General features: G+C 38.8%; 7 protein-coding genes and 1 long non-coding RNA gene across 10 annotated transcripts; 2 read left to right on the top strand and 6 right to left on the bottom strand.

Annotated features, from left to right (window-relative positions):
- Nucleotides 1-6,564: 6,564 nt before the first annotated feature.
- On the top strand, nt 6,565-9,328 carry LOC145779522 (uncharacterized). The gene is made up of 2 exons (XR_014290556.1): nt 6,565-7,571; nt 7,763-9,328. It is a non-coding gene; the product is annotated as an uncharacterized LOC145779522 (long non-coding RNA).
- Nucleotides 9,329-10,070: 742 nt separating this feature from the next.
- Nucleotides 10,071-11,688, bottom strand: LOC145780347 (protein FAM200A-like). The gene has a single exon (XM_082592049.1). The coding sequence runs from the start codon at nt 11,466-11,468 to the stop codon at nt 10,071-10,073; it is 1,398 nt and encodes a 465-aa protein (XP_082448175.1). The 5' UTR covers nt 11,469-11,688.
- An 11,724-nt stretch (nt 11,689-23,412) lies between these two features.
- LOC145780117 (uncharacterized) lies at nt 23,413-25,242 on the bottom strand. Its single transcript, XM_082591829.1, has 2 exons — nt 24,506-25,242; nt 23,413-23,608 (listed from the first exon to the last, which is right to left on the bottom strand). The coding sequence occupies exons 1-2, from the start codon at nt 25,240-25,242 to the stop codon at nt 23,413-23,415; spliced, it is 933 nt and encodes a 310-aa protein (XP_082447955.1).
- Nucleotides 25,243-26,670: 1,428 nt separating this feature from the next.
- LOC145779946 (uncharacterized) lies at nt 26,671-33,386 on the top strand. Its single transcript, XM_082591638.1, has 4 exons — nt 26,671-26,960; nt 29,139-29,894; nt 30,317-30,529; nt 31,478-33,386. The coding sequence occupies exons 1-4, from the start codon at nt 26,781-26,783 to the stop codon at nt 32,027-32,029; spliced, it is 1,701 nt and encodes a 566-aa protein (XP_082447764.1). The 5' UTR covers nt 26,671-26,780; the 3' UTR covers nt 32,030-33,386.
- A 3,259-nt stretch (nt 33,387-36,645) lies between these two features.
- LOC145780348 (uncharacterized) lies at nt 36,646-47,347 on the bottom strand. The gene is made up of 8 exons (XM_082592050.1): nt 47,249-47,347; nt 45,782-45,905; nt 44,570-44,728; nt 43,936-44,070; nt 42,256-42,431; nt 41,433-41,556; nt 40,628-40,833; nt 36,646-36,899 (listed from the first exon to the last, which is right to left on the bottom strand). Exons 1-8 carry the CDS (start codon nt 47,345-47,347, stop codon nt 36,774-36,776), a joined length of 1,149 nt encoding a protein of 382 aa, XP_082448176.1. The 3' UTR covers nt 36,646-36,773.
- Nucleotides 47,348-53,084: 5,737 nt separating this feature from the next.
- Nucleotides 53,085-53,927, bottom strand: LOC145780349 (protein FAM200A-like). Its single transcript, XM_082592051.1, has one exon. The coding sequence runs from the start codon at nt 53,925-53,927 to the stop codon at nt 53,085-53,087; it is 843 nt and encodes a 280-aa protein (XP_082448177.1).
- Nucleotides 53,928-53,931: 4 nt separating this feature from the next.
- LOC145780352 (zinc finger BED domain-containing protein 5-like) lies at nt 53,932-54,495 on the bottom strand. Its single transcript, XM_082592052.1, has one exon. The coding sequence runs from the start codon at nt 54,493-54,495 to the stop codon at nt 53,932-53,934; it is 564 nt and encodes a 187-aa protein (XP_082448178.1).
- A 2,086-nt stretch (nt 54,496-56,581) lies between these two features.
- Nucleotides 56,582-92,532, bottom strand: LOC145779223 (sodium- and chloride-dependent neutral and basic amino acid transporter B(0+)-like). Of its 3 annotated transcripts, XM_082590758.1 has the most exons (16): nt 92,411-92,532; nt 87,537-87,593; nt 86,789-86,906; nt 83,447-83,578; nt 78,988-79,152; nt 76,950-77,151; nt 76,239-76,371; nt 74,621-74,755; nt 73,365-73,468; nt 73,146-73,270; nt 72,257-72,369; nt 64,943-65,071; nt 64,503-64,602; nt 58,991-59,097; nt 58,102-58,278; nt 56,582-57,022 (listed from the first exon to the last, which is right to left on the bottom strand). In XM_082590758.1, exons 1-16 carry the CDS (start codon nt 92,432-92,434, stop codon nt 56,822-56,824), a joined length of 2,022 nt encoding a protein of 673 aa, XP_082446884.1. In that variant the 5' UTR covers nt 92,435-92,532; the 3' UTR covers nt 56,582-56,821. The 3 variants fall into 3 exon arrangements, with proteins under 3 accessions (XP_082446884.1, XP_082446885.1, XP_082446886.1); XM_082590759.1 differs by lacking the exons at nt 86,789-86,906; nt 87,537-87,593 and having other exon boundaries at nt 92,411-92,427; XM_082590760.1 differs by lacking the exons at nt 86,789-86,906; nt 92,411-92,532 and having other exon boundaries at nt 87,537-87,552.
- Between the last annotated feature and the right edge of the window lie 14,154 nt (nt 92,533-106,686).

The following is a 106,686-nucleotide window of genomic DNA, read 5'->3' on the forward strand; positions in this document are numbered from 1 at the left end:
TCAGAAATAGCTATTTTCAAACAGTTTGAATAATACTGTATAGTAAGGACGGAAAACAGCTGATTAATTGCCTAAACACTTCACACAGCGTTAATTTTAATTGGATCTTTATTTGAGGATAATGCATTCTTTGCAAAGGTCGACGGGCCGCGTGGACGAACATCGAGAGCCGGATCTGGCCGGCGGGCCGTAGTTTGATGAAAGAAAGCAATAATGATGCAAAAGCGCGCTTCAATTTCTCTCAGAACTTGCAACGCAATCACAATGAATTTAAAAAGACACATATTTACTAAGTTTCTATTTTGCTCGTTAATATAATAAAATACTTAATAAATTACTCAAATGGTAGAAGTTGCAGCGAATTAATTGTGTAAAACAACTGCCACAGGTAAGCTGAGGTCAATATAGTTACCATCGTCTTTTTTAGAGAAGACTGGCATAAATAAATCTATTGGACACGAATGAAAAGAGTTAAACAAAGGCTCATGATAAACTATGAGTAGGCTAGTAGGCTATGACATAAAAAAGTGAACGACATTATAATACGTGCTACAAATTTATATGCAGCAAGAGAATCAAAAATACAGCAGTGGATGCAACATTACAAAAGGCCAAAAGATAAACTAGTAACTAGCTACCAGTTAATTGTGGCTTTGTTAAAACATAAATTCTAATCTGTCGAATGAAAACATGTCGAGAGACCAATTCCATTCACCGTCCTTACTAACATTAATGCTCCACCCAAAAATGTCCTCAATCGCTGACTAAATGGGGGTGTGCCATTTCAATTGCAACATGTGGCGATGGGGCCTCGTTGACTCGCCACCTTGTGCATGTGGCTCAGACTTTCAGACTGCCTACCATGTTATTTACCAATGTCCGATATACCGACCCCAGGACAGATATGTGGCAGAGTTGTACAGGAGCCAGAGTCTTGATTGGAGGCCGGAGTCGGAGAGGAGCCGAAGTCTTATTTTTTGCCAGTTGAATCTTTTAACATGCAAATATTTCCGCTGTACTTGACGCAGTTGTTATTTTTGTGTAGCCTATCTCAATGGTTTTATATTCCAAGCAGTAGGCTTTTCATTTAAAAATATGCTTTTCTTTTTATGACAGCGAAGATATAAGTGTATAAGTGAAGGTAGGCCTACAGTATTGTACGTAGAAGGATATAAATGATATGGATTGTAATGTATGTTTTGTGTTTGGCGTTCGATTGGAGTTTGGATTCAATATTCTCAAAATATTTCGAGCAGAAGGGGATTTGGAGTCGCAGACTTCGTAGTCGGAGTGGAGTAGGAGTCATGAAAACCCGACTAAATTTGGACGTTACATATGCCTACCATATTTTCATCGCCTAAAAAGAGGACACGTTTCGCCAGCAAGTAGAATTTTACGCTTGAAGAATCTTTTACATGTTTTTAGATCATTACAGTATAGGCCTTCGCAGAAAAAGTTACAAAAAAAGAAAAGAAAACAAATTGACTGAACGTTTAACTTAATTTTTCCTCATTTCTAGTGCTTCCTACAGCAAATGATTTTATATTTTTAAGAGTCAGCAAAAAGTAAAAAAAGACCTAATTTTTAGACAGTTTCAATCAGACAGCCATCATGATCGCAAAAATCTGCAAAATGTGACAAATCAGGCACGATCTCCAGGTCAAGCCTTAACTTTTTTCAACAAGGAATAGTCAGCCTTAACGAAATTGTTAAATTATTTACAAGAAATATGACTAAAACAGTAGGCTGCCAAGAAATATGCATCCCGTTAAGATGTTAAAAACGGCGTAAACTAAAAAGCTGTTCCTTTCCTTGCAAAGCTGTAGCCTAGGCTTGTCCATGCCACGATTTCTTTTGCTGTAGGTTAGGTGTTATACACATTGCACTTTTAGACATTCGTTTCGAGTAACAAACGTACCAAACTGAGTTGGTCATCAACAACGTCTGCAACATAGCATCTTTTCACATATAAACTAGGTGGGCAATTGCCCACCTAGTCTCTTTGCTTGCCCCCCTAGCCCTTTCTTTGCCCACCTAGTTTGAAACTAGGTGGGCAATTTTTAAGACTTAATTTTTGTTTAAATTAGATCCAAGTTAAAGAATGAGCAGCTAAATTCAGTGGTTCTCAACCTTTTTTGGCTGTTACCCTAATCTCAGCCCTGAAGTGAGCCAATTACCCCCACGATCAATTTTCAAAAACAAAAGTGTTTATTGCTATGTATTTCAAAGGGCTAACTATGACAATCAAAATGCAATACAATGCTGAATAGCCTACCGGTAAACATTCAATGCGCAGATTGGGCCTGGACTTCAGCCGCCAGCTTTGTGATCCTGGGCTTTGTGGTACTGAGGTCGCTTCTTTGTCTTCATTTCCAAGACAGTTGAAAACCTTTGTTCACAGCGATACGTTGTTGAAAAAGATATCAGGATATTTAATGCAGTGTCGCTAATGTTGGTGAGTCCTGGAGTCTGCCAAACCAGAAGGGTTCCAATCCAAGCCTTTCCTCTTGAAATTAAGTTTCAACGCTTCGTTCATTCGAGAGTGATAAATTCTTCTTTGGCCGGAAAGTCGTCATCATCCACCTGGCTGTCAACACATGTGACGGGCTCAGCGCAACATTGGAGACTATAGCCGTGTCCAAATTCGGAAAGTAGTTGGCCAATGTCCATCTTCTTGGCTTGCTGGCCTAAGTGGTCAGCTTTATGTCCTCCTTTAACGCCGCTGTCAACTCAAGTCCATTGCCTTCGAAGTACATGTCAAGCGTCTGAAACTGCACTACTGTGCCTCTTCCAACTCGGTTGTTCCACTTCGCGATAAATGCAGCTACGGCTACTTTGGAGTCGATCACAGCTACATTCTTGCCTTGAATTAAAAGATTGTCTTTGTTCAATTCACCAAAGATATTAGCCAGGTAGCACAGCTGGGAAATCCACTGTTGGATAAGGAAATATTCAGCCAAGTTGGACTTCTTTTCTATCAGAAAAATATGGACAGCCTCACGAACTTCGACCAAGCGGGTTATCACCTTGCCACGAGACAGCCATCGTACTTCTGTGTGGTACAGTAATGCTTCGTATCTTTCTCCCATCTTCTTGTACAGTTCCTTGAAAAGACGGCTGTTTAATTCCTTTGCTTTTATAAAGTTTACAACCTTCACTTGCTTCATTGTTTCTAAATCGGGTCTCGTTACCCCCCAAAAATATGGAAATTAACACCCCGGGGGTAATTCACCCCCAGGTTGGGAACCACTGATTTAGAACTTATGAGCCTACCTTTGACCTTGCTTATAATATCCTTAATGTTTCAATCAAGCAGATTAATTATCAATTTGTGTTGTGAGTACCTCAAATTTTGTGTGAAATTCTAAATGTCTGAATTACCGAAGTTTGTTTCCTGATTTTCATCAAAATAAAATACCAGCTCTTTAGAATCATCTAATTCTGCAAAGATTCAACTCATTATAATATTTTAGCAGTTGTGTTTCATATAGGCTATTATCACAGTTGTTTTTTTTTTACTTTAGTACAAGAGACCTCTGCAATTAAATGTTGCTAGATTAAATTTTATTACATTATTATTTACAAAATATTGTGGGCGGGGATGAATATAGGAATCAATTATGGGTCTCAAAAGTTTAGTCTAGTTGATATACCTTTTCACCCACAATTTGCCTGACAAATCTACATTTTTAAGCTTACATGTTTTACGCTCGGGAAAAAATGCCCGTTTTCCCACCATTTACGCGCGAAAAGTGCCCTTTTTAACATAACTCTCGTGCTAAAAGTGCTCTTTTTTGAAAATTTGCCCACCTAGTCCCAGTTTGTGAAAAGATGCAATGGTCTGCAAGCGTTGTATCAACATAAACATAAAGCGTATGAAGGTAAAAGAATAGTTTTTCTGTGAAAGTGTGAGCATAGCCTTTAAAATGTCGTTTAATATCTTACAGTGAACCAAGCAACGAACGTTCAACAACAGCGCTCCATAAAATGCGCCAATTTCTTGTAGAATGTATGAATCAGCATGTTACATTGGTATACAAAATGTTTAGAAAACAAATAGCCTACAAGCCGTCGCTGAAACGTCATCAAGAAATATAATCCCATTGAAAATATAAGCATGAAAACCCAAGCTGTCAAAAAAGAGGACATTTGAGCATGTTTTAGTGTCGTCGGAGGACAATTCATTTTTTTTTTAAAAAGAGGACAAATCTTCTTAAAAGAGGACGTATGGTAGCCCTAACGTTACAACACTCGGTAAACACACAATGCATTGGTTGCTGTGCCTGGATCTAACCAAGTGAACCACGGCGACCTTCAATGCAAAAAGAATGACAAATTTGTGTAAAAGTTTATCGTGCAGCTCCTTTTTGATGTCTGAAAATTTCCTTCAACTCCGAAACAAAACTAGCCCAATTTCACAAAACTAGCCCAATTTCACAAAACTAGCCCAATTTCATAAACAGCAAAAACACACAATTCACAAGCAAGCAAAACCCCTTTAGCATTGAACAAACAACGTTTGCCAATATGTACAATTGTACATGGCTTTCGTTTACAATATAAATGTTTTTCTGTAATCTAATCAGGCCACCAAGTTTCCACATAGGAAAGTTTTGATTTCACTGGCACAAGTTTATACTCACAAAAGTGATGTCACACTAATGTTGCGCTCCAGCTGTTAATGAATTGATGGATTGAATATGTCCAACAACTGAAAGCAAATTCAAAAGTGGCAAAAGAGTCAGTGAACTCAGATCACTTTGTTTTTATTTCTGATCATTAGAACGAAAACAATATATGCCAAACATAGAAGAAGTCTAGAAAAAGGTAGAAGCGACAAAACGCAAATGTTATATCGTGCTTGATAGCCTACCGAAACAGGATTCCCAGTTCAAGATATGGCACGGTCGTAACACCTTAAGGATTACTTAAGCTATCTGAAAGTGGTCTATACGACATTATATGACAATTATAGTAATAATAGTTCATCTTACACCTTTTGGGTAAAAAATAGCGGCAATAAAAGGTCTCCATACTTGGCAATTTTCAGTCAACTGTTGTAGTTCTTCCAGGTTGTGCTCTGTAAGGGATCGAACCCTTCGTCATTGTCATTACACAAGAATTTCTCAAAAAATAACTTTCATTTACGTGATATCAGCTCAAGAAAAGGTCAAGGCAGTTTGAAATTCTTAGGCCCAAAAATATGGAATGATTTACCTTCAGAAATGGTCTGCACTACAAGTTTCAAAATTTGTACAAAAACACTTAAAATGCATTATATGAACTAACTTTGCCTATGACTGTTCCTTTTGGCACAACATTGACGGCTGTTTCGCAAATTGTTTTGATATTTGAATAAAACCACAAGATTTCACTTTGAGTATCGCAATAGAAAATAACTTCCTTGTTTTCTTTTCATTGTTACTGAACAATGAACATAATTCCAACTTGTTTCAACTTGATTTTCCGATGCTTAACAGATGATCTCAATTAAAAACAGGGAAGCAGCTAATTCGATGACTGATATGGTCTTTCTCTGCTTTCTGTCTGTTGTGGAATCTGGATTGGTGTGATGCTATTGTATTCGTATTGTTAATAATTATGCCGTAGCCTACTATCCTCGCAACAGTATTGTATGTTAAGTTGGGGAAAGGCTTGTGACAGTGTCGTGGATCCTTTGATAAAATTGCAAAAAAAGTTATTAGAATAATCTATTAAAAAATCATATTATGCTCACACAAATGCTTTATTTTTAAAAACAAACATCTTGAAACAAAAGAACATATACAACATTGAAATAAAAAAACATATGTAGGTTACAAAGTTTATACGAATCCGTATCCCTCCACGTATTGTGATTTATTTACAAATGCTTCATCTATTCAGTGGCGGCTCGTCTATAGAAACTGCAAAACTGCAGCACCCCCTGCACATTTCAGAATTTTATTTTTTTTATTAATTTCACGTTTTTTTTCATTTTCTCTATAGATCCTATCGACTAGAAGTTTCATAATTTCTGGATTTTAAAAAGTATTATTTTTCAAGTTTTATATTTGGAAGCTCTGAACTGCAAGCTCTGCAGTTGTGATTTTATAAAAGAAGAACAAACAGGAATCGTGACGTCATTTTTGGCTGAGGTTGCTTTAAAACTCGACGATACCGAACTGCAAATTTTGCAGTTGCTGGTCAGGCTAACTATTGTTGCAAGTATACTTCATCGTTTTCAAGCACAATGTTAGGTGGTTGTGACTGATGCTGTTACATGGTTAGACTAAGATGCTTTGCTTTCTGCACAAAAAGATAAAGCTTAGACTAGGACCTAGGTTATCTTGATTGAGCTTAGACTAGGACCTAGTCACTAGGTTATCATTATTGTTCTTACTTAATTAAATTTAAGCTAGGTTCTTTGTTTACTTGCGATAATAAGTTAAGGTCAAAGATCTAGGGGTGTAACTGTAAGAACAACGCAACTTCTTAATTGGCTAGATTTTTTTATCAGCATTTTGCTGAGCAGGGTCTGCCATATTTACATTAATTCCACATCGCATTGTTATTTTCAGGCTGTGTGTTGATGGTTTATAAGTGCTAGTCTAGTTGTGCAGCAAGCTGTAGACTGGTAGAAGGATAGGTTATGACATGGGAGGCTGCAACGTGGTGCTGTCAATGTGAACTTTCATCCTACGAACAGTTAATAAAGTTCATGAACATTTGGAACCCTTAAAATCCTGCCTTGATGAAATACACTACAGTCTACATCAACTACTGATCATACCATTTCAGAAGCAACAGGTATTTTGCATTACCTTACCAACAAAAAATTCCTCTTTTGGTTGCAGCTTTTTTATCAAATAATGTCTCATGTTGAAGTGATTTTCAACCAAATGCAATCTCGAGATATTGATGTGTTCAAAGTACATGAATATATAAGCAATTTTAAAAGTGCAATTTCCGTGATAAGAAACTCAAAAGTACCGTACTGTGAGAATTCTTCAAAAACACTTATGGCTGAAGCGAAGGAGGTATGTGACTGCATATGTGTAGACATAATGGTTAGATATTGCTTCACCAAACAATTAGTAAATGCAAAATTGTTCAACAAGAGAAGCTTCAATAGCTTTAAGAATAAACTGCCCATACATGAGGTGGCAGTAACTGTGGAAGCATATCCCATCATAGAAAAAGAAAAGTTTGAAACTGAACTTGCAGTATTCTACAGCAGATTGGACAATGGACATGTATGAATATTCCGTGTTATTTGAATTGTTGACATTTATTCAGAGATGCTCTCAGTGAAATTTCCAAACTGTTAAAAATCCTCCTAATTATTCCTATGACCACAGCAGAGCCTGAACGCTGCTTTTCGACATTAAAAAGAATCAAAACTTTTCTGAGTACCATCAATCAAGAAAGGCTCCAATCATTAAATGCTATTGCCGTCATTTCAACAGAGAAAAAATTCTTCGTTACCCAGACATTAACGACAAAGTCATCATTTTGCTCAAAAGTAAACAAGAAGAATGGATTTTGTCTATAAATAAGCTTGGTTCCAGTTGACATGGAGCAGTTTATTTGTAAGTAACTTATGTTTTGTAGTTTATCCCACTGTTTACCTTTGTATGCACCCTAATTATAGCCTGCATAGTGCATGTGCAGCATGCACTGTAGGAACTTTGTGTCTTTTGTTTATTTGTTATTCATAGTAATAAAATAACCCATCATAAAATAATTTGTCAGACAAACCACAAGAAATCTTGTATTTCAGCGAAAGAAAAACTTTGCTGGATCATCCATGGCCTTGACTGAGTCCCTCACTAAACGGAGTGTTCAACTCGTCAACAATGCAAAACACCAATTTGGGAAAAGAAATGTCTGAACAATCAATGGCAACAGTTTTGTATTTATTTATTCACAGACACACATAATCAAATCTTCAGAAGCCATCCTAAAGTTAAGTATCGTACATACTGATTAATTAATCTTTTTATGTTTTGGGTTAGGCCTATAATAGCCTATGCCTATCTAATTTGTTAAAACTGGTAACTATTTACAAAACAGTGCTTATATGCATATTATATATATGATATTGCAAATAATTTTAACCAATGTATATTATATAGGCTAGATTGTCAATCTCCTGTTGGACACTTCCTTTTTACTTGTAAATTAGGAGAAAAAATCTGCTTTGAATTCATCGTATTTTTTGTCCCAACAATGGTAGTTGTAGCAAGATCCGATATCAATTGAGCAATTGTTCAAACTGGAAATTAGTGTTTTCGTGTTTAAATTTTACAACAATTTACTACCAGATTGCTTCTCCAACCGTTTTAAATGTGTCAAAGAGGTTCACTGCCTGTGTACAAGAAACCATGATAATGATTCTCTAAACATTCCATACTTCTCAAAAACGCTTGTAACTCAGCATTCAATAGAATTCACTGGTGCGAAAACATGGAACGAATTTCCTTCTTCAATTAGATAGAGTGATACAAAGTCACTTTTTGTCCACAATCTAAAACAAAATTTAAGCAAACAAAACGGATACACAATAGAAAGACAATGTAGAAAGACTTTCTTGCATTCTTGTGAAGATTTTAGTGGAAATCCGAAATAATTTACAAAAGATTAGGCCTACCTAACAATAATGTCGACTGCTTGTGCTGTACTTTTATGTTTGTAGATATTAACAGCAAACGCAACACTCCATAATCAACACGACACGTCGCAAAAGGGGATGAGAGCTTCATCAACACCATCAGGACATCATCATCTTATCTACCAGCAGCTCATCCATTCCATCTTCACCCACCAGGACAAGAAACAATAACTTAAACTGGATCTCAAACCTTAATCACCATAGGTTACTGTGTGATGTGCAGTCTGACCATAGAAAGAGCGCAACACCTGCTCTCCTGGGCCACATCGAAACGAGCTTTTGCCTGAGGAGTGAGGATGGGTTTCTTTTATGTTCGGTTTTCTTTCTCCATCCTATAATTATTATGATTACTGCTCATTGCTCATCCACATCAATCTTGGAACTGACAAATTCAATCCACAACACTTTTCATTAGATTGTCATTCATTGCTACATTTGTGCTTGTTTTTGTTTTATTTTTTACTGTTTGCTTTTTGGGTTTTGTAGCCGTGCTAACTACAGACATAGCCTACTACATGATTTTCTATTCAGGAACGTTTTAAACCTTTCAAGGTTTTGCCACCTTTTCCCATTCATTAACGTGCTGGTAGGTCTATATCGACTATTGTAGTTAAGAGTATCTTTTTCGTCCCGGACGTGTTAATGACAAAAAATAAAATGATTGATTGATATTCATATTATGAGCAAAATGTTCCCATCTATTAGGCCTACTTCAGATTTCCTATTTTGTACCAACCTTTCAGAAAAAGCAATTTTTTTGTTTCAAAGTTCTCAAAGTCCACATTTTCAACTGCTCAAAATTTTTATTTTTTGTCCTGAAAACACCAGCAATGGCATTTTAGAGCATATAAAAGTGCAAAATTTTCTGGGGGGGCATGCCCCCAGACCCCCCTAGGAAGCTCGCGCCTTCGGCGCTCGACTGTTCGTGTCACATTATGACGTCATACCTACCATCAACATTTGCAGCACCCCCATCACCAAAGGTCACGAGCCGCCACTGCATCTATTCATCAGCATAGCACAAGATATCAGACCAGCTGTAAATATTTCACAAATAGATCAAACACAGAATCTGGGGATAAAATCCATACAGCTACTGCCACTGGGACCAATGATCTAGACCAGTGGTTCCCAAACTTTTTTACTCCATGGCCTAAATTTTGATTCAAAAAAAGTTCGTGGCCCACCCAAAATATTTTATACACTTGTATATGGGCGAGCACTATAGGCTCTAGCAATTTTCTAAGTGGCGACGCTGTGCCTGATTTGACTGGCCCGAGGATCGAAGCCCAGACCTCCAGCACAGATAGCGATGTTTCTTACCACTACGCTAATCGGCCAAGTTCTACTACCTAATTACTGTACTATATGACATGTAACACAAAAACAAACAAAATGGCTTTTTGCAATTTATTTTTTAATGGGAAGGGTGCTCTTGCGCTTTAGCAACAAGCTTAGAAATTCTTGGCTCAGTTGTCGAAAGAGCACAGCGAATGTCATGTTCAACTTCAAGGCGGTTGCGTTGCTTGGACTTCATACATACTAGCGCTGAAAAGGCAGATTCACATAACCATGTAGAAGTGAAAGGCAATAACTGTTTAAGTACAGTTTTGCTTATTTCTGGATATGATGATGCCATGCTTAGCCAGAATTCCGTGAGTGGCAAAGTTTCGAATAGATCTCGGCAACTGGAGTCGTTTTTCAATTCAATCAATTGGTCTTGCAATTCATCTTCCACATTTTCAGGGGAAAGTCGAAACGGATTTCTTGCAAGTGATAGGTCATCAGCACTAACTTCAGGAAAATATGACTTGAATTCGCTTTCCAGCTCTTTCAGATGTTGAACAATATTGGTCTTTAGTTCATCGTTTAACTCGTAAATATCAGACAGGTTGTTAAACATGGCAAAATTGCCGTTTTGAGCTTTTCGTCTCCGGTTTGCCAATTTTTCAACAAACGCATTGATCAAGTCCATGTTCTGAATAATGTTTTTTTCTTTTCCTTGCATTTTCAGGTTAAGGGTGTTTAAAGAATGAAAAATATCTACCAAGTATGCCAAACAAGCAATAAATTTTGCATTGGTAAAGTGAAATGCTAACTCAGGTTTTACATCAGTTAAATAGATTTCCAACTCATCGCGGAGCTCAAACACTCTGCATAAAACGTTCCCTTTAGAGAGCCACCGAACTTTTATGTAAAACAAAAGGTTTTTATGATCAGATTCCATGTCTTCACAAAGTTTTCTGAATAGACGAGTGTGCAAAGCGCTGCTCTTCACAAAATTTACTATTTTAATAGTAACGTTAAGCACATCTTGGAGACCACTTGGTAAAGTTTTAGAAGCCAGAGCTTCCCGGTGAATGAAGCAATGAGTAAACATAACGCCAGTAGCCTTTCTTTGCACAAGTGCCTTAAATCCACTTTTGGAACCAAGCATCGCAGGTGCACCGTCAGTGCACACGCCACACAGATTGTCCCAGGATATTCCGTTTTCATTAAAAAAATGGTTGACTTTTTCCATTACATCTGATGCTTTTGTGCTGGTGTTCAAAGCACAGCAGAAGAGTAATTCTTCCTTTACAGAGGTGTCAATTGCATAGCGAACGAAAATCATAAGTTGAGAAACTGAAGATACATCGACAGACTCATCCAGCTGGATGGCGAATAGACCAAAAGCAGATTTATTTATTTCAGTTATTACTTGTTCCTTAATGTCTTCTGACATTGCTGCAATTCGTCTCTTTACTGTGTTATTGGATAAAGGAATAGCTTTGAGACTTTTCTCATGTTTATCACCCAGGACAATTCTCGTCATGGCCAGTGCAGACGGTTTAACAACAGTTTCAGCGATATTATGAGCTTTTTTCTGCTTAGCTATAATTTGGCTAACAACGAAAGATGCTTCTGTAAGTTTCTGATCAGTTTGTTGAAAGTTTCCAGTTTTGTCAAGTCGTTGACGTTTACAGCTAGATTCTAGTCGTTTAAAATACTCAATGCTTTTATTCTTCAACTCAGGATGATTTTTTTCCAGGTGATTTCTCAATTTACTCGGTCTCAATGACTCATTGCTTAAGACGCGGTAGCATACTACGCACTGTCCCTTTTCGACTCCATGATCATTTAACGAAGTAAATCCAAATTTAACGTAACTATCATCATACTTTCTTTTGTTTGCCATTGAATAATTTAGTATTTAGTAATTTAGTTTAGCATGTCTCGATTTGCAAATTTTTATTCAATCTCTTCTTCGCTCTGCACCTCACAACTATCAGTCCACGACATAAAGAACGTTTGTTTTTAAGTACGACTTCTGGCACAAGCAAGCTTAAAAACTCATTGTTACGTAACAATTCCTCCCCGTGGCAGACAGTTTTAAGAATGGCAGTTAAAATTTTTCGGTAAAAAATCTAGAAATTGTTAACAATACAGGAACAGTATAAGTTCAATTACAAATAACTCTGTGGCTCACTGAAACCGTCTTCGTGGCCCACTAGTGGGCCATGGCCCACAGTTTGGGAACCACTGATCTAGACGGAGGTTCCAAGCAGCTTGAAAAACTTATCTTTTCATTGTTTTAAAAAAGAGATAAAAGCCCTAATTTTACCAAGCTATGGAGAGTTGTAAATTGTATGTTATGGAAATCTAATCTCTGCATATTTCTTATAATTTTGTGTAAACGTTATCTAAAATAAATGCAGTGTTGTACGTTGACGCCGTCAATTTGACGGCGTCATTTGACGGCGTCAAATTTTTGTTGACGCTGAGGCTAGCGCCGTCAGTTTATTTTTTAGTTGACGGAAGCAGGGCCGTAGCCAGACCGCAGAGCAAGGGGGGGCCAACTTTTCGTTAGGGGGGGCCGAAAAAATTTGAATGATTTTGGCATTTTAACCTCTTAAACACCGGTATCCACAAAATTTGCAATATGTCAGTTTAGTGTTAAGACCAGTAGCGTAGCCAGGAATTTTGAAAGGAGAGGCTTTGACGACCGGCGGGCGAAGCCCGACGGCGTGTTTGCCTAAGACGACACCCAGCGACGGGGGGTCTAGGGGGCCTCCCCCAGAAAATTTTGAAAAATTACTTTGAATTTGGTGCATTCTGAGAGCATTTTCAACAAAAATGTGGGTATGAATATTCCTGTAAGATGGTGCTGTCAGGTGGCATAGCAAAAGGATGTTTTCTTCAGCATTTTTCGGAAATAAAGCTAAGTCTCTATGTTTTCTTGTTGCTAATTCCTGGCTGAGATGTTTGAATGTTAGGTATTGGCACAACTCGCTCTTTTAATGCAGTTTTGTTTAAAATTAGGCAAATTTTTTTAGACTGAAAGCATCATGCTCAAGCATAAAGAGACTGAAAGCATCATTCTCAATATCGTGACGTCACACGCGTGCCAAAGGAGGAGGGGGGGTTGTAACCCCCCCCCTTTGGCTACGCCACTGGTTAAGACCAACACTGGTCTCTTATCACGGCAACCATATTACAATGACCAACATAACAAAGCAATTGTTGACTTGTTGTATAAATAGCGTTACTTGTTACGAGCAAAAACTTTAACTGGCTCGAAGAAGCTAGTGCCGAGGATTTTGATATATATGATTACATTCCGCCTATACAACCGTGAGCTAGTCTATTGCAATTGCAGTCGCGGATGTTTGGATGCAAGCCGTCTCACAAACAAGTCTAAATCGATAGATTTCGATACAGAATGTTCAAAGGCCATAAGCACTAAGTTTGCCTGTCTTGGTTGTAACATGCTCCGTCTAGTGGGAGCGTCAGCCCTTGTTAACACTGAGAATCCACACTCACAAACGGCAGTGCTAGATTCAAATGTAGCAATATCTGCTGCAAGGTTGAACACTTCACAGATCAGAAAACTAGAAATAAAATTTATTTACACTGATTGGATTGAAGAAAAAAAATAAACACTGCTTAACTGCACAAATTTGGTTTATCACTGCACAGATTGGTTATCACTGACCCTTAGAATTGAGTATGGTAAGTAATGGGTATGAATTAAGTATGAATTAAGTATGGTAAGTATTTAAGAATGGTAAGAATTAAGTATAGCCTAATTTGTACCGGTTTGTAGGCCTGCTGGAAATCCATTCCCTCTTTGTTAGGTTATCATTCTTTCCCAAAACATTTTTATTTTACACAGTTTCTGACAATTTTTTTACCAACCTAACACGTGTTGGCCTTGGTTGAATTGAACCTGTTGAGGTTGCCAAAGGAGGAGTTAGGGGGGGGGGGCGAAATTGTTTAATCATCATAGCTGTTAACTAAACAAAACAATTGTAGTTAATTGGGCCAGTTGGAGCTGTGCAACGGGAAAATGGGCAAAATCATTATAATTGCAGCTGTTGCTCAAGAATGTTGGGATTTTGCCAGGGGGGGGGCGAAATTTTTTTCAGGGGGGGCGAGGCCCCCCTGGCCCCCGGCTGGCTACGGGCCTGGCGGAAGTGATAGTGCCGTCAACTATTTTGCCGATTTTAAGCGTCAAGTGCTATGCGTCATTTTTTGTTTTCATGGAATATCTCGTTTCACAATGTATTCTGGCCAGCGCTACTCATCCGAATTACCCGCTTTCGCGTTGGTTGGAATGGCTGCCTGGAATACAAGTGGAAGAAGTTCGCCAAATGGTGATCACTCATATCGCGAACAGCATCGAGAACGAGGGATCAGAGAGAAAAAGCGAAAAATCAATGAATGTCATCGCAGAGGTTGAAGAAACTTTATTTCAAAAGCTCTATGCCCTTGAAAAGAGCGATGTTGATGCAGTGAACCTCGTTAAAATAAGATTTACCGTAGGCTATATAGGCTAAGCCATCACAGCACGCTTGGAACAGTGATAGGCAGTGGCGCGGAAACTATTTTTCTCTAGGGGGGGCTGAAGCTGCTATTAGTGTTGTGAGCTTCTGGGGGGCTTCGCCCCCCCAGACCCCCCTTATGTAGGAGAACGTTTAAAACTGGTAGCAACTTTTATAGGTCCCTCCTGTGTGTAGGCTAATAAGACGCCAAAACACACACATTGTAAGTTGTAAGAAACGAAGAACGGCAACAACAAAGCAGCTGTTCAGGAAATTAAAAAGAAAACGAACAAATTAGAAAGTGATGTGAAAATGACAGTTTGTGGAAATGAGTTCTCACACTCTTCCGAAGATTGCTTTTCGTTCAGGTTTTTCTCTATATGAACTGTGTCATGAGCATTTTGACACCGACATTGTTCAAAATGTTTTGGTGGAAATACATCAACCAAGATGAGTAAGTCTGTATTGTGTCATTGAGCTTCTCAACCACGTTTTCAGGTGTCTTAGAGCAGAAAAAAAACTTTCTGATGATGCAGCTGAAACCGGGAGGCAAAGGCAGAGCTCCACGAATTTTCACGTCTCTTTGAAAAGATCAGTGTTGGAGGGTTTAGTTGCGATAGTATCTGAGCAACCTTTTGAACGGAGTTTGCGGTTTTTCCACTTATACAGCATCGCTGAGCAAGGTAAGTTCCGTTTTAGGCCATCTTTTCTGATGGCATCCGGTAAGCTGATCTCAGTATCAGATCCTTCTTCACTGTTTGCACAGCTCAGAAGGGCCTTTTCTCTGGTGGCTGCTGTAAGCAGATCCACCTGGTCGAATCTTCGATCAAGCTCAGCTTGAACAACTCAAGGGCTTTTATGTATTGCCGTTTCCACGCTCCTTCTCCCGCAGACGACAAAGCATCCGATTCCTCTGTGTTTCAAAATTTTGCTGGAGTTTTGCTCACTCGGAGATCCTTTGGCATCTTTAGGTTATTGGCAGACGCTGGGACGTTCGCTGCTTCAACAAGCTTGGAAACGGATTCATTTTTTCTGAGATTTTTGATCCGTTCGCGGAAACTGGTTATGGATCCAAAGCTGAAGAAGCGAAGATCTTCTTGTTTTGGAGCTGTCTAACGACGGCTTCCGCAGGCTGAAAAACTTCACCTCTACAGGTAATTGCAAAATAAAGCCGCATCGTGTGTGCTTATTTTACCAAGTTGAATAGACTATCTTTGCACGTGCGTCTCTTTCCATTGCACTATCTTCTGTCATGTCGGTCAGACATTGCAACAGGGTAGGGTAGCACTTAACAACACGAACGAGGGCAGAAGCACGAACGCACCAACGAGTAGGACACAAACCCAGAAAATTGCAGGCAACTTCATCGGAACCAAAAAACGACATGAATAAAGATTTACGTTTAGACGATTCACGAATTTCAACTGCCTTGAACGAAGTTTAAGGCATCGGCAATAAGCCTCACCTCCTTTACAACGTCTTGCAAAATCAAATCGAGAGCATGATTACTGCAGTGAATGTATAACGATCCAAGGCATAATGCTTTAAGTTTGGCCCGCACTCCGTTATAACAACCAGATCTCTTGCTGTTCTATGCTGTAAGTGTAAAGTGAATTTTGCAGAATGATGTCCAATAAACGATGGAACGCCGTGTTAGTAGGGAGGGTGGCTGGAACCGCTACTGCGAGGTATAGTTCCCTATGATTGAAGCCTCTTTATTTCGAATAATGAGCGCGATCACACGTAATAGGAACTCGATCGATTCATCGTAGCAATTATTGCTCGAATAATTTTCTGAAAATATGTTATGTACCTTAAATTATCAGAATTTTCTAGGGGGGGCTGAAGCAATTATCCAAAATCCCAGGGGGGGCTGAATTAGCTCTAGGGGGGGCTGAAGCCCCTTGAGCACCCCTACTTCCCGCGCCCTTGGTGATAGGCTACCATTCCGAGTAAACGTTTTCAAAATTTTGTCTTGTTTTTGAAATACAACACACCAATACCATTCAACGCTGTTGTGGAACGCATGTTTTCGCTTGGAAAGGACATTATGCGTCCCAAACGCAGCAGATTGTCAGACAAACATTTTGAAATGCTTATGTTTGTACAAAAAAGTAACTAATAAGCTAATTAAAGCAGCTAGTTACAATACAGTCTCAAAACATAAAACCTGCTTTTTATTTACACTTGGTTGAAATACTTCCGTTTTGTGAGACCCTGATTGATTGATTGATTGAATCTTTATCCTCGGACTGGGAAAGCTTCTTGTAGAGCTTAATCCTGGCAGTTTTGCATACTTGTAGAGGCTTTGAATCACTGACGCATTGAGGACATCTTCTCGGCTAAGAAGAAGGCTGGCGCCGTGTTTGTTGATCTCACGGCTGCCTATGATATCGTATGGCATAACGGCCTTACCTGCAAGTTACTCCGTCTGCTCCCTGACAGACACATGGTCCATATGATGATGGAACTTGTGCAAAACCGCAGTTTTGCCCTCACAATCGGTAGCGGTCGTCAAAGCAGACTACGCCGACTTAAAAACGGCGTCCCACAGGGCTCAGTCTTGGCTCCTCTCCTGTTCAACATATACACCTACGACTTGCCCCCCCACCATCTCCAGGAAATATGCTTACGCAGACGACCTGGCACTCCTGCACTCAGCAGGAAACTGGCAGTCAGTGGAGAGGAACCTCAGCCAAGACATGCAAACACTATCAGCATACCTCCAGAAATGGAAGCTACAGCTCAGCAAGTCAAAGACAGTGTCGGCGGCCTTCCACCTTAACAACCGGGAGGCACAGCGTGAGATAAACATCAACATTGATGGGGAACGCCTGCCCTACTGTGCCGAACCTACATACCTCGGCATAACCCTGGACAGGTCACTCACGTACCGCCGGCACTTGAAGTCACTGCGCAAAAAACTATCTACATGCGTCGCACTTTTGAGGCGATTGGCGGGTTCCGGCTGGGGGGCTGGTGCTAAAACTCTTCGTACAACTACCCTAGCCCTTGTTCATTCCACCGCTGAGTACTGCGCGCCGGTCTGGTGTCGTAGTTCTCACACCCACCAGATTGATACCGCCATCAACGACGCACTGCGTACTGTGACTGGATGCCTGCGTCCCACTCCAACGGACTGCCTACCCATCCTAGCAGGCATCCAACCCGCTGAGCTACGCCGTAAAGGAGCCACGATTTCTCTTGCTCGCCGCACTTTGGACCCCGACCATCTCCTCCATGCAGCATTCAAGCGACCACCACCTATAAAGCAGCGGCTGAAATCAAGACGCCCCTTTGTGCCTGCCGCACAACAACTACTTAAGAACGCAGAAGAACTTGGTTTAAGTGCGGCACACTGGACGAACCATATGTGGAACACGGAGTGGCAAAATCACACCTCCACGCTCCGTGACTTCATACCCGACGCCGATCCCCGTCCACCAGGGATGTCCCTCGCAAGGCTTGCGTGGGTCAGGCTTAACCGCCTGCGAACTGGCGTCGGCCGCTTTTGTTCGGACATGCACAAGTGGGGCCTGGCTCCTTCATCAGAATGCGAGTGTGGTGCCACTGAACAGACCGCAGACCATGTCATCCACCACTGCCTAACCCACCGGCCTCCACACGGTGCGCATAATCTGGGGGTCCTGGACGACGAGACTGCTGAGTGGCTGAAGATTTCCTGCCCTCCAATCTAGCCTGGAAAGATCGCTCATACGCCATCATCATCATCACTGACGCAGGCCCAGTCACCGAGATTGACAGAGGGAAGTTTCCGATTGTTGAAGTCTAGTTGCCAGGGAATTATTCCATCCATTAGATGCCGCTGAATGGAGAGCAGTCCTTAACGTGCGTTGCTCAAGCGCACACCCCGAGAGTCGAACCAGCACGGCTTGATCTTGAAGTTTCTTCGTTCCTGAAGTCACGCGCTAACTAATTGAGCTATCGGGGCGGATAAAATAGCGCTAGAAATTAGCTCTGACGCTGACGCCGTAAAGTTTTTAGGCAATTCGCACTGACGCTGACGCCTTCAATTTATTTCATTGACGCGTACAACACTGAATAAGTTAAATGTTTGCTTTCCTTTTGGTGTGTATTTTAAAGCGCGGGAACAGTGTATTTGTCTGTTATATTTTTTGTGTACCTGAAGTGACAAAATTATTATTTCTGTAGGGCAGGGTTTCCCAAACTTTTTTGGGCCACGGACCACTATTTGTGAAATTTTTTGGGCCACGGACCACTAATTTTTCGTAAACAACTTTTTAACTGCAACGAAGGTGAACAAGTAAGATTTACGATACTGGGTAGCAAAAGCTTTCGAAATCATTTTAAGTTGTAATTGAAGAACTGCGGCAATTATCTTTGACAGGGTACGTAGTGTACAACGTATAGTGTACAACGTATCTTGTCATATCGCCACGGACTACCTGTGCAGTCGTCGCGGACCAGTGCCGGTCTTTGGGGTGTGCAAACCGTGCGATCGCACAAGGCCCTCAAATTAGGGGGGCCGCAATTTACTCAGAAAATGCAGTAATTTTGTCATTTCCAATGGAAAAATTCAACAAGTGAATTCAACAAAGGAATTAGCAACAAGAAAACATAGAGACTCAACGGGTGCAACCTATTTCGTACCCTGAAAAGATCGAGAGAAAAAAACAACATAGCCGAAATTGACTAGAATGAAACCGCCAACCAATCATAAGCTACGGTTTAAGTGACGTACAAAATGACGAAAAGAAGATGATAGAAAGCAAATTACGTGATGGATTTTTTGTCAGCTGGTTGGCTTAGGGGTTAGGGCTAGAAAGTAGTCATTTCATTGACGCGGGTTCGATTCCCACTACTGCTATTGCTCTTTTCTTCTGTAATTACCAAACAAAGTTCAAAACAAGCATTAACTCTCTGGATGAGTGCTAGAAGGATCACAATTGGACGGTAGCCTCTTATAACATGTTCTGATTGGTTGACGGTTGCATTGTGGTCATTCGCAGTGGCAGAATTTCGACTTGTTAAAGTGGCTACCGCCGAAGTCACTGATCGGAGTTGCCGCAAACATTTTAAAATTTCTCTCGATCTTTTCAGGGGACGAAGTAGGTGGAAATTTGATTTTGTTACTCCGATTTCAGGGTAGGAAATCGGGGTACGAAATAGGCTGCATCCAGACTCAGCATAGAGCAGGGGTTCTTAAACTTTTTTTAACGCGGACCCCTTACAAAATTTTTTGGTTTGTGCGGACCCCCTTCATGGCCTAGTTCAAAAAATTTTTTTGATCAGCATGAATTGGACATGACGCAATAAAATTAAACAAAATTCATTTCCGTTTGAATAAGGACCTTCTGATGATCCTCCTTTTAGGGTGAAACAGGCTGTCAAGGGTTTAAAGAGTAATAACTACATTTGATTTGAGGTAACAAAATTTATGTTTTATTAAATTTAAGAAATAGCGAATGCAGATTGTTTTTCAATATCTTCGATTTAATTTCATTAATGTGACGGATGCTGCTGTTTGTCTTCAACAAAAACATGAAATTGTGGCTTCGTCTTTGATAGGGTAACACGCATGTCATCCTTTGCATCCAACCGGTTTCGACTCTTTGTTTTGATAGTTACCAAGGATGAAAATCCTGACTCACATAAATATGTAGTCGTAAAAGGGGTTATAGCAGCCATGGCTCTCTTTACCAAAAGGGGATATGCATAAATCTTTTACAATCTTAACCTAGCCTAGCTGGCGTCTAGCTTTGCTGCAACTGATAAAATTTTGCAATGTTTAAATAGCGGCAACACCAATTATGTGGAAAGTGACGTAATAAACGTACGTAACAAAAGTAGAAACTCAAACTAGAAATTATCAGCATTGTTTGAAGTTAATATCTTTTCTTTTAAAAAATTTATTCCATTTTTGAAATTATACACTAAGATTTCCATTGGGCCTTCATGGACCCCCTAAAACTAGTCCGCGTACCCCTTGGGGGTCCACGGACCCCAGTTTAAATTAGTTAAAATTCAGTTAGAATTCAATGCCATGTTAAAATTCAATGCCATGTTCTTATTCACGATGTTTCTGACCACTTTCCTATTGTAGTTGTGATAAACTCTGTAAAACCAAAACAAGAAAAATATACACAAAAAGTAAGGAACATGAAAAACTTTGTTGCTGATGAATTCGTTTGTGATCTGGAAAATAGCTTGACCAACCAATACACAGAAAGGAATGATTCAGTTCATAGCAAATTTAATCATTTCATCGACACTTTTAATGACACTATAAACAAGCATGCACCTTTACGATTGTTGTCTCGAAGAGAAAGAAAACTCAAGACCAAACCATGGCTAACAAAAGGAATTTTGAACTCCATCAAAACTAAAAACAGACTATATCACTTAAAAATAAAAGACCCAACAAACACTTCTGCACAAGCAACATACAAAAAGTACAGAAATGTACTTACTCATACCAAAGAGCAAGCAAAAAAAATGCATTACAGTTTTCTTATTACGCAAAGCAAGCACAACACTGGAAAAATATGGAAAACCATAAATGACATCATCAAGTACAAACATAAGCACACAGCTCACATACCAGAAAAAATAATTAGCACTGACAATGAAAAAATATCTGACCCTGCACAAATAAGTAACTGTTTTAATGATTATTTCACAGAAATTGGTCCTTCTATGGCATCTAAAATCCCTCTACCGTCTCCTGGCTCATTATTGAAATTGCAAAGTGTCCCATTCTCCTTTTTCCTAAAACCTGTCAATCAAGAAGAAGTATTAAAACATCTTAATAATCTTTCTGTCTCTAAAAGTACAGGACATGATGGAATACCTATAAGATTTGTCAAACTATCCTCACCAATAATCGCCCCTTTCCTCACCAACTTATTCAATGAGTGTATCGATAAAGGTGTATATCCTGATGTACTAAAGGTCGCTCAAGTTACCCCAATCTTCAAAAGTGGCTCCAGGAAAAATTGTTCCAACTATAGGCCCATATCACTATTGTCCCCCTTCACCAAAATATTCGAAAAATGCCTGTATGAACAAATGTACAATTATCTAACAAAAAAAGACCTGATCACACCACATCAGTATGGATTTAGACCACAATATTCCACTTCGTTAGCTGTGTCAAACGTTTGTGATAACATCTTAACTAACCTAGATAATAAAGATACAACTTGCTCTGTATTTCTTGATTTAGCTAAAGCCTTCGACACAGTTGATCACACTATTCTCATACAGAAACTGCAAACATACGGTTTTTGGGGCCTTCCATTACAATTGTTAAAAAGCTATATCAGCAATCGTCTACAGCACACGGTCGTCAATGGAATCTCTTCAAACTCAAGACAGGTTACCTGCGGTGTGCCCCAAGGATCGACATTGGGACTCCTTCTTTTCTTACTCTATATAAATGACTTACCAAATTCAACAAACATGAATGTTAAACTATTTGCTGACGACACCAATCTTACGATGAGCGACAAATGTGAAATAAATTTGCAGAACAATGTGAATGCCGAAATGCAAAAAGTTTACAACTGGTTGAAGCTTAATAGATTATCATTAAATTTCTCAAAAACTGAATACATGCTAATAACAAATAAAAAACACATAAAAAATTTTAACATTAACATTGGTAACACAAGCATTCAACAAAAAGATCAAATAAAATACCTTGGCGTTTACATAGATAACAAATTAACATGGAAATATCACATAGATAAAATTTGCGGAAAAGTAGCAAAAGGTTCATAGGCGTTGCTTAAACTCAGAAATTATGTCAACACAGACACTTTAAAAGATGTGTATCACGCTTTGATTTACTGTCATTTGCAATATTGTATTTCAAGCTGGGGAAAGGCATGTGATTTCAAGCTGGGAAAATTACAAAAAAAGGTTATAAGAATAATTACGAAACAAAATTACTATGCTCACACTAATTTTTTATTTTTCAAAATGAACATCTTGAAACTAAAAGACATACATAACATTGAAATAAAAAACATATGTACAAAGTTCATATGAATGAGTATCCGTCTACGTATTGTGATTTATTTACAAATGCTTCATCTATTCATCAGCATAACACAAGATATCAAACAGGCAACAATTATTTTATAAACAGATCAAACACAGAATTTGGCAAGAAGTCCATGCAGGTATTGGGACCAATGCTCTGGTCAGAGGTTCCAAGTAGGCTAAAAAACTTATCATTTCATTGTTTCAAAAAAGAGATCAAAACGTTAATTTTACAAAGCTACAGTGCATCGTAAGTGATATGTTATGGAAACCAACTTGTCAGTTGCTTCGGAAACTTTATTATTCTCTGCTTGCTTCATGGAATTTTGTGTTTTGGCCTACGTTATCATCAATATGTTTTTTTTTGTGCGTATGCTGTTGTTGAAGCGCGGGAACGTTTCAATTATTATTTTTCTCTTGTAAGCTTATTTTAAATGGCAAAATCGTAATTTCCGTAGGGTGGCAATTGACTAGTAGACCGTATGGTCGTCTCGTTGTCTCCCTGTCGGTATGGGAACTTGTGTAACTTTTTGTACTGTGTATATTGCATATTTCAAACATGTAGGGGAAGGTGGGGTAAAGTGGAATACCTAAGGGTTAATTCAGCACAGTTCACTGATTTTGCCAAAAAAATTAACTTTTTTTATTTGAACGTTAACTCTAACATACTTCGACAATTTTTAAATTGCAGTTTTGATGACTGCCAGCTTTTTTTATATATTTTTTTTTAATTTTAAAATTACCTCCAATAATCCACTTTACCCCACATATGTGGGGTAAACTGGACCGTTGTAAGTTTTGAGCAAATTCCGTAATTTTTTTCCACGCAATCAAATTGTTTACAATTAGCATCATTAGCGAAGAAATTATGAAACTTCACAACTGCAGTTCATAAGTCCATTACGAATCAAACTTTGAAGAATTTTTTTAAAAACAGAGTTCACAGATAAAGTTGTCATCCTTTTCATTACAACCAGCGCAGGCTTCATGCGCCCACCGCAAACATTTGGAACACTGGATCCACCCATCATTCTCTGATGATTTTGAATACATTTCGTTGCAGTAAAAACATTCAGCATCAGTGTTATTTTCATCTTCATTGATAGTGTCTTGCTTCTGATGCGTTGATGATCTGGAAGCTTTCTTTACAGACCGCTTTTTCGAGGATCCTGCTTTTCTGCTGCCACCTGATACTGAAGATCGGCTAAGTTTCACTGCGGTCAACTGTTTCTTGTACGGCGAACTTGTCAAAATAGCAGTTGCACCTCTCTTAGATTGCTTCTTTTGGCGAATATCTTTTGCTTTTGGCATAGGAAGCAGTTTAGCAGGACTTCTAATCGTGAAACTGGAATTTGCATCTTGAGGAGAGCACTGTAGGCCTACATCTATCGGCCGTGTGGGTAACGATTCAGTCATCTCCAGATGACCGGTTATATCTGGGCTTACATGGTCGATGATAGTTAAACTAGTCTCAACATTGCCTGAGTAAGATTCTGTGTTGGATGTAACAGGATCAAAAGGAATAGGCCTATCAGTAACATCCGATGGAGCAAAGTCAGCCCCTCCAAAAACTTCAGGATTGTATGGTATAAATCCACATTTCTTGAAACCGTTGATGGCATTGGTAGCAGTTGACGCACGGATATAGGCATTTCCAAATAATTTTCCAATTTGAAATTGCGTTACTACTCTCCCCGGATTGTCTCTAAGGAATTTCTCTATCTCTTGTGAGTAAAAAGTGTTCAGAGGAAACATAAATGTTACATCCAAGGGCTGCAGTCTGTGACTACAATGAGGGGGTAAGCACAAAACAGTAACATGATTTTCTCTTGCCATGTCAATGAATTGTAAGTTTCTGGTATGAGTCATATGACCATCTAGGATGAGGAGAACAGGATGTTCTTCAGTTGGTTTAACAAACGACAAAAAGTGCTCAAACCAAGAAGTAAAAATATCAAGCTGCATCCACCCAGAAGGATGGCATGAATAACCAGTGCCAGGAGGAGTTCCATCAAGCAATTCTGCTTTCATACGCTGCCGTGGAAATATGAGATAAGGTGGGACATAACCTCCACCAGCAGACATGCAAATCACTGCAGTGCATAATGTGCCTCTTTCTGCAGAGGTAATACTTCCAACCTGCTTTTTCCCCTTCATCGCAAACACCTTAGATTGCTTTGTCTGAACTGTTGTAATTCCAGTTTCGTCGACATTAAACACATTGTGTGCCTTAAAATGATACAAGTCCATCACTTCTGCTAGGAGAGCAAAAAACTTGCCTACACTCACACGATTAAACCCTCTAGCACGAGCAGCACTAGTTGGTTCTGGTGTGCGAAGGCTTAATTGAGGATTGCGTTGAAGAAATCCACTTACCCAATCAGGACCAGCAAGTCTCTTTTCCATGCTGAAGTTATGTTTGATGTGATTTTTTTGTGCCAGTTCAAATGCAAGTGATTGGAGGTGTTTCCTTGTAACCCCAAAGAATCTTCGTTCAAGTTCAAGCACATATGCAACTAACTCTTTTTCCTGAGCTTTCGAAAATGTTGAATGAAACCTTCCAAGTCCCTTTTTGCTTCCAGTGGCATTAATATTATTTCCTTTAACTCTTCTTCTAAGTGTGGTCTTGGGAACTCCGTAATCTTTGCTTGCTTTGAGGTAACCCATTTTCTTTTCGTTTACTGCCTGAATAGCCGCAGCCATAGCCTCTTCGGTCCAAGATTGTTGGGTGGATGTCCTTTGGTGATAACGAGGCATTCTAAAAAACAAGAATACAACTAAGTTAAGAACCAGCTCGTCTACTCGATCATGATTGGTGGGATATCAGAACAACTATCCACTTGAGTGCTAATTAGGCCTACACAGCTGTTGTGTGAAATATCCTACAAGATTATAAGTAACACAGCACCTAATTCGGTCAAAAAATCATAAACAAGAAAAATATTTATGACGGGGTAAAGTGGACCGGTGGTGGTCCACTTTACCCCATCTCTACATTACTATTAATTTAACTGTTGGCCAAATTTAGGCTAGTCAGCAATAAGAGTGAATCTACGTAATGCGTACGTGATATAGTGAGGCTCATTTTTGTCATTCAGAAAAACTTCTACCTTATGTACATAAGATACAATTTAAGTTACCATACATACCTTTCAATAGATCAGAGGGTGCAAAAAGTAATTTCCGTGCTTTTTTGTGTCTTCTAAACCATGAAACCTTGAATAATGGCGTCTGCAGCTACTTTTCGTCATGCTTCACTAAACCTAATGGTATCCGCACAGTAGTGAAACTTTAATAGAAAAAAAAGGGGGGTTCCACTTTACCCCGTTGGTCCGCTTTACCCCACCTTCCCCTACCTATGTTCCTGTTACTGACAAATAAAAACATTGATTGATTGATTGATTGATTGATTGATTGAGTTTAAGAACCCCTGGCATAGAGACAGCTTTATTTCCGAAAAATGCCAAAGAAAGCATGATCTTATCCTTTTGCTATGCCACCGGACAGCACCATTTTACTGTAATATTCATACCCAAATTTTTGTTGAACATGCTCTCAGAATGCCCCAAATTCAAAGTAATTTTTCAAAACTTTCTGGGGGAGGTCCCCCAGACCCCTGCCGCTGGATGTCGCCTTCGGCGATCACGCCGTCAGGCTTCGCCCACCGACCGTCAAACCACCTCCCTCCCCTTTCAAAATATCTAGCTACGCTACTGAATTGGATCATTGTCATTAGGGCCCGCAAAGCATATTCCGCACAGGGCCCGACATAGCCTAAGATCGGCACTGCGCGGACCACCAGTGGTCCGCGAACCACAGTTTGGGAAACCCTGCTGTAGGGTAGCAATTTACTACAGTACCTAGATCGTGTATGGTCGTTTTCTTTTCCGTCTTCTTTTCAGTATGAGAACTTGTGCCACTTTTGCAGTGTATAAGCTATATAACTTGCAAAGTTCGAACATGTACTGTTCTTGTTTCCGGCAAATACACCATTGATTGATTGTTTGAAACAGACAAAATAAAAGTTTTCTCTCTCCCTTCGGATGAAAATTATGGCAATGGTGATTGTAAAAACTTGTGCGTATAGGCTACGTCATAATGAAAATTATAGCTTATCAATCTCCTAGCAACCGTACCTTTCTAAGCTCATTTGCGAATAACTTTTGATGCAAGGTACATATGAGATGTTGTACTTACTGTCATTCTGTTGTTTCGGGTACAAAGCATTTGTGCTAAGCATACTTTATTTCCATCCTTTCTTGAGAGATTACTTTGGTGAAGACACTTTGAGCAACATGCTGTTGTTGAGGTGGTTGAGTTTGAATCGGGTTTTTGAAAATGTTCGATGCTTATACACGACTATTTTCGAGTTCAAGTCGTTGGAGGCATGGTTCCATGGAATAATTTATATCATGTTTATGCTTTGGTTTGTTGTAGCCATAAGAAAAATCCTTCACGACAAGAATAGGCAAGTGGTGAGTTTTCTAGCCTATAAACTTAACCTAGGCTAATCGAAGTTACCTGTTCAGTGTTCATAGGTTGTCGCCAAGAACTTCTTGCCGTTTTTCAGCTGATTTTTAAATTTAAAAACATATCATTAAAACCTATCTTCGCGCAGATTGCCTTGCAATTTAAGCCAACTATAACCTATTCAGCCCTGGCCTCTGGAACTTGGTTAGGTTGATCACACTTTTTTGCTGATTGTAGTCTACAAAATCTAACTTACAAAGTAGGGGAGAGAGGGGCTAAAAGTCACACGGGTAAGTTGTCACAAGCGTGAGTTTAGCGCACCCAATGTAGGAAACTACTTTCTGACGTCATAAAAAGCGAGTAAGTTACTACTTCCTTGGTTACACGTTGAGATGGGCAATGTTGTTTTAAGCAACAGAAGTGAACATAATCTAGAACTAGACAATAACCTGTAGTGATTTTCTGCTTCTTACGAAGACGAATTGCCCAAGGTAGGTATTTTGATATAACTTAAACGTTTCTGAATATATACGGAATCTTTTTGTTCCTGTTAGTAGTGACTAATGTCAGTAATATATGGATAAACTTTCGTTTAAAATGCTGAAGCATGTTGACCAGAATTTGGAATTTTGAAACTAAAGATGCTTTGGGGTAAGTTGTCATATTCTGTGGCAAGAAAACAGCCGCTAAAAGAGTGATAAAGTTTCAAAAGAAGACCAAGATTCCAGCACCAGAATCATCAAGTGATGACAATAAAAGCTCAGATGAAACAGCCTTGTGCGATGATGCCACCGATGAAGACTCAGATGATGAAAGTTGTATCCAGACACCACTTAGTCTTGATAACATAGATATTGACGACCACATTCTTGTAAAATTCGAAAGTGATCGAGCCGCACAATCGTCGTCGTCGTCGTCGTCTGAGCTTGGGTGGAGGCTCTTTGTTGACAAATTTCGTTTCTCATCTGGTTGAAAGCAGATGGTACTCACAGGATGGGGCACGAGGAGCCATTTGTGAGAGTCGCACAATGTTACGTTGGGACAGTTTTAGAAGTCACCGAAGATCAGAGTAGATCAAACTTCATGCGGAAAAAATGCCTTGATGAATTTGGAAACATGCAGTTTCATTTTCCTGAAAATCCTGATACTTACCTTCACCACTAGAGGATGTTGTCTTCAAGCTTCCAACTCTAGTTTGTGAACAAACAAAACGAGGAGCAAACTTGTTTAGCTTTCACTGCTCTCAATTATCTGAGTACAATGTGCAGTAGTTTTGGACTCCACACAAAAGCCAATTTTAAAAGTAACAACAAATACCATACTTGTAAAGTGAATACTATGTATAATTGGCATTTTAATGGAGCCTATCTGTATTATCTTATTCATTCCATTGTACTCTATCTTAAATAAACTTTATGCGTTACAAACTGCATGTGACAATTTACCCCAAGGTTTGTGACAACTAACCCTGAGGCGGGGGTAAAAGTCTCACCTCAGTGCTCATTTAAAATGTTGAAAAATTTGGATAAAGAATATAGTTATGTGGAATATTATATGGACTTCAAGTACTCGAAGTATGACAGTAAACCTTAGTTCGTAAATGTTTAAGAAATTCCCACCCAGGGAGTGTAGATGGTTTAATTAGTAAATTTTGTGACTTCTTGCCCCCTCTTCCCCTAAGCCTGCGACTGCAGCTTTCCTCTTGCGCTAGCTTGGTTTTGTATGAGATCATGTTTCTCTATTACAGGGAGGCGTGAATAAACTGAATATGCCATCTTTGCCACAGACCCAGCCAGATAATCAGAATTTTGTATAATTATTATGCTAACGATTCAGACGCTGTCGTTGAATCAATATAAAAAACTGATTTGTTGCAAAATCTGCCTGATATATTTCCAAAAAAAGTTGTGTTTTATTTTAAAACCAAGATATATTTTGGGGGAGAGTAAGATTAAATTTTGGTAAAAATTTCCCCCCAACCCCCCGTGGCTACACTCCTGGAGTCCTGGGGATGCAATAAAGCACAGTCTACCAAAGCTCAATCTGTGAAATTTCTTCAACATTTCTGACCTTTTTATCTGACATTTGTTATTTGGATATCCTTGTCTTTAAATATTGTTTTATTTAATGTATTCATACTTTGGTTTAAGCAGAAAGTTCCATACTCCCCTATGTTGCTGCAGGTCATTCGCGCCATCAGACAACAGACAATCGAACGGCACGAATTTGCTGCTAGCGTTTGCAACGCGCTTCTTGTTGCCGAAAGAGCGCGACTTTTTCCGCGAAAACGAAAGTCGAAGGTAGCAGGTCAAAGAAGGTCGTCCTGTTGTCGGCGACCAATTTGTGGGAGAAAATTCACTGTTTTGTGGAACAAACTCCACAAGTTGCATCGGCGAAGTGAAGATCCTTGTGAGGAAAAAGCTGCGGAAGTTGATTTTAAACGTGAAAATGAGGTCAAAGTCTGTCAAGCCGCTGCCTCGCTTTTGAATAACTTTCCCGTTGACTCAATAATACCCCAAGCATTCTGCAACCCCACAACATTCTCTCAATCCTCCAATGTCGTCAATCAATTGTCCACTTTTGATGGCAATGAAATAGAACACATGTCACTTTGTCAGTCAAATAACAGCTTAAACATGGAATCTTCTCTTCCTGTATCAGACACAGCTGAAGTTGAAAGAAGTCTAGGAAGCACAAAAAGCATTACAACCGATCTAACATCTTGCCTGTACTCCTCTTCGCAAAGAAAGAGTCTTAATCCTTGTTTTATTGAAACCGAACAGCACTTCATAGACAGTGGTTACCATGAAAACAGCTCAACGAAAGTATTCTTTTCAACCCCAAACGTGCAAGCATGTGAGTTCCTGCGTGACATAGAAGCTTTCAACGAGATGAGAGATGTTCAGCTTTCTCGCAGGATCCTTCAAGCCCAAACACAAGTTAGTTGGAGCAGAACTTATACATAGGTTGCTATTTAATAAAACAATTCTGCTGCGACGTAGAAATACAGCAGAGGTTAGATGTAACACACGATCAGTGCGTAGGCTATTTGTGTTTTCTAAAAACTTATTCAAATCTCACTGATAAGTTAATGCGATGTTTGGTATCGAAGAGCGGTTTTGTGCTTAACAACTTGTTAAAATGTTGTCTTTGTTTTGTTGCTTAAGTAGTAAAGAAAGTCCAAACTTATTACCAAAGTTATAGGCTATCATATCAAACGAAAGCCAATATTTCTTTACACAAACCAACCATTCACATCGTTAAGTTTGCATGAAAGATGTTTTCAGTTCGAGTGTGTTTCATTCATGATTTTGTTTTTCTAACGTGTCGTTTGATGTTGCTGGATGCTTCGCTGTTTCAGGTCAAACGTGAACTGGAGACCATCAAGTCCAGTTTCCATATCCAAAAGGAAGAAGTTGAATTTACACGATCTCAGATCTACAACTGCCCGGAGTTGAAAAGCCGTCGCATGGTTCTTATACAGCTCAAAGCACGAATCGAAGCTGTGGCAAAAGAAATGAAAATTTCCCAGGAAAACTGCCGTCAGCTAAGCAAGCAGCTGCAGCCAACAAAGGTTTGATCATTGATGGACATTGTAGAGGAAATCGTTTCTGTTTGTCTTGCATTCGAAAACAATTTGTCTTAAGTAGCTGGTTTTAAATATCATAATTTTTTGGGTCCCAGAAAAAAAATTGCAAGCAGTCAGCAACAAAGAACGGCTACAATATTGGTGGGTTGCCTGATTTGCTTCGTTTTGCAGAAGTTTTTTCTCTTGGCCTCTTTTACTGCAAACTAGCCAGCTCCATAGAGCACGTTCCCTTGGATCACTTATTTCTGAAACATATCTGCATATGTCCTTTTCAATTCGTGCAATTCACTTTCGGCACTCCTTGGGCAACATCCACTCATGAAACGTATTGTTCAACCTTATTCTTGTATTTCCTTTATAATATGCATCACTACTGCCATCTTAACCGCACAGACTTCTATCAAAGCAAACTATCAGCAGCACATGAATATGTTTGAAAATTAGGTTAACCAACTTATGTGGCTTACAACCTGACAGAATTTACAAGTTTATTAAACATCGCACCAAGACTTTTCTCAAACAATTTTCCCCAAAATAAATTTACCGTAAGAAAGGTATTAAGCCATAAGAAGTGTGTAGTGCTCAGTGAGTTGTAGTATTTGTTAAGTTTGTTATTTTTTACAAGTTGTAGCGTAATTTTATAAATATCTTAAACTTCTAAAAACCATTGCACAGATAAGTTGATAAGAAATCGCTTTGAATAGATTTATTGCGGTTTTGTAAATTTTGGGTTACTTTTAAGAAATAAACATCGGTTAGCTTTGAGTTATTTATACGTAACACTTGAGATAAAAACTTAAGAAACACCTGGCAACACTGTATTCTAGTTTTGCTCGCATTCCGTGTTCTGGAAATTCGTGGTTTTGTGTCTTGCCAGGCCACTTTTATCCTATTGTTTTGTAAAGTCAATAAATCCTTGTTTTGTTCACACAGGATGACGCTCTTTGTCAGATTAAGATCGATCTAGCTTGGGAACAGAAACATGGCGAGCGCTACATGAAAGCGTCGAAGGACATCGTGCGTCACGTCAGATCCGCTATGGAAACCAGGTTTCGCGGCATGAACTCGGAAAGCAAACACAAGAAAGCGAAGATGACAAATAGAAACTGGTGTTACGACTGCACTGCTGGCCTGCACGCCAAATATATTATCAGTGGTTTGAACGAGCGAATCAAGAATGGAAGTGGAAAGATATTATCCAAGTCTGACGGGTTCGATGAAGATTGCATGGTGGTGATGGTGATCAACTCGTGGTACAACGATCTTGAGCTGAACAAGTGTGTTTCGATGAAGACGAAAGCTGATAAGATGGAAGCCCTCCTAAAGAAGGTGCTGAGGGACATGTATGTGACTCGCTACTACAAACGCGGTCAGCTGCTGAGCCAGAGCTACCTTACTGTTGGCTTTTACACTTACGGATGTGCACACGGCAACCTCAGTGGCACCACGCCGACAAACTCTTCGCATCAAATGCATGGATTTTGAATCACTATGGGACGTACACGTCACAGACGGATCCCCATCTAGCTTTTTCATCGTAATAATGCATAGAAACCATTGCCAATGATTTGCCAGAGATGCTTGGTGATGCTTGGTGAGCCGTAATTTTCTGATCTTATCGCTTTGTGGCATATCTTTGGCATCGATCGCAGAGGTAGGCCTATCCTAAATTTTAAGTGTTCAAAGTTTGGGTCATATTAGTCAAATTGCATCTTGACTGCGCAGCAATAAATGCTCGTAAAAACTTCTTGAACTGATGCGGAGTTGGAAGTAGATTCTAAGAAACTTCAAATCCGTAAATGAGATAAATGCAGTAGGCCACTTCGAGAATATCTTCTTTGATCAAAAGATAGTGATGGTCTATCGGAAGAGCAAGCAAGACATTGGGTTTACCCTCATTGGGAAGTTGCTGGAAAATGAACCAAGGTCTTTCATGATAAATCTTGTTATATTTTAACCAGAAAGGTTTATATGTGTTTGCATGAGATGTATGTTTGCCTTTTCCTCAACATTTTTTGTTTATTTTTATCAATATACTGTTTTAACTTATAAATGTCGTTTCTGACAGGCTTCGTGCATGCTGCAAGGTCCAGGCAGGCAGTCAATGCTGATCCAGTGGTGGCCTTTGGGGTGGGCAAACTGGGCGACCTCCAAGGCCGCAAATTTATGGGGCCTGCGCTTATCCAAAATATCCACAAATAAAATTTACATTAAGCACTAGCAGAAAGCAGTAGGATAACTTAACCTTTTCCACCATAGTTTATAGTATGGTTTTGTGTGTGATATTTGTTTGCCGACCTCCATCACAGAGGAAAATCTGTTAAAAAAATGCTCTGAAGCATCCTCAGAATTTGCTGGAGACCTTGACAGTGAAGAACTTTCCACTGAAGTGCAGAGCTTCACAAGAATAGATTCACCATTGAAAACAAAAGAAACCACAGTTCTCTCTGTTCTACAGTAGCCTATCTGTATCAAAACAAACTGAATGTTGTGTACCCTAACTTGTGTTCGTTACTAAGACTATTTCTTACTGTGCCATTTACAGTAGCTTCAGGGGAAAGACCATTTTCTAATCTAAATTAATCAAGAAAATGAAGTATCTTCTGACAGGTGTCAAAACCACAAACGTTTGGTTGGATTAGCTGTTGTTTCAATTGAGCACAACGTGGGCAAAACATTGGACAATGCTTCTCTTATTAAAGAATTTGCCGCAATAAAAGCTAGAAAGGTGCATTTTGTGTAAGTGCTGCTGACGGAGGGTGTCGGACTCGGAGGGCACTGGGTGTGGTGGTACAACATAGCATCAGAGTGATGTGAAGATGTCACAGCATGAAATACACCTTTCTTGCTTACCATCGCTATTTGTTGTTGTATCATGTTAATTCCTTTTTGTGTTATTGTGATTTATGGTTATTTGAGTTTGTTTACTTTAATTTGTCGATACCGGGCTGTCTGTAGGGGGGGCCTCATATTACTTCTTGTCCAGGTACAAAAGAATTGACACGGTGAGAAAGCAAAATAAACATAGCCTGGTCAAATACTTCAAAAAACCGGCTTTTCACACCCGGTATGGTTTTGTGGTGGAAATCCACCACCTTAGATTGAGGAGGCCAGCCTGTTTAGTCGAGGTGCTTGTAGAAAGATAGTATAGCTCGAAAATTTGTGGACTACAGCATCTGTTCCCAAAATTTAGAATAGCGGGACCGGCTAGGTAGACAGGCTAACTTTCTGCTATGCAAAAAAGTATTGCCGCCCTCGGATTAATTTACAAGTATTCATTTGGCACTCAGAGCGGTTTGAAACCCTTTCTCTAGAATAGTCCTACCATATTTTCATCGCCTAAAAAGAGGACGAGTTTCGCCAGCAAGTAAAATTGTACGTTGCAATTACGTTGATAAAAAAGGAAAAAATGACAAAATCCATAGGTTTAAAGTTTGCTTCAATAAAACGAGTGATTCAAGAACGCTATAACCAGCACAAAATTTCGGGGAGGCCAAATTAGTATAGGGTCTCCCACAAAAAATTTTTATTTTGAGATTGAGCATTGTGAGAGTGAGAGTGCTTTCAGCCTGAATCCAATTTAAAACTCTGTTAAATGATGCTATTGCAGAGGGTAAACAGTTTATTTAGGCCTAGGCTAAGTTATATAAAACCACAACAGCTGTAGGAATAAATAGAGTAGGTCTATGATGGCTTAATATTAGGCTTCAGTTTGTCAATAAATACAAAATAAAACACAGGCCTATAAACTTACTTGTTTAAAGTTCATATTACATCTGAGTTGTAGCCTACGTCGTACACAAAAACAAATTTTCAACATTACAGTAGGCTATCGGTAAGCAAAACGTTAAATAACAAAATTGCATATCCCTGCCTCTGACTACTGTTAGTACCAAAAGTGCTACTCAATGCCGCATCAACCAGATCAAAGGAATACTTCATCTTTTAATACACTTTTCTGCAGCTTTTCAAAAGTTTACAAGATTGTTAGTTGGTTGCATGTACAAATGTATTTCGGAGTGGAGGGTGGATGATTGCCTTCTTTGTCCTCCTGACTACGCTTTTAGTTGCTAACATTAATTTTTTAAATTTCTTCAAGAAAATTTTATACTGCCAAAGAACGATTTCAATAGTTCATGTGTTGCAGGTTTGTAGTCTGCAGTGTTGTGTAAGCCCTTGCCTGTGCCTATCAATAATATTTCGAAAATCTGTCTGAGGTGTACTCACCACCTCTATACAGTGTAGACTACAAGGCACATTCCACGTTACTTTGAAATAGGTCAATTTAATATGTTACCTTGTTTAATGTGCAATGTGTTTACTTCGGAATATTGTATTATTTTCTTAATTTTTGAGGAGGAAACAAAATTTTCTAACGTTTAAATCCACGTCTGAAACCCTATGCGCCCAAAGCGGACAATGAGATTTATAACATTTAACCGAGTGAGAAAACTTTGCAAAAAAAGAAAAAACGGCAAGAAAAAAGTTTTTTCTTGGGGGAAGGACATGTAACCTAATGCTACCCTCTGGGTCAGGGCCGTTGACAGGATTTTTCGGGCCCGGTACCAACTTATTTTCGGGCCCTCTTCATCGACAATGTTGTGAATATAAAGGTTGTGTACAAATTTTTATTGATGTCGTTTAAGCATGTTCATTTAACAAATCTTGCGTGATCTTAAAATTTCTTGAACCGCAAAACTTACTATCCCTATCTAGCGGTTGCTTTTTTGATCTTTTATTTGTCACATGGCGCTAGAGTATTGCTTCCCGATTCATCGATGTTTCACTGGTCATTTTAGGCTCACCAGAAGAGAATTTACAGCACTGCAGACAGTGAGAAAGTTTTCAATTTGATTTGGGAAAGGTGTTTGGGCCTAAGTCAAACATTTGCTGATTACTGCAATCTGAAAAGCGGTTTTGGTCTAATTTTTAGTGCAGAAATAGGGATAGCAATCTTCTTACCTGTGCCATTTCAGTTTTTGAGTTTGAACTAATATTAGCCTGTTTATTTTGAAATTCGTGTTTCGGATAATATGCGTGGTTAGGGAAATCACTATACTAGACGAAATTCTTATTTTACTGTTTGGTGGCAGAAGTGGCTATTTTACCTCCAGAGAGCTGAAGTGGGTTCGCTACTTTACCATCTGACCGCTGAAGTGGCTATTTTAACCTCTGATGGCAATTCCTTTAGATCTGATTATATTAAGATCTTGATAATATATGAAGTCGCGGGGAATTTTTTAAATCCGGGCCCCTTAAACATTCCGGGCCCGGGTTCAAAAGTACCACCTAGACCCCCCTGTCAACGCCCCAGCTCTGGGTAAGCTTCTGATCACGTCACAAAGGTTTTTGCAATTGTGGAATTCATTTGGTTGCCTTCTGGTTCGAAGGTGGCACCACAGCAATAAGATGCTTTTGTACAAAAGGTTTGTTTGAAAGTTATATCGTACAAGCAACACATTGAAAGTGCACTGAATGTTTTAGCTTTTGTATCTGACTAAAGTTTAAGTAGCTATTCTACAGACGACATAAAAGCTGTTGAATAAATGAAACGTCTTACTTTTCTAATAAACGAAATTATGTGTGACAGAAACATTGAGAAGTGACCCCTGCATTGTGATTGTCATCAACCGATTGTTGTCATCACAATTCCTCAACAAAATTCAAGTTTAAGAACAAAGTGAACTGAAACCACTTTTGCAGTCAACGTGAGGTGGCAGAGAAAACCGTTTTTTATGTGCAGAAAAGATAAAGCAGATCGACAATGGTGATTTTTGAAAGAAAAAACCTCTGACTTAAATGTGTTGTTGACACGTAACAACGTTTCTGTGCCGGTCCTCCGCAGTGAGGTTCATCACTGTAGGTAGCCTAGGTTTGGTGGCCGTGCTTAACTATATTTATCGATGCATTTACCGCAATATTAGATCCTTTTATGCACGTCTTAAACCATTATGGTTTTGCCATCTTTTCCTTTTGTTGGTTTTGTTACTGTATTTCTTTTTCACAATATCATACTGATTCAGAACCTTCGCTGTAACCAATTGCACAGCCGCAATGGTTCAATTCGTGGTCAACTGACTTAGAATAGCGTGACGATTTTATTCCAGTGGCAAATGTTAGTCTACAGTGTGGCTACAATACAACAAGTTTATGCAAAATTATGCAACATTCACAAAAAACTATGTTTCTTCAGAACAGGAAACAAAATCTAAAACACGTCGTCTGCAGATCATTGTTCTTCTTTGTAGTAGCACCAAGGCACATCGTTAGCTGTGGTCGGATGCCAACAGCATCCTCTACTTCCACATTCGTCACTGTCGGTTGCATAATTACCGCATTCCTCCTTATCTTCATCCTGTTGCAAATAAACAATCATCACCATCCACCTGGGAGGTCATGGCAAATCACCATCCACCTTGGAGGTAATGACACATCACCATCCACCTGGGAGGTCATGGCAAATCACCATCCACCTGGGAGGTCATATCTTAGTTTGTATAAACAGAACAGCTATAAGTAGCCTACTGTACTAACATTATCTGAAGGTTGTGGTATGATCAAATCCCTTTCAACATCAGTGGCTCCGAGAGAGGGGGGGAGTCGGGCCAGTTTCCCCCCTAGCAAAACATTGTAAAGGAAAAACGAGCAGTTTTTTGTTTTGCACTTTTGAGGGGGGCCCATTTTTAGTACTAAAGTAAAAATGTACCAATTAAATAATCAACAAATTCTTAAATGAAGTGCGCAGTTCCAAGTATTTCTCAATCATTGTAAATGTCACTCTCGATGCTTTTCATCAAGAACAAATCATTTTCGTGTTAAGGTAGGCGATGTTGAACAGCTTCAAGACGTAAAATCTGAAGCTGAAATGATTTCTGTATCACTGAACGGTTTCGATTGTAGCCTATTGATAGTTTCAACTTGAAAACTAGCGCTGTGTTAGCTAAGCGGGAACTATTTTTGCTTGACAACTGAACCTTAACTTCAAAATCTGCTTTGGCCAGGCATAGGATGTTGTATCCAACATAAGTTATCTGGGAAAGTTAAAGGTATCAGTCCAAGCACGATTAAAAAGTAAATCCTGTATATTTTTTGTTTATGGATCATCATCAGTGGATCATCATCACCATTCCATCTATGGATCATCATCACCATTCCACCGCTGAGTACTGCGCGCCGGTCTGGTGTCGTAGTTCTCACACCCACCAGATTGATACCGCCATTAACGACGCACTGCGTACTGTGACTGGATGCCTGCGTCCCACTCCAACGGACTGCCTACCCATCCTAGCAGGCATCCAACCCGCTGAGCTACGCCGTAAAGGAGCCACGATTTCTCTCGCTCGCCGCGCTTTGGACCCCGACCATCTCCTCCATGCAACACTCAAGAGACCACCACCTATAAAGCAGCGCTTGAAATCAAGACGCCTCTTTGTGCCTGCCGCACAACAACTCCTTAAGAACGCAGAAGAACTTAGTTTAAGTGCGGCACACTGGACGAACCACATGTGGAACACGGAGTGGCAAAATCACACCTCCACGCTCCGTGACTTCATACCCAACGCCGATCCCCGTCCACCAGGGATGTCCCTCGCAAGGCTTGCGTGGGTCAGGCTTAACCGCCTGCGAACTGGCGTCGGCCGCTTTCGTTTGGACATGCACAAATGGGGCCTGGCTCCTTCATCAGAATGCGAGTGTGGTGCCACGGAACAGACCGCAGACCATGTCATCCACCACTGCCTAACCCACCGGCCTCCACACGGTGCGCATGGTCTGAGAATCCTGGACGACGAGACTGCCGAGTGGCTGAAGATTTCCTGCCCTCCAATCTAGCCTGGAAAGATCGCTCATACGCCATCATCATCATCAGTCATTATCTCCGCCTGCATCAGATTGCGCATAAACATGAGTTATTTGCTTCCAAGAGTGACGATTTTGAGCCAGCTCGCCCAGCGTCGCCAAGTTGAGTTCGGTCCATGATTGGATGTTGTCTTGCCATCGTTTTGGTTGTCTGCCACGTTTTCTTTTTCCTTCTACTTTTCCTTCTGTGCAAACTTTGCTGATTCCGAATTGTGATCATTTAATGTGGCCGAACAGTTTTAAAACTTTTGATTTTATTAACTTATTGCTGCAATTGGATGTAATTTTGTCATAGTTAAAAGATCTTCTGTTTTCGTGTGGTCAAGTAGCCTTTTGTTGGTCATGCTTCTCATGATGTGATTTGGAAGGTAGTGAGTTTTTTCTTTATTTGAGTTTTTTGTTTATGGATGTTGTTGCTTAAATCTAGTTGGAATTCATAATGTTGCCTACAGACAGCGTTGTTCAAATGTCTTATCCTTTTTGGAGTAATTGATTATTATCTGTAAGCTTGTTGTGGCATTTTTAAAGTTATAGCCCAGTCACAGAAAAATTTCTGAAAAATTTAAAGAAAGCTGTCCTATCATCTTGCAAAGAAAATTGACTTCGAGAATGTAATCAAGGCAGGGTGCAGTCAAACCCAATGCTTCACATTACCCTTTTGCAATTGGAGCTCTAAAGACATTACTTAAATGCATCAAGTTGGAACCAACAAGAGCTTGATCGAAGCTGAGTCAATGCTAAAGTAGCCTACAACTAACAGTTTTAAATTTGTGACTGCTTTGCATTATGTGGATTACGGTTCTAAACAAGATTCACTGATGAATTTAATGAAATTAAAGGAAGATGTAATCTAAGTAAGAGAAAGCTGAGAAGAGTAGGCTACTACTCGCAAGCTAAAGTTGCAGTGGCAATTATAAATTTAAAAGAAAATGACTTAATTGTTTTCCTGAGGACAGAACGCTTTTATAACTCCACTTAACTAGCTGAATCATTCTAAGGAAATGTATTCTACCGTACATTGCAAAGCATTCGATCGTTGTTGGAATTGACAAATGCATCAACAAACTTAAACATATCGTCGATGAGTTTGAAGTTCCATGAAAATTTCATCGTATGTCTATTGTGCAGTTGCGGGCATGTGGGACAAATTTAAACCATTTGTAGGCTACAACAATGACATCTTTCAAGACATTTTGGATGAGTTGGTACTTTTGACAGAAAGCCACACAGCAAACTTCAGCTGCAAACCAGAACGAACCACCCCATAATCTCTACACAAGAAATCATTGATTGCAACTTTCGAAAGGTTTTTCCAAATAATTTTGTTATGATTTTTTTTTTGTGTTCCGGTAGCTACTTCCAACGGTTGTGCTTTGAGAACGTGGTTTTAGCAATTACTGAAATTTGTAAAGAATTGTTTGCGCTCCAGTAGGTCTATGACTCAAAACCGATTGAAAAGCCTAACTAGACATGTTGTGCATCAATTCAGACGTCGCAATATTTTATCATTTGATGCTGTGATCCGTAATTTTGCATTGCAAAAAGTCCAGAAAGGGAGGGTTGAATTAAATCAGGGATGTCCAAAGTCCGGCCCGCGGACCAACTCCGGCCCACGAAACGTTTTTGTATGGCCCGCGCCTGTTGTACAATGTGTTATTTTGACCTGCAGACACACAAAAATCATATAAATTCAACTTGCAGTTTTCAGAAAAATTATTGTGGCTGTTGGCCCGCGAACACTTATTATCAAGACTGGCTCGCGTGGGAAAAAGTTTGAACACTCCTGAATTAAATGCTTGGTTGAACTATTTTCGTTGCCTGTCGGCCTATTGTGTGTTTACAAAGCTTTCTAGACAAAATAGTTTGTCTCAATGGCATTTTTGCTGCAAGTGTAATCCAGTGATTATTGATGATTTTTACATTGAACGAAGTTCTTTTCATACTGAGGAAAGTAGGCTAATTTCAGCTTAACACGAACATGCAATGCAATATTTGCTAAAAAATATTTTGGGGCCCATGTTTCGTATTGTTTCCCGACCAGTGCTGATTTCTCTCGGAGGCCCTGTTTAACATAAGTTAGAGCCATAGACCACCGCACATAATTTTTAAACTCAGAAAGCCATGCAAACCCAGTGATCAGTATTCTGCTTGACAAACCACGGGTGTGTCAAGCAGAGTACTGATCAATACTGATCAACAAACCCTCGTTTAATTAAGAGTTGTTACCCTGACGGTGCATTCTTCCGTGGCTGTTAGTCCTGTCTTAATCACACACCATGGTCCTCCATGGTCTTTAAGAGGACACCACATGCATTTATTGACTTCGCACTCCTCCTGTGTGATCCCATAGCTACCACAATCCATCTTCGCAGAGTCCGGGCATGTCGAACAACTTGTGCATTCCTCTGCCCGGTACAGCACTTCATGTGGTACTTGAAATAATTTCCATAACAGATAAGATGGTTAATCCCAATGTAGACAGAAGCTCTAACAGCATAGAAACTAAGCTCGTATGCAGCGCACATTTTGCAAACTACTTAATATGGAAGGGAAAACACTTGAGGCAATAGCTTAGTTGATTAAATGCACAACTTTATGCACGAAATAAAACGTAATATCAAGTAGTGCTGGTTCTATTCTCGAAGTTTGTGTAAGCAGCATATTTTAAAAACCTCTCTCCAATCTCAATTCAGCAGAACCTATAGTAGATGGACCTTCGACAACAACACTTCAACAATCGAAAACTTCACTCTGTCAATCTTAGCAATAGGGTCACTAAGATAGTGGGTCAGTGGTTCAAAGCTTCTACAAGTATGCGATTATGACAATCGATTAGATTTGTTGAAAATAAGATTATTTTAATTATCTTGTGTTTGTTACTTTCAATACAGATTGGTATTCGCCACTCCGCATCATCATAATGACGTCATTATCACGCTAAGCAGTCCAATGGAGGCAGTCGATAAACAAATCGGCAGGTAGCAACAGAGTGCGTAAAATATCTCGAACAATAAGTAAAAATCACATTTACCTGATTGGGCGCTGTGAAAACACCATGGAACGTCTTCAGAGGAAGATGGTTGCCAACAACACGAGAGTTTTTCACATTCAAGTCCAGTGATTCCCTGCCACCCACATTCCTTCTTTGCGTCATCCTGTAACAGGGAACATTGAATGTGGAGGAACATTGAATGTGGAGGAATATTGAATGTGGAGGAATATTGAATGTAGAGGAACATTGAATGTGGAGGATAGTTTGTGATTGCAACTGAGAGAGGTGCAATCTTAGTCCATGAAGAAGTGTAACATTGTGCATCATCGTTCTTAGTTACGGTACTCAATATCTAGACCTATTTTCACTAAACAATGAATTGTGTTCTAGAAAATGTTTGAATAAATCCGCTCTGATGCAACAGTAACCCTTCGTCGATTAAAAACATTCCAGCGACTAACCGGACTCAAGATCGGTTCTCCCAGTTATCACTTCAGCATCAATCAGTCAGGAAGTGATCATTCTGGTGCAGTTAAGGAGCAAAAGCAAGATTGAAAGAAGACAAGCTGCTCTACGCAATTATTTCATCTGTATGTTGTCGTCATTTGCTCATGATAACAGGCTTTGTTTGTGCAACTTCCAACAAATGTGCAAACTATTCGGTATTGACTGGGTTGCTTAGTGAGTTGCGAATGGACACTTCTCAATTTCCATGATTCCCACATAATCTAATATTGAATTTACAAACTTTTCAACTACCAACGATGTCCTACAGTTACTATAATAGAAGAATTAAAATTAAAGTTTTGTTGAAATTAAAGTTTTGTCATCAATAGCTGTTTGAAAAACGAACTAAAGTTACCTCCGCTTTGCAACCAGCCGGCACAGTCAGGTTAGTATCAATAACACACCATGGACTCGAATCATGTTTAGGGCACCACAAGCACTTGTTATCTTCGCATTCTTCCTGTGTGGTTTCAGGACTCCCACAATCTGATCTCGCAGGAGGAGGGCATGCGTCACAACTTGTGCATTGTTCTGAGATAAAATATTTTTTCATAATAAAAATTTAGAAGTACAGTACGGTATTCGGAAAATCATTTTCCTTAACTGTTGTCAAGTACAAAGCTTTCCGACCCCTGATGCACTTACACGATGCACTTACACGATGCACTTACCTGATGCACTTACACTTACACGACCGATACGCGGCTCACTTTGGATAAAAACTGTACTTAGTGGCGATAGTCCTGCTAAACTGTTAGATTAGTGGATACGCGGTCATGAATGGCATTGTTATCCAACGTAAATATTATGAGATCAGTGATCGGCAGCTCTCTAACTAGAAATAAATTGAAAGCAAAATCTTCACTCTCATACCATAGCTCCACCGTTTGTCTTTTCGATTAATGTTTTTTTTTAATTTTTGATTGTTACAAAATTTTGTTTCAATGCAATCTTGAAGCAAGAAAGAAAATGTAGCCTACAAGAAATGCTACAAACACTCTTCAAAGATTACCAATTTTAAAAGTTTTTGTTTAGTTCAACCAAGAGATGGATTCTTTTGTTTGAAAATTGGTTCAAAAGATCTTTCAGATCAAGAGGCTTACTACCAAAACATATATTACGCAAACGGAATCGTAGGGGAAGGCGGGGCAAGTTGTGCAAGTCCCCGTTTGAAAGGAAATAAAGAGCGTAGGCCTAATGAATCTTTAACGCTATTCTTATATTTTACCTATAATGCCTGTAAAGCACGTGAATCGCAGTTATCAGTTTTTTGGGCAGGTTAGGCTTGATCAACGATATAAGATGCCTAGGTCTTAGGATCTAAATTCGGATGCAAACGAAACTTTGATTTTTTGGATGCACAGTAGAACTAGTCAAACTTTAGCAGTAGGGGTCAGTAGAGATATGATGTAGTTGTATTTACACAGGTAAAAAATTTTCGTACATTTGTTAGTTTTCTTGTAATTTTTTGTTCTTGAAAAAAAGTTTGAATGGGGCAAGTTGTGCAATTGATGACCGGGCAAGTTGTGCAATTATTCCTGTAAACCGCTTTTGCTAATTTACAAATGTTGTAGCCTATTAGCCATTTTTACATAGTTTCAAAGTCTGGAGATAGTGAATGAATGCAAAAATAGCTGATTTGTTAAATTGTCTGTACTTTTGCTGATCGTAATATGTTGCTCAACTTGCCCCTAGTGTTGCTCAACTTACCCCATGGTGCTACACAGCTTGCCCCATGGTGCTGCACAACTTGCCCCGGAAAAATAATCCGGGTCAAGTTGTGCGGTCGTTACTTACACTTGAATACAGTGCAAAATAATAAATAAATCCAACCAGTTTTTGTCTTAAAACTTGGTTTATTAGCATGTTTTTGAAATGCAATACTTGAGTCTTCGAAAAAGTTAGTGAAATAAAAAAAAATAGATTTAAAAAAAAACCTGCTCAACTTGCCCGCCTTCCCCTATTTTTAGGAAATTTGTTGTTTTGCTGATCAGGTCATTTATTAGCCCATGACCACACCAGACAAACTACTGACCGGATATTGGGCTGTTATAGCACCACGGAACATCTTCTGCACTGGTCGGATGCCAACAGCAGGTCAAGTTCTCGCACTGTTCAGCTGATATTCCAAAGTAGCCGCATTCTACTTTGTCCCGGTCCTTAAAAAAGCCTTAAAGTTGATAAATTTAATCATTTGAAACTTTTAAGCCACACAGGGATTTGTAAAGTTTTTACCTTCGTTCCAGAATTTTTCGAGATCACCAAAACAAAAATACAAATATGAACTAATGAAAGTGTTTCTGTTAGTTTTAAAATACTGACACAAAACAGCAGTATACAAGGAGCTTGATCAACTGGTTTTAATTTGTCAAGATACTCGAGAAAGCTTGTTAATTGTTATGGATCAACTGAAGCAGGTTTAAAAGTTTTCTGGCTGTAAGTAAGTTTCCAAGGTTCATGCATTTCGTGGGATTTCAAGACGAACAGTAATCTAAAGATTAAAATTAAAGTCATGGCATGAATTAATAGTATTAACAACTTTTATAGCAAATAAGAAAAACAAAATTATTTTTGGAAAGCAAATAATGGTGTATGCCAAGCTGTTTTAAAAAAGTAGATAAAACAAACAAACATTTGATTTTCGAACACCTCTGTTTGACATTCTTTACTTGGTTTAAGTCCGGTGTTGACCAGGCACCATGGCCCATATTCTTCTTCTGGGGGGCACCAGAGGCAGTCATTGGCCTCACATTCCACTTGGGTCGTCTCATAATTTCCACAATCCCTTCTTGCTGTGCTTGGACACGCGGCACAGCTGGTACATTGATCTGAAGAATAGATGATGATAATGATGATGATGATGGCGGCATTATTTTATCATCATTTATTAATTATTATTGATCTAAATATTTGTATAATAGACTAACGTTTTATTTCAGATTTTTTCACAATGTAGATATTAGCGACCTGTTCAGATTTTTTAATTCCAACCATATCCAAACAAAATGGGTTAATTGGATTAGTCACGTCATTGTTTTAGTCAGTGATTTTAAAAGTGCGGGATGCGAAACTTGTTGAGAAAGAACGTGCTACATAAAAGTGTTGCCAGATGATGTTCTTTCATCTCAAATCCTATTTTTATCTAGCATGAAAACATGATAATGCTTATTCATTGGCACTGTCCACAAATTGTGATAACTATGCAAAATTAATCCAAAACGATTTTTATAAACTCACTGTAGCCTATATCAAATATAAATATAATTAAAAACCTCTAAAGTTTGTTTTACCTTAAAAGAGGGATCATCAGAAGGTTCTTACTTAAATAGAAACTTATATATGTCTACATACGGTAGAATAACAAAATTAATGCTATTAATACTACAAAAAATGCTCAATGCCAAGCTAAAAGTCAAGCAGAGCGAATTACATCAAATATAGTTACTACTGTCTAAAACCTCTACACAGTCTACAGCCTGTTTCACCCTACAAGGGGATCATCAGAACGTCCATATCTATTTAAATAAGGGCCTTGTGATGATCCCCTTTTAGGGTCAAACAGGCTGTAGAAGTTTTAGAAAGTATTAACTATATTTGATGATGTATATCTATATATACATTATATTCTGTTTTACCTTTACCATTGTCGTTGCAATCTAATGCAACTACACACGCAGTTTAAAACTTAACTGCGATTGTGTGCAAAGAAACAATCACACAAGTATAAGAAAACAATAAAAAAGAATAAATTTCTTATTTTCTTATTTATTTTAAAACATACCTAACTGTACAATTGTACATACACTGTTCTCTTCAACGTTGAAATGTTTGAAAATTCTTTTATACGTCATAAATAAACATAAACACAAATGACTCCTCACCAGCAACAGTGCTGAGGTAGCACCAAGGTACGCCATCTTGTGAAGTCTCGTTCCAGCAACAGCCCCTTTTATCGCAGTCTTCATGCGATATTCCATAATATCCGCAACTCTCTTTGGCGTCATTCTGTAAACAATTGAAACTAAACATCTCTTTTTTTTTTCTTTCAAAACCCATTGATGTAATTGTCGTATCGGTAATTTCAAAGTGTTTATGTATGTCAGTGGTTTTCAACCAGGGTTCCGCGGAACCCTAAGTCTAGGGGTTCCGCAAGTTTACATTCAAATCCGAGAGTCTATTTTATTATTATATGCATATTGTTTAAATATAATCAAATATTGATTAGGTTTGCCACTATTAATAAATTTGCTACACTTTAACACGTTCGCTGCGATCCCGAATTTTCGTTGTTTGCTTGTGGTGCGATTACCTTTAACTTTTTGCTTTCCCACCAAATTTTGTCGACATGTTTTCTTCGCTTCAAGGAGTTCTTTCAGACAGTTTAATTGTTTGTACACAGGTGGGTCAAATCGCCGTGAACGTGTTAGAGATCATTTTGTTTTCAAAGTCTTAGGTTTGTTTTTATGTATGTAGGGCCTTGGAACTATGCTTAATTGCATAAGGCAATTAAATTATTGAACAGGGGTTCCTCGAGCTTTTGGAATGTTTCGGTAGCCACTTTAACGAGTCGAAATTCTGCCACTAAACTTGACTAGAATGAAACCGCCAACCAATCATAAGCTACGGTTTAAGTGACGTAAAAAATGGCGAAAAGAAGATGATAGAAAGCAAATTACGTGATGGATTTTTTGTCAGCTGGTTGGCTTATGAGTTAGGGCTAGAAAGCAGTCATTTCATTGACGCGGGTTCGATTCCCACCACTGCTATTGCTCTTTTTCTTCTGTAATTACCAAATAAAGTTCAAAACAAGCATTAACCCTCTGGCTGAGTGCTAGAAGAGTCACAATTGGACGGTAGCCTCTTATAACATGTTCTGATTGGTTGACGGTTGCATTGTGGTCATTCGCAGTGGCAGAATTTCGACTTGTTAAAGTGGCTACCGAATGTTTCAATGGGTTCTGTTCCACCAAAAAAGTTGAAAACCACTGATGTATATTCTGCACAGGATGTGGGATGGTGCAACGGATGGGGCGTTGGCTTTCCAATCATGCAATCCTGGTTCGACTCCCGGCTTCAGCTGGTTGTTGAAAACACCGCACACCTCTACCCAGGGTATAATAAATTGGGTGGGCCTAGTTGCTGAAGGAAAGGCGGCCGAGAAAAAGAAACTGGCCACCCCTACTCTCCTTAGTGCCGAAGGCTTAGTATAATGAGAACCTTATTTTCTCACATCAGACACTTGAATCAAGTATGAGACCACCTTTACTTTTTTACATTAGCTGATGTATGCCGTATTCGTGCTGCACTGCTAAACTAAATCAAAAAATCTGAATCGAAAGACCCGTCACCTCGATCGCGCATTCATCCTTGATCGTAGTCGAACCAGCGCTGCCAAAGCAAACTAAGACAAAAAGAAATAAAAGTCCGCAAATTTGTTGAAGCGACATTTTCTCATATTGTGTTAAAAATGCACGTATTTAATGAGGTGGATATTATATAGCTCCCAAAAGACAACTTCTTTCTTTTTGAAACGATGTTGCCAGCAGCTGTGCCAGTGCTTACCCTTGTGAGGTCACGATGCACGTGCGCGCTATGCTCCATCTGACATTTTTCGCCAAATTGTGTCCTTGCTGAGCGCTGACTGCGTCAACCATGGGTAACGCAAACATAAACAATTCTTTCGAAAATCTTTAATAATAAAATCCAATACGGTATGCAACATATCTTGGAGTTGACTGAGTCAAAAACACCCTCAAAGTCAAATAGCCTGTAATGATCTCAAAAGTAAAGTTTTAAGGCATTTTATGGTCAAAGATATAATCAGAATCAAGTTTATTTGCTCAAAAAAAAAGAAAAAAAATGTTTTAAAGTTCCCATTTTTTGTCAGCTGTTCTGGCTCTCACGCGGCTGCCTCCTTGATCTTTTTACGCATCATCTGGATATCCTGGTCTCCAGCTTCCTAGTTTAGGGCAAACAGGTTAAACGTGGTTGTTTACAATAGAACGTCTGGTTTGTGGCGCACATGTTTAGATTCATTACTGAAAGGCTTTAATGGTAAGCCCACAACATAATTCCAAATCAAAAAATTTAGCCTATATCAAAAGCGACTATGCTTCACTTTTGGAATGACCAACCTTTGCGTGAAATCAATCAACATACAGCATATTGATGACTTGGTTGGTTCTTCTATCGAGTCTTCTAAAGTTTGTTGATACACCACAGATTGACACATTCTTCCGCAACGGAGTTGTACACTGACAGGTCCCACCTACTGCACCGGGTGGCAAGCCGAAGGCAAACAAGAAGGTGGTCCGCTGTTTGGGGCTCGGTGCCACAGATACATACAGCAGGGCCCGTGTCGTAGCCCCACTCCACCATTGCAGACTTAGTACGTCCAACACCGGTTCGGAGTCGATTTAATGTTTTCCACTTTGCCCAAGGAGCGTTTGCTCCTGGGGGGAGGGACTCTGATGGTGGGATCTTCATTTCAGTGTATGATGGGTCGTTTTCGAATTGTTGTTTCCATTGCTTAAGTCTTGTTTCTTCTTTTGTTGAGGTTAGTGGCTGAACGTCTGTTAGGAAGCTTTTTCTTGATTTCAACCGGGTTTGCGCAGCAGTTTTTCCATATAGAGGATGTTTTTCATCACATATTTGTTTTAGCCTTTCAGCTTGACTGCTAACGTCTCTTCTTATGTATGGTGGTGCAATACCAGCAAGCAGATAAAGTTTGTTGGTATTTGTGGGCTTCAGACACCCAGTAATAAGACGACAAGAATGATTGAGTACAGAGTTAAGCTTCGATGAGTGACAGGACCTGTTCCAAACAGGGCATGCATATTCTGCTGTGGAGTAGCACAAAGCCAATGCGGTCATTCTGAGGGTTTGTGGATTAGTGCCCCACCCAGAGTTGGTAAGCTTTCTCAGGATATTGTTTCTGGTGTTAACCTTAGCCTTTGTGTTTTCAATGTGCTTTTTGTAGCTGAGAGTACGGTCCAGTGTCACTCCAAGGTAGACGGGGTTAGGGCAATGTTCCAGCTCTGTTCCCGACCAGGAGATTTTGAGGGTCCTTGTAGCTTCTCTGTTTTTTAGGTGGAAAGAACATACTTGTACTTCTCACAGTCATGCAGTGAGAAGTACAAGTAAAGAGAGACTTGGTTGGTTGATTTAAATCTTTATCCTCGACTGAAAAGCCTCAGGTAGGTTACTCCTGGCAGTTCTGCATACTTGTGGAGGCATGGAACCACAGACGCAGTTACCAAGATGGACGGAGTGAAGTTTCCGATTGTTAAAGTGTTAGGCTACTATCTGTAAATTATTCTATCTACTAGATGTCGTCGCTAAAGCAATTACAAATGAGATTTTGTCAAGCAAAGTCCTCGAAGAACGTTTCGTCTTTGAATTAACCTCAGCTCGCCGTGTACACAAAATTTGAAGTAACTGACATCCGCCAACATGAAGGGAAGTTGAGCAACCGCAAGCACAGCGGCTTCGATAAAATGTGATTACGAGAACTTGCGCATCTCACACCACTTTTGTTTTTGTGAGTTGTAGCCTAGTTACCAACTAGCTGTGTTTATTGTGAATACAATAAAGAAAATAAAATTAATTAAAGTCAACCACGTTCCTATAATGTCACTCTGCCAAGTTGATATCCTCATTTGGCTTCAGTAGGATTTCCAACCGACGTTTTGATGTTTGAACCTGATGTGGAAGATGGTCTTGAACAACTTGCTTACATTTCATCTCTGGGCAATCTAAAAACTGTGGTTTGGTTTTTAGCACAGCAACACAAGATTGGTTCAATGATCGTTCCCTGCTACAGATGATGGAGATGTTTAACTTCATAAAGAATTAGAAACCTTCTATAGTGCAGTCGTAGGAGCTTAAAAAGTGGTGTTTGTGGGAAAATTTTTTTATCAAGCTGATACTTTTCTCAGACCTTCCCCATATTATGCAGATGGCTCAGAAAAAATTCCCCATCAATCGGATGATGGGAACTCCCCTTTTGGACCCATTTTCCAAATGACGTCACAATCCCTTTATGAAAGTTTTAAGTTTTTCAAAATAGGACATATTATACATCATTTTTTAGGTTTTTTCAAGGGGAACAACTTTTTCTATTAAGAAGAACCCTGAAAATGTACAGAAAAAGAGTTATTACCGATTTAGCAAAAGGATAAATCTGTCAATTTCAGGCAAATTTGAAATTATTCGTCACTGTTGGACTTATTCTTCTATATTCTATAACAAAAATTAAACAAAGTAAGCGAAATGTAAATTGAAGCTATCATCAAAAACGACAAAGATGTTGCTTTCCTCCTCGTCTTGTCCCGTTTCATATCTTCATTGTACGAGAATTCTTTTTCTTCGGTACCAACATCGACGTTACGCAGAAGTGAAAAAAAGTCTTCATTCTTAAGTTTTTCGTCTAGTCTCTGGAATATGTCGTTCATACAAATTATTACTTAGATACGAAAAAGATGTGAAACTATCTTTGTATTTCAAGCATGCTTAGGCTACTATACTATTACATTCCACACCATGACATTCACCACACGAAGAAACACATGCCATTCCATAATTGCGACAGGTGCAAGTTTTCGTTCCACATGGATTTTTCGTTGATTTCTTACATCTGCATCTAATTACTTTGGTCAATGCTTCTGGTGCTATAGGCATATCCGTCATTATTGGGACAAGTTCGTTGTTGCTATTGTTTCTCCATCCCCATTCACAAACATTGAATTTAAATTCTAAAGACGTAACCCATGGAAGCAGGCTGCTCTTTGGCTCGGTGGTAGCTTTTCAAAGCAATTATCCCTTCGCATGCCATATACATGTAATTGTCATGTCTAAAAGTAAACAAAGATAAATATTACATACAGGGTATCTAGAATTGGACAATATCTTGAAAGTGTAAACATTATTATATAATCCCTATGTAAAAATACATACCTGAGTTTAGTAAGCGTTGAATCTTCTTTGCCACAATACCAGATCTTGAATGCAGTTATAGAGGCTTCTCCGACCTCGTTTTGGGAACTCCAGACATTGCTGATAATTGCAGAATTCTCTTTCAGCGTTTCTGATTTTCGCAAACTTTTTTTCCCTTTTTCAAATATCGATGACGTTGTGTCGCATCCTGACCATGCATGGAGGAAAAGAAGATCTTCTTTAATATCTTTAATACTTGGGTTGGCTTCTTTGATTCTCCAGGCTTTGTTGAAGCGCTCCTTGGTCGAAGTAAATATCATCATGAGTGTCAGTCTTCCAATGATGCAGTAACATAGTAACTACATCAGTATCATCAGCAATGACATTTACTGGACCTTTTCGAAGAAGAGCATAATCAAGGGATTTCGCTACAATGGAACCGTCAGCATCATCAGAGCATTTTGCCTCGCGTAATTAACCGCCATGCGATGTGCCTTTCTCCTCTGCTTTGCAGTTTTATTCTTGTGCATTTCGTTTTTCAATATTCATTGTGTAGATCAGTTATTTTTGATGTAGATGTTATTGTAAAATCATCACAGCAGTTGTGAACTTCAACTTCGGATTGTCTCAGAAGGGTAGAAACAAACTTGATGAATTCAGCCTTGGTTTCGATGCAGCTGAGGTAGCGATCTTAAGTAAAAGGAAGTGAATTGCTCGGATCAATTTTCACAAACGTGCTCTGTGGAACGGAATTTCGGCGCAAGTGCTCGTGACTTTTAGTACTTTCGTCATGATAGACATCAAATACAACTACAGCATGGGTATAATGTTTTTGGATATATTTCACATACGAATTTCAAACTTCCGAAAACTTCATTCCTTTTTTCCAGCGAACTTTAGGGGAGGGTGGGGTAAGATGAGCAGCTTTTTGCTTAAGTCGCTTTTACAAAAGAACGGTTTGTTTTGTAAAATTTTAATAAGGTGAACTTAAAGCACTAATGAATCAGCTACATTTTAGATTGAGTTTTATCACCTTGCGATTTTTGTTTTTTCTTATATTGATACTTATTTGCGTGTTGCTCAACTTACCCCGGCATAAATTGTATGGGGTAAATTGAGCAATGACCTGGGGTAAGTTGAGCAATTCGATTAAGTTGAAGCATTCCCCTGTCAGTTTGTTTGTATTATTGCGAGGCATTGTGCTTTACAACACAACACTGTTTTTTTTATCCAATACGAACCTAAAAAGACACAAATTCAGCAGTTCAAACATTAAATAAGCTAAGGCTATTTCTTTTGGGGTAAGTTGAGCAACTGCTCCAAGATACGTCAACTAGCATTGCACATCTTACCCCATCCTGATTTTTCTGACAAAATTACAAATATTTAAAAAACTACAAGACTAACCAACCTGAAGGTTTTATTGAATATCCTCACACTTTATACTTACCAATACGAAAAAACAGATTTGATTTACATGGTGTAACAATAAACTTATTCAGTTTTTGACAAAAAAATAAAAATTTCGATTGAAGGAGAAGATAGGTTTACATCTGGTACTAAGAATGGGTTTTTCGTTGTTAACCAGGCCAGAAACTTTTACAATCTTCGTAATCCCTCTTTTTTCTTGAAGCACCCAACTCTTCATGCTGGTTAGCCTACTTCATAGAAACTGAGCCTTGTTTAGTTGCGTCATTGCTTCATGAATACTTGCCGAGTGACTCACACCAAAAACCCAAAGATGTCGAACACTTTCTGCATACTTTTCCTTCCGTCAATCCTCCACGCGACTTAATTGAGCGCATAAAAGCTTACTCGATCGCAAGATCTTTCCAAATTCCGGTGAAGCTTTTTGCTGTCCTCTTTACTGTGTGCTGCTCGGTTAGAAGTTGATCGTAGGCTTACAACCATAGATGAAAAGAGAATTCTGCAAATATCAGCAATATCTGGAGTCATGGTGTCGAATGTAAGTTAATAGTATAGTAGCCTAAGTATGCTTCAAATACAAAGATAGTTTCACATCTTTTTCGTATCTAAGTATAATAAGTATGAACGAGTGAACGACATACTCCATTACTCCAGAGCAGTGGTTCTCAACCTTTTTGACCCACGGACTATTCTCAAGCTCGCCTATATATCCGCGGACTCAAGCTATATATTAACGAAAAATAGGTTTTTTGATTTCTATCCAAGAGAGTTTAATACGGTATCAACGAAAAAAGCAAGCACTGTTTTTCACTCAACACATACTCAATGAGAGCCTTGTCCTTGAACTTGCTTGACAAGTTTATCGAATTCCGGAATTATGATTGTCAGTGCACATCTGATGTCATCTTCCGGTTGAAGTCTATTGCGATACTTCGTTTTGATCATCGTCAGAGTTGAAAAGCCGGATTCACACAGGTATGTGGTTGGAAATGGCAAAACAGCTGTTGCAGCTTGCTTGCAAAGATCTGAAAGACTAGGCTCCATCGACTGCACATTTGCCCAAAATTGAGTCAAAGAAGCCTTTTTAAACTTGTCTTTCCACATCTGTCGGCTTTGCAATTCAAGCAACTGTTCAGCAATGCAGTCCATATCTGAATGAAGTTCTAGCGCTGACACCTGAAAAGGATTCCGAACCCAATTAAAGATCCTGCAATAATCGTTGGAAGGAATATAACGATCCAATTCAGAAAGAAATGTGTTGAGGTGCTCAAGAAAGATGGGAAGAATGACGCCCAAATTGATATCTTTCTCTTCCACAAATAAGTTCAATCCTGGGAAAGCAGCTAACCTCCCACTTTTCATTCGATGCATCCACAGCTTTATTTTACGTTTGAATGCATCAATACTTTCCAAAACATCAAAAAATAGTTTCTCTTTTCCTTGCATAGAACTATTCAGTTGGTTTACATGGCTGAAAACATCGGCCAAAAATAGAAACTTCGCAATCCATTCATCATCACTAAAGCGATCAGCAAGTTCATGATTTTGCTCTTTTAAAAAAGCATGGGTTTCCTCTTTAAGAGTAGCCACTCTCTCAAGCACCTTTCCTCGTGACAACCAACGAACAGTTGAATGGAACAGAAACCCACTGAGTTCCGCTCCCATTTCGTCACACAAAGCACGAAATGCGAGTGTTCAAAGGGCGAGATTTAATATAATTTACCACAGATACAACCTCTTTGAAAACTATGGCAAGATTTTCTTGTATTTTCTTTGTTGCCAAATTTTCTCTGTGGAGAAGACAATGAACAACCGAAATGTTATTGTTTTTCTTTTTCACAAAACTCATGAAGCCTTTCTTACTTCCCATCATGGCTGGAGCACCATCAGCACAAACAGACACGCAATTAGACCACTCAAGCTGATGTTCTTCAAAGAAGTAATCCACTTTCTTGAATATTTCTTCTCCTGTGGTATTTTTAGCAAGTGGACGGCAAAACAGAAACTGCTCAACAAAATCATTTGTGTCAAAATATCGCACAAACACCATGAGCTGTGCATCACTTCCGATATCGGTTGTCTCATCCAGTTGCAAACTAAATCTTTCACAGCATCTTATGGCAGCGATTGTTTGTTGGAGAACATTTCTTGAGATTTCTTCGATACGCCGCTTCATGGTGTCGTTTGACAAAGGAACGATTTCCAGTTTGTTAGCAACAGCATCACTACACATTATCCTGGCCATTTCAACAGATGCTGGTTTAATCAAATTTTCTCCAGCTGTGTGAGGTGCTTTTGCACAAGCGATTTTCCATGCAACCGCAAAAGAAGCACGCACTGCATGACTGTGAGAATATACTATTCCTCCCCAAGCAGTTGGGCGATCAATGCGACTTCGCTTCACCTGATGCCCTTTTTCTTTAAATACTTCAAGAGATTTGTTAACAAAATTTCCATGGTTTGATTCTAGGTGCCGAAGAAGTTTCGTGTCCTTTAAAGAGCTGTGAGCTTTACGTTTTATTTGTAATACAATATGAACTGACTACTAGCAAAAGCAACTGTGCTCGCGGACTCATCCAGGCCCTTCCGCGGACTCATTTGAGTCCGCGGACTCGGGGTTGAGAAACACTGCTCCAGAGACTAGACGAAAAACTTAAGAATGAAGTTTTTTTTTTCACTTTTGCATAACGTCGATGTTGGTACCGAAGAGGAGTGCTCTTACAATGAAGATGAAACGGGACAAGACGAGGAGGAAAGCAACATCTTTGACGTTTTTGATGATGATGATAGCTTCAAGTTTTGTTTCGCTTACTTTGTTTAATTCTTGTTAACGAATGTAGAAGAATACAGTAAGTCCAACAGTGACGAATAATTCAAATTTGCCTGGAATTCATAAATTTATCCTTTTGCTTAATCGGTAATAACTCTTTTTCTGTACATTTTCAGGGTTCTTGTTAATAGAAAAAGTTGTTCCCCTTGAAAAAACCTAAAAAATGATGTATAATATGTCCTATTTTGAAAAACTTAAAATTTTCATAAAGGGATTGTGACGTCATTTGGAAAATGGGGTTTCCCATCATCCGATTGATGGGGAATTTTTTCTGAGCCATTTGCATAGTATGGGGAAGGTCTGAGAAAAGTATCAGCTTGATAAAAATTTTTTCCCACAAAAAACCTTCCACGACTGCACTACTAATATTTCTGCTAAAACTAGGTCATAGGCTACACCAGACAGAAAATGCAAGGAGAGACAGCATGTTTCATTTATCTCGTCGGTACTTAAAAATGTGCCTCTTCTTAACTCTGGTTGAAAAGATTAATAAGCAAAGTTGTATCTGTTGTACAACTTAAAAAACAATAAAATCCCACCTAACTTTGTCGCTTGCGTTTGTCGGACTGAAATTTCCATTCATCTCACACTGACATGTGCACCAACTAAGAGGATGTCACATTCGATCATATTGGTCTAAAAACAAAGAAAACATTTCCAGTCTCGATTTTCACGACTCTCCCATACAAACTTGATGTTCCTTTTCCATATTTTTAGCGTCAAAAGATGGATTTGTATGAAGGCAAATAACAAGGTCTATTCTCGGCTTGACTCTGTACCTCAAACCTAAAGAAAAGTTAAGTTATGAAAACGTTTAACCGGTCACACAGAGTTAAGGGAAGATGAAAAGGCGATACCTTTCTGGCGATTCCGCGGCAACTGTTAAGTCTCGGTGCGGGGTTACATGAATTGGGTTATTATTCCGATTATCTCAACGGTAGCAAATTGAAATATGTAAACAAGCAGCTTCCATGAAAAGCAAATACGATGACCTTGATCATTCCCGCCTCAAGTGGTGACTCTCCCGCAGTTGTTTTAGTTTGGCTTGAAATTTTTTCTAAATTGTTGTCATTAACTTCCCATTCTTTCAGTTCGAGGAAGATAATTGATTTCCTCGTTTATATTGTTTGCCCTTCATTGCTGCTGCATACAGGAACGTAGTCAGGGAGGGGAGGAAAAGGAGGCTGCCTCCCGAAATATTATGAAGAATAATTTCACTCTTTGTCATAGCATCATTTGACAAAGTTTTGCTATTGATTTAGGCTGAAAGTAGCCCACTCTTAGAACATACAATTTTAAGGCCATTTTTCAATTTTTTCTCGGGACGTCTCTGGGGGTTTTCCCTTCGATGACTCGTTGCCGGGCTCACTGATATGCACAGTGAGACTTATATTTGCTCCACCAAGAAACTTTGTGTTGGTTACGCCCCTGGTTGCATGTGTGATCGCAGTGTAGCCTACCGTATCTTGTCGCAATTGGCGCGAAATAAAACAATATTATTATTTTATTGGACGTCAGTCTTGCATACCTAAAATAAAAATGAATTGCGTTGTCTCAAATAGCTGTGGCAACATAAATTTGTTTAATATATTTAAAAATAGCTGCTTTAATCTTTTGAATATGATTGTTCAATCACAAGCAAAATATTTTCCGTTTTCTAACGATAAAAAAATTTCAAACTGCTAAGTTAGAATTGCAATGAATATGTACAGTACAAGATCTCGATGAGTTATTCAGAATGATAAACAGGAGGAATGTCTATGGAGTCGGAATGATTTGATTCCTTAGCTTGGATGCAACAAGAAGACTTCGCCAATCTTTCACTTCCGTTCAAATCTTCCATCTTGTCCGTGCTGTGGCGGTAAGGATAGTAGACTTTCGGATCACGTGGCCCCCAATCCGGGTCGCATCGGAGTAGAGCTCGAACTCGCTGAAATGGAAAATAGATAAGATGCTGTGAAGCTTGATTGACTTAGAATCTCATTTATCAATAAACTCCATGTGACGTCAAGAGAACGTTATCTCAACGTCGAAAGATTGCAGGCTGTGTTTTCAGCTTAAATACAGTGAAATAAAAACATTGCTCATTCAACTCATTTCTGGACGTCCCTGATTCAACTACATTAATTACGTCAATAATTAATTAACTTATTCCAGTGACAATAACTGTAGGCTATAAGATAAGCTATGCATAGTAGACCTCAACATATAGTATTATAGAGCAGTAGGCCTACAGTAGTTCTCATACCAAGAAGGGCTAAAGTTTGGGAAGCTTTTGATTGCAAATGAGTTGTAGAGAAACTAACAGCAACGTTAGATTACGTGTAAGCTATGAAAGTCATTTCTACAAAAATATGATATTTAGCCGCGGAGAAAAAGAGTTTCGGCAGCAGAGAAACACTGTTGAAGAAGACGGTAGAGGGCACTTTCAATCAATGTTCGAAGTTCTTTGCTATGGCAAAATCATAAAAAGTACAAACTAAAGTTTGTGCACATTTTGGTTGCAGTAGTCTATCATTGTGGAAAATAGCAAGCAGAATAACTGAAGCTTTCATAACAAATATTAGATTCAAAAGTAGATAAGTACTGTATGTCATGTGTTCGATGTTGTACTCCGTTAGAACTATGTGCAAACCTTCACCTGTTTACCAAAAACGCCATGCAAAACTTAAAAGAAGAAGTATTGCAGTTCTCATGTAGTCGCAAAACTTAGTTTTGTTCAACCAAATCTCTTAAACCCAACTTCTAAAGAAATTGAGCTTTGATGATCATGGTCATGCAAAAGTAATTCTTGGGAAAAAAATAAGAATTGGACCAAAACGAGGAAAAATTTGTCTATATTTTCTGTGGCCAAGCCCTCAGACTCCCAACCAAAATGGTTGTTTTTTGAGATTTATGCCCAAAGAAAAAACGTGTAACCGAAAAGGAAAAATCTTCATTTTCTCTTAAAACTTGTTTAATTTATTCCTTTTATTTATAAACAGAAATAAATTGAGATTTTCTCTTTACCTGATAAAATGAGCCTATTGCTCTAGGATGATTGAAAAGCTGGAATATAGCGATGCTTGGAATAGCAAGGATGGACAACATGGCGGACAACCAACCAACCACCTCAGCCCATTTGGGATACCTCTTCCCATCGTAGGTCACAGGGGAGTAGAAGGCAAAGTGAGTGATGATCAGAAACTAAAGACAATAATTACATTAGATTAAATTTTGCATATAATCTGGCAACATTACACTCGCCATATGTACTAACATAGCATTCCTTTTACAGCTTGATTTAGCAAAGTGCCACCATAATTATATTGGTAAGGGCCGCCAGATACTAAATATCCCACACTCCTTTGCTGGTTAGTTTGACTAGTTTTGAGGGACGCTTCGCATAAAGAAAGCAAGAGACAACTATATAGACAATATTAAATAACCGTGAAAGATTTCAAACTTGAATAAAAAAAGTTCAGTGAACCGCCAGAAACACAGAAGCTGCCGGGATTATTCTATTGCAAGAATGTTGCAGCAAGACAAAGGCAACAAAACGAAAGTCAGGACGAGCGGAAACAACATCAAGAATTTAATCCAAACGATAAGAAAAAAAAAACAGTTAATACAATTTGAGAAGAATAGTTGCTCTCTGGCGGTCAACTAGTTATTGCGTCTTAGATTGCGAACTTGTCAACCAAAGTCTGAAAGAAAATTACACTAAGCATTGCAGAGGACGTAGTAACCAGACTCAACAAGCATTTGCATGCTGAAAGGAGCTTCTTTGTTTCATCTCATGTTGAGTATTGCGCTTTTTCTTAATTCAGGAGCATAGCTCACACAATGAATGTGCAGCTATGCCTTCTGCAAATGCTATTATTGTTTTTGTTGTTTCAAAACTCTTGTGTTCGCTTACCGTAATGCAAAGAGGAGTGACAAACATCCAAGCAAACTGCCACCACTGCCAGAAAAGGGGTCGATGACCGATCATGCATTTGATATCAAATAAGAAACGGCGCACGCCTGGAAAGCGTTGAAGGACAAAGGTAAGTGTTGCAAATAATTATTATCACAAACTGCTACAACAATCAACTGCTTTGTTTGAGGAGATAAACTGAAATGCTTAACGATGTGCAAAAGCAATTGATTGTTGATCCATAGCCATTCGAAGCCGAGCAGCGTAATCAGATTCAACATGTTTACGTTTATTTTTACATTTAAGTTGCAGAAAAAAAACACAAAAAAGAACGTTGAAACAAATTTCACATCGAACGTTTTCGACATCACATGATGTCCTCTTCGGGAATAACATACAATAACTTTATCTACATCTGAACAAAATACAAAGGTTAAATATTAAATGTATCAACAGGAAAACACAGCACAGTGCTTCTGACTAGCTCAACACTCAACACTATACACGAGAATCCACAGGTAATTGCATGGAACGGCGTTCAAATATTGTCACGACTTCCTTCCCTGTTCACTTCTTAGCGTGTTCTGTGCTTGGGCAGGTTTTTGTCTTTTTTGTTTGTAAAAACACGTTTCAGATTAGCAGGATGGTATTTTCTCTGGTAGCACGTAGCAAGGCAACAAACAAGTTTCAAGTACTATTCAACCTTTTTCATTTGAACCCGTTTTTTTACCATTTCAAGGATCATGGGCCTCTTCTTTATACCCCCTTTGAGCAGTGACGGTGACTCGGGCGAGAAGATTGAATAGATGTCGATCAGTCATTGGATTGTATCCTCATCCAGTTCGCGCCGACCACGCATAGTATTTGGCACATGGTAAATGGCGCAGAAACCCCCTTCTTCGTTTATACCCCACGGCAATTGGAGACGCAGTTCCGACTCACCTCCACAAGTCGGAAGTAGCAAAGTTGCCTTCTCCCTAACTCTTCATTGCGAGGGAAAGACGTTTATTTTTCAACTACTGATTTCAGGAAGCAGGAATGGTCACTAGAATGTATTTATGACTTCACAAAGGTGTGAAGCATTTGCGACGATAGCCTACTCAGCGACGATCTTGTGATGAATTGATTGATTGATTGAATCTTTATCCTCGGACTGGGAAAGCTTCTTGCAGAGCTTAATCCTGGCAGTTTTGCATACTTGTAGAGCTTTTGAATCCCTGACCCAGGCCCGGTCACCGAGATTGACAGAGTAAAGTTTCCGATTGTTGAAGTCTTGTTGCCTGGGAACTATTCCATGCATTAGATGCCACTGAATGGAGAGCAGTCCTTAACGTGCGTTGCTCAAGCGCACACCCCGAGAATCGAACCAGCGCCGCTTGATCTTGAAGCTTTTTCGTTTCAGAAGTGACGCGCTAACCAATTGAGCTATCGGGGCTGTCACGATTTTGAAACTTCTCACATGGCCAAGGTACAAAATGAGCTGAATGATACTCAACAAACATATATCTATAAAATGCAAAGACGCATCGTAAAATAGGGTCACACAGTAGGGTCGCAGGAGAACTTTAGTTTAGTGCCGAGCTCATAACGTGATAAGCTATAACAACATCTTATTGGTTTGATTGATTGTGAAAATCTTTATCCTCGGATTGAGAAAATTATTTTAAAAGATTGATCCTGACAGTTTTGCATACTCGTAGAAGCTCTGAACCTCTGAAGTAGAGGCGGTCACTTAGATGGACAGAGCGAACTTTCCGATTGTTGAAGTGTTGTGCGAATTATTCCAACCGCCAAGCACGAATTGCTTCATCTCCGACTACAGCCTTCAAAAGGCGGATGTTCTGTGGTTCACGTAAACGACAAACTCATTGATAAAACCTTGAAAATTCCACATTGGCTCGTTTCTGCAATCAGTCTAAATATATGCCAAATTTTGTTCGATGTTGATTAATTATTATTATTAGCACATGTTTTGAATGCCATAAACATTTGTTACATTTATTTAACATTTTAAATGTTTCTAATCAAATTTGAACCCGAATCGGAACACCCAAGAACTATTTGCACCCAAAAACTATTTGCACCCAAGAACTATTTGCACCCAAGAACTATTTGCACCCAAGAACTATTTGCACCCAAAAACTATTTGCACCCAAGAACTATTTGCAGAGTTGCCATCTGGTATATTTATATACCAAATTTCACAAATCTGGTATATTTTTTTTATGTTTGGTAGTTGAAATTTTCGTTTGGTATATTGGTATATATTTGGTATATTTTGTAGCATTTGGTAGGTGATTTTATGAGTTTGGTATATTTTATAACTTGGTGTCAAATGACCAGTAGTTTTTTCAATGTACAAATTTGGAGTATGTCAACCAATAAAAACTTGTTTCTTCTTTAAAAAAGCTAAGTTGAAACACTAAAATGGATGTACCATTTGAGATTTAGCCTAATGACCATCAATCAATCATCAACAGCAATCGCCAATCAGCATTGAGAATATAAACACGAGCTAACTTACACTTACAGGTTAACTTACACTTGGTTAAATGTAATGTTTTATAAGGTATATTGTTGTCTCAAGGTGTTAAAGAATGCTTCTCAGTGAGCAACATTGCAAGTGTTGTTGACTTAAGATTTTGACTGTGCTGTTATGATAGAATGTAAATTTTGGTTTCAAAATGTTGAAGAGTGTTGTTAAATGTTAATGTGTGGCTAAAACTTGTTTCATGCTTACTAACAGGGCCGGATTTAGCTGATGGGGGCCCGAGGCACTTTTAGATCGGGGTAGGGATGGTAGAAGTAGGGGATTGCTCACTCATAATTAAGGTGGACAACTGGAGGGTCACAATGTTACGACAAAATTTGATGCAACTACAGCTTGAGGTCTACTGGCTACTGCCATATGTCGCATACTCAGGTGCAGTTTATAGCCTATGACCTGCCCACGTGTGTACAAAGTAGCCTATGTATCGCCAAAATATATGTTGGAAATATGTGATATCATTTTTGTTTAATACGGTAGTATTCAAGTCATGATAATGCAGGGGTAGAATTCACGCAACACCGATAACGGTAGTAGCCTCACACTGCTGCAGTAAGGTTTTGCAGATTTTATACTGTAGCACCCAAAATTTTAACCAAATGTAGCAATTCATTTGATGAAAATGAATTTACCTAAAATCAAAGAAAAATTTGTGCAGTTAGTACTAAAAAGTTTAAAAATTAGCAGAACTGCTAATTTTTGAACTTTTTAGTAACCCTCCAACTGTCCATTTCTCAAGAAAAATCAGTAAAGTGAGTTATCCCGATATTCCACTGTCCCTAGATCGGGGGATTTCTGCAAAAAAAAATTTCGCGCCTACGGTGCGAAAAACCACCCCTATGTCTACAGTAGCATTTATCCAGCAATGCACCACAGCATTTTGCAGAAACTTCAAAGGCTGAAAGAAAAAAGTCATAATAGCACAAAATCACATTTTGTCCACGTAAGGGGGCCTCCAAAAGGCGGAGGGCCCGGAGCACCTGCACCCTCTGCCCCCGCTTAAATCCGGGCCTGCTTACTAATTCCCTTATTGTGTTATATCGTATGTAATTATTGAATCATAATTACTTAATTCCTAATTACCCTGACGTTGATCCTGATACTTCGGTAAAGTGCAAAATTTCCTAAATTTTTGGAGCATGTCTACTGTATTAGGCGCAGACAATTAGGTGGATGCAACCTAGTTCGTACCCTGAACAGTTCGGACCCTCAGTTCGTAGCAATGGCGAGTGGTTAGCGCGTTGGGCTCACAGTCGAAAGCCTGCATGTTCGACTCCAGCCACCCGCACTTGCTGTTGTTTCTCTAGGCAAGAAACTTTACGATAATTGCCTCTACCCAGTGATCGATTTCGAGTAATGGGTAGTACCAAATTTAAGTCATAAGTATAGTAGACAACCGGAAACAGACATTGCAGTCGGCTGCAGCGTGGGTCAGGTGTACGTCGGAAGGCGTACACCGATGCATAGCGCTCAAGTCCGCTTTCCCGCAATGCAGGATAAAGATAAACAAACAAACAAACAATACCCTAAAAAGATCGAGAAAAAAAATTAAAAAAAGCGGAAGTCACTGATCGCAGTTTCCGCAAACATTTGAAAATTTTCCCCCTGAAAAGATCGAGAGAAAGATAGCACAAAGCCGAAGTTGCTGATCGCAGTTTCCGCTAACACTAACCATAGACTAATCTATGCTCTAACCCTAACCCTCGCTGATCGCAGTTTCCGCAAATATTTTCCCGTAGTTTCCGCTAACCTTTACCTTAATTCTAACCATAGATTAATCTATGCTCTAACCGTAACCCTCGCTGATCGCAATTTCCGCAAATATTTTCCAGCAGTTTCCGCTAACCTTTACCCTAGCCCTAACTATAGAGCAATCTATGCTCTAACTAACCCTCGTTGATCGCAGTTTCCGCAAACATTTTTCCGCAGTTTCCGCTAACCGCAGTTTCGGCTTACCCTAACCATCGAGTAATCTATGCTGATGCTCTCTAACCCTAACCCTCGCTGATCGCAGTTTCTGCAAATATTTTTCCTCAGTTTCCGCTAACCGCGGTTTCCGCTAACCTAACCCTAACCCTTGAGTTTGTTTGCGGAAACTCCGATCAGCGACTTCGGCTTTGTGCTATTAAACTGCGATCAGCGACTTCGGCTTTTTTAATTTTTTTCTCGATCTTTTCAGGGTACGAACTGAGGGTCCGAACTGTTCAGGGTACGAACTAGGTTGCACCCCAATTAGGTGCCTGCCAGTGCCAGATAGGTGTGCCCTTTGTGGCGTCGGGAAATTTAGGTGTGGCATGCGGTCATTTTGGTACTATTCGGAGTAAAGTATATTTTGTTGGGTTCTTGATGGTTGCATGGTGCGTTTTATTAATGCATTAGCCAAGTGGGCGTGGTCTCGTCTGTATTACAGGAACCAACGCTCCAGTAACATTTTTTTTTTCTGAAACTTGATTAAATATCATGCGAAATCGCTGTGGTAATCAATTCATCTTCGGGTCATATATATGAAAATTAGCCTAAACTGAAATGTTCTTTTCCCAAGTTAATAATTAAACATTATTCAGCTAGTTGGTGTGTTCAAAACGTAATTTTTGTGTAAACTTTGGTTTTTCAGATCTGTTTGGTATAAACTTGGTATAATTTTTTCGGTTTGGTATATATTTGGTATATTTTTTTTTACTATTTGGTATATATTGCTCCACAGAATCTGGCAACCCTGACTATTTGTACCCAAGAACTATTTGCACCCAAGAACTATTTGCACCCAAGAACTATTTGCACTCAAGAACTATTTGCACCCAAGAACTATTTGCACTCATAAATCAAAAGTGTAATCAATCGTAATCGACTGGAGTTATTGGTTGCGATCATTGCATGTCTGACTACAGCTACAAATCAAAAAAGAACGAAAATGAGAAACTTATCGCTGCGGCTGCAGCTAACCGAGCCAGCAGGGAAACTCACCATAATTCCAAGAAATGCAGCAAATTTCCAGGACAGCAGCAACCATCAGTGACAATCCGGATGCGTACCAGTCTATTAAAGTCACCCAGTACATTCCACTCTGCACAAGAAGTGAAGATAAGTGATGATGTCATTGTCATATCCTCGTGTATGATGCCGAGAGTCTATCCGTTCATCACCACATCACAGTGTCTCTCGGACTGCACTGAAGTGCCGCTATTAGAAATCAGTCAGTCTTGAACATCATCCCCCAAAACATACACACAAAAACACATTTGGTGGACGCAGAATGGTACAATGTTTGGTGGTGCAGTCTGTTTCTCGGCACTACACTGGCAGGAAAAGGAAGCTGTCACTCTCCATTGGTACATGGTTGAGCGGAGAAACCCTTCATCGGTGTAGCGGCAGTTGAAATGACCTCACAACAGAAGTCAACTTACTTGCGTTACCATAGGAATAGCACAAAGAAACTGAATAGTGCAGAGTCCGGCGAGAAACTTCACTCTATTTTCACGAAACCAGGTGACCTCGTCCAGTAACCCGCTGACGACCGCTTCGATCATTCCAAACTATAAATTATGCAAATCGCTATCATTGGATGGAACAACAAGTTTGGTCGCATTTACGTTGACTTACCATCCACTAACGCTAAATCAACGTAAAAGCGTCATAATTCTCATACACAAAGATAGTTTTGTTAGACAGGCAAAGCAACATATGCTGTCAATGTTGCTTGTGACGATGGAATTAGTAATACAAATCTATAACCATTTCTCAACTCAGTTTGACACTGGCAGTGTCGCTGCAATCACCTTGATGGGACACAAATCAGACTTGTTTCGGATGCTAACCTTGTTCATCTACTAAAGACAACGTAATAAAGCAAATAGGTGATCTTGTCTAGTTATATCTTCTTTTGGATTACAACTTGAATAGTGCAATTTTGGTAGAGAGGTGATTTTTTTCAACTATAAACAGATAAAATAATTAAAGGAATTTGTAATTTCAATTTATGAGGAACATCAGTCAGTTGGTTACTTGACAAGGGCTAACATGAGTATGGCCGAAAATGTTTGTACTTTTTTGTTTATTTTCATGTTATTATGTTAAATGCCGTCTGGTTACTAGGTTTTATTTAGCTTGAGTAGTTTTGTTTAATTTTGTCTATTTAATGTTTCATTCGCAATAAGATTGCTTAAATAACAAATAAATATGCGTGTAAGTTTTGTAACACCAAACAACAGGAAAATCATCAAGAAAATTGACATTTTGCGATCGTTAGCAGCAGTATACAATGCGGATTTTGATAGATGGTTTTCCTTGGTTATTTTACCTCTGCGATAGCAAACATTAATCTTGGTCTGTATGAGTGTCTTTGAAGTTTGATTTAAATAGCATATATATCTTTGTTTCATGTGTCAAACTAAATTACGAAATAATAGAAGCCGGTGGCGTTGCTTTGGTTTGTACCATTATTTATGTTACAACAAATTACAGCCAACTAATCGGCTCACCAGAGAGACACTTTGCTTGATCATGTGCATGATGATGATGTTCGCCCTTCGTTTCCGAAGATGGATAATGAGATAACTGTTCTCGTAGCATAGATTATGTTCATGCATTATTGCGTTTGAGCGATACAGTGTTTTAGGTTACTATGTGTACAATAAGTTATCTGGTCATAAAAGCTTATTTTCACTCTCTGTATCTTTAAAGTTAGTATTTTCGTGAATGACAATTACCATAATATTAGATTTCATAACACCTTCACTCCTCTAAAGAATTCCTTATAAAATAGTTTAATTTATTAAAATGTCAATCAATATAAATTGGTTTACAACACAATTTTCTGGACAAGAAGTAGACCGTCTATACGCAGGACTGTTGAAAGGATAATTTGGACCCGATGCCGATGAGATCTTTGGGTCCCAAATCGAGGCACTTTAAAAAAACGCACTATTTACAAAATACGAGGTGATTTCTTGAAGTTCCCGGGTCCTTTGGGTCCCTAAACTATCCTGGGTCTAAGTGTACCCCCTGGACCCCCCTGTCAACGCTACTGCCCATAGGCTGCTATGTTATTAATATATCAAGACAAAAACACTCCCAGTTATTTCTCAGTTATTTTGGTGGTAATCCATCTATTAATGTTTCAAGGTTAGTGTTGTTCTTCTGGTACGTTACAACATGTATCTCAGGTAGTATAACGTTCCCTTCGATCCTATCCAAGATATCTTCCATGCACCAGGCAATATTCTCAAACACAGTTCAATGCTCATTGGAGGTTTGCTACGTTGTCGGTTGCAACTACATACTGGTCCGTGCCGTTAAATACAAGACTCTGGTAGCGCTTTCCTCTTAGATATTGTGATGTCATATTGCGTTTTATTATACAATGTTTAATTGTGACGAGTATCCCAAGCAATCTTCAAAATTATGTTGAAGTTAACGCGGTGCAGCAAAACCAGGTTGAGCGCATCAACATAGGACAAAGCTGAAATCACTAGTGAGAGTTGAAAGGCTTGGCTATTGTCATTAGGTAGCAAAACGACAAATGTCAGTTAAAACACTTGTCAATTTATTCTCATCAGAATCATCGAATAAAGTTTGATTTTGATCGCAACCAAAGCCACAAAGCATTAGGATCCAAATAATTAGTGATTATTTTGTCCTATGCTGGATAATAATAAAATGCAATTAATATTTCAGCAAGGTCGCAATATTAACACAAGCACGTTACAAAAGCTACCTCGGTTGCTGGAAAATGCGAATCAAATTGATGATTTCCATTGAAACCGTTCAAGTGTTTGTGACCTTCAGCCGAGGTAGCCAAGACATCCACAATCATGAACCAGCAAGAACGTTAAAAGCACAGTCGTTAATAATCTAACTTTAGTTTCTCATTCTATGATTACCAGACACCGAGGGGCCAGGGCGGAGGGCCGGAGTTCGCGACTCGCTCAACTCATCGATGTAGCCCGGGGCCTGCCCCCTAGTGGACACAATACATAAAGGAAAGGAAATGATTAGTTGGAGCTGAATATGTTAGACCTGCCATTACGTTGTCATGGTTACAGTAACATTATTCACGTTATAACAATCGATGGTGACGATTCCATCAAAACACAATGAGATAGCAGTTCGTCACAATCCATCAAGATTTATTGAAGCAGTGGTTCTCAAAACGGGTGTTGCGACACCTTAAATGCGGTATTTTAATTTTTTAACATTGTTAACCTTCAAATAAACATAAAACCTTATTGCTTTAATAGGTAAATCAAAAGTTTTTATTTTTTCCATAACAGAAGTTCTTTACAAGGAGTGCTTACATCACTAATGGCCGCTAGACTTGTCTCCAAGGGGGCGAGGAGATGCTGAATCATTGGGGGGAGTTGTAAAATGGTGCAAAAAAAATCTCGGCTTATTTCAACCCATATTTGGATTGCAGGTGATTATCGCTTTTCAGTAATTTTGTGAGGAGGTGCGACAACTGGTTGATAATTTAAAGCGGTGCCAACAAGTTTGGGGTTTGCAGTCTGCAAGAACGTCTGCAGTAGAATGTGTTTCATTCAAGAAAATCTCATCGCCCCTTCATTTAGCTCCATTATGACACAACCTAAATAATCTTACAATTACATTATGGCCAATCTTTGTTGTACTTAGGCCACTTTAGAACAAAAGTGATAACACTAAACAGACCAGTTATGAGGTAAATGTAAATAGGGCCCTAGTAGCCTAGGCCCTATATGGACAAAATATTGAAAATGTCGGCGACTAAATACACATATTCGTCTGACAGGGATCGGTCTAAAAGGAATTATACGAGTATTAAATGTGCAAGGTTACGGTTATTTGGCTACAGAACGGAACCCTCGCTGTTATAGTGTGGAATCGCACTTGTGATGATAATCAAAAGGAAAGCCACGGTTCTCGCTTTTGTGACGTAATTTCTATAAATTAAAACGTTTGAGAACCACTGCGTTACAACATGCGTGAGCGAAATCAGCATTTGCATGTTGGTTTAGAAACATCTTGTTTGCACGATCACAGCATGGCATACTGTCACAGGTAGCAAACAAGGCAAGGTTACATGAACGCATATAATGCACTGCACATCCACCGGTAGGTTGCTTGTCAACAGAAGGATGATAACAAAATTAAATTTTCCATGCAAGTTTGGTCTGGTGGTTCATGACAACCAACCAACCAACCCACCTATGGTACGGATGCTCTTGGTTTGTAACGTACTGCCACTGGGCCAAGGTATAGGCTACGAAATAGAATAAATACAATACGTAGTTTAATTTGACTGTTCGAGATTGCAAACTCATCACAATGCGCTTATATGAGTAAACAGGTGCTTGAAGACAATCTGCCACTCGAGCACACAACACGGAAGGAATGGCATACGTCAGACCGGCAGTGGCTTGAGTTTCTACCAGCCAAGGTAGGTCTATACCTTAGCAGCCGTGGTGCAAGCACAGAGTAGGTTGATTGGGGGTTATCCTCCCTTCGAGTATTGTAAAAATGTTTTAAATTTGTTGTTGTTTATATCGCTTGTTCGCATTGGTCATTCTCTCTTCTTCTTTGCTACTTTCCTGTCCGACAAGGTCACAATCAGGCACGTTCGTAAGCCAGCGATGATAAAATGTCACCAATCTAACAAACATCATAATCATTTTAAAATGTAGTTTGACGATGTTGACGGCGTTGGCTGGTCACTGGTGTGCAATGTCTTTACGGAAGGCTTAAACGTGTTTCCCAATAGTTCTTAACTTGCGTTTATAAAGATAAGAGAGAGTAATCAATGATCAATAACGCATCCGTAGTCTATCAAGTGTGGTAATGTCTAAACCAGAGATGACGAACCTGCGTGGCCCGCAAAACAATTTGACAATCGCTCATGCATTAAGAACAAAAGACATCTCAAAGCTGTTTTATGCCTACACTGGTGCACCTTTCTTTTGCTATAGGTCGTTACAGGTCGAGGTTGACAGATGAAAATCTCAGTGTGCAGTTGAAAGTTGCCACATCGTCTGCTCGACCTAATATTGAACGCTTGGTTAAGCAAAAAACTTTCCAAAAATCCCACTAAGCAAAAAAATTCAATGCTTCAATGTTATTTTTTAATATTTTATGCTTTAATGCTGCATTAGATAGCTACAGCTGTATGATTTGAATGGGCTTTTGTTTGTTGTTTGAAAAAGAAATTTCATTAACTGATTTGTTGTTTTGGAGCATGATGGTCGAAACATTTCGTCAAATTGAGCAAAAAGGATAGAGCCAAAAAAAGAAGAAATCATACTCATATGAAAGCAAACGCTTAAACTGGAAAATTAAACTTAGAAAATTAAACTGTCTTCAGTGCAAGTACTGCTGCTCTATCCTTTTTGCTCAAGTTGATTTGTTTTTATTTTTACTGTTGTATGTTTCGATTCTGCGTTAGATAATTTCAACTGTGTGGGTTTTATTACTTTCATCTGCCGTTTGTTACTTTTCATGAATAGTATCTTGAGTCGCTTCTAAAAGGTTTCATAGTTGGTTACGATTAAAAAGTTGTGTGGCCCGATAACTCATGTGTAATTGACAAATGTCCCGCGACCGCAAAAAGGTTCGTCACCCCTGGTCTAAACCTTATCATGCCCATCAGATTGTTTTGTGCACACCACTGTAAAACGTTTTTGAAAATATGTTTTATCCTTATCCAAGAAGATAATTTGATTTTGAACATTGTAATATCAAGATTTTTGAAATTTATTAAGAACTTGAAAAGAAATTATAATATCAAGAATCCAAGTCTGCGGTTGCCGCATGTAGCAAACAACGATTGACTCGCCAGCCTCAGCTTTGAAAGAATCAAGATGAGGAAATTAAAGTTATTATCCAGTAAAGCAATTGAAGTACAGTACATTAAAATGGAATCCTTGCCCCTCAAAACCCTGTAACAAACACCAAAACAAGGTTTTATGGATAATTAAGTTAATACCACATTTTTGGAAGAACGGACCCAAGTTCTAAATATACCGAGCAAATACTAGTTTTAAGGTGTCTGTGCTATTGGTACATAAAGGTTTTCGTGATTTGGCGCTTTGCTTGTACATTATAAGCCTTCTAGAACTTTACGTTCCAACTTACCTTTCAGGTACGACGCGGTAAGGAAACCGCAGCTTCCCAGTTATTGCTGCCAGTTGTTTTGTCAATATCGCCATGTAAGCTACAGCGCCCAATAAGAGCATACTTTGCATTGCAAATGTGGCGCTACATCAATGCCATTACTCCAGTTCAGTTTGTGTTTGTTTCTGACCATCACAACAAAAAAACGATATATAACAAACATAACAGAGATCTAGAAAAAGGTAGAAGCGACGAAACGCGGATGTTATAACGTGCATGAAGCTAAAGATGGACAATCAGTTTAAAATATGGCACGATTATCATTAGGTCTTGGTTAAGTGTTGACAAATTAAGGAAGAAAAAAATTGTCCGCATTGAGGCTCAAAGAACAAGATTTTATTTTTATGTTGTTTCAACGCTTTTAGAACGTTCTTGCTTTTACGAAGATTTTTTGCTTAGTTTTTTAGAAGGTCGGGTGGTTCTGGTTTTGGTAATGGTAGCAAACTAACAGAGTATAATCATTGCTGATGCAATTGCAAATCATTTCCTGTTCACAAACACATATGAATATTAAATTGTGTTTGTAAACGTTTGTACAACATCGAGATAACGGCATTCCTGAAACCATCTTCGATGAGTGAAGACACATTCAAAGCAGTTGCTGGGATATTACAAACTTGTAGCGACATTGTTTGGTAAAAAGCCATGTTTTTTTATGGCAAAATATCTTAGTCAGCGGTAAATTTGAATTGCATAATGGTACCTGCATGGAAAATTTAAAAAGATGAAAGTTCTAGCTTTTCCTGAAACACATTCTTATAGCATTCTTACAACAAATATCAAAATTGAAATATTTTAACTTCAAATTTATTCAAATAAAAAGGCATAATTTTCGCTTTTTAATTTTCAACCAAATGTAGGCTACTTCTCTAATCAACACTGAAGTAAAAAGATGTACAAATGATGCACACCATTCTGCAGTGTGAGTCACTGCATACGAGTCTATGAAGGAGCCTTGCAACAAACTTTGCCCAATTTCAAAAATAATTTTCTGTAATTTTTCACTTGCTGAATCAAAATGCATAAAACCTGCTATTCTGTGACAATTAAAAAGTAACTTTTTTGAAAACTAACAAGGGCAACTTCAGCAGCCAGAATAACGCAATGCAAGATATATTTAACATCTAAATAACAATATAAGACCACGTACCTGCTGATACTGAAAATGTCAAGATAATAATGAAGCATGATAATACGTGAACAAAGATGAACCGAGAAACAGAGTTAAAAAGAAGCGAAATAAATTACAAAGCAGTTGTTACTTTAATAACATCGCACTGTGCTGATCAAAGCCAAGACGTTTGTCGTTAATTGCAGCTAAAGCTGGATTTGCAGCGAACAATAGGTTTAATTAAAGCCAATCAATATGTATTTGGGTCTACCATGAAACTTAATAAGGACTCAGAGTATATGAAAATATCTGATTGATTACTAATTTAATATTTGCTCTCATTTTTGTGTTACTGTAATTTGTATTATTGATATTCACTTGGAAGTTTTTTTAAAAACTTGTAGATTTTTTGCTTCAAGCTGTTTCTCGGTCCCATATTACTGAAAGTCAAATAGATTTTGCCTTGTACCTGACTGTCCAAACCAAGATTCAACAGCATGAAGAAGAAGAGGAAAGCCCACAATGGGGCGCACGGGAAGCTGGCGACAGCAGCAGGGTAGGCCACGAACGCCAATCCAGCACCTGCAACCAACCGAACAGAGAAAATGCATTACTCTTTAATCATAACAAACATGAGCATGCAAATATCTCTACACTGTCAGAGTGCGCAAATATAATTATACGGAGCTCCATTTGAAATCTTTGGAATAGCAGTGTCTATGGCATTAAATTTTCTGCAACTAAAAAAATTCATCTATTCCAACCAATAGATGTGGCAATGCTTTTAAGATTATGCTTTAAAACGGCTTTAGTTTCTGAAGTTCAACGTAAAGGAGAATGTACTGAAGACTATAATTTGTTGAGGAAATACGTTATACAGTGCACAGTAGTGTAGCCTATCCTTAGATTGAATGAATATTCAAAACTTCCAATCCAAAAACTCTATAACCAAAATTGAAAGCTTAAAGTTCTCTCGTATATTTTAACTTGCCAAGAAGCGATTTGATCTTCGAAGCGTCACTTCCAACTCGAGATTGCGAGTGCAGACCATTGACCACATCCAGGGCCGTTAAGAGGATAATTTGGGCCCAATACCAATAAAATCTTTATGGCTCTAAATCCAGACTCTTTCCAGAAAAAAGCACTATACCCACAGAAGAAGCAATGGCTTCTTCGTTGTTGGGTCCCTTGAAACGAGCTTGTTACGAGCTTCTATAATCATTCCTGGCCCTGGTGCAAAAGTACCTCCTGGACTCCTCTGCCGACGCTACTGACCACGTCCGTAAAAAGGTAAATATCTGATGAGAGGAAACAAAACGAGTTTTCGGTTTAATTAAAAGATTTTTGATCCCCCTCACCTTCATCCACAACGTCTTCAATGTCTCGGCCAGTTTCATGGGCGAGCACACCCAACACTGAAAAGACCACAAATCCGGACAACACACTGGTAGCGCAGTTTACACAACATATTGACAAAGCGTCCCTGGAATATAAAAGTAACAAGTGAAGAATCTGCACTCAAACACATTTTGTGGTTGGTTTTTAGTGGAAGTGTTTACATCAGTACCAGCGTGTACCTGAAGACATTGTTGTGAAACTTGTTGAGCGACGAATATGAGAGAAGGACGCCCCAGGCCGCCCCGAGCGAATAGAAGATTTGTACAGCAGCGTCTGACCACACCTGGACAATAAAATGCTGTGTCATTCTTTTACCTACAATCCTACTTTTAAGAAAAATGTGAACACTACAATATAAACGTCGACCTTTTAGAGTACATGTTAATTGTATGAGTACATGTATAAAAGTGAGACAAAGTCCAATTATTTGAAATTCTTCTGTTGCATTTTTCCAATTTGAAATTCTTATGTTGCATATCGCGCGATTTCGGTGAAATGAAGGTGAAGGTGAAAGTGAATGAAGGTGAAGGTGTTGCATATGCTGTTGATAAAAGTTGTACTGAAGAGGGTTCAATACCCGAAATCGCGCGATATGCAACATAAGAATTTCAAATTGGAAAAATGCAACAGAAGAATTTCAAATAATTGGACTTTGTCTCATTTTTATGCATGTACTCATACAATTAACATGTACTCTAAAAGGTCGTCGTTTATATTATAGTGTTCACATTTTTCTTAAATTTTTGATGCTTTTGTATCTGCTTTACGCGGATCCCCGATTGACTTTAAGTTGATACGGGTTTAAAGTAATCGCCCCTTTTTTTAAATAATCCTACTTTTGTCTGGACCTTTGCTATGTGTTAATTCTTTGCTGTGATTGTCAGAAATAAAACAAAATAAACCAATTAAATCATAAGTTTTGCGGTGTGCGTAGTGGTATCAACAGCAAGTGGAGGCAAGGATCCAACAAACAACTTTATCGCGTCTGAGCAGCTAAACAAGGAGGCACAATCAAATTTCCCATGCATCTCGATACCGACAGCGAATACCACGAAGCGACAGATAAGAAACTTGGAAGTGTAGCAAGCGCCGTGTTAAATGTTAGGTTTAAAATATTGAATAAAGTTGAGCTATCTACTTTGCGCTATCGTTAGGTGAATTTGAGGCTTGAAAACTGACCACTTTTAAAAAAAATTTAATTAACGAGGAAGTGGCAACAAAGTGACTGAAGCAGCTGGTAGGCCTATTTTGGGCGACCAACAGTTTCGTATGTTACGTTGAAATCCGCCACAGCTTGATGAAAATATTGATGTTAGGTTTGAATGAAAAACAGTTTCGTAAAATTTGGTAGGCTATATTGTCTTTTAGTAAAATGTTAAGAAATGTGAAAAACTCCAAAAAATGAAGAATAGCGGTTTGTGATGATTCAGCTCACCCTTATATCTTGAAGTTTCGTCGCATTGGGGGTAAAGTAATAGGAAATTCCCGAAGAAGCTCCCTCTTCCATGACCCCTCTGATAAGGAGAATGATAAGCACCAAATAAGGAAATGTGGCAGTGAAATACACGACCTGTAAGCACAAATAACAGGTTGTTAACCGTGAAGCGAGTTCACTCAGTGGCGACCACACGTGGCGTGTCTATCAGTATAAACTATAGGTTTATTTCAAGGGGAACACATAGATAAAATAAGCACATCATTTAATTTCGAGGCAAAGTCAAAAAAAATTTGGGAAAGGTTTTTAATTCAACCTTTCAAGGGGGTAGTATTCTTCCTACTGATTTTACTTTACATTTTTGGAATACTCTGAAATATCTTGCAACAAAACCATAACAAAGTAGTTTGTAAAGGAATCAAACGCGGAACATCGCTACTACAGAAATGTGCATTCTAAGTATGACGTCATGTTGGAGTGAGCTCGGTTTTAAACTTGCACATAACAAATGAAACATTGGCGCAATAAAAAGTTGATGGCAGGGTTAAATACAAGGAATATCTACAACCATGCCTACATCTTCTTAACAAATAACGTTTATCCAATCATGCAACTTTTCATTGGTCTAAGGACTTGAGGAGGATTGAGTAAAAATCGATTAATTATGAAAGATGAAAGGTGCAAATTTTCAAATTGTTGATACAAATGAGTTATAATCTGAAAGCTGGCAGTAGGGCCACTCTGTTACAATAAGCATCTGTGCAAACCCGGGAGTTCCCACCAGTGAGTGCACATTCCAGAAAGTGCACAGCTGGAAACTGAAAACTAAACAACGACAGAAACTATTCGTGTTGAATGTAAGTTTTAGTAGTTGACGATAGTACACGGCGACAGGAGGCAATTGCTTGATACTTAAATTATTCTTCTGTTGTTTACCCAAGGCCAAGGCTTCCGAAATTTTTTTATTGTGCGACCTCATTTAGGAACATAACTGGCTATGCGACCCCCTAAACGGGCAGTTTGCAGCGTACACTACCCACTCTAGGCCCTTTTTTATTTGATAACCCTAAAATTTGCAACCCCGTATTGTGATCGCAACCCAAAGTTTGGGAAGCCGTGCCCCAGATTACTACCAGATTTGGAAGATGACGTTCAACAATCGCAGTTTTGTGACTTTTCTTGCTTTAAGAAAGCGCAAACGTCAAGTCAACGACAGGTAGAAATATTAAAGGAGAATTTCAGCTCTCTTTTTGCAAGTTCATAGAAACTCCTTCAAGGAATGTGTTGATATCGCAGTTAGAAAACAAGCACGTGCAAAAGCTGTACTTTTCCATTCGGGTTGGGATATTAATTCAGTTCACGATCTGATAAAGCAAACTCATCAATCAATCTTTGCTCGCTAGGTGTCGCCAAAGAGATGCAAACACTCATCGCTGTGTCAAGGTTGTTTGAAGGTCAAGTCCACCGAAGTAAAGCAGTACGAGCTTATGGCTGATAACGATTTGTTTTACCACGATACTTTGTGAAATAGCTGCGGTTATCGGCTTCTGTGAGACTGTGAGTGAGTGCCACACTATTCAGTCGCATCGTGCAATGTACAGTGGAAGAGTTTACGAACCTTTCCTGACCACTTGACGCCTTTGAACAAACAGAAGAATACGACGATCCATCCGAGCATGAGGCAACCCACCAGCTCCCATTGAATGGATCCGGTCTCATCTATGCTGTCAGTCAAAGCAAGAACTCTTCGACTAATGAAGAAAAAAACTATTTAGAAAGTAATTTTGATTAGTTTCGAACATTTCCCAATGGTTGATAGTGAATTATTTCTTGTGTTTTGATCATCTGTTTTTCTTGTAAATTTTCAAAAAAAAATGCAACAAGAAAAATTACATCTAACACAACTTCATATATAGTAGCCATTCCTATGATTAATTATTAAAGATGGAATGCTTTTTGAAGCAAATTAAAAATAAATAAATAAATAGCCTGAATAATCTGCTTTGGGTTAGGTGGACATAAATATTAAACTTAAGAGTCTATGGATTGAACTATGATGCCACGAACAAGTCTTCTCTGTTATAAACTCAAACATTTCAAGTGGAATCCGCATGAGGTTGCTGTTTGTTCAACAACTTAGGCCAACGAGTTGCTTAATCCTGGTAGTTTCGCATACTTGTAGAGGCTTTGAATCACTGACACGGGCACGGTCACCGAGATTGACAGAGTGAAGTTTCTGATTGTTGAAGTCTTTGAGGCTGGGGAATCAGAGAATCTTGAAAATAACATGTTTATTAGTTTTTACTGGAAACAAAATCAAGCACAAAACCTGAAGTATTCTTGAGAGGCCGTTGTAAACTTCTTGCAGCTTCCGTTGATCCTGGTTTCATTTATCCAATCATTTCTTTCAATGTACGAGAAGTTGTTTAGGCTGGTGAAGTTGACTACTGTGGTTCCCTTGTGGTCAAACCAACCTTCACCTTTCCCGCAGGTTATTCCTGTCCACACTGGAGGTGTGGTGATGTTGACATCTGAGAACAATGCGTTTTATTTCATCTCATTTGAAAGAGTATCGCTCATGCGCATAAAGCAAATTGTAGACCTCCTTAGTTCAACTTATTGCTTTCCTACTCACCATGCCGATTTGAAGAGTTTGTCAAGTCATTTAACTTTTTTTTAAAGGAAAATTGAATATTTTATTGTTTTTTGTGGTAATACGTGAATAAGTGCCCACCCATCTGGATCCGTAACTGACTTAATAGGCTACTGTAAAAAGGCAATATTTTTTAACTTTTCTTTGTCAGTGGTGAATGGAAACACGTTTGAGTCTAACAAACACAGCCGCTCATACTACATAAGAAACAATATCGCTACTTTTACCGCCACGTTGTTTACATACAGTACTTGCTACTGCTCCATACTTTTGCAGCATGCAAACAAATCCTATGTTGTGCGTCACACAACTGATATCACCATCGTCCAAACCAGCTCGATGGAACAAAGGCATTGATTGAAACACTTTTTCGTTTATATTTCAGATCAAGCCGCTTCCGACAACAATTGGACCTGTCAAACTTTGTTGCGTTAATGTTTATTGCCGATGAACTGTCAGGTTACGAAAGAACATCAGTGGATCAAAGGCCAAGCAGCGCTAGGTTATAGTGAAGCCCGGTAGCGTTGAGAACGGGGTCTAGACGGTTATGTTATTTAGACTTTTTGAGAGCTCATTTTTCCTTTCCACATTTGAGTTTGAGAGTTTAAGCTGTTTTGTTCCTCTTGCTTTGGAACACTTCTTCTGGTGATGCGTTATCCAAACTAATATCGCTCGGTGGAACTAGACTATGTGCCGAGTAGTGAGTACACAGCACAAGTGAACTCGCTTAGTTTCTGCTGGTAATACTAATAACAACAATATGAATTAGCAGTTAGAACCACTTCCACCCAAACTGGTCGTTGGCAAGCGACGGTTCAAGTCAAAGTCGGTTCGTAATTATAGTAAATCGTAGTGTTACGTTAAAGGTCTCAAACTCAAATTGCTCTGAGTACCAAGTGAACACTTGTAAAATAACCAGAGGGCCGCAATACACATAAGAAGTCAATAAGCAAAATGACACAGCTAAAACGCCGTAAAAAAGATAGTAAAAACACACTAAGAACGTTAAATCGCAAGAAAAAAATCGTAAGAACAAAGAGATGGAAAACATTGCATAGACGTAAAAAAAACGAAAAAGAACCCAAACGAAACGACAAACTTGAAAAGTAAAAATTTTGCAATCAACTTTCAAAAGTGCGCAATAAACAGTTCAGGAACTGACTTCACCAAATACCGGTACCAAGGTTAGCATTGCGATAACGACACAGTAAGTGAATAGGCAATGTGATTATGTCTTAACAATACGAGTTTCTCGTACACAATGAAATGGCGCGACAGTAGTGCTAAAGTTTGATGAGCATTTTCAGACTTTTTTGAGGAATTTTAGAGTGAATTTTATCTTTCTAAATCTACAGAAAAATATATGCACTATTACTTGAGCAAAGATCTTCTCTTTCCACTCAGTAGACAGCAAATAATTGCTGCCTGACGGAATTGAGAAAAATGCAATTTTTTTTAGACAAGCACAAAGTGATCACAATTTTGAGGGAAATGCCTCAGATCCCAAAGTTAGTCTGGAGTTTTGTTGCGTCAAAAAAGCTGTTTTGTTTTATTCACTCCTTCTTGCAAATAACTATTTTGGAAGTTATGGTCCCTCAAGCAGTTTTGAAAAATCCACCCGTTGAGTAGACTCACTAAGATCTTAATGGACGATTACTTTCATGCAACAGAAGCTGAATTTGTTTTGCTGTGTTTTTGTAAGCACAAGACTTACTTTTATTGGAGTCTCGACAGGTGTATTCATTCCACCAATTATTGCAATTTGACCAGGGTAAGACCCAAGTTAGGGAGCTGAAGATGAAATGAAGGCTGTAGGCAATGATGACGTTATAGTAGATACAAACGATGAAGGATATAATCAGCATACAATGACCAACCCCTGGAAAAAAACACAACTTTGTTAGACAGCTCAACCATCTTCTCATGATAAAATACTCTATCCATGCAAGATACATCGCATTCGACGACGCACACAAATTTTAGCAGATAAACAGCACAAGTTATAAAAAATGTTTTAGTATGATGGTCGAATAGATTCATTAAAAGGGAAAAAACCAAACGTTTTTTTATAACACAAAAATGTCAGAACGTTGGTGAGGATTTTCTTTCTTGGCTTTTCCCTGATGCTTTCGGACTTAATGGGGAATTTGCATCACTGACATACGTCGGCCTGAAATGTGGACCGTCTATATCCTCCACCACATGGGACACGTTGTGGTCTTGCGAGCACAGATGGATCTGTCAGGCAAACAAGGTCACGGAACTTCCACACTTGATTTGACTAGAGGCTGCGTGGGATCGAGAGATGTGGAGAAAGATGACATATAGAGTAACCGAGAGTCGTAAACGACGAAAAAGAGGATGAAGACAGCGTGCGCGGACATTTTGCCGAAAGACATTTTGCCGAAAGACATTTTGCCGAAACCCATTTTGCCGAAAGACATTTTGCCGAAAGGACATTATGCCGAAAGACATTTTGCCGAATGGACAAATTGCCGAAAGGACTAATTGCCGAACGGACTAATTGCCGAAAGGACTAATTGCCGAATGGACAAATTGCCGAAACAATTTGGAAAAAAATTACTTTGAAGTGACACAAAGTCTCGTTACTATGCAAGCAGTGCTTTTGAAATAGAATTATTTTGCTACTCTTGTTTGCTTAAAAATTACTTTGAAGCAACACCAAGTCTCGTTACTATGCAAGCAGTGCCTTTGAGCTGGTAATTATTTTGAAGTGACACCAAGTCGCAAGTCTCATTGCTATGCAAGCAGTGCCTTTGAACTGATAATTATTGTGAAGTGACACCAAGTCTCGTTACCATGCAAGCAGTGGCTTTGAAGTAGTAATTACTTTGCTACTGTTGTTTGCCTAAAAATTGCTTTATATACAGTCCCCACAGTTTTGGAAATCAGTATTAGTTTAAGTGACACCAAGTCCCATCTATAAGTATGTATGCAGTCTCCACAGGTTTTGGAAATCAGTATTAGACGTTTGCTTATATAACACTTCTGTCGGATACTTACGCGCTGTCGCACATAATTTGTGAGTGAAATCTGTTTGTGAATGACATTTATGCAGAGGTGGGCAGTAACTAGTTACAAAAGTAACTAGTTACTGTAACTAGTTACTTTTTGAGTAACTGTAACGGTAACTTCGTTACTATTTTCCAAAAGAAACGAAACGCGGTAACTAGTTCCTATTTTAGCACTTTTTCAACAGTTACAGTTACAAGTTTTTTTGTTTTTTTTTTACAGTTACAAGTTACTTTTGTATTGAAATTTATGTTTCTAATTGCCGTCCATTACTCTGCACATGTTTGTGTCATGCTTTATGCGTGTTTGCTGCGCGTTGCTCAATAATGCATTCTTCTCGCAGCTGTATCGGAGCAGCACTGTTCATGCGCGGCGCTCTTGTTTTGTGATCTTATGGAGCAGAATTGCCATATTGACAAATTCATCGCCAAAATCCAGAAATCTGGCGATTTTTTAAGACGTTTGGCTTCATATTTATGGTTTGGCAATTTGGCTTTTTTTTAGCGCTTTTTGAGAACTGATTTGGTTAAATTAATTGCTTTTGGTGATTGATCAGTATGTGACTTTTTATGCAATGTTTAGCAAAAGTGTTTGGCGACACTTGATAGCTCAGTTCATGCTTGTCGTATAGCTGCCAGAGGTGTACAGGAGTCGTATTTTTGGAGTATTTAGGACCCGGAGTCTCGGTGTTACGTTCACTGTTCGCAACCTTATTACATCATTGTTTTCTCAATTCAAAATTGGAAGTCGATGTCTAAGTAACTTCGAGTCATAGCAGAGAAAACAAATTATTTCCTTTGTTTCGAGCATTTAAAGAGAATATAGTTTCGGGAGAGAGTTTTCTTTTTTGTACCAATATATTTAAACGTTTTGAAAGCAACTATAACTAACTGACTATAAGCATCAAGAAACACGCAACGATTATAAGCAATAGTGTGGAAAACAGACAGACGGAAAACAAACTACATTAGGAAAAGGCAACTGCGTAACTAGAAAAGAATTTGCACCACAGGGTGCGTGATACATCTAATAAATGTTGAGGAGAATGGATGCGCCTCCCGCAAATAATTGTTTGTTTAAATTTGGATTACAGCGTTTATGTTGAGATTTATGAGTAACTGTAACTAGTAACTGTAACTAGTAACTGTAACTAGTAACTGTAACTAGTAACTGTAACTAGTAACTGTAACTAGTAACTGTAACTAGTAACTGTAACTAGTAACTGTAACTAGTAACTGTAACTAGTAACTGTAACTAGTAACTGTAACTAGTAACTGTAACTAGTAACTGTAACTAGTAACTGTAACTAGTAACTGTAACTAGTAACTGTAACTAGTAACTGTAACTAGTAACTGTAACTAGTAACTGTAACTAGTAACTGTAACTAGTAACTGTAACTAGTAACTGTAACTAGTAACTGTAACTAGTAACTGTAACTAGTAACTGTAACTAGTAACTGTAACTAGTAACTGTAACTAGTAACTGTAACTAGTAACTGTAACTAGTAACTGTAACTAGTAACTGTAACTAGTAACTGTAACTAGTAACTGTAACTAGTAACTGTAACTAGTAACTGTAACTAGTAACTGTAACTAGTAACTGTAACTAGTAACTGTAACTAGTAACTGTAACTAGTAACTGTAACTAGTAACTGTAACTAGTAACTGTAACTAGTAACTGTAACTAGTAACTGTAACTAGTAACTGTAACTAGTAACTGTAACTAGTAACTGTAACTAGTAACTGTAACTAGTAACTGTAACTAGTAACTGTAACTAGTAACTGTAACTAGTAACTGTAACTAGTAACTGTAACTAGTAACTGTAACTAGTAACTGTAACTAGTAACTGTAACTAGTAACTGTAACTAGTAACTGTAACTAGTAACTGTAACTAGTAACTGTAACTAGTAACTGTAACTAGTAACTGTAACTAGTAACTGTAACTAGTAACTGTAACTAGTAACTGTAACTAGTAACTGTAACTAGTAACTGTAACTAGTAACTGTAACTAGTAACTGTAACTAGTAACTGTAACTAGTAACTGTAACTAGTAACTGTAACTAGTAACTGTAACTAGTAACTGTAACTAGTAACTGTAACTAGTAACTGTAACTAGTAACTGTAACTAGTAACTGTAACTAGTAACTGTAACTAGTAACTGTAACTAGTAACTGTAACTAGTAACTGTAACTAGTAACTGTAACTAGTTACATTTTTGAAATCGGTAACTGTAAATGTAACTCAGTTACTATTTTGGCCAAGTAACTGTAAATGTAACTCAGTTACTTTTGAAAGTAACTTTGCCCACCTCTGCATTTATGTGTTATTAGGTTATGATAATACATTATAATGCATTTGTATAATTTCGGCAATTTGTCCATTCGGCATTTAGTCCTGTCGGCAATTAGTCCTTTCGGCAAAATGTGTTTCGGCAAAATGTCCATTCGGCAAAATGTCTTTCGGCAAAATGGGTTTCGGCAAAATGGGTTTCGGCAAAATGTCTTTCGGCAAAATGTCTTTCGGCAAAATGTCCGGGTACCGAAGAGAGAACTGGGTTAGACCAAGGTTGACCCAATCCTGGCATCATACCAAAGCTTATATACTATTTAATCCTCTTAAAGCTTATCTGGCCATCAACAAGCAAGTGTCGGCTGAGAGCACACTCGAAAGAGTGAGGATCAGACGCAGCTCGAGAACATGCAATTGTGGTTTTGAAAAGACGCTTGGTGACACGATTGGAGGTAGACATGAAGATTGGCTGCCATGCCTTCCTATCTGCTTAATCTGAAACGTCAACCACATGACGTAATCATGAGTGGGACAAAAATGCTTGTCTTCTACATTCAGAAAAAATGTGAGTTACATTAGTTTTAAGAGCAACAGGAATGCCTGGTCAATCTGACCAAAAATCTCAAGTTATAAGTACTAAAACTCATTAGCGAACGTTCATTTAGACTTGCAGGACTGATGATGAAAACAGTAGTTTTCAAACTGTTCCTGCACATGAGTTTAGTTTTAGCATTTTAGACTCTGTAGTTTTTTAATTAGATCATTTTTTTTTTTTAAAAGTAATAGCTCCAGTTGCAATCAATGTTAATTGTTAATTAATCTTGTAGTTGGCAATAAGTGGCTAAACAAACCTTTAAATAATGGAGCAATTCTCCAAATAGCCAGCGGTCCAAGTGCGCCAAATTGTCCAAACGAAAGCTCCAAGAAAAACAGCGGAATCCCACATAGCAGTAGAAAAGTGAAGTATGGGACTAAAAAGGCACCTAAGCAACATGTGATGAATTACATCGAGTAAATGAAATCACTATGTGGATATCGACGTAACCTGTTTTGCAATTAGTGGGGTCTTCAGAAGATTTTGGAAAACATGTAAAAAGACGAGTTTGATATAGCTGACTCAGTGACTCATACGCCTGCAGCTGCAATATTGAAATAAACATGAACTGCATCTCTCAGGCATATAGCCTATATACATCGACAAAACTGGCATTAGCAGCCTGGTACGTCGGCTGCATATATCCGACTGGTGAGAACACTGGTACCACCAGAAACGGCGCAGATTCGACATCAATTGGGCTTAAAAGCGAGCATGAAGATAGGCGTAGCCAGGGGGGGAGGGGGGGCGAAAGGGGCCATGGCCCCCCCAAATTTTCAAAGTTTGGATTCCGAAGTTGAACCTTTTGTTGAAAATATAATATAATTTGTATAAATTTGTATCGTTTTCCAAGACATCTGGCTACACCACCCAGGACTTGTTTTAGACACACAGGACACCAATAAATTTTGCAAATCGTAAATCGAGCAAAGTTTACCCGATTTACGCTTCTTTTAACTAATCTGTGAAAGCAATTTCAGAATCGCTTACTCTGTTGGGTTTTTGTGTAGCTGAGTTTTTTGTGTTCTCTAATTTTAGTCGCAGTTTTTGCCCGTTCGTGTGTAACAGCTACCTTTAATAAGTTAATAGCTGTTTATCTGCCTATAAATTTCATACAAATATTACCCTGAAAGTGTTTCCAGAGAGCGCTATAAACCATTATTTGAGTGTAATTTTGCAAAAATTTTCCGGGGGAACAAGCCCCCGGACCCCCCTAGAATACGCGTGCCTTCGGCACGCTCTCACCCCCCGCCAGTTTTATTGCTTCCCTTGCTTAACCCACCAGGATACGCCACTGCACATCAGGTGGCTATGTCTTAAATCAAACACTTTGTCGTTCTCTTCAATTCATCAAATATTTGGCACCCCCCCAAATTTTTTTTCTGGCTACGCCACTGTGAAGATTGACTTCCTTGTCTTTTCGTCCACTTAATCATATTTTCAACCACCGGATCTAAGCCTGGATACGGCAAAACAAAGACAACATAATTGCCATCGTTGCCTCTGTATTAACCTTTGAACCGAAGAGTAGTAGGTTGATGCGTCCTAGAACCCTTAAGTGTTAGCCTAAAAGCTAACCCAAAAGCTAGTCCAAAAGCCTGCCACCAAAGCTAGCCCAGAAGTTGCACTTCAGATAAAAAGTGTGTGACGTCACGACAGCGTAGCTGTCGAAGGAAGTAATTTATTTCAGATTTAGCAATTTAATTCTGTGTAGGTTATGGACTTGGGTTTTATATCTACATACATTGTTTTGTAGAAGGTTTGAAATCGTTTTTTCTAACGATTTCGCAGAGCGAAGTCGTTCTGGTTGTTTCCATTAATCAAGATTATGATGCAATTTTATTTAATACGATAAACGATGATACTTTTCGAAATACGTTTTCTGCAGCAAGGACATGTAGCTATTTTTTGTTCACAAGTTCGGCAGCAACATAAATGTCCGCATGGTAGAACTTTGTAGGTGGGAAGTATCTTGTGTGGTGGTTACAAAACAATCCATCTTTCATTACAATTTAAGTCCTAGTTATACCTAAAGCGTACTTGAAGGTCATAAAGGCATTAACGCTACTTTAACAATTTTTCTCACTCAACCAACATATGTGGTGACAGTCCACTGTGACATATATGCTTTAGATGTGTTTAGGACTTGTATTGTAGTAATAATTATGACAGTACTTCGAAGCGAAGATAAAAAATAGACCAGAAAGCTTTGGAAACTCCTAATACCGATACCCAGGTCCAACTTAGTTAGTGCCACTTTTCACCTTCTTGCATCACACACTCCAGCTTCTAGGTTCATTCAGCCCTCTTACATTCCAAGTCCCTGATTTCAAACAGTCAATGATTGACGATAAATTAATACCTGCTTGTCCACAGGTAAAATTACAGTGACTCGTGTGTATCACTACACTTCGTTTGCCGAGATTCGACTTGTGTTTACTCATGACAACACAAAGGGGCTAATAAGGTACGTCAGGCCCCCAGAACTAACGCACTTAGCAGTACCATGTTTGGTTGATTGCGCCATCCGTTGATCCTCATGGATTCATCCGCTTGCCGTCATTTCCAGGCAACGTTGACGTTGAGTTTATTACCGACTCACATTCATCCGCTACTCTGAATACTGACACCGAATACTGACAAGTAATAAATACTGACACCCTGCTACCGTTCCAGCCGTTACCAAGATAGGGAGGCTATCAGGTGCTACACCTTGCCCAAGGGTGGCCTGAGAGCATACGGCAGAAGAGGTAGCTCCACTTTTCTAAATTCAGAATTTCAGGTCGGGTCATACCAAAGACTTTTAAAACAGCAAGCCTACCGATTGTGTTCTTTCATGTATAACACAGTGAGAAGAAGTCGAATAATAATAAGGTGATGACATCGTAAATCTGATATAAAATTAATAATGAGGAATTCGGAATCAGCAAAGTTTGCACAGAAGGCAAAGTAGAAGGAAAAAGAAAACGTGGCAGACAACCAAAACGATGGCAAGACAACATTCAATCATGGACCGGACTCCACTTGACGACACTGGGCGAGTTGGCTCAAAATCGCCACTCTTGGAAGCAAATAAGCCATGTTGATGCGCAGGCGGAGATAACGACTGATGATGAATGAGCCCTTTCCATAAAAGATCCTAACAGTTGTAAAGCGACAGTAAATAAACCATAACATCATTATTGTTACATCGCTGCACTCAACAATTGTGCAGGTTCAACTGTAAAACAACTGGTTTATAGCGTGAATGGAAAGCCCGTGTCACGGTGGTGGCTTTGTCTTGTGGAAAATCTAAACATAATTTCATCTATTATGAAGAACAGAGAATCGAGTATTGCTCAATATTCGATACTTTGATGAATTTTTTGTGTGGAACAATTCATACTGAGCTGATCCCATTGTAATCAGTGGTTGGTGAACATTTCAAAAAGACGCGTTACTGTTAGTGCCGCTTGTAGCTATTGGAAGTTGAAGTGATTTTGAGAGCAAACAATTCCACTCAACACGTTTCTGCGAAATAAGTTGCAAAGCTTACGATAAGGAAGCAGAGAGTGGTCAAAGTATTTCACAGAAATAATATCCAGTGGTTTTCACTAACCTCCCCCGTTCTTGTAGCAGAGATACGGAAACCTCCAGATGTTTCCCAGGCCAACCGCATACCCAATGCAGGAAAGCATAAAATCTCTCTTCTTGTCCCATGTTTCTCTGTCGGAATTCTGCAATCATGACAGCGTACAATTTATAACTCCTTCATCTCGTTTAAACCGATGCAAAAACGGGTTTCCTTTGCTTGTTCTCCAAATGGGTTTTGATGTCAAAAATCTTGACAGTGCTGATTATGATGGAACCTGATAAATTGAACTAAGTGGTCTAAGAGTTGTGCATTTCTATTCGCAGTGATTAGTGCTGAAGAAAACTGTACAAAGCAATCAATCAAAGAACACCTCAAGCTGAGGCAAACATTAAGATTGGTGCTGACAGTGGGACAATACCTCATCGTGTGATGAAGTATTTTGACGTCGATTTTTGCTCAAACAACTGGCTCCCAAAGCTTTGTCTAAACTGTGTTTTTCCGCAGCTTATACCACTTGATGGAATTATATTACCGTACTACATTGAAGATCTACCTTAATCACTTGTTATGCAAACACAATTTGCAGATGTAAATGAATCTTTAAAGTGACAAATGAGAATATGATGCTTAGAGGCGGATCCAGTGAGCTAAACTGGTCCTTTTAAACATTGTTCTGCAAACACATTGATTCAATGTAAAACGGAGCAATTTTCTAATATTAACGGAGCTAATTTACAACTAGGAAAACGCTCGAGTAACGGTCACAAATTACCAGCTCTTCAACTTTTATCAAAGCTTCGTTGGTGGGTTCCCTTGTATCAAAGTTCACCTGCAAAACGAAGTAAAACCAGAATAGAAACGACTCCTTGCAAATGTATCGTGTCCCTCAAAAAGTTAACACTACTACTGATGACGTACCTGTTAAAATAAATTATATCAGTGGGGCAATGGCATTTGTGAGTTTTTTTGTAGGTCTACCAATTTCACCTTTCATAGGCATATAAGTAACGAAACCTTGGACTCAGTAAATTGTCAAGTTATGCCAAACTGATCGGGTTTAGCTAAAATTGAAAACAAGAGCTTGTGACTTTTAACACAAGTAATTAAGACCGGCTCAAACCGACGACGCTCAAACTGGCCTAACGGAATCGTCTCTTTCTTTGATTAGACGGCAAAGGCAACACAGTGGCTGCTGCTAACAACACGGCAGAGCTCATCCACACTAGGACTAGGATGCTTATAAGAGAAGGGAGTACGGTTGACCGGGTACTGAAAAGTTTGGTTGTTATTTCTGATTATATACGTTTCACTCACTGCAATCATTTGATAAATAAAAGGGTGAAAGCAGAAACATGTGAATTGTTCGATTGCTTCATTGCCTATTCTGTTCACTGACCCGACAGCGCAGTGGGGTAAACACACGACTTTGCAACAAAACAATAAAAAAACAATCATGCAAAAAGTGGTGAAGGGGGTACGCTTGAGCGATGCACGCTGGAGCACTTTCCATTTTTCCAATCAGCGACACCTGGTGGATGGAATAATTCAAAGACAACAGCACTTCCACAAGCGAAAAAAACTCAAAACTTCACTCTGCAAATCACGGTGACCGGACCTGCGTCAGTAGTTCAAAGACTACTTGTAGAGGCTTTTGACGCAGGTCAATTTTCGTTTTCAACAGTCGTATTCGAAAACACCCTTTGTACCGTTAGCTCAGTGCTTGAGCGCCCAATTCCATCCATTAGATGCCTCTGAATGGAGAGCAGTCCTTAGCATGCGTTGCTCAAGCGCACACCCCGAGAGTCGAACTAGCGCCGCTTGATCTTGAAGCTTCTTCGTTCCAGAAGTGACGCGCTAACCAATTCGGCTCTCGGAGCGTGCGCTTGAGCAACGCATTTCAGGACGGCTCTCCATTTAGCAGCACCTAGTAAATGGAATAATTCTCCGACAACAACACTTCAACACAATCGGAAAATTCACTCTGTTTTTCTAACACATGCAATGTGTTTTTAACATAACAAGAGCAAGGAATACATCAGTGACGGAATACATTAATATCTAATGCTGACTGTCAACATTTAGTCTAAAAGTATTGGAACCGCAGATAAAATAAGCCGAATTGAAATTCAACAGAACCTTGCATGTGGCGATCACAATCCATGCAAAACATACACTGGAATGAAAAGCTCAGAGCAATTTCTCATAAGGAAGTTTGCAACGGCAATGTCAGTCAATAAATCATTTAAAAAATGACTGATTTGCTAGTTCGTAATGTACAAAAAACTTTTATGTAGTTTTCTCTTACAAGGCTACCAGCTCAGTGGCCGAGTGGTCTCGCCTTCGGCTCTGTTGGTGGTAAATTTGAGATCGATTCCAGGTCGGGTCAAACCTAAGACTTTAAAAACGGTAAGGATTGTGTTCTTTCTTGTATAACGCAGTGAGGATAAGTCGGCTAATAATGTGATAACTAGGACCATTTTTATTTTGACCTGAAAAAAAAATTTTTTGACTTTATTTTTATCAAATTTTGACTTTATTTTGACCTAACGAAATCGCTTGTTTGTAGAGACCTCAGTTCTTCCTTGAATTGATACCAGTTATCCAAACATAATATTTTGTCGATTTCATACCCAAACGTGTTCAATAAAAGGGGCTTGTTCAATGAAAGTTTGCCTTGATTGTGATACTTGTCGCTGCAATCCAGCTTGACGGCGTTTACTTTTCCTGTGGCTTTCAAAAAAAAATACTTTTTATCGCACTTCAATATAAAGTCGCAAAAATTGCACCTTAAATCACCCCCTATTTCTAAAACTCAAACTGTTGATCTTCGAAAAGACCACGTTTGTGAACTTTAACGCCACACATTGTTATGCTGGTTTTTAGACAAACTCGTTTCTTTTTATTGAAGTTGGTTGCATTTTATAGATTAAAAGATTTTCAAACAGAACGTATCGCACCGAGAACGCACTCATTTTAGCGTCGACGATCGATCACCGACCCTTCAGTCGCTGGCTTTCACAAAATAAAATAAAATGTTTTCCAAACGATCCATAACATTAGAAAATTAAACCAACAAAACAAAGTTACTGTGGGTTTAAGAGAGAGAGATTGATCGGTAGAAAAATTTATCAACTTTGATGTTAAATACTTGACAACAGCTGAAAGTTCTAACATGGTAGGGATGGTATCATGTCTGTCATCCAACGATGCATTCTCGTTAAAAGAATTAAAAGTATGTTGGCATTTAAGACGTTAGCAACCTACATGTGCTACAAGCATAATGCTCATTGTGAGCACTTACATCGAGAACATGAAAGTAACTTTAATTCTTGAAGGTTTCAACTTGGCCCTTGCAATTTATGTTTTAATTATTCCCGTTTTACTACAAATAGCCAGCAGTTGTGCCCAATGTAAATGTAATCTGCAATGTAACTCCCTGCACTTACTTGGACTTACTTGCTAAAGAAAACACTAAAACGTTGCATTATAAGTGTAGAATTTCCATTTGACACATTCATATTGGTCTTTCATGGGCAGAACTGAACTGCAGGAACTCATAAGAGTCAAGTTAAACAATGAAGAATATGATTTGCAGTTACATCCCGCAAAACAAAAATGACGACCAAGCGCAAAAAAGACGAAAGTTGTTTAGGTTTACATACCAATGAAAATGCTATTTCTGCTATCTGGGAAGTGTCATAATAGACACTAATGATGATGGCACAGAAACCAGAAGACGAGCGATGGCAAAAACAGCTGTGACATCACTTACAACGGTGTGGAAACAGAGGTCAATTAGTAAAACACAAAGTTAAGATTACTGCGAACTCTGAAGTCTGAACTGCGAACTCTCGTATTCCCAATCGCCACATAGGCTACAGATGTGAAATTTAGACATGCAAAAAACATGACATCAATAAAGTTTCCGATGGAATGAAAAACAAGAATTTGTTACTCAACAAGTGGACGATAACTGGAGTCTAAGTAAGCTTTAGCACCAGAACTCTTTGTTGGCAAGTTTCGTTTCTCATCTGCTTATGTGCGGATGGTATACTCACAGGATGGGGCACGAGAAGCCACTTGCCGTCCAATGACTGCTCCATCTTCAAGCCACCTAACGGAGTGGAAGGTCTGCGCGTCATGGATGATGAAACCAAAGACTGGCTGTCCTCTAGGAGCCTTCCAGCTTAGTCCGGAAACATTTTGAATCTGGGGTGATGAAAGGATAGACCCTCGGCCCCAGAGGCTCACACGACGACGATGAACGCCAGAAAACTTGCATTTGCCATCAATTGCGATAAAAGCCCAAAAGCCTGACAATTTCCGCTTTGTTTAGACCCTGGAGTTTTTAAAGCAAGATGGCTCCAAATGTTTGGCATGGTTGAAAAGCTGCTATTCTGTTTGTCTAACCGTCCAGGGAATCATCATCATCATTTTCAGCCTGCCCTGTGATAGCCCACTGCTGACCAAACGTCTTCCTCTTTTTTTGCCAATCCAATCGATCGTGTGTACTTATGTGGCACCAGATCGTGTGTACTTATGTGGCCTAAACCAACCAAGCCAACAGATGATCCTAAGAGGCAAGAGCTATCGCTCCGATATCACTACTCTGCGTCCCATACAAGATCCTGAAACTGCCCCTGCTAACTAGACTCGAGCCAATATTGTTGATCCCCAGCTACCAAAAGAACAAGCATGATTTCGGCAGGGACGCTGTGGCCTATGGCTACTACTCTTCAAGCAGTAAGCTGACTAAGGATATCGAGGAAAGTTTCGAGAAGGACAACAAGACAGGAGTAATCTTGGTGGACCTCACTACTGCTGCATATGATGCTGTGTGGCATCAAGAGAACACTAATGTCCCTCCTCATCGACAAATATGTATTGAGATTTTCCGTCTCTGACTAGCCTACTGTTCGCGGCGAAAGTGTTACATGGATAAATGCTACATAAATTTGATCAAAGAAATACATATTTTTTTTATTCAACTTCTCTTCAGCTTTTCAACAAGAGCTTACAAGTCTGTTAGTCGGTCGCACATATAAAATATTTTGGAAAAGACAATTGCCCCCTTTTTTTCCCCTTGACTACGCCCCTGTTCACACCTTTGTGAAACAAATACATGTATATATTTTTCGCTCTGCTTGGTTTTTTGCTTCGCATTGAGCACTTTTTGTGGTATTAATAGTACCGTATTTATTGTTTATATTTTTTAACCATGATCAAATATCTTTGCAAACAAAATTAATATCACGTTTGATATTGACATTTTTAAAAAACGACGTGGGAGAAAAAATACTTCTTTTGAGTACCCAAAATTATACTACCAGTATTGCCTTCTCGTGCATTTGATTCTCACGCATTACATCTTCGTTTCGAGCGTGGACAACAGAACAAAACAGCTTGAATTTCAAAGCAAAAGCGAGACAAAATCACTTTTTATCAAAATCAAACAAAAGCGAGCGATTTCAAAAAACGCTGAAAGAATAAAAGTGAAGAAGCCAGACAGAATTCATAAAGACAAAAACTTTTATTTTAAAATGCTACAAAAAATAAGTGCACTGCCAATAAACCTGCGTTAGATTACAATCATTGAACATACTGTTTGATATGGGTTACCTACAAAACAAAAAAATAAAAACTTACCTTTGTCACTTTTTCTGTTACCATAGCTACACGTATATTTCCTTTATGACGTATAAATAAAGTACCTTGACAAATGAAAAAGCAACGTACTAGAAATTAATTTACTCTCTAAACAGCAATATCTGAAAAATAAAATGCCATAATAATTTAGTTACTGCAATATTTAACAGATTTTAAAAACTCAATACAGCTGATGTAATCACACCAACACACAAAGTTCTCAATGCAGAAGGAAGAACTTTTCATTATCAGTTCTAACAGTTTTGTTAACAGTGAACACCAAAATTGACACCACCGATCTTGCAAAAGTACCGCTTGCTGCAAATTCAAATGCTCTCATCACTTTAGCAGCCAACCTGAGCAATGGCTCGTTTCTTGCGTTGTTCACCCGTGTGGCAGCTTTTTTCTTGCGCAGGACCATAGACTTTTAAATAATATAAGTCCATGCGCAGGACTTTTGGGAAATTCTCTACATGTCATACCGCAGTTAGACTCTGGACCAGGGGTTCTTAAACTGGGGTCCATGGACCCCCAAGGGGTCCACAAACTAGTTTTAGGGGGTCCATGAAGGCCCAATCGAAATCTTCGTGTATAATTTCAAAAATAGAATAGATTTTTTAAAAGAAAAGAGATTAAGTTCAAACAACGCTGATGATTTTCCTCGGGTCATCGTTACTCATTGCTTTTTACATCGCCATGCATTAACATCTAAAACTCTCCCAACAAATTTGAAATAAATTTGGTATGGTAGTGTGAAAATCGTTAATTTTATCAGAGCTTGTGCTTGGAACCATCGAATATTCAAGAGGTTATGTCAAGAAATGGGAGCGGAACAGGAAGTTCTCCTCTATCATATAGAAGTTTGCTGGCTGTCATTGGGACAATTTTGAATCGCTTATTTAAACTTCGAATGGAAGTTTCTTTTTTTCTAAGAGACAAAAATATTGAACTCTCAAAGCAGTTTAACAGTGAAGAGTTTATTCATGGGTTAGCTTACTTGGCGGATGCTTTTACTCATACGAATAAGATAAATCGTTCTGTTCAAGGCCCTGCCGTTACAACTATGGACGCTGCTGAAAAACTTACATGTAAATCTTTTCAGGACAAGTTATCTCTGTAGAAGAGGAGATTGGAGACTAACAACTATTCTATTTTCTCAACGTTTGGAAGAATTTATGCTTCAAAATGGAACTGCAGTTTGTAATGCTCTACCATCTTCCCTGCACACAGACATGTGCATACATTTGGAAGCATTGCAAAACTCTTTCAGAGGTTACTGCTTAGCCGCAGAGGATATTAAAAACACAGCATTGATACGTTACCCTTTCCTTGTTGAACTGGAATCTATCAGTGATGAGGACCTTGCAAAAGATGAGTTCATTGAACTAAGGGCAATGGAATCATTAAGAATGTCCTTCAATTTGAAAAGTATTGGCGATTTTTGGAGTTCGTTGACGCAAGCATATGCTCTTTTGGTAGAGAGCCATGGCTGCTTTAATCCCTTTTGCAACCACATATTTATGTTAGTCAGGATTTTCTTCCTTGGTAACTATCTAAACAAAGAGCCGAAACCGGTTGGATGCAAAGGATGACATGCGTGTTGTCCTATCAAAGACGAAGTCACAATGTTCTTGTTGAAGACAAACAGCAGCATCCTTCACATTGATGAAATTAAATCGAAGATATTAAAAAACAATCTGCATTTGCTATTTCTTAAATTTAATAAAACATAAATTTTGTTACCAATTCATTTTAATTTTATTGCGTCATGTCCAATTCATGCTGATCAGAAAAGTTTCTCGGACTAGGCCACAAAGGGGGTCCACGCAAACCAAATTTTTTTTTAAGGGGTCCGCGCTCAAAAAAGTTTAAGAACCCCTGCTCTGGACTCACTGAACAAAAAAAAGGTTATCCTGCAAGCTTGCAGACTCGTTATAGAATCTCTTTCCACGGTGGGAGTTTATAAAGTGCAGCATGTTAGATCTAAACTAAGCAACTGCATAAACCAACGTATTTCTGACTCTTTTGATTAAACTCCATGAAAGCATCCTATCCTCCCTTTCGTTGGATATTATCCAGTGATGTACGCGCATACAAAAAACATTGACGCCGTCAGCGTAAACGCAAACGTTCGAAAAACCATACGCATACGCCGTATGCGTCAACGTAACTTGTAAAAAAAGTTGGTGGCGTCAGCGTTAGCGCATACACTACCGTAAACTCATTTTGTTTGTTAGGTGCCAAACATTCACACGGTATAAACCACTCGAAACAAACAAGTTTTATTTTGAATTTCCACGAAGAAACACAAGCATCTGAAAGTGTTCATCTGACATTTTGCTGTGTTTTGGTTTCAATATGTCTTTGCCCATTGAAAACATTCTTTCAACTGCAACGCTGGAAGGTATTGGCGTGTTGTAGCGAAAAAAAGACATTAAAAAGTATGCGTTGACGCTATACGCTAAAAAACTGCGAAAACTTTACGGCGTAGCCTCAAGCGACAACTATCCAAAAAAATGTTGTCGTAAGCGTTAGCGCAAACAAAAAGTCTACGCCGCAAGTCTACGGCAAAGAATTTGCGGCGTATACGTACGTCTCTGATATTATCGTATGACACAAAGCCATTGCAAGAACACAACGATGCCGAAGCAGCGTCTACACATCACCGCTTCTGTGACGGAGACAGAAAGAAAATGTTAGGGGAAGGTAAGACAACATTTTTGGGTGGAAAATATTTTAATATGTGAAATAAACTGACGAAAGGTTTGCAGAATATAAGGAGCAAAGTATTTGGAAAGCTTGGAAAATCCAATCAATAGATGAAGAGCCCAAAATGTCTATTCTAAAGTTTAGAATAGACATTTTGGGCTTTTCATCTATTGATTGGATTTTCCAAGCTTTCCAACTACTTTGCTCCCAAGCTAGAGCATACTTAAAAAACATTTGCCTGAGTTTAAAGCAGTTGATGGGACATTTTGGGCCCGGTACCAATGAGATCCTTGGGCTCCAAATCAAAATATTTATAATAAAAACGCGCTGTAGCCTATTCAAAACTACGTTGTGGTTTCTTCGTGCATCTGGGCCCCTTGAAAAGGTTCCGAGCGCATAAAATTATCCAGGGCCTGGTCCAAAAGTGTCTTCTGAACTCCTCCCCCCTGTCAACACTATACTGCTTATGTTACTTATTGATAACCGGGGGGGGGGGGGTTAAGTTTAATTTCAACTTCAGCCCTGATTTTAGAATAGCCTATTACAATATATTGTAAAACCTCTGGAAAATTTATTTAGAATTTCCTTCCAACACCCCCTTCACCCTAAGTGAAAAAGTTACCAATTTCTATTCATACAGCGATGTCCGGTGGTATGTGGGTACTCATATGGAAGTTTGCCGGGCAGTCGGTGGTGGGTGTGGAAATGGGGGGCATTTTTCATCGACCAAAAATGCGTTAGGTCAGTCGAAATAGTTACCGCTTGAAACTTAGTTGTAAAGTAAATTGCTTCTATAGATGATTGTCTGATATGTGACTGACATTTTTGGTGGTGAGGGGCTCTGACAGACAAGTTTTATCCCCCTCAAAATTTGCGCTAGGTCATCTGAAAAAGTTATCGGATAAAACCAACTGATTATTTGAGTGCTAAGCTTCACAAAATTTATGTGACAGACAAATTTGATGGTGGGTGTCCCCTGACAGACGACTTGAAGTTGGCTTAGTTGACCCTAAAGTTTGCACTAAATCAATGCCATGAGTTACTGGTGAGCTGTGCTTTTGAAGTATACAAAACTAAGTAGCCTAACCCAACGGGATGTAGGCCTATCATTATTTCGTTTGCCCACATTAAGAAAAATAATTAGTCAATGCAAGAAAATAGATCAAGCATTTTTGTAGCTGCATTACTTAATTACCTCAATACAATATTGAAAAATCGGTTTGTGTATTATTAGCCTACTTTCAGTTTAACAAATCTGGTGATTTTAATGTTAGAGCCCAAGCGCAAAGCTGCAAACTGTCAAATAAGTTTAAATGAAATCATTTGCTTCTGTGTTGAAGTAGACAACGATGAATTGCTAACAACTCTCTACGTAAATTGCTTGATCATCAAACTACTCCTATCATTTCACCACGTGACAAAAATGTTTTCATTACTCCTTGCAATGCCATAAGCTGTGACAATCGCAGTGTTAAATAATCACGAACATTTTTCTTCCACCAAACTGTTATTCCATGAACCAGACTTTTTGAAGAGACAACAATAAAACTTTACTTTAGCTATGCAACAAATCAGCGAGCTAACGAGTATGGATATGTATTAGTAGCTTATCTTTCAAGACAGTTAGTAAAAGCCACCAGACGAAAAAAAATTGAAGCAATAAGAAAGCTATAGTTCTGCTCAGTGATGTACGCGCATACAAAAAACATTGACGCCGTCAGCGTAAACGCAAACGTTCGAAAAACCATACGCATACGCCGTATGCGTCAACGTAACTTGTAAAAAAAGTTGGCGGCGTCAGCGTCAGGGCATACACTAATAGCGTAAACTCATTTTGTTTGTTAGGTGCCAAATATTCACACGGTATAAACCACTCGACACAAACAAGTTTTATTTTGAATTTCCACGAAGAAACACAAGCATCTGAAAGTGTTCATCTGACATTTTGCTGTGTTTTGGTTTCAATATGTCTTTGCCAATTGAAAACATTCTTTCAACTGCAAAATTAAAATGCAAAGAACAGCTAAGACATTAAAAAGTATGCGTTGACGCTATACGTTAAAAAACCTCGAAAACTTTACGGCGTAGCCTTAAGCGACAACTATCCAAAAAAATGTTGTCGTAAGCGTTAGCGTAAACAAAAAGTCTACGCCGCAAGTCTACGGCGTAGAATTTGCGGCGTATACGTACATCTCTGGTTCTGCTGCAATAGGTTTTGAAATTGTTTGGTGTGCTGTAGTCCTAAAAGCTTTGAAAACTACAGCTGGCTTAGGCTATGTATGTAATTAGTCTACCGTCTTGTTACAACTAGTCTACTTTTCAACTTTTAATTTCCTTAAAAGAGTTAAGTAAATGTTCATTTTCTTCTTTTTATGATAGCTCTAACCATTATAGCCTACTTCACTTTTTCTGGAGTAGCCTACCCTAGGCTACACAAACACTAGCCTAACTTATTTCATTTTAAAAGCACGTCGGTAACATGATAAATTTGTAGGCCTAATACAATTTTGGTAAAGAGGTGACTTTCTTCAACTATATAGACAGATAAAACCAAGCAACCAGCACACGGCATTTAACATAATGCATTAAACTGAACATATACTATAAACTACGAACGTTTTCGGCCATACACATGTTAGCCCTTTTCAAGTAATGTTTTCAGTTTATCGTTTCTAGCACTAGTTGCAACGTTCATCTGATGAAATAACATACAAAATAAAATTTTACAAGGTTATTTAAAATTTTATTTTGTATGTTATTCGCTCTGAGGATGAATATTGTCATGGTGCGCGAAACGTCAGTGAAGCAATAAACCATCTTGTTTGTTGTTGCTTTTACTTTCAATTTCATCAGATGAACGCTGCAACTAGTGCTAGAAACGATAATTGTCCTGATGAACATCCAAACTTTTCAGTATTCCGTTTTCAGTTTATGTTCGGTTTAATGGGTTATGTTAAATGCCGTGTGGTTGCTTGGTTTTATCTGTTCATAATAAATTTGGTAAACTAATGCCTGCTTTTGTACACCAGCTCGATCATATTTTGCACTATACGTTAATAAGTGTAGGCCTATCTGCATAAAGCCGCAGCCAACCGGGGGTACGAGATTAAACATCAAGCGGTACGAAGATCCTAGTGCCACAGAGCAGCTTTTCAAACAGATTTCACAGTACAGTTTTATTTTGGAATTGTAAATGATATTATGCCATTACCGTCTTTGCTTCGAAAAAAAAATATCTACAAATCATTGTTGTTATTCAGTAGGCTAAGAAGCCTCATTGTCTCATAACAATGTCTTTTTTTACTAGCTGCTGCTGAAAATGGAAACCTTGCTAATTTTCCTTGTCTTGATCAAATTGCAAATAACTCTTTGCTGCAAAATGTCAAAAATGAAATTATTTTCCATTTAAAGATGCTGGTTGATTCTTTGGATGGTTACTTTTTTGCTGGTGAATTGAATTATTTCCAGCATTGGATGATAAATCCATTTCTTTTTGATTGTCGGATGAGGATAATTTGAAGGAGAACACCATCGAAATGAAAAGCTGCCAAAAATTGAAACTGCTATTTGAAAAATCAAAGTTAAAAGATTTTTGGTGTTTTGCCATGAAGCCTTCCCAAGTCTTGTTATGGAAGCCATGACAGTGTTAATTCTTTTCTCAACAACTTATTACTGTGAAAGTGGCTTTTCGACCATGATGTATATCAAGAATAAGTAGGCTACAGAAATCGTCTGCAACTGAATGAAGATGTTGCCTTGAGTAAAATGGAACCATCGTTTGAGCGAATTTTATCAATGAAGCAGCAACTTAATATCTCACTGAGAAGTGACAAACAAAATAACTGACATTTAATTTCTTTTGATTATTGCATTTTTGTGTGAAATTCCGGTTTAACGTCTAATTGAGCTATAAAAGCAATTTAATTTAGCAATATCTGCCTGAAAAATTCAATCAGAATTTTTTTGGGCGTAAGGGAAGGTAATTTGATAGGAAAGGTAATTTGATACACCCCCCCTACAGAAATGTACAAAAAATATTAGTAAAAAATACTGTCACTAGGTGAAAGATCTATGAAAATAATGCCTACAAAAATTGCAACATGCAGCTAACTCGTGCTTTTGTGGCATAAAATTGTAAAAGTGTGTTTTTTGAGTATTTCCGTAAAATTTTTAACTCATGATGATTTTCGTCTGGAAAATTAAAGAAAAGTTCCTGAAAGATGAAGCCAAATTCATTTGACAGTTCATTTATAAGGCTTCAAGGGCATGTCACGTTTTTTTTGCAATGTGCATCCAACCATACAAAAATTAGAATTTTATAACTTTTTTTGAAAAAGGTAACTTACATGTGGAGAAGGTAAATTGATACAGTATATTAAAATCTTTTTTGTGACTGTAATAAATGTGGTCATTGATCTAATTGATTTAAACAAGTTGTTCTTTATTAACTAGACCTGCTACTTTGGGAAACAACTATTATATAGGCTTTCGCAGGCCTACACGCTATCTGCTGTCAAAAAATGAGAACAGCGCAAAGCACCCCCCTTGAACAAGAACTCCAGCCAATCATCCTTCCCATGTCCATCCCGCTGCAGAAGCTTCGTCGGACACATAGGCCTCAACAGTCACATTTGCACCCAGGCACGCCAACCACATATTAAATTTTCATTTATTGGTTTGCTGTCAAAGAGGATTTCTGTGTTAGTTTTACTGTATCAAATTACCTTCCGGGTGTATCAATTTACCTTCCGTGGACATTTGAGTGACGTTTTTAAAATTTCAATTAAAAAAAAAAGTAACAAAAATAGAAAAGTGAAAATGTTTTTAAAAAGTGTGTAAGGGATAAGACTTTCATTTCAGCTTAAAATCAATAGCTTGTTTCACGTAATTTTCAGTTAACAGACAAAAATGTTAGAAGTGTATCAAATTACCTTCTCTTCCCCTATGAAGAATGCTCTGAGCTGACAAAGGGGTACGAACAGCAAAAAAGGTTGGGAACCCCTGAGTTAAAGCATGGCAATCAGGCAAAGCTGCTGCTAAATCAAGTTAATTTTCTTCGAAACAACTTGTGATTTTGATTTCATATGGATTTGAAATATAAGTAGCCTATTCCTAAAAATGCAGAGGAGTTCCTGGACTGACAGAAAAGCAACCAAAACGTTTTAAATCAAGTCAAACAAACAAAGAATCTACTAAAAAATATCAAAGAAAATCAACTTCAATTTTTAGAACACGTTTATTATCAGATATGTGAATATGAAAAACATGATAGTAGGCCTAAACGGATAACTCTGCCCTGATTGCTCAGTTGGTTAGCGTGTGACTTCTAAGAAGGAAGAAGCTTCAAGATCAAGCGGCTCTGGTTCGACTCTCGGGGTGTGCACTTGAGCAACGCACGTTAAGGACTGCTTTACGTGCGAAACTGCCAGGACAGGAATATCTAAAGAAGGGGATGCGAAGGCTCACAGCGACTGCTTTATTCTTATGACACTACCAGGGCGGTAGTTAGTAGCGCGTGAAACATGCGGTTCTTTTCAAAATTGCAGAAAGTTTTGTCGGGCAGCTGATACAGTCAGCTACAGAGGACAGTTTGTAAATGTTACATAGAGCATATTTAAAAAATACTTGTTTGGAAAGACAGTTGAAATGTTACCAGTAGGCTAAGCTGTTTTTCTTTACAAAGCCTTTGCAGTAGGCTAGATGTAAAGCAAGTAGGCCTACACGGGTAGTTGAATTAACAAGTAACCATGAGCATGCAGTGAGTATCCAGGCCTGATGCTAATAGCGCAATGCAGGGTATCACAACAAGAGTTATTAAATTACTATCGGTGCAAATTGTCATTTTACGATAAGTAGAGATAATTTACGATAAAGAGAAGCCCTTCTATTGTTAGACGTAATACAAGCCTTCGTATCCCCTTCTTTAGATATCCCTGTGCCAGGATGAAGCTCTACAAGAAGCTTTTTCAGTCCGAGGCTAAAGATTCAATTAATCAAGTATAAAGTTTAACAGTTCGATTAACAGGCAATGTCTTCAGATTAAAGCATAAATCGAACCTTTTTGTGAAAGTTTAAATATCAGATGCAATTTATTACGGTACTGTAGCCTACTTTAAACAAAAATTATCGCTCTCTGAACATACACAACGAAAAACAAGGTCTACCCTACAGGCCCGTGTAAGCACCATCTCTCCCCCACCCCCTCCGAAATTTACTAGTGGGCCTCTACTTTTTAGTAAATGTGCCTAAAATGTTTTTCAAACCATAGGTTGTGAATTCGAATCGAAAACATCAGACTGAGACTGACTCCATCTTTGACCAAATAACAATGCAAAGAGTTATGGAGTTTAACTGAATTAACTAAATGATTTTACCCGGTCTTTTTAGAGGACAATTTGGCAATGAGAAAAGCCATCTCTAAAGCATGTATTTGCATCACTTGTGAAATACAAAAACTAAAAATTAAGGAAAAGAATGACGCAGTGTTTGTCTTGAAAAATAAGTCGCTGGATTTAATGCAAAGCAGCCGAATTAAACTAGATAGTTACAAAAAATTTGGCGACGAGGAGTTTCTTTCCGTATGCAAGCCCCCCCCCCCCTTCCTAAAACGTTTTTGAATTGAAAAAATCGATTTGAATGCAAAGGTTGCTTATATCCTACGTTGGATAATCCCGGTCAACGCTTCTAAATGCTGTTATTCAACATCTTTGTCGTTTCACGAGCATTTAATTTTGGACAAGTCTAATACTATCAATCGTTGAAAGACATTTTCCATGAAAGTGAGAGCGTAGTATCATTTCTTCTGTAAACTCCAACAAAATATCATAGATTTACTGGATTTGCTGGTTTAAAATAATAATCATTGCAAATGATTATCAATACGCTACAAAACCGATGGATGGATCCTAAGATATGAAATTCGAATATGCATATTGGTGAGCCCCTAAACAGAGATGTGGGCACATTAACCGGGGTTTGTAATTGGTAAATAAGGCCTTGCGTGATTTAAGCTATTGAATACTGAGCTTCTGTGGCAATATTTACAACATTTTTTCATTTCATATAGCCAAAAAACCATTAAACATTTTGAAATGAGTGGGCCCCTAAACAGCCGTGTCCCCCTGGGAATATGAGGAGCGGTTAATAAGACCCTGCTACCCAAGACCACTCTTAAACATGTTTGCACAACACAAACAACAATAAAAAAATTACATTTTTTGAAGGGGGGATGAGTATGGCGCCTCCCCTCAGCGTAGCCTACGCCTCTGGAAGCAGCTGACTCGATGACTGATATAGTCTTTTGCTGGTGTTTAGATTGCTATAAGGTGCTATTTTATACGTATTGCTTATAATTGTATGTATTCTATCCTTGCAACATTCTTGCAATTGTAGCCTTTGTAGGCCTACTATTCTTGCAACAAACGAAAAGAAGTTTTCTCACTCTCAAATAACAATAAACAAGTCATGCAACAATGATCACTGTTTCCTATTCAGTTATTGATGACACTCCACTTTTTGTTTAGGCCTAACGAGCCTACTTTTCCCTAAAAAAACAGAAACCCTCGCGGAAACCTTTAAACTCACGGAGCCCCTGTTGAAGAACATAATTGTACTGTAGGTAGAAGCTCTGAACCACTGACGCAGGTTACCGAGATTGACAGTTTCACATTGATGAAGTCTTGTTGTCTGTATATCATTCTATCCACTGGATGCCACTAAATGGAGATCAGTCTTTAAAATGTGTTACCCAAGTGCACACCCCGAGAGCCGAACCAACGCCGGTTGATCTTGAAATATCCTTCGATCGTGGACATCGTCTGGTGCTTAATAAAAAAATTCTGCCACGTTAAAATGAGCAGGGGCACTTGCTCGCCCTGTGCGCATCAAACGCTACCTTAATGTAGGCAGTGTTGTACGCGTCAACGGAATAAATTGACGGCGTCAGCGTCAGCGCGAATTGCCTAAAAACTTTACGGCGTAAAGTACTGCGTAAGCTCTCAAAGAAATTGACGGCGTCAGCGTCAGCGCTAATTTCTAGCGCTATTTTAGCCAGGGTCTCACAAAACGGAAGTATTTCCACCAAGTTTGGGCTAACAATAGCTATAAATAAAGAGCAGGTTTTATGTTTTGAGACTGTATTGTAACTACCTGCTTTAGCTTATTAGTTATTTGCTTGTAGAAGCACAAGCATTCCAAAACGTTTGTCTGACAATCTGCTGCGTTTGGGACGCATAATGTCTTTTCCAAGTGAAAACCTGAGTTCCACAGCAGCGCTGAATGGTATTGGTGTGTTGTATTTCCAAAACAAGTCTTGAAAACGTTTACTCGGAAAGGTGTCACTGTTCCAAGCGTGCTGTGATGGCTATAGCATATATAAATTTTTTAACGAGGTCCACTGCACCAACATCGCTCTTTTCAGGGGCATAGAGCTCTTGAAATAAAGTATCATCAACCACAGCAATGACATTCATTGATTTTTCGCTTTCTCTCTCTCTGATCCCTCGTTCTCGATACTGATCACGATATGAGTGATCACCATTTGGCGAACTTCTTCCGCTTGCATTCCAGGTAGCTATTCCAACCAACGCGAAATCGGGTAATTCGGATGAATCGCGCTGGCCAGAATACATTTGTGAAACGAGATTTTTCATGAAAACAAAAAATGACGCACAGCGCTTGACGCTTAAAATCGGCAAAATAATTGACGGCGCTATCACTTCCGTCAACTAAAAGATAAACTGACGGCGCTAGCCTCAGCGTCACCAAAAAGTTGACGCCGTCAACGTACAACACTGAATGTAGGGTAAAGTCGGCCGGGTGATCGGACCTCTCTGGTGGTATGGGACAGCTGCTCGGTTGGTTGCCTTTGACATGTTATTTTTGATAGCTTCGCATGCTTGAATGTTGAGGCTTTTGAAACAAAGCCGGTTACCGAGATTGACAGAGTGAAGTTTTTCGCTTGTTGTTGCAGTTGTTGCTGAGGAATTACTCCATCTACTAGGTGTTACTGAATGGAGAGGAGTCCTAGAAATGAATTGCTCAAGCGTAGGCTACACGCTTAGAGCAGAAACAGCACCGCGTGATCTTGAGTAGTTTTTTTTTTTTTGTAGTTTTAGAATCGGGCGTGTAGCGCTCTGCGGCTTATGCGTTTTTCCAATGTTTTGTTACCTTCATGAAACCTGTTTAGGACATTGTGTTGCTCAGATATGTGTGACGATAGCTGGGAATTCTTCAAGCTTCAAATATTGTTCAATTTTGTGCATTTGTGCTTTAGGGTTTTGAGACGTGGTTAGTCGTTTTTGCGTGCTTCTTAGACAGCTTGGAATGCCACAAACTGAGTAGGCCTACATCCTTGATAGTTTAGCACTCACATATACGGTAGGCACTTTAACAAGCAGATTTCTAATAAACCACAAACCAATCAGAAGCTACGCTGTTCATGACGTTATCAAGGTTGCGTTTAGGAAGCATAAAGGAAAAACGCAAATTATTGCTAAATTAAATCATCGTTTTGCCATTGGTTGACTTGGCGCGTTGGGTTAGGGCGGTGGTAGTCATTACATTAACGTGGGTTTGATTCCCACCTTTGATATAGCTCTTTTTTCTTCTGTAGCCTAATTACCAAACAAAGTTCAAAGAAATATAATTAATTCTCTTGCTGAATGCTGGAATGGTTACAATTGGACAGATAACGTAGCATCTGATTAAATTTTCTGATTTTCATCTGATTAGGTAGCCTAAATTTTCTGCGTTTTTGTAGATGCTTCCCACTCACTTAATCCTATCTTATTAACCTGACAGGGGCATTGAGATTGCATAGTTTTGGCAGTGGAAAACCGTGATCAATAAATAATTTTCTGAAACCTATTGTGGCCGTAAAAGAAGGTTGGTTGGTTTTTGAATCTTTATCCTCGGACTGACAAAGCCTTGATTGGTTATTCCTGGTAGTTTCGTAGGCCTATAGCCTACTTGTAGAGGCTCTTGACGCAGGGCCGGTTACCGAGATTAGCTGAGTGAATTTTTCCGATTGTTGAAGTTATGTTGCCGGGGAATTATTCCTTTCACTAAGTGCCGCTGAATGGAGAGCAGTTCTGAAATGCGTTGCTCAAGCGCACACCTCGAGAGACGAACCAGCGCCGCGTGATCTTGAGCCGGGCGCGTAATCACTGAGCTATCGGATAAACATTCAAAACGTCACTCAGCCTCAAGAGAAATCCAATATTCGTTTGATGAATTCGGTCAACTACAAAGTGTGCGTCTTGACAGAAAAACAAATTATTGTTGGGCTTAAAAATACACAAAAAGCGAACAAAACAAAGTTTATTTTGTCAAAATTATCTAGGGTCAAACTCCCAGACATTTTGCTACAATTGTTTCTATTCAACACTTAAACTTTTCATTGCTTATTTAATATTGTGTGTTTTAATTCTTTCAAATATCTGTTCAGTAGCGCACCCAGAAAAAAATTTAGGGGGGGGCTAATTCAGAAATTTTGGCCGAGTGATTTGCGACAATAGTGACAGTAGGCCAATGCCCATCCCTTTGATTAATATTCAAAGGCACTCACGGCCCACTACCCACCGGTTGCCGATACATCAGTATTCGTTCTCTCAATCAGATTAAAAGTTGGCTTAGTGAACCCCATGCTATTAGAACCATCAGCACTCTCATTCCTACGTCGACTCTCGCAATCTTCTATAGATCTCGACTTTTTTGTCATGTATGACAAAATAGAATTAGCTTTCCGTTTGCCAACACAAATAAGTGCGAAAACAACAACTAGCACGAAAACAGTTTGAAACAAAACACTAATTGTGTAAACAATAAATTTGATGTGGACATTTTTCCTACTTACAAAACATTTAAAATTAACAAGTGAATAAAAAATTAAAATTAGTTGAAATTAAAATTAGTCATTTAAAATTAGTTGGTATTTTCCATAGTCCCAGACGCCTTCGTCTCTCTGCTCAAATGTCGTATACAGTTTTACACCACGAGAGTACGGGAGCATCTGAACGTCAGAGAGTTAAATAAAGGTGCCATCAAAGACCATAGGCCTACCATGGAGTGTTCTTTTTGCACAGATCAAAAATTCTCTGCTGACTCATTTAAAATTTTACGCAAAGGCAAATCTCAATTTGACACCAAAATTCAAAAAGCACTGTTAACGCTACAACCCAAATTCAAACAAACAATTACTTGCTGGAGGCCCGTCCATTCTCCTTAACATTTACTTGATGTAGCCTATCATGTTCCCTGTGGTGCAAATTTTTTTGTAGTTATGTAGTTGCCTTTTCCTAATGTAAATTTACCTTCAAGAAGTTGAACTTTATCGCATTTTTTAATTACCTTATTTTCAGATTCCTGATGAGGGCTCAAAGTTTAGCCAAAATCGTTCGACTGTTAAAACTATTTGTAAATATGTAAAATATATTGTTATAGTTCTCTGCCCTGTTGTATTGTTGTGTCTTATTCATATCTAACCTGTAAGCAAAAGGTATAACTTAACCCTATCTGAATACGAGCTGTTTTCGTACGCGGAAAGCACGTCACGGGCTATCTTAGCC

This window comes from Aplidium turbinatum, chromosome 11 (genome assembly GCF_918807975.1).
Source record: "Aplidium turbinatum chromosome 11, kaAplTurb1.1, whole genome shotgun sequence".
Taxonomy (NCBI): domain Eukaryota; kingdom Metazoa; phylum Chordata; class Ascidiacea; order Aplousobranchia; family Polyclinidae; genus Aplidium; species Aplidium turbinatum.

Bases quoted from the DNA above. Each gene is read 5' to 3' on its own strand.
- LOC145780347 (XM_082592049.1), bottom strand. From the start codon at position 11,468: ATGACGAGAATTGTCCTGGGTGATAAACATGAGAAAAGTCTCAAAGCT.
- LOC145780117 (XM_082591829.1), bottom strand. From the start codon at position 25,242: ATGCCTCGTTATCACCAAAGGACATCCACCCAACAATCTTGGACCGAA. The intron at 23,609-24,505 runs ATTGCTTGATGG...CAGATCATCAAC, and splicing joins CGGCAGCGTATGAAAGCAGA to GCATCAGAAGCAAGACACTA.
- LOC145779946 (XM_082591638.1), top strand. From the start codon at position 26,781: ATGCTGTTGTTGAGGTGGTTGAGTTTGAATCGGGTTTTTGAAAATGTT. The intron at 29,895-30,316 runs GTTAGTTGGAGC...TCGCTGTTTCAG, and splicing joins TCCTTCAAGCCCAAACACAA to GTCAAACGTGAACTGGAGAC. The intron at 30,530-31,477 runs GTTTGATCATTG...TTGTTCACACAG, and splicing joins AGCAGCTGCAGCCAACAAAG to GATGACGCTCTTTGTCAGAT.
- LOC145780348 (XM_082592050.1), bottom strand. From the start codon at position 47,347: ATGTCGCTTCAACAAATTTGCGGACTTTTATTTCTTTTTGTCTTAGTT. The intron at 44,071-44,569 runs GTAAAGAATGTC...ATCAACTTTAAG, and splicing joins CAACACCGGACTTAAACCAA to GCTTTTTTAAGGACCGGGAC. The intron at 40,834-41,432 runs GTAAATGTGATT...AATTATTTCAAG, and splicing joins TTTTCACAGCGCCCAATCAG to TACCACATGAAGTGCTGTAC.
- LOC145780349 (XM_082592051.1), bottom strand. From the start codon at position 53,927: ATGGGAGCGGAACTCAGTGGGTTTCTGTTCCATTCAACTGTTCGTTGG.
- LOC145780352 (XM_082592052.1), bottom strand. From the start codon at position 54,495: ATGTGTAGTGATGCTGTTGCTAACAAACTGGAAATCGTTCCTTTGTCA.
- LOC145779223 (XM_082590758.1), bottom strand. From the start codon at position 92,434: ATGGTAACAGAAAAAGTGACAAAG. The intron at 83,579-86,788 runs GTTAGTGAAAAC...CATGTTGCTTAG, and splicing joins CTGCTACAAGAACGGGGGAG to GTGCCTTTTTAGTCCCATAC. The intron at 76,372-76,949 runs GTTTTGTGCTTG...TTTCTTCATTAG, and splicing joins GCCTCTCAAGAATACTTCAG to TCGAAGAGTTCTTGCTTTGA.